Source organism: Pan paniscus, chromosome 4 (assembly GCF_029289425.2).
Source record: "Pan paniscus chromosome 4, NHGRI_mPanPan1-v2.0_pri, whole genome shotgun sequence".
NCBI lineage: Eukaryota > Metazoa > Chordata > Mammalia > Primates > Hominidae > Pan > Pan paniscus.
The window spans coordinates 120,448,297-120,592,475 of record NC_073253.2 but is presented as its reverse complement, the minus strand read 5'-3'; the positions used below and the strand labels follow the sequence as shown (position 1 = coordinate 120,592,475).

The 144,179-nt window shown below is 37.8% G+C and overlaps 1 pseudogene; it reads right to left on the bottom strand.

Annotated features, from left to right (window-relative positions):
• Positions 1 to 23,570: 23,570 nt before the first annotated feature.
• Positions 23,571 to 139,310, bottom strand: LOC129397893 (high mobility group protein B1-like; annotated as a pseudogene).
• Positions 139,311 to 144,179: the final 4,869 nt, after the last annotated feature.

Genomic DNA, 144,179 nt, shown 5'->3' with positions numbered 1-144,179 from the left:
CAGAGCCTCTGCAAGATGAGGGGATCAAGTAGATGTTCACCCACATAATTTTATTCATTTTATGCATGATATTTCACATGAGGACTGCATTCTACTGCTAAAAATTAGTTGATGCAAACTTATTTTTCTATTTTGGGATACAATATTCCTCACTACCTGGATCCTATAACAAAAAGTCAACTGCAGTGTAATCAAAAAATATTGAAAACTTTGTCTCAGAGCACCTGGGTTCATTTCCTAATTCTATCACTTATTAACTTTGGGACCTTACACAAGCTAAAACTTCTCCAAGTATCAGCTCATTTATCTGTTATATTGAAATAATAATAACTTGGAATTATTATTGTTTTAATTGTATACAATAATATATTTGTTTTTACTTTATACTTTAAAGTATAATCCTTTAAAAATAATAATATATAACCTATATAAATAAAAAGCATTACAATAGTTTATAAAACATTTTGAATAGGTTGTTTTGAAATTTATTTCTTTCAAAAATATAAAATAAATATGAAATTGAGATTAACTATAAGGGAGTGAGAAAAAATGTATATTTGATTCCTCACTTCTTGTTTTTTTGCTGATTATAGGCCTTATATGACAGGTATTATTAATAGCATTGTTTTGTCAAGCCAGTAAAAACAGTGAAGTTAAATGAGCAAGATATAAGTCAAATTTGATTTTCCAAAAAGTGTTTAATTAAATGGCATTTCTTACCATTGATGATAAACATCAATTCTGTTCCCTCATACTCCAGAGTATGTTAAAAAGAATTAGAATCCTGGAACCCTTCATCACTGAATACCACACCCAGATATTTCTGAAGAATAGCTACTGCAGAAGAGATCCTCTCAGTGAGTGAACTCTTAATTAATTCTAGAGTCTCTGGACCCTTTGTGGTCTCCTACCTTGCTGGCTAAAGGAACACAGATCCCATTGGCCTCTCTTCCTTGGTTTTTGTCCTTGAGCCATAACCACATAGTAAAGTGAAAATCCTATGCATGGAAAAGTCCTTCCCCCTAGAGCACAGCTTCCCTTGTTTCTTTCCCATGGATCCCATCTGAGTTGTGAATCTCCCATTTCAGAAACTCTTCCCAAACAAGAGACAATGTTAAGTCCCTTACTTGTAGCTTAGGAGAGAAGGAGGGACAAACTAACATGAAGAAATTTGAAGAAGAAAATGCACATATTCCAAAGAGAAAATAAATCCTGAAGGAAACCAGTCTAAAGAGTACTCTTCCAGCAGGAAGAGCCCTTGACCTCTTTCTTTGCGAGGTGTCCTGGAGTGGGGTGGCCCTGTTGCCCTTGCCCTTGATGCATATATCAGAGTTCTCACTGGTTGGGGGTGGAATTAATGCAAATAGAGGGATAAATCCTTCAGTTCTTCATAGAAGTTAGAGTTTATAGTCAGCACATGAAAATTTGATTTAATTTTCAAATGCCATTCTTCTGCCTTTCTCTTGTGTGATGGTTCCCAGGCATGCAACTGGTAGACTTGGGGTCTCATATGGCTTACTTACAAATTGCTATGGTGACTCAGTATTAAAAGATTGCCAGGGGTTGGATATTGGTAGGGAAACTAGAACATTTAAAATAAAAATAAAAGTCTAATATTTGTGAGCTTGTATTACACTTTTTAGACTAAGAGTTGTTACATTAATTATCTTAGTTAAACTTAATGTCAATCTATTATTTAGGTATTTTTATAATAGTAATTGCTATTTTCCAAATTTCCTAATGAAAACACAGGAGCTCAGAAATATTAAATAGCTTGTCCAAAGCTGTATAGTTCATACATGGCAAGGGTCAAGACTCACACCCCGGACTTCTGGAAGTCAGAGCCCATGCTCTTAGCACTTTCTACCCTACTGCTCTCAGAGTACAAAAGTAACATGACTACAGGAACCATAAAAAGATAAGCCCACTAGATTTGGCAACCCCGGTGTCAAATTTTTATCTAGGACTAAGGAAGGGCAAATGTATTTTGGCAATATTCTGGTGAATTTGATCTGTGACTAGAGCCAGAGAAAATTAATCAGTCCTACCCAGTGGTCTGATGGTTGCTAATTTCTTACTTTCTTTGATCAGAGTCTCAAAGCCATGTCAGTCAGAGACGGCATTACTCGCTGTGGGAAAGGGGATGATTTTCCTGATTTTCTTCCATCTTCAAAATGGAAAATGTTGCAGCTACAATTTGCATTTATATGCTGGCCCTGCGAATTCACCAGAGGCCCCTTTTCCTTGGCTATGATTTTCACAATAAAATCATACCACTGTTATTCAGACCATCAAGAGAGGGTATGTAGCTCAAGCATTAAGCATAAATCATACTCTTTTACCCTTTGTTCACTTCTCGTTAGCATTTAAGAGTTTGTCTTTGAAACAGTTAATATGAAAATCTACTATAATTATCTTTTGGTGTCTTTGATTCAAATATGAAATGATAGCTTTAAACTATTATGACCCTCAGAGTGTAATAAACATTTTAAGCTAAAAATACTGGTTCTCTACCAGAACCTCTAACATAGAAAGCCCATCAAATCTTCAAATGAAAATTCCCCATCATATTATAATGCTCTTGAACAAGGAAAATATTGACGTCTTTCACCACTGCATTTCCCAGGCCTAGCAGAGATGATCACCAAATAGTTTCAGAAGAATGAATACAGAGCTACAACTCCTACTCGCTGTCTTCAGAGCTCCTTCCCTGTATTCTAGGACTGGCATTGTAGGCTCGGGCGGAAGAAATTACCAGTAGTATCTGGTTTTAGTTTACAAACATCTTCTCTTCATTTTTTAATAAAAACGAAATTTTAGTACAATCAAATCACTCTGTCAGACAATATCATTGATCAGTGATTAGAGTAAAGAAATTGTTCCAAATTACATGTGGTTTTTATGTGAAAGTAGTTTAAAATCTCTATGGGATTTTGGTTTTTTGGCCTCCACTGGATTCTGACATGCTTCCGACTAACAGCCACTTGCCTTCATACATTGTCTGTTTAGACTCTAGGTACACTGGCTTAATAGAAGGTGGTTTTAGAAAATTTGGGATTGGTAGGATGATGCCAAATAAAATAATTAGATTTTAAATCTGTCAAATTACTTCGTATTTATGACTTTTCTTTGTAAGCCTTTTGTTTCATTTTTTATGAACAGCAAAGTTCATTTAATTTCTTATATTTCATCACTGGGTGCAAATACATAAACACTCCCAATAATTCCTTATCATATAGATACTGATAGGTAGTATATATGGCAGGAAGAAGAAAGAGGTCACAGAGTGTACTTTTTTTTCCTCTTCAGCTCCTCTCATAGGTGTGTCCTGATTTTTTTTAGGCCCATTTTCAACGCTGCTTTCAGCTTTATGTAATTCTAATGGTTCTTTCTTTACTCAAACTCCACATTACACATTGTTAATGCCGAATAAATGTTTTGCCATTCTTGTCACCGGGGCTTTCTTACTGGGTTTGTGTGCATTAGTAAGTCCGATGGTAAAATCTCATTTCTCTGAATAGCTTTACAATTTCGTGCACCTACCATAAAAACAAGCAAATTGACACCCTGCCAGGAGTAGCCAGAGGAGATCTTAGAAGAGAGTTCATAATGACATTGTTGCCATATTGCATGCCTGTAAATAATTCATTAAATCAACCACCCTTTTGTTTTAAGCAAACACAAGCAGATGCCTTTTTAAACTGGATGCAGACAACAGTCTTCAGAAAAACATTATTGTAATATGACACTTAAAAAGAACAACATATTTGCTTTATTGATTTTTGCAGTAGTAATACACAGTGATTACTTCTGTTATCCATTTTATCTTACTCATGGGCTTTGTCCTCTGCTCTTATTATTTTATACTTGTGTGAATATGTGTGAAATTTTATTAAGAGCAAGAGTGTGGAAAGGTAATGAGATCAATTCATTATCAATCAAGTAAATCCAGGTGATTTTCCTGATCAACGCTCTTTGCAGGTCTGTGATATTAGCACCCCATTCACAACCCTACTGACTTATTGACTAAAAATAATGTATATAAGTAAATTATTAGGAGAAATGGAAAAATTTCCCAAAGACTAGAATCTCTATCATATTTCAAAGATCGATGAGTTATTATCTTTTAGATAAACCAGTATGTATATAAGAGTCAAATAAAGTTTAGGGCCAAAAATCATTATGTTTATATTTTCTAAAAGGTAAGCTTTGTCCGCACTGATAGGACATTTTACTTCATGAATTCATGCATTTATTAATATTCCATATTGTTCCAGGAAATATGTTGTCTGATTTACTCCTTAAATGGTCATTTAAAAAATATCTGTGTCCAATAAGCTGACTCATGTTGACTGTTGCAGTAGTTCACAATCTTTGCTGTACATTAGAATCACATGTGGGAGATTTTACAAAATATATATATCTGCTTCCAGGGTCTAAATTTAATTGGTTTGAATGGAACCCAGGCAATACATTCTGTAAAAGTTCCCCATATATTTCTTATGTGCAGCCAGGTTGAGATTACTGCAAATGTCTATTGACTAGATATTCTCACTTATTTGGGGATAGTCATTGTAACTGGAGAACTTTGAATATATTTGAACCTACTTAGTAGCACACGGTGGGTTATAATTGTTATTCCCATAAAGATATATATACTATTACAGAATGCCATAACTGGAAACAAAATTGGCTATATGGCTTTTCCATTGTATAGACGAACAGAAATCCCAGATCAGAATTCTAATTATGGTAAGTCCAAAGTAGAATCCACATACCTCAGAATTCTGCTCTGAGAATTCTGCTATACTTAATTAGACTTATAATTTGGATTGGCCAAAGGAGAGATATCTATCTATCTGTCTGTCTGTCTATCTATCCATCTATCTATCTATCTATCATCTATTTTAAACTCTTGGGTGCAATCCAAGCAGGTTAAGAGGTGTAGAGAAAAAGAAGCAATCAAGGGTCGCTAGAGAAACAAGAACTAAATCTAGAATGTCTGAGAACACAGAGAAGAAATATTGAGGAGGGTGAAGAACCAAGGGTCAGCTCCCAAAGTAGATTCTGAGCAATATGGTAGCAGAAACCCAAGATACAGTCTAGAAAACAAGAAATCAGAGTTTAGACAAAAAGTTTAAGAACAGGCACAAAATTAGTAGAAACTGTGTTTTGCTCTTAGAATTAATGAATTGCATGCCTTCTATGTAAGCTCAGATGAGATTCAGAATGTGGGGTGGTTTGGGCTGTAGGCAGAGGTAAGGTAATATGCCTGGCTAGAGTTAGACAGAGACAGGGTGGAGGAAGCTGTTGTTGATAGTCAACACAGCTCAACAGGAACTTCTCTACCTAATACAATCTTTGCAGGAGACCTTAGTAAAGGAAAACCCTAACCAGATGTTCTGATTATCACCATTAGTGAAGAGATTGGAATATTAGTACAGGGTTTATTGGTTCCTCCATGGTGGTTAAAATTAGTGCCAGATGGCTCACCTGACCCATACCCTGTTTTCTGTTCTCATCTATTTAAAAAAATAATAATAATAAAAACAAAAATTTTAAAGGATCTGCTATTACTGTCACTTCAAATGCTGATATAATATTCATTTCAGTAAGATTAGTAATAATTTGTATCATTCTATAGATCTCATGCATTGTGCATGCACTTCCCTTTCTTGATATTAATCTAATGAAACAACTTTATCTCTTTTTGCTTATAATAGCTTATAGCATCCATTTTTCTTCCTGAAAAATAGAAGTCTTAGAAGTGAAATATTGTAGGTGAATTGATAGAGACAAAATAGAAAGATAACTACATTTATTTTTTAAATACATGGAATAAATATGTAATCTCTCTAGACATTTCATAATTTAAAAATTATTCCATATTTTAGAAGACTCATTCTATGACATTTATGCAGGATTTTCAATTGTGTGATCATATAGTCATAGGTTTCCAGAAAAAGAATTTAGATGACATTATAATAACCTTTGGCATAAAACTGCATAAATTAGGAGAAACTCTTCTGTTTACTCCTACCCAACTACCCCCTTGCAACTTATAATTACACATAAGTAGTTGTTTCTAATTTCTTTGAAGAATTTGATTCAATAATATGGTCATCATCCTTGTATAGTCTTACAGAAGTCAAAGTTTCAAATATTCAGGTGGCCCATTTGAAACGGTCTATCTAAACCAGCAAACTTTGTTACAAAACTTTCAGTTATTTAAATAAATATTTAAGAATTTCACAATTTATTTTAGCCCTGGGCATTAGAAACAGACTAATCTTGATAGAGTTCGAAATTGTGTCACTTATATGAGAGCTATACTTTTGTTTTGTTTTGTTTTTTGAGAGCAAGAAGAACAAGCACTGAAATCTCTTTCAGAAAGATTTACAGCATTAATAACTCCAGGCTATTTTAAGTCACAGTCAATCTTTATGGAAGAAGTACAGAGATTATACAAAAATTCTTTTATTTTTTTTCCTCCTAGAATTGCAAACTGATATTTCACATAGAAGTTATTTGACGAAAACAGTGCATTCACACTTCAAGAATATGCCTAAGGTCATTACTTCTTCTTTTTTTATTCTTTCCATCTGTGCTCAAATGCTTGATGAAAAAAAAAAAAAAGTGCTACACTGAATTTATCAAGCCCAAGCAGGGCCTGAAATGGAAACTTATTTGGTAGTCTGAAGTACACAGTTGTCTACATAAACCCAATGGACTGTCAGTTTTGTGGGGAGAGACTGGGAACCTGAAATAAGATGCAGGATCTAAAGATCTATATAGAAATGTCCACAGCAACATTATCCATAATAGTCAAAAATTGGAAACAGTGCTGGTGTTCATAAATAGAATGAATAAACAAATTTTGGTATAATCATAACAGAATCTCCCTCTGCAATAAAAAATATCAAACTACTGATACTCCAAACAACATGCCAACTGAAAGACGACTTATGCAAGAGCAGAATTAGAATTAATGAATTGCATGTTTTCTATGTAAACTCAGATAAGTTTCAGAATTCAGGTTGACTTGGGCAGTAGGCAGAGTTAAGGTAATACATATAATTCCATTCAAAGGATGTATAATTCCATTCAAAGGATACTCTAAAGAAAACTAATCTTTGGTGGGAACAAAAATAAGAACAATGATTGCTTCTGAGGGGCAGAAAGTAGGTACTGACTGGGAAGGGGTGTAGGGAACTTTCTGGAGTGATGGTAATATTTAATATTGTGATAGTTCTGGTAACACTGATGCATACATTTTTCAAAACACAGAATTCACATTTAAGATATGTGTCTTTTATTGATCATCAATTTTAATCATAAGAATAAAACTGTAAAGAAATGTTGAATTCTAGCTAATACACCTAATGGAGAATTGGGGGAAATGTACTGAAGTCTGCAACGTACTTTGAAATGCATCAAGAAATAAGATGGATTGATTGATACCTAGGGGGATGGACAGACAAATGAACAGAGAATAAAGCAATACAGTAAAATGTTAATGGTAGAATCTAGGTGATGAGTATACAGATGTTCACTACAATACTATTTTAACTTCGTGGCATGTTTGAAATTTTTCATAATCAAAATTTTTTAAAATAGGAGAGAAGGGTCAACCTTGAAAGAAAGATATCTATAATCTAATGGTGATTTTGTCAAGAAATCTTAGTCTGCTGATGTGCCATTTTATATATTTAAATATATGAAGACATCACAAAACAGCATTCAAGTCTCAATATTCATCTGAGGAATACTGAGTTTCTTATCGTGTATGTCTTCATTGTGAGCCTTACTGAGCTAAATAAAATTCCAGAAAGTCATTTTTCTATACAATACAAACATGTCCTTTGATTTTTATTTTTTATTTTAAAGTACACCCTACTAACTGATGATGTTATTTTTTTAAATTAGAAACCAAAAAGAAATGAAAATATTCTTAGTTCTAGAAATCACCTAATGGTTACTAATATGCTTATTGTTTGGCTTTTAGCTAAAAATGGTGTTTGACTTTCTGGAGGGGGAAAAACAAACAACAACTTTTTAGTTACTCTTGGAAACAGTCATCCAGAACTCTCACAGGTTCTTTCCATGTCAAAAACTGTGGTCATGGAGATCCTCAACAATAAGTGAAAAATACGTAGGCTGATTTATCTAGAGTCTGGTTTGTCTCAACATGATTCCTTCAAACATCTCATTACTAAGTTGCTATTTAGTTTTCTGCAGGTTGTTGCCGTCTGCAGTTTTCCTTGCTTTTAGAACATGAAGGATAGTATGTGGGTTTTGGGATAATGGACAGCAGAGTCACATATTTGCAAAGTTTGTGACAAGAATGACAACTCTCTCAAGACATTGTTCATTGTGAGTCGAATTCAACATAACCTGCTCATTCTAAATGTTTCTTTTGATCTAGATTTCTGTTGCTGAACACAGGATCTTTCCGTATTGTTTTATAGGATATAAAATGTTTGCACAATGTTGTCTCTGACCTTAAAGCCTCCTTGGCTGTTCCATAGCTGAAACTCTGCCCTGCAAGTCAAGGATGGAGCAATTTTAGCAGCAACTGGAATCTGTGCCCTCAGTTTGTGCTGGTTTGTTGTTGATGTAAATAATGTGCAGTAGCTTTGCCATGGCTTCGTGATACTAAGTTAGCTACACACTCATCGAGAGCTCAGAAATTGGATGCAAATCTACCGATAATCATATCAATTTATGCCATTTCATTTTTTTTCTGTCCATTACCATCCAGGCACTTTGGTGGTGGATAACTAATCTGTTATCTTTTTCTTTCTTTCACTTAATGTGAAAGAATTCACTTAATGAGAACAAGAATTGATTTCATGTTTGTTATCCCTTCATCCCCTTTCCCCAGGTTTTCTGTGCCAGACACATAGAGCTGACTGAATAAAGAAAAAGTCTCATCAAGCAGAAGAAATAGCAACTAATGTGTTATTTATGTGATACAGTGTTTTTTGCATTTTGTGTTTTTTATTTTTCATTTTTATGAAAAAACAGTTGGAATGCCGAAGATGGAGAGTCTCAACACATGCTCCATTTAATCTCTGATTGTTAAAAGTCAGACTGTTAAAAAAAAAAGTGCTGTTTTTAGTAGGAAAATCCAGAGCTTCTACACACATTAGCTGAAATAGTATTCAGTCTCTACAAATACCTTGTAATGGATCCAAGAAGGAGAAAAAATTTCTTTTTATCTGTCATTTTCACTAATGCATTGAACCTTGAATATATGAGTTACATGTGCTCCTTTATCTTATTCTGTCCTTCACTTTTCTTGTTTCCTTGTTTATAAATACAAGTTTCTACACTGTAAAAAAATGCATGGTTGTTCTGATTTATTTCACACCAAGTTTATGTCTACTCTTGCCATTTTCATGTGCATTCACAGAAATCTTCTATTCAATTAGCCATCTGGAGTAAAGAGTCTTTCTTTTCTGTAATATTTGGTATATTAGGGACTTCAGTTTTCTCTGTTTTATCATAATCTGAATTCTCTTTGTCCATAGCATATGTTACCTATTTTTGTAAATTTTATACTCCTATAAAAATATTTTTTCTCTAACATGACATTTTAAAACTAGAAGAGGCCTTTGAGGCACCTAGACCAAAACCCAAAATTCTTTTTTCTCATTACAACGAAAGAGTAATAGAGCCATGAAGTCATACCTGAAACCCACATATCCTGACTTCCCATCTAGCTCTTTTTGTAGGCCTGTGTATAATCTCAAACTATTCTTATTCCTCAACTTCTGGCTTTAGTCCATAGGTAAGGCAACTATTAATTTTCTGTAGGTAAAAGGGTTATGTACACTTGAATTTTGAACAATTTCCTTGGAATTAATTTTTCTCCTGGAGTCCAAGAATATAGCTTGGAAGCTAAACTTTTTAAAGTTATTTGAATGGCACTGTGTCATTCTGTCTCTCTTTCTCTGCTCTTTCTGTCCCTTCCCCCTTTCTTTGCTCCCTTGCCTCCTCTCATCTCTCTCTACTCCCCTTTTGTCTTTCCCTGTCCCCATTTCCCCCACCCCTCTTTCCAAAACCTTCTAAAATTTGATCGCAAAAGTTAGTGCAACAAGTTTTGCTCCTGTTTTAGTTCACAGCTGATTGTAATGAGCCATTATACTTACGACTTTTGAATTGTATTGCTTCTTCATTTGTGTAAAACCCCTACTAAGCAGCAGTTTGTACTCTGGTGACAGCAACAGAATCATGTGTTATTTTCTGAAAGATGTGGTGAGATGGAAGTACTGGAAGTATGCTACCACTCTGGCATGACACATTCAGTTTTCCCTTGCTAATTCATATATTTTTTCAATAAGGTGTTATTAGCCAATCTTGAGGAGCTGAGACAAAAGATGATGTGATTCAGGATCTAGTGAAATGCCAAACTATGCATCTTTCAGAGTTTTGCAGATAGAACATCGTCCATTCATTAACTATTCAAGGAACTACTCTGTGCCAGGTACTGTACTAGACATTAATGATACAAAGGTGGATGAGGCACAGATTCTGCTTTGAGGAACTCATGCTTCTTTAGGACGATGGAGAAGTAAGCCCAGATAATGTGTGAGCTCAGCAGTGGAGCATATCACTCAGCAGAGGAGAAAGGGGACTTTAAAAATTATCAGGAATGATTCCTGAAGGATGTCACAGTTAAACTGCCTCTAAGGATGAATAGGGGTTAGCATGTAAAAGACAGAAGAGAAATCTAGGTCGATGAATATCATTTACAACAAACTGATGTTATGACAATAAATGTCCTTCCTGTTCTTGAAACTGCAATGAACAAAAATTTATAAATTTTAGGCAATGTTTTTCAACTCCCAAAACAAGGTAAGGAAATTGCAATGATGTCCTCTGTACTAAGGAATCCAGCTACAGAGTTCTAAGCCTGCTCCCTTTTTATGTCCAATTGGATAATTCCAAAAGGTATTATTATTTGCCACACTTGCTCTATTTACCACTTTTTCCGCACCAAACACACATAATCAGCAGCTGATAGTGGAAGAGATGGGGGAAGGACACAAAGGGGAGTACAATGGAGAGATGACTGAGCATGAAGTCAGCAGTCTAAAGCCCACCCACAGCTCCAACCGTCTCCCAGTCTCTGATCTTGAAAATAGCATTGAACCCCTCTGCACTTCAGTCCGCTCAGCTTTTCATTGGGACAGAACAATATCTTTACTTCTTGACAACATAATGGAGAATAACAAATGAGAAATAAGGAAGTGATATAGAAAGTGTACAGCATTCTACAGATATAAGCTATTACTATCTATATATAGGGTACATATAACAGCCCTGTCTGTGCAGAAATAATGCACACATCCATCTATACGCCAAGGGAATGAAGGGAGCATGTGCTGTTTCCCAAACTGATAAACCCCATGTCTGTTCAGTACATAGTTTCTGTACATTTCCTTTATAGTTCTTCATACCTGTAATAGTTAATGTTCACTTTCTCTGTTAGGTCTGAGATTGTATTATTCACTACCATATTCCCTGCACCTAGTAAACTGCCTGGGAACATGCTGGAGGGGAGGAACCGACATAGTTCTCAGTAAATCTAGTCTGACTAAAGAATGAAGGTTTTAAACCTGAATTATACAGGTTTAAACGGGTCAGCATTTTACTAGCTCTGGAGACATAGTATTTTAATTGTACACAAAGCAATATTTGATTGAAGAGATTAATTTCCAGTGGCTTTTCTTACATGGTAGTTTTGGCCAGCTTTGATCCTTTTTGAACATGCATAGGAGTACTCTCAGCCACATTCCATTTCTTCAATGCACAGTTGTTAGGTATCTACAATATAGGTTTATGGCATTTAACTATGTTCTGTGCAGAGAAACAAGAAGTATTTAATTGAAGCCTCCTATCCGTATAAAGTTATCTGGCCATTCAAATTAACGAGTGTTCAAGAGTGCAATGAGGAGTTCAGGCCAAAACAGTACAGTAGTTTAAAGGAAGGAAAGACATGGGCTAGTTGGGGAATGATTTCATGGTGCATTAAAATAATAGCCAATGTTTATTGACTTCTTGCCAAGTGCCAGGCATTGGCCTAACTCTTTTACACATATTAACTCATTTAATGCTCACAACAACACTTGACTTAGGTACCATTATATTCTCATTTTAAATTCAAGGAAATCATGGCTGACTGTGGCTTAGTAACTTGCAAATTTCCATAGCAATAGAGCTAAATCTGAACCTACGCAGTCTCACTCCAGCACCTACACTCTAAATCACTATAATATGCCTCCTCCAATAAACCTTCAGGGCTGAGTCAGATGTGATTAGTCAGAGAAAAACAAATAAGAATGGGGGAAGAGTGAGTAAGAGCAAAGGCATGGAGGTAGGATAAGAATAGCCCAGTCAGAATGTAGGTGTATTAGGCCATTCTTGCACTGCTATAAAGAAATACCAAAGACTGGGTAATTTATAAAGAAAGGAGGTCTAATTGGCTCTTGGTTCTGCAGTCTGTATAGGAAGCATGGTGCTGGCATCTGCTCAGCTGCTGGGGAGGCCTCAGGAAACTAAAATAAGGGTAAAAGATGAAGGGGAAACAGGCACATCACATGGCTAGCACAGGAGCAAGGGGGTCGGAGCTATACACGTTTCAACAACCAGATCTCATGAGAACTCACTCACTATTGGGATGACAGTACCAAGAGGATGGCGCTAAACCATTCATGAGAAATCTGCCCCCGTGATCCAACCACCTCCCACCAGGCCCCCTCTCCAACATTGGGGATTACAGTGGAACATGAGATTTGGGTGTGGATACACACCTAATCCATATCAGTAGGATTACAGCTGAGCAATAGCAGAAGTCTGATCTGGAAAGTTCAGATGAACTGATGCTATGAAGCCTTGAAAGATAAACGGAATAACTAGTAGAGACTGATTAATGAGAGTTCAGCCAAGTTTAAATATGTTAATACAGTGATGTGCAGAGGTATGCAATAGAATCTGTGCCTTCTGGCCTTTGAGGCAACTTTTACTTTTCCAGAAAGAAGAGCATGCCCATCTCTGAACATTCTGCTTTGGCTGCCTCACCGCCATCCCTTGCCCTCTTCCTAACAGCCCTGATTTCCATGTGGGCATCCATCAGGCTCCATAGCTGGAGAGGGTGAATGAGGCTAAGCCAATCAGAGACTCTGGGCTCTCTGACAAAAGAGATAGTCAAATCTGCATTACCTTCAGACTTTTCCTTGAGGTGTTTAGACAAACAATGGGGTTAAGAGTAAGAATATAAGGCCAGAGGAGCTAGGCCAGGAATAAACCCGACTCACAGGGTAGAGCACAACAATGAGAAATGGAGCTCAGACTCTCATGATATCATTGATCTATGAATCCCACATGCCTGAAGCCCACCCAACTTCTGAACTTTTCAGAAAGGTGAACCACTATATTCTCTTTGTTATTTAAGCAGGTTTGAGTAGGTTATCTATTACTACAATAAAATAGTAAGTAATACACTGCTTCATGCTAAGGATTTCACCTTGATTTTAGGACAACTAGAAGCTCTCTCTGAGCTGGGTGACACAGCTCATAATATTGTCTCCTTCTTTTCATGACCTGCTCTTCAGGACATCACCTGGACAAATCCCAGTGATTTTTTACAGTTCAGCCCTGAAGCCTCAAATCCCAAGTCAGTATCATCTTTCGCAGGACTGCTGACATCTCTGCAATCTGGAGCTTATAAAGACACTGGGGTGACCGAGGAATAGCTGTATATCATCCCCAGGGTTTTCACATCAAAGGACCCAGTGGAGGCCTCATCCTGTTCAAAATGACAAATTAAAATGAATCCCAGAGCTTTATTCTCTAAGAACATAAGACATGTTTTCTTTTTGAACATTTCATTGCACTGTCTTCAGAATCAAGCTCTCTAAAGAATGTTATTATACCTTGAGCTTCTTGACACATTTCCTAATAATTTGAAGCTTCTGACATTTATACAATAAAAGATTGCACTCTGCAAAAGAAAAAAAATCAATGAATCTTTTTGGCAATCGTCCTAAATCTGTAGAGATTAAGTTCACTTCCCAGACATTGCTATTTCATATCAAACACAGAGTCACGCAGTATAATTAAGATAGTTGTAGAACCACATATTTCATGCCCTAGCTGTCTGCTTTAAACTATCTTGGGAAGTTCAGAAATAATAGGGAAGCTACATCTTAACCAGAGTAATTACATTTGCTAAGCAGAATGGGATGAGCAAGAGCTATGTAAAAGAATAAAATAAATCCACCACAAAACCAAGAACTTCTACATTCATTCTGATATATAAACCTTGCTGATAAAAAAGAAAAAAAAAAAATAAAGGGAATAAAAAGAAGAAAGGCTCACCTCCAGTTACAACTCCCAGGAGAATGACAGCTATTATTTCCTATTGAGTTGGTACTTACCACACAGAGCCTGAACAATTCATACAGAAAAATAAACCATAACATTCCTGTTTATTATTACTTTAGCTGAGAGGTGGTGACATTAAACAGTTCTGCACTGCTGCTATAAATCAGCAGGCTAGAGATGTTCTCAGCATGGGACTAGGACTCCTTGGAAACCACTCTCATCAAAGCAACCAGCTGTCAGAATTCTTCAAATTAAACTGTTATTACAGTAGTATTCATTAGTCAGTTACTGGCTATTAAGATATTTTTATATCAGCACCATTGACATTGGCTGTTGCTTTTTAATATGCAAGTTATATATAAACATGATTCAGTGGCTCATGTGAGGATGACAGCCTCTATTAGAGCTTGGTGTCCTCTGTCTAAAGGCTGCTGCAAAGGGTTGCTGTCTTATCTGTGCACACTTAAATTTCTCTGGGAAGCTGGATGTTTGTTCTGGAGGTCGGAGTGGGGAGAGGGCTAGTAATAATATATTTCAACACTAGTGTTTGCTCAGAAAAGTGATAGCTCAACGTCAGAAATTATAACTCTTAAAACTGTTACTGAGCCCCTGATGACAGTGGTTTATGCTCCTCCAACTTGACACTTCGGGTTTCTGTTTGTCTGAGATACTGGGCATGTGTTTAACTTTTGCCTGAAGTCCAGAATTAAACAAAGGATGTAAAATGGAATATGTGGAGAAGTGAAGAGGAGAATCAGTCTACAGGCTCTGGTAGAAATAAAAAGTATGACAGGTATTAATTGAAACAGTGTTCTTAGCATTTGGAAAAGTTCTTAAGTCTCAATTTAGTTTCAGGGCAAATTTAACCTAAATCATTTTATTCCAACTAGGAAAAAAAAACATATACTAACTATTAACTAGCTTAGAAAGATTAATATAATACTTATATGCATACCACAAACTCATTCACACATGGAAACCACAGAGTTTTTACTTTTCCCCAATCCTCACTTTAATCTTCATACAGCATAGGGAATACTAGCCTATTTAATTGAAATAGAGAGAATTCAGTCCAAATTGTTTATTTTGTAGATGACAAAAATGAGATTCAATGAATTAGTTTACTGGTATCAGCCTTAATTTTGTTTTCCTCCTATTTTCTAAAACATGTTGGAGCTCCCTCCTCCACTTGGAAGATAAGCCATTTCCTGATCCTCAGACCCATAAGATGCCAACAGACAGTATATAAACAATCTTTGCCTCTGCTGCAAGGAATTTTAGCATTTGTCATTCCCTCTGACTGAGAATCTGAGGTGCCCAGGGTTCAACACTGCGGTAGAGTTTGATTGGTTGTAACTGGCTTGTACCAGCTCTTAAGAGACAATTGTTAAAGTTTCAGGAATTTTGTGATCAATTAACATCATGTTAGTAGTATTCAATTGATTATTTATACCACAAACACTACAAATGGACAAAAACCACAAATCAGGGTTGTTGTTGTTGTTGCTGTTGTTGTTTCTTCTGAAGATCCAGTTGTTACCCATTTACCAGCATACGACTGGTTCACTGCTGAGTCTCTTTGCTGCATCCAGACCAGGGAGAGTGTGCTCCACTGATGAACATGGACACAACCAACCCCCTGAAGTTCATTTATTAAACAAATATTTAATGAGTGCCTACCTGATTTCAGATACTTCGGCCACCTCCTACCACTGTGTAGAACAAGTAAGGGCTGAAATTCAGCCCACTATCTGCCTGCACACCTCAAAGGAGTCTTAAGATTGTGAAAAATGTGAAAACACATTGTTTTAAATCTCTCAAAGAGATTCACGGAACTATGGGCTTGTAGGTTGCAGTCTGTCTTGGTGTCTGTCAAGAGGGGTGCTTTTTCTTATTTACTTAAAGGGACATTCTGGACCAACAGTGGGCCCTGAATGCTGTGCATATGCTGAAGGCACAGGAGTGTGCAAGCCAGACAAAGTCCTGTCTGCAGAGCTCACCTTCCAGAGCGGGAAGAAAATGAACATGATAATTTCAGAATGTGACCGCACCTTGAAGCAAAGCCACCAAGAAGATGTGAGAGAGAGATGGAAGTGGTGGGAGGGGTACTGCTTTGGGGCAGGAGTTCAGGACTGGTCTCTGTGGTCTGCGTAAAGTGCACTCCAAACAGAGAGAACAAGAGCAAGTGCCCAGAGTGAAAAGGGAGCGTGTGTTACTAAGGACAGACGACAGCCCATGTTACTTGGAGCAGAGTGAGAAACACAGAGAAAGGTACAAGTTGGGGACAAAGAGGTAAGCAGGGGCCCTAGTTGTCCATGAAATGGAAGTTAGATATTATCTTTGGGTAATGAGAAGCTATTGGAATGTTTTAAGCAGAGGAGTGATTTGCATTTTTAAAAGATCATGCAGGCTTTCATATGAAAATAAGATTGTAAGGAAACAAAAGTACATGCAAGAGACCAGTTACAAGGCTGAATGCCTCTCTTCCCAAATCTGAGTGCACACTTCCCAAGATGGGGTTTCTCCTTTGTGTTTTCATTTTTATTTATTTTAAAATCTTATCCTTGCACCCCAGCCCAGACTTCCTGACTTAACCACCACTTACCAGTCCAAGACCCAACTTCCATCTCTGAAAGCTTGTGTTTGGTTTTCTTTGAATTAGTTCTCGATCACTATTTATTAACAACATATCATATCATGGTGTCTATACCAGAATAATTCAAAAGGTAATTTAAGGAACACAAGGCATCCAAAACAGAGCAGCAAGACAAAGGAAAAATAATCCTGGTACATACCAGATTCAATTTTGAGTTTGAGATTAGATTTCACACTGGGCTTATTAGCCTTTCTTAAATCAAGTTTAGTTTAAAGCTGCCTCCTTACATATTGTAAGTTTGGCTTAAATGTTTCTCTGTACAGCATGAACTATAACCTAAATGGGAGTGTAAACAGACTATAGTCTACACTTGTGCCAATCACCAAGTTTTGACCAATCAAATGTGGCCAAATGGTCAAACTGTGTTCAAATAAGACAAATGTCGAACTTTAACCAATCCAGCTGTTTCTGTACCTCACTTTAGTTTTCTGTATGTCACCTCCTCTTTCTGTCCATAAATCTTCCACTATGTGGCTGCCCTGGAGTCTCTGAGCCTACTCTGGCTTGAGAGGCTGCCCGATTTGCGAATTGTTCATTGCTCAATTAAACTCTTAAATTTAATGCGACTGAAATTTTTCTTTTAACACCTTACAGGGCTACATATCCCTTTTCTAAATCAGTTCTAAGTCTTGGAGGCATGTTGGTGTCACCTAAAGGACTTTTAAAAATACCTATGACTAGGTTCAATTCCAAGAGTTTCTGATTTCACTGGTCTATGGCAGATCTGTGATATTGTAGTCTTTTTAAATCTACCCAAATAATTTTAATGTATAACCATGGTTGAAATTATGCTTCTTATGCTTCTAAATGCATGGGCATTTAGCCAGAAAGAAAGGAAAAATGATATATGGAGCAATAGCAGCAAGACCTTCTCACCCTTGAGCCTGAAATGAGGAAGAGCAACACTATTTTTTTTTCCATGAAGGATGCAGGTGGAAAGTTAATTCGGCAATACAGAGACCAAATAGCAAAAAAAGGGAGTAGTTCCAGAACTCAGAGACCTAGCTAAGTCTAGATCTAAGCTATCTCAAAAAAGAAATGTAAGCTGTCTCAAATACTAGATTTCTGGAAGTGACTATTTAAAAGCAACTGGCTCTACTTTACACTTACACAATTTAAAATACAAATCTAAAGTGGAATGATGTGAGATCTCTTTCCAAAAGACTGCCACTTACATACTCAAATCTTGAAAGAAAACACGCACCCAAATAAATATCAAAAGGGAAGTACTCTCTTGCCTTCCAACCATCTGGCTCAAACACCTTCATCTTCCAAAAAATAAACATTAATCAGGAAATGATGCAGAAGAGCAGAGTTCTGGAGAATTCAGGAGAGGGAGACGCAATGGCATGCACTGCATTCCTACTATGTATCAAGCATTGTGAGGGACAGTCCCCAAATTTTCCCATTTATCATAAAAATAACCCATTGTTAGCATCACTTGTATTTCACAGTTGTTTAAACTGAGGCTTCAAGTATTAAGTGATTTTATTAAGATCCCACATCTAGAAAGCAGGAGAGAAGGGTTCAGAGCTCCAAAACCCATATTCTTCATTATGCTATGCTTCTTCAGCCAAGATAAGGTGGGGCAAAGGGACTGAAGAAACTAGGCAAATTGGAAGTCAGGAAGATACTGAAAAATGTACAAAATTAAGAAGCCGAAGACAGACAAGTGCCAAAATTAAGAAGTTGAAGGGGGACAAATTTCTGCCTGGAATCCCTGATGTAGTGTCTCTGCTCCCTCCTTTCTGGCACAGAGACAGGAATAATTCCAGGTAGGAATTTAACATGGAATGTTAAGGGACCCCAGGCTAAGAATATGGCATGGACAAGAAAGTCAGCAAAATGAGGGATGGAAGAAGAGAGAGCCACCTGGGACTTATAGCACCAATTGCCAGTGGTTTGCCTTGTGAGGTGGGAGACTCTTTTCTTCCTCCTCACCTATCCCAGAAAAGCATTTCACAGAGACCTACTTTCAAATGTCACTTTTCCCGCTTTTCCTTTGTAAAACTATCATATTCAAGAACATTTCCTGCCTTCTTGTATGTTTATTTTATGTCGGAGCTTGTTCATTTATGGTAATATAGAAAAAAAGAGCTTTGGGATGTTTTTCTTTTCTTTTCTTTTCAATTTGCAAAGGGATTTTGAGAGTGCTGAGAAATAGTGTTGTTCTTTCTCCATGAAATAAGCATTTGCTGAAATGGACCAAGGAAACAGAAGTGAATATTTTCTGCCCACTGCAACACTTCTCAGCTTATTTCGTTTGAGCCACTTAGACACCTTGCTTCTAGTTAAGCAATTTCATACAGAACTCTATTTTCCATTATGAAATCATTGTCGTTGCTTGAGGGACAAAATATCTTCTCAGCAAATGAAAAACTTGATTCTAATCATTTACTCTAATCAGTAATTAACATTTTGCCAAACTACTAAAAATGCAATGACACACAGAAGAACATTTTCATGAGGGTTTATGAGTGTTTCCCAGCCTGTTTCTCTTTAATTTTTAAAACTCTCACAATAATTCTCTTAAAGATTCTATCAAACTACCTTTCTCAGTCTCTGTGAAATCCAAGTCATTAAGAAGACAGAGACTATTTATAAATGGCTAGTGGACATCAATATTCTGTCCATTCATTGAGTATATATGGGCCTTTTTCTTTGTTTTGTTTTGAGTCCCAAAGAACAAGACAAAGATAAAGTTGAACACAAAGCAGTCACTCTTTGCTGAAGAGTGGGATGATATCAGAGGCAGCCAAACCGGTTATCTGTTAGGGAGGCTATTTGAATCCTGCTGCCTCATTGGTTTCCTTGTTATAAAGGTTGCTCTGGCCTTTTCGCACACTTGGAGAAAATCTTATTCATTGCAATGTCACACCTGTGAAATAGAGCTCTTTGATGACAACACTGCCTCCAGATAGAAGGTAACCTTTGCTTCACTATCAGGCAGCTGGGGAAGTGCAGTCATATATCAGTGCTGTGAGTGATGTCATTGAAAGGCAAGGCTGCTAGAAGGGAAACCAAACACAAAACAGTGGACTCCCACTGCATTCTCTCCAATAGGAAGACATTCCATCCAAGAACAACTGTCATGGCTGGGTTGGATTACTCCGAAAGTACCAATGGCACGCCAGAACAAAAGGCATTGATAGCTGCCAGAAACCCAAACCGTGATACAAAAGCAATTATGTCATGGCGTCATAGGTGTGTTTCCCCTTTTTGTTCTGTTGCCACAAGGAAAAGAACTTTATCCCTGTAGATAAAACTCGAAGGTAGAAGGCCAAACTGAGAAAAGATGGTGTCGAAGACTTTTTAAATTTCTAGTGAAATTCTAACCCACAACTCCTAGCTCAGACTTTGAGTTGGTAGTTACTTGGCTTACTCTTACTTTAACATAAAATAAAAGCAGTTCCTCTGTTTAGGGATGTATATGCCTCCATTAAAAAAATCGGAGATTTCTTTATGATCTGCTTTTTTCTGAAATAATAACTTTTCTTAAGTGTATGCTATTCTTAAGCTCAGTATAAAAGAAACTTTGAACTATTGACCTTACGGATGATATGGGCAGGTACCATTCACCACCTTTTCAAGCAGCCATTTCAATTTTCTGAGGGTGAATTTTTTCCCTTATATTAGACAACTCTGGTATCTTTAAAGATAATTATTCACTTTGTCAATTTTCTGGACCTTTTTTTTCCTTTTCTTTCTCTCTCCTGCTGCATTATCATGACATGACTATTCACTCTGTGCCAAAGGGAACTCAAGGATATAGGAGTCACACCAGCCAGCATGGCTCCTTGGAAACAAGTTTGGCAAAGAATATCATGGGTGAGGAAGTACTGGGAATTCCTAGCTCAAATACATTTTTAGAGTTTTCCATGGATTTTTTGGTTTTCTTTGGTCTCAACATCTCCAATCGAAACATAATTGAAATATCACTGTTTTATGTATCAGCATTTGAACACAGCAAAGTCCATTGATGTAATATGATGTTTGGAGTAGTAGAACATCTGGTAGGCAACAGGGGTTTTGACACTTGTCTAAACTATAGATGTTGTAATTCTTATTTTTCTATCCAATGTTTATAGAAGAGTACAATTTTCCCCATTGTTGACATAATTTATATGTTAAAATCATATGGAGATGTTGTTTCAAAACATACATATGCAGTATCCACGCCTAGGATTCTGATTTAGTTGTCTGTGATGGGGATGAAGCATGTGTGCTTTTTAAAACTTTCTAGGTGCTTCTCAACTAGACCACTAAGTGAAAACCAATGGTGTAAAGATTTATTTTGCATACATTTTTAAAATGACATTTAAAAAATTTTAAGCTACATCTCCACTATATATTTTATTTTATTTTTTGTTTGTGTTTTTTTTTTGTTGTTATTTTTAAGACAAGGTCTCATTCTGTTGCCCAGGCTGGAGTGCAGGGCCAGGATCTCGGCTCACTTCAACCTCTGCTTCTTGGGCTCAAGAGATTCTCCCACCTCAGCCTACTAGGTAGCTGGGACTACAGGTGTGCACCACCACACCCTACTAATTTCTTATATTTTTTGTAGAGACAGGATTTTGCCATGTTGCACAGGCCAGTCTCTTACTCCTGGACTTAAGCAACCCGCCTGCCTCAGCCTTCCAAAGTGCTGGGATTACAGGCTTGAGCCAGCTCATGGAACTCTACTATCTGCTTTAAAAAGAATCTCCTGGATACTGTTTAAATGTCTTATACATGGTATCCATATTTCCATGGTACAATTTTTTCAAGATCCACTCCATTAAGTTGCGTGCTAAGATCCTGATTGCTGTATTCATTTTAGTCAGCAAAATTAGATTTCTCAATTTCATCGATTAGGGAACAGACATATAAATTCCTGTTGTCAAATGCTTAACTTTAAAATTACACACTGTAGAGTAAACAAAAGATTGGAGTATGAGTCAGAAATGTGGGTTCTAAACACAACCATGCCACTACCTTAGAGCTCAGTATCTGCATTGGTTAAATGTGGGGTTGGTTTAGGTGTGGCCTGAGATCCTGTTCAGATTCAGCATATGTGATCCCATTTACACTCTGATCCTGTGTGAAATGGACTGGCAGTTGCTAACAGAAATAACAAGTGCATGAGAGGTTGCCTTTGCTGCTTTCCAGAGGGCCGCTGTAGCTATCAAGTCAGGAATACCCAGGAGCTAAGCTTCCTCTGTGCCATCTGCTCTAGCAAGTAATGGCTTAGTTCACACAACCTGCTATCTAGGTAGCAGGCCCTGGACTGTCAGCTCGCCCTGTCAACTTCAGTCCTGTTAGATTCATGACCCCTAAAGGTATTAGTTGCCTAATTAACTGACTGATGATGACTGACATGTATACACAATTAACTCTTTAGTCTCACTAGCCCTCAAATGAGATCCATATGTTCCTAATCTACAAATATGCTTTAGTCTCTCCTCCCACGGTGAAATCACAATTGGGCACTTCTTGGGAGATATAGACCAGTGATTTTTAAGCACCTTTGCAGTCACGCAAAATTTCCACTCCATTGACTGATCCATACCACACTTGATAATGCCTGTCCTTTACATGTGATTTTATAGCCATCCATAGAGATCACACATAGAGAAGTACATTTTTTTTTCTTTGCCAAATCATTCTTAAGCTACCGTTGACTTAGTTTGTCTTCATTGTTTGCGTCTGGACATTTGGGCTACAAATAATTTTTCTACTAAAACAATTTCTGTTAAAAATATTCTATACACATATCAACAACACTAGTTAAATACTAACACATCATACTATATGTATAATATGCAAATATGTGATTCACAGTAAGATCTGCTTATTTGTGCATCTGTGGTACGAAGTATGTAAGTTGAATTATCACTTTCATTTAGAAATGCCTACAATTTCTTGAATATGGAAATGAGTAAGGCTTGGATGGGTAGATTTTAGTGGGCCTAACAGCCCCTTCTGAGTTTAAATATATGCCACCTACTTTGGTTTTTAGAATCCTTCCGAGCTGCTTTCTTGTAAAGAAGGAAGAAAATCTGTTTTCTATATCATGCTCATTTCCTGAGGATAGTAAGCCATTGAGGAAAGGAACAATATCTAGTCTTTATTTGTACCCCAAAGTGGCAGTGCTCTGTGCTTCACACGAGTCAATAACCCAGATTATCATACATTCTCCCCCACGTTTCCAAACATTGACCCACTCTTCATCCATGCATTCAACAAAAACATCCTGTGAGTTTCTGCTATGGATAAGTACTCTACACGGCTGTAACTATAGTACTCTACAGTGAGTAGTTTGCAAGGAGAAACCATCCCTATGGCTCAAAGAATACCAATAAAAATAAGTAAATAAATGAGTAAAAAAGATATATTTTGGAGAGTATTAAATGCTAAGAAAGAAAAGAAGGGGCAATGTGATAGATGTAAGCTAGGGAATTAATTTTTTGTTTACTAATAAAAAACTGCATTTACTTAGTAGCATTCAGAATATAAGCAAAACAGCTGCAACTTTTTTTTTCAATTACAGAGTGAGATTCAGTTAACAGAACAACCATTATTTCATATAAGCTGCATCAGAGATGACTAAAGATGAGAAAAACCACCATCCTTATATATAACTAATTTGTGCTGTGTACCACAAAGAACGTGCTTTATATTTCCAAGCCAATTTACAACCTCTGTACTGTACCAGGCAAGGTTAGTGGCTTTGGAAAATGCCAGCAGCATGGGCTATTTAAAGACACATGTGGTAGTATGTTAACTATATAAAAAAGACACTACAGTTTTAAAACAAGTCATCCAGTCTTACGTTTCCATTTTTGTTTTAATTCAAAGGAGTGAGTTGTGTATGGGGCAGGGTAAGTGCTTTTTAGAACAGAAAAAAACACTTTGGGCCAGGCGCGGTGGCTCACGCTTGTAATCCCAGCACTTTGGGAGGCCGAGGTGGGCGGATCACGAGGTCAGGAGATCGAGACCATCTTGGCTAACATGGTGAAACCCCGTCTCTACTAAAAATACAAAAAAAAAAAAAAAAAAAATTAGCCGGGCATGGTGGTGGGCACCTGTAGTCCCAGCTACTCGGGAGGCTGAGGCAGGAGAATGGCGTGAACCCAGGAGGCGGAGCTTGCAGTGAGCCGAGATAGCGCCATTGCAGTCCGGCCTGGGCAAAAGAGCGAGACTCCGTCTCAAAAAAAAAAAGAAAAGAAAAAAACTCTTTGCTAGAACCAACTTTTTCATCATCATCATCTTCATGCTTCTCATCTTTTTCTTGCTTTTTTCAGCCTTGACAATTCCCTTTTTTACTGCATCAGGTAGGCAGTAGCACGCTTTTCATATTTTCGCATCAGCTTTGCAGCCTTCTTTTCATAAGGCTGCTTGTCATCTGCTGCAGTGCTATTGCACATCTCTCCCAGTTTTGTTGCTACATCACCAATGGATAGACCAGGATGTTCTCCTTTGATTTTTGAGCGATCCTTGAACTTTTTTGTTTCCCTTTTAGGAGGGACATAGGTTTTCATTCCTCTCTTGTAATGGGCCTCATATGCCATGGCCATGTCTTCACATTTTTCCTTTCTCTTTAGCAGACACGGTCTTCCACCCCTCTCAGCACTTCTTAGAAAATTCTGAGAAGCTGATTGAACCGTCTGAGTTCTCTTCTTGTGCTGTTCCTGACAAGTTTATACAAAGAATATGTATGATGATATTTTGCCTCTTGGCTTCTTAGGATCTCTTTCTCCTGTGTTTGGTTATTTTGCCTCAGCAAGGCACAGTGCCTCTTACTTGCCTGAGTGCTGTCTCTATGGAGCTCAATGGACAGCAGTGGCTCTGAGAGTGGGAGATAGATGCCTGGAGAATTACTTTAGACTGAGAAGTGAAGAAAAGCTGTGCTGAGGAGGCAGCAATTTAAGTTGAACCTTAATGGGAAAAGGAAAACCAGCAGGTGAGATGAACAAAGAGAATCCAAGGGCTGAGGCCCCAAGGCAGCCACAAACATCGTGTTCTTGAAGAACAAAAGGCCAGTTGTATCAGCAAGATGGAGAAAAGAGAAAGAGATCAGAGAGGGAAGTGTAAACCACAGCAAAAAGGTTGGATATTATTCTAAGTGCCCCAGTGAGCTGTGAAGGACTAGTCTACATGTAGTAGAGAGCCCTGAGAAGTATCGCCTGACTTATATTTTCAAAACTGGCTACTTCATGGAAGTTGGATTGCAGGGAGCAATAGCAGAAGAAAGACATGGGAGACTGTGGTCTTCCTCGTGGGATAGTTATGAGGCACATAGAGGAGTCTTACATATTTTCAGTATTTAATGAATGCTAGGCATCAGTGTAATTTGTCTTCTTCCTTCTTTTCATTTTCCTTCTGGTTCTCCTGATGATGATAAAGATAATCCTAATTATCATTACTATTACTTTCATAGTTAACCTGGAAAGTGATAATGGGCTTGAACTAGGAGGTTATTGCTGGAGATGAAGGAAAGTGGATGAATTTGGAAAATGGTTTGCAGTTCCTACTTATCTTTTGAGGCCCAGATTGTCCCAAATCTGTGGTGACATTTCCCCTACAACCATCACTTCTTCCTCAGTATACCTACAATAACAGTCATTTGGCTATTATGGACCATATCTTCTTGAGTCTTCTTCTAGCCAATTCTGTGTCTAAAACTCATTCAGAAAAAGAAAGCATTTGTAAACATTGTTGAGACAGTTTCACTCTTGTCGCCCAGGGTGGAGTGCAATGATGCGATCTCCACTTACTGCAACCTCTGCCTCCTGGGTTCAAGTGATTCTCTAGCCTCAGCCTCCTGAGTAGCTGGGACTACAGGCACCCACCACCATGCCCGGCTACTTTTTGTATTTTCAGTAGAGATGGGGTTTCACCATTTTGGCCAGGCTGTTCTCAAACTCCTGACCTCAGGTGATCCGCCTGCCTCGGCCTCCCAAAGTGCTGGGATTACAGGCATGAGCCAGCATGCCTGGCCATAGTTCTTACTCAGTATCCTTACTCAGTAGGGTGAGGAAGAAATCTGCATTTCAATACAAATACTCCAGGTGATTCAGATCATGGTGGCTTGTCAATCTCACCTGAAGGAATACTTGTCCAGATCAGGACTGGAGATATTTAGAAGTCATTCGTGATACATAGCATTAAAACCAGGGACATGGATGCAACTATGTGGAGATAGTACATAGAGGAAGGAGAGGCTTAGAACATTACCTTGGGGAAACTTGACATCTAAGAGACAGGTGACAGAAGACCCTCAGGAGAATAAAAAGAAAGAAAGCCAAGAGCTTTGTCAGTAAAGCCTAAGAGCAGGATTTCAAAAATATGTAGTCACAATTCATTCATATAGCAATATTTTTAGAGGGCCTTCTTTGTGTTAGGCAATGGGATGTAGCAGAGAATAAGACAAACAAAAATCCCTGCTTTCAGAAAACGTGTTATCCTTCCTCAGAATTCCTCAGAATTAGTGGGAGATAAGAAAATAGAAACAGGAAATGTGATTTACCCTTTCTACATGGCCATAAAGCAGAGAAAGGAACAAAACCCTGTATGGCCTCTCTCTGCCACTTAGCTTTGAGTTGTATAACCTTAGTGATGCTACACTTCTATCAATAAGTGAAAATTTAATTTTGAACTCTAACAAACAAAGTTATAGATTTTGAAAGAACTAACATACTTTCAAGTCCCTGGAACCAGGAAGAACAAAAATAGAATTATTTGTAAAATGGTCCCAAAAACTAGCATATGACAATAACAATTCTTTGGCTTCCAGAAGAAAAAAAATTTCAGGATATTTGAAGGTTAGCAAAATAAAGAACAAAAGTGAATTAATAAATGCACAATAATCAAGCATGCAAATTATAAGATTAATATTCTGCAAAGTTGTGAGACTTTTTTAACTATATAAAAAATAGTGGTAGAAAGGAATTCAAGACCAATTCAAATATACAAATATATGATTCACACCCATTTCCTCCCTTCCTGACTCGTTTCCTCCTGCTCTTTTGTCTGCAAACTAAAAAGAGCACTTAGGTCAGGGAAATTAGTTGAAAATCCATACTGCCATTCTTTGTTAAACTCTTAAAAACTAGCTGGGGTATAGAAATGCCTTATTCTAAACTCAGAAAACCTAAACACCATTTCCCACTAGCACAATAAGATGTTCATTTTTGGCGGTATAGTCTTTAGTTATCAAGACAATTGAGTCTCTCCAATAATAAATTAAAATGTTTTAATCTTTTTGAATTTTTCCGTGATTTTAACATGAAGCCAATCAAAACCCCAAATATTTTTGGAGCATGTGTTAGTATATTCAGCAAAATGATAATAAATTGATAACCAACCTGGAAAAAATATATGAAAACTATCACAAAATTTTATAAAGAAAATCAAAGTACATTTCTTCCTCATACTAAATGAATTTCAGATAGACCAAGAATACAAAGATGAACAACAGAACCACACAAAAGCAAGAAGAAAAAAGACAGAAATTTATTTATAATCATAGAATAGGTAATACTTTGTTTCAAACAGCATATAAAACCCAGAATTGATAATGTCTGACCAGATAAAAATTTAACACACTGTATAATAAAACAATTACTGTAAGCTGAGTGACAAATACAAAAGAAGTACTTGCAATAGTTATGATAAGGAGTTAATTTTCTTAATTTCCAAAGAGTTCACATAATACATTAAGAAAAAGTGAAATAAACCATTAAAAAATGGCAAGAAATATGAGCAGAGGCTTCATAGCATAAGAAATATTATTGGTTAGTAAAATAAATATAAAGATTCTTCCCTACATTCATAATTAAGTCACAAACTAAAATAATCCTTATAACAACTGCATGACTTGAGGGTACTATTATTAGCCCTCTTTCAGATGGATAGTCAATTGTTTGAATACCATTTGCTTAAAAGTCCCTCTATTTCCCACTGATTAGCAATGCTACAGCTGCTATGCGGTAAATTCTCCTATGAACTTAGCTATTACTGGGCTCTCTGTTCCACTGGTTTAGTTGTCTATCCCTGAACAAATGTCACAATATCTTAATTACCATTGCTTTATAATAAGTTTTGATATATGATAAGCTAAGTTCCTCCATGATAGTCTTCTTCAGAGTTTTGTAACTATTTAGGGGTCTTTGCATTTTCATAAAGTCTCAGAAAAATCTATTTTTTCTGTTCCACAAAAGAAAACTTGTAGTAAGAAAAGGAAGTTATAAATATATTTGTGGAGAATTAGTATCTTTTCAAAACTGAATATTCTCCTCCATGAACATGGTATAGCAATTCACTTATTTTGGTTTTCTATAATTTTCTTCAATAATATTTTATAATTTTTATGTAACTTGCAAAATATCCTTTTTAAGAATTATTTTTAGTTACAAAAGACTTTTATTTTCTAACTACCTTTTTCTTATGTAGGAAACATTAACCAACTTTTTGGATAGAATTGTAGCAACAAATACCACACACTCAAAACTTATAAGAACTGGATTCTGGGAAGGAAGAAAGAAAGAGTTTACCAGCCAGAGTCTTCACACATAAAAATAACAGCCTTTCTCTTTATATCTGCATATACCTGATCAACCTTACTTCCAAGAATGTCTTAGTGATCCACAGAAGGGAAGTTTCCTTCTTATTACAAGTAAACAAACTTTGAAAGAGTAAACTGGCAGTATCCAGTTGAAAAGAGGTCAAAAATATACATTTGAAAGGAAAGAGAATTAAATTATTCAAATAGTAGTATGCCATTAAAAGTCTGTATAAGAGTAATGATAATCGTTCAAGGGAGTAACACTTTAAGAATATTTTTGCTAGTTGAGTTTTAACTTTCAGAATCACGACATAATCTGTTGATTAAAGAAAATTATCTCCTCTTCGGTTGCACTCAAAAATCAGGAACACTTGTCCCAACTCATTTCTTTGTAAAGATGTTCACATTGCAAATTTACTAATGATATTATAGTGAACAGTGAAAGGAGAGGGTCTTAGAAGTGTGGGTTTAGAAAACAAATACAGGCCGGGTACGGTGGCTCATGCCTGTAATCCCAGCACTTTGGGAGGCCGAGGCGGGTGGATCACGAGGTCAGGAGATCAAGACCATCCTGGCTAACATGGGGAAACCCTGTCTCTACTAAAAATATTTAAAAAAAATTAGCCGGGCATGGTGGCAGGCACCTGTAGACCCAGCTACTCGCGAGGCTGAGGCAGGAGAATGCCGTGAACCCGGGAGGCAGAGCTTGCAGTGAGCGGAGATGGCACCACTGCACTCCAGCCTGGGTGACAGAGCGAGACTCCATCTCAAAAAAAAAAAAAAAAAAAAGAAATACAATAACTAACATGAATTCTTTTTTACCCCTGAAATTCTACTGACCATGCTTGCTTTATTATATGCAGTCTCTCTTTTCTAGCCATTCTCATTTTTTCTTAATGCCCATAACCATGACAACTTTATTAAATGACTACTCAATAGCACTGTGCTAACTTTAAAGAATATATAGGACTAAGATAATTATCGAACCCCAAGAAGGAACTTAAAATATTTTTGTGAAGGTAAGAAATATCAATATGTACTAATTAGTGACCAAATATGCATAACATAGACAACAGATTTCAAAACACAAGCATTTGTCCGCTAGAAAACAAAACAAAAAAGAAAGAAAAACTTAGATTTTCCCACGGAGGTCTATGAAATATAAACTAAAAGGAAATAGAAAGAATATTTCTATTTTCCTAAAGTCTGGTGTCTAACTTCTCTGAATGTCTATGCCAGTTTTTTTTAGGCCTAGAGCACCTGCATAGAAAGCTAAAGAGTTAATATGAAGGATTCAGTAGTACATTACTGCTTCCTTTTATTCTCCCTTCAGTAATAGGGAATGACCTACTCAAATATTTTGCCCGACACTTAGCTTGCATTTGCAAGAAGAAAAATGACCATTCTCCATTGCTTGTGTGATTACTGCATCATATCTAAGCTTCTGGAGTACACATTGTTTATTGCTTAAATGTGCCCATGTTGGGCAAAATGTTGCTCCCACTGGGTTAAACCAATCTCTACAAAGTAAAGTTCTGCATGGTAAGGGTTTCTGTTTGTTCATTAAATAATATTTTGCATGTAGTGGGTACTCAATAAATACTTGTTGAATAAACAGTAGTTTATTTAGACCTGTCACAGAAAATAATATTTGGCACATATTAGTAGGAAGGGCACATACAAGAGTAGGCTGTAATAGTGAACACATGGTTAGGCTATGTGAATCATGCTCCTTTGAAGCAAGGCTTATAAGTGATATTATTGTTTCGTTATACACATCCTTAGATTTTTGATACATCTTTCCCTGGTTTGTCAGTTTTTTGACGAGGGTATAACATTTTATAAGAAGAGATTTCAAATCTATAAATATAGTAATTTCTCCTCACCATTATTCAATATTGAGGGAAAATAGTTTAAAACATAACACACTTGGACATTTACAAGTAGATGGTACCATTTTATTGGATGAAGATGAGCAAGGAATTTGATAATGTTTGTATCAGTTAACTTGCTTCTTTCTTTAAACAGGATAAAAGGTAACAACCCCTGCCCCTGCCTTCTTTGCTGAGGACATGCAACAAAGAAGGTGGTTTTGAGGCAGAGAGATGAGTAAATTTCAACTTTATGGATAACCTTTGTTATTGAACAAAAAAACAAACATAAAATCTCAATCTTGGCCTTCAAAGCTCTCTGATGTATAAGTTAATGTCAACTTCAGCCTTTGTCCAGCATTAACAATGACCATAATAATATTAAAAATTATTTCAACATTGCAATAGCTAGAATTTAGGGATGCTTATGAATAATAACTTTTTAAAAAGAAGTCTCTATGAAGAGGAATTTACCCTAAACATATCCCTGGCTCTCCCTGCTCTTTAACCACTCTGTCCCACAAAAAGCAGAGTGATCTGCCTGAAAGGTGAGTCTGAAAGCCAGATCTGGGCATGCGCAGCTCTCTCAGCCCTTCTGCCTCTTGAGAGCCTGCACCCTTAGCACCTCCTGAGGCTATCTACCAGGGCTGATGGCTGGGGAGCATGTTAGTTTCCTGAGACTGTTTTAACAAATTGCATCACATTTAGTGGCTTAAAACAATAGGAATTTATTCTCTCACTGTTCCAGAGGTCCAAAGTCTGCATTCAGTTTCACTGGGTGGAGATCAAGGTGTCCAGTGGCTGTGCTATCTCAGGAGAAGGGAGAAGAAGTTCGTTCCTTGCTTCTTCCAGCTTCTGGTGGCTGCCTGTGTTCCTTGGTTTGTGGGGCTGCATCATTTCAATCTCTGCCTCTGCATTTGCATTGCCTTCACTTCTTGTCTGTCTAATCTCCACCTGCCTCTCTCATAAGGACACTTCTGCAAGTATTTAAGGTCCACCTTGATAAACCAGGAAAATCTCCTTATATCAAGAAGATGTATTTAATCACATCCACAAGTTACAAGAATCAGGACCTAATATCTTTGGATGCCATTAGAGGGGGAAGTCTGCCCTGTCTGTATAATTATGACAGACCAGGAATCTCCCAAATGCTGCTCTATTTGGCCCACAGACCAAGTTACATCCCCCAGCTTAAACTCTGTCCATGATAAAGCTGATATTTTGATTTATCAATCTGTTAATCCTTATTTGTCAGCATATTCAGAACATGAACAGAGAAAAGGGATGCTATGTATTGGAGGCCCCCTTGAAACTGAATAGGGGAAATGAAATGAAAATAATGGCATAGATAATTGCAGCTGACTACTTGTGAAACCTCCTTTTACCATGTACCACTGTAAAGAAGTTAAGAAGCAAAAATAAAATAAGATGAGTGGACAGAGGGGAGGCAGAGCACTGAGATCTAGACCTAATTCAACTACTACATGCATATTCATTATGCACAGTGGAGTATCTACATATGGCACCTGAAAAATATCACTGAATTAATAATTTAAGTCATGATTATGCCTCTAATTTCCTACCATATTCTACTAAATAGACATTGTAATGAAAAGCATATTTTATTTACAATTACAGTTTATAAACCCAAATGTAAACTGACAGTAATGAGAAGATGGTGTCACTAAATCCATTTTAATGTAAATTGCCACATTTAAGATATTCTGAAAGCAGTGAGGGCAGTTAATGAACCTAGTCCTGATATCCTTGTCAGAAATGCCTGGCTTAAACCCTGATCTGTTTCAGACTGGATGATGATCACTTCCTCATCATTTAAGTGTTTATTGTTTCTCCTGGTGATACTCTAATTATAACTGTTTTTCTTTCTTGCCCCCTCCCAGCTATCAGCAAACCTGGTTTAAATTAGAAAGGAAAAACTCTTTGGCTATAAACACAAATCTGTCTTCCAAGCAAGAGCTCACTTGCTGTGTGTATAGCAGGGAAAGGGATGATGTAACAAGGGTAATTACAACCTGAGCTAGCTGGTGTCATTGAAGAGAAGGGCCTGTCAGCATTTCACTGTGAATAATCATACCCATGCCTCTGCTGACATGAAATGCCAAGCGTTAGTGCTTTGGTTCTCAGACAGCTTTAAGTCTAAGAATGAAAGTTTTAATTGAAGAATGTGCTACAAAATGCTCTACTTGCTGCGGCGATGCTATTATAAGGTACAGGGGTTTTTTTTTTGTTGTTTGTTTGTTTTTTTGTCTCTCTCTAGAACTGGAAGCTACTCCTGTACTTAAGGCCAGGATTTTAGAAAGGAGCCATGAGAAGAATGATTCAGACTAAAGGTGAGAAGGTAAAGAAAGCAAGAGTTTATTTAACAGCTCTTCTTTTTTTTCCTCTTTTTTATTTCTTCCCTCAAAAATATGTTCTCTTGGTGATATTTTAGTTTGTGTTATCCAGAGACCTACAACAATCTGATGAAAATTTGTAGAAACTAGAGAAAATAATGACGAATAGGTCAACACCCACCCTTAAATTCACATAGAAAGTAAATGATTTAGGAAAAATAGTTGCAACTGCTATCATATGTAAAGTCTTCATCATATGAATAAACTCTTAGAACTTGATTTAAAAAATATCAACAATCCAATAGAAATATGGGCAACAAACATGAACAAACATTCCTTTAATACAAATAAATATAAATGTTAAGATGTTCAATCTCATTCATAAAAAGAATAGTGCAAATTATAGTTGCACTGAGATACTCTTTCTCACCAATCATCAGATTGGCAAAAAACTCAAAGACTAGCAACACATTCTGTTTGTGAAGATGTGGGGGAACAATCTCGTCAATTGCTGATGTGATGAGAGTGCAAAATGGTCCCTAGAAAGGGTGTATTTGTTTTCTGTTGCCGCTGTAATAAATGACCACACCTTCAGAGGCTTGAAACAAGACCAACTTATAATCTTGTAGTTCTGTGTATCAAAAGTCCAACACAGGTCTTGCTGGGCAGGGCTGCTTTCCTCACTGGAGACTCCAGAGGAGAATTCATTTCTTTGAAGTTACAGGACAATGCCCTTGTTTTCTCACTCATCCAGGTTGTTGGCAGAATTCTGTGTGCTGTGGCTATCAGCTGAGAGCCATTCCTAGCCTCCCAAGGTGGCCTGAATTCTTTGGCTCATAACCTACTTCTTCCGTCTTCAAAGATAGCAAAGGCAGACTGAATCTTTCTCAAAACATATCTCTCAACAACTCTTCTGGCTTCTTACCCTTTAAAGCACACATGTAATTAGACTGGGCCCAGATAATCCAAGATGACTTCCTCATTTCAAAATCCTGAATTGTAATCACATGTTTAAAGCATCCTTTGCCATGGAAGGTAATACATTCACAGGTTCCAAGGATTAGGTTCTGGACATCTTTGAGGGGATGTTATTCTGCCTACCATAGATGGCAATCTGTCAGTATCTACCTTATTACAAATATTAAATTGGTAGAATTACTTTTGCACCAACCTAATATGTTTATCCTTACCTCAGTAATCTCACTTTTGGAAATTTATTCTACATATATAGGTTTGCACAAACAAAATGGCCTATGTACTAATTTATTCTTTGTAGTATAGCTTGTCATACAAAAGAATAGAAAAATCCCAAGTATCTACCAGTTAGGCACTCATTAAACTATGGTATATCCTCTTAATGCAGACCTAAAATAGTATGAATAAACTTTGTATTGTTATAGAAAGATCTCTACAAAAAGCAAATTTATATAAAATATATTTCGTATGCTACTTTTAGTTAGTGAACTTAATATTCATAGCCTTGTAAAAAATTGCCTAACCTAAATCTTCATATATTCACTATATACTGTATTTATAGTTGTTTATCCATAATAAATATAAGACAGTCCATATACAAATTTATATACACATATAGTCTATATACATATATTATAGACAGAGAGACTGTATTTATATCTATTAACAAACAAAAGAGCATAATAAGCTAATTAAAGTGTGATTCCCTATAAGGAATAAATAGGCATAAAAAGCTGGAGCATGTCAAGGGTGGGAATGTGATTTCTCAATAAACCACTCAATATTTTGACATTTGTAACCTGTGATTGAATTACTTATACTGAAATATGACATTAAATTAAAAACTCAATGAGTAAAGAACCAATTTTCAAGAAAGCCAATGGAATTGAGGGAATGGATGTTGTTCTGCACCAGAGTAGCTTTATATTTTCCTTATGCATTAAACAGCATCTTGGGTAAGTTAATGGAGGGCAGGCATACTAGTTGACATGGGAGTTTGTTTTATATTATAGTTAGGAAAAAATGATCAAATGTAAAATAATCAGCAATAAGACTTTTTTGTAGCATTGGGAATAATGTGAGTTAAAAATCAAATATATTTGCACAGTAAATGTGTTTGAATGTCTACTGAGAGTTTTTCTTCTTTTCTAACATTCCCTGTACTTTTCAGTTACTGTGAATTCCATTTGAATAAGAGGTTAAATGTCATTAATTACAAATTTAACATTTCAGCCTAGCATGAGCTTTCTAGTCTCCACAGAGTATAAGAAAAGAAGATGAACTGAAGAACCATGGCTTGGTACTCAGAGCCAGTATTGAGGTCAGTCCAATAAATATCTTCTGTTTTGCCAGTGTCTAACCTCAGAAATGAACCAGGGTAAATTACAAACTGCCTGATATGGTTTGTCTCTGTGTCTGCACCCAAATCTCATCTTGTAGTTCCCATAATTTCCATGTGTTTTGGGAGGGACCTGGTGGGATATGATTGAATCATGGGGGTGGGTCTTTCCTATGCTGTTCTCATGATGGTGAATGGGTCTCATGAGATCTGATGGTTTTAAAACTGGGAGAGAGCACAAGCTCTCTCTTTGCCAGCTCCCATCCATGTAAGATGTGACTTGCTCCTCCTGGCCTTCCATCATGATTGTGAGGCCTGCCCAGCCATGTGGAACTGTAAATCCAATTAACCTCTTTCTTTTGTAAATTGCGCAGTCTCAAGTATGTATTTAACAGCAGTGAGGAAAAAAACTAATACAGTAAATTGGTACCAAGAGTGGGGTGTTGCTGAAAAGATACCCAAAAATGTGGCAGTGACTTTGGAATTGGGTAATAGGCAGAAGTTGGAACAGTTTGGAGAGCTCAGAAAAAGACAGGAAAATGTAAAAGTTTGGAACTTCCTAGAGACTTGATGAATGGCTCTGACCAAAAGCCTGATAGCGATATGGACAATATGGTCCAGGCTGAGGTAGTCTCAGATGGAGATGAGGAGCTTGTTGGGAACTGGAGCAAAAGTGACTGTTGTTATGTTTTAGCAAAGAGACTGGCAGCATTTTGCTCCTGCCCTAGAGATTTATGGAACTTTGAACTTAAGAGGAATTATTTAGGCTATCTGGCAGAAGAAATTTCTAAGCAGGAAAGCATTCAAGATGTGACTTTGGTGCTGATAAAGGCATTCAGTTTTATAACAGAAGCAGAATATAAAAGTTTGGAAGATTTGCAGGCTGACAATGTGATAGGAAAGAAAGTCCTATTTTCTGAGGAGAAACTCAAGCCGTCTACAGAAATTTGCATAAGTAACGAGGAGCCTAATGTTAATCCCTAAGACAATGGGGAAAATGTCACCGGGTATGTCAGAGGTCTTCACGGCAGCCCCTCCCATCACAGGCCCAGAGGCCTAGGAGGAAAAAGTGGTTTCATGGGCCAGGCCCAGGGTCCCTGTTCTGTGTGCAGCCTAGGGACTTGGTGTCCTGTGTCCCAGCCACTCCAGCCATTGCTGAAAGGGGCCAACGTAGGGCTCAGGCTGTGGCTTCAGAGGGGGCAAGCCTCAAGCCTTGGCAGCTTCCTCATTGTGTTGAGCCTGTGAGAACACAGAAGTCAAGAATTGAGGTTTGGGAACCTCTGCCTAGAATTCAGAAGATGTATGAAAATTCCTGGATGTCCAGGCAGAAGTTTGCTGCAGGACCAGGGCTCTCATGGAGAACATCTGCTAGGGCAGTGCAGAAGGGAAAGGTGGAGTTGTAGCTCTCACACAGAGTTCCTACTGGGGCACTGCCTAGTGGAGCTGTGAGAGGGGGGCCACTGTCCTCAAGACCCCACAATGGTAGACACTGACAGCTTATACCATGTGCCTGGAAAAGGCACAGACACTCAATGCCAGCCCATGAAAGCAGCCAGGAGGAGCCCGTACCCTGCAAAGCCACAGGGACAGAGCTACCCAAGACCATGAGAACCCACCTCTTGCATCAGCATGACCTGGATATGAGACATGGAGTCAAAGGAGATCATTTTGGAGCTTTAAAATGTGACTGCCCTGATATATTTCAGACTTGCATGGGGATTATAGCCCCTTTGTTTTGGTGAATTTCTCCCATTTGGAATGGCTGTATCGATCCAATGTCTATACCCCCATTGTGTCTAGGAAGTAACCAATTTGCTTTTAATTTTACAGGCTCATAGGCAGAAGGGACGTGCCTTGTCTCAAATAAGACTTTGGACTCTGGACTTTTGAGTTAATGCTGAAATGAGTTAAGACTTTGGGGGACTGTTGGAAAGGTGTGATTCATTTTGAAATATGAGGACATGAGATTTGGGAGGAACCAGAGGAGAAATGACTTGGTTTGGCTCTGTGTCCCCACGCAAATCTCATCTTGTAGATCCCATAATTCTCATGTGTTGTGAGTGGAACCTGGTGGGAGCTGATTGAGTCATGGGGGTGGGTCTTCCCCATGCTGTTCTCGTGATAGTAAATGGGTCTCATGAGATCAGATAGTTTTAAAAACGGGAGTTTCTCTACACAAGCTTTTTCTTTGCCTGACGCCATCCACGTAAGATGCGACTTGCTCCTCCTTTCCTTCTGCCATGATTGTGAGGCCAACTCAGCCATGCAGAACTATAAGTCCAATAAACCTCTTTATATCTTTAGTATGTCTTTATCAGCAGTGTGAAAATGAACTAATACACTGCCAAAACTTCCAACTTCAGTAGTGTTATCTGTTACAAATTATAGGGTGCAGGATTTATTATCACCTTGGTTTTCTACACGCACAGGTCATGTGAGGCACTGGGATTGTACTCAATGGGTTTGGACTCAAATGAGGACAGCATCTTACCTGCTTTCATGCCTCCCTATAAAGAGTGTTTTTACTCACACTGAGACCAGGTAAAGGTAAACAAAGGAAAGAACAAGCATTCAAAGGACAGAGCCTACAGGAGGAATATGTGAGTTCTTAGTCTTTTTTTTTTTTTTTTTTTTTTACCTCTCAGTGATGGTGTGAAATTCCAAAATGTACAACAGTCTTAACAGTATCATCTCAGAGTAGCAGGATTATGTGATTTTTGTTTTCTTCTTGCAGATATTTTTCCAAATAAATATATATTACTTTCTGATCAGAAGAACTATAGGTTATTTAAAGATCCATTAGAAAAATTTCATTCTAGTTTTGTATGAATTTTCCATACCCTACTATAATAATTATAAAAGTGTGTCAGGTGTTTAACAATTATACCTATCATGTTTCTGATCCTGAGCTTACTGACCTGATTCTGTCCTTTCTCATCATCCTTAATCAGCCTGATGCTTCTGCTGCTTTGCTCTCCTAGAACATCCCAGTGTGTCTTTTAAAAGTGAAGTCCAAAAATGAAAGACAGAGAAAGAGAGAGAGATTACACAAGAATAAGGAAGAGGAGAATAACTACTTTGCAGTGAAGAGCACACCCTACAAAACCAAAATGACTCCCATAGGAAGAAGAAGCAAAGAGAAAATCACATGGTCATTTGCAGTTTGATTTGTGGTTTACAACACATCATCTATGACTACTTACTGACTTCTTTATAGATTGATTGCAAAACCAACCCTGTGAGTAGAAGGAACAAAATTTCCTATCAAAGATTCTGCTTAGCATCAGCATGGATTCATTTTTAAGTCAGAAAAGTATCCTTTCTCACCACCTTACAAATTTTGGCCAACCATCATCCTCAAATAATCTCTTTTTCACATACTACCTCTTCATACTGAGATCACATCCCCCAAATCCCAGCAGAGACCTTCAGACAGTGCAGTGGAAAACAAACAGCTCAAAAATTAGATTTGGGTTCATATTCCACACCTTCATTTAACACCTGGGTGTCTTCAGATAGGTGCCTTATCTCTAGATCTTCAGCAACTTTATCAGTGAGAAGTCTTCTTGCCCTCCAGAACTGTCTGGGGGACTTGAAGAGATAGCAAGTGCAAAACGCCTATGGTTGACATTCAAGAAAGATCCCTTGCCTTGGCTTCTGGCCTTGGGACTCAAAAAAATTCACATGGACATAGCAAAAAAAAAAAAAAAAAAAAAAAAGAACCCATTTTTAAGAAGTACTTGCTACTACAAAAAGAAATTTACCAGAGATTACTTCAAAGCAAGAAATTACATTAATGCATTCTTAGCCAGGAAAGACATTATTTCGCCCCACAACCTCAAGTTTTCTAAAATCCAAATTTGCATTGGTAGCTTGGCAAAGCCTGTGTTGATATCCTAGGCAGCACCTGAGAGGATCTCATGAGTGGATCAATTCTTCTTCTAGAGAAGACAAGCATTCATAGGGAAGCCCTACTTATGTAAACATAAGCAGACATTTCTCTAAGATCTTAAATAAGGTCCTTGTGTAATCTACCCATGATTACCTATATACACACTTACACACATAAAAACTTTTTTTGTATAAGCCTGTGATGATGTGGCTCAAAAAATAAATACTTGTTTGAAATCCTATCCTTTTACTTAGACTCAAATTTATGAATCTTATTGGGATTCCAAATTAGACATTAGAGTATAAAGATACTGTTCACACAGTAATGAAAAAATGGTCAAGTTGGGTTCAGTATATACATCTTCTTGGACCTCATTATAGGAGATGAAACTAGAAATTGGACTTGGAATTGGAACTGGGGGGTGGTGGAGTTGGTAAGAGACGAGCTACGCTTGAGGTAAACAATGCTTTTTCACTCGATTTTATTCTTTGGGGAAACACACAGATAAACCTCATTAAGTCAATATGGGTCTAGTAAAAATGGCCCCCAATTCTAAATAGCTCTGATTCCTCAGCCAAATAGATACTCCCTTATTATTTAATTAAAACATCAGATAACTCAAACTGGTTCAGACAATGGTGATCCATGCTTTCATATTGGTGAGGTTTTCCCTATTGTCTTGGAGTTTCAAAACACAATAGTGAAGCAGAATACCAAACAGTATAGACCCTACCTGCTCAGAATGACCATCAGTTTACACACATGTACACGCACACACAGGTACATGCACAAAGAAACATAAACACACACTGATATTGCTTGAGATTGCTTCTCAAGTGAATGAAATAACCAATAGGTAAAGCTCAAAATGTCAAACATAAGTAGAGAAAGCCAAGCAAATGAAGATCTATTCCAATTGTACCATTCAGGAAGCCACAGAGAAATAAAACACTTTCATGCAGTTTGTGAAAATGGGAAAGAGAAACTAATTCTTTTACTAGAAGCCCAAAAGCTAAAATATGCAACTGCAACTTAATTCTGAATCAATCATGGGACAAATTCACTTTTATGATGTTTGAGGTAGATTTCACACTGTAAATCACACTAAAACCTACCCTCCCAAACTGCAGCACACTCACGAACTTATCCATCTTGAAATTAGATTAAAGACTTTTTGTTACATCATTGAGTCTCTTTGGAACAAAACTTTTGTGAACTCAGGAAGGTCAGAAAGAAACAGGAATTACAGCAAACAAAGGAAAGCTTGGGTGAACTTTTCTGAACTTTAGAGGTATTTCAATTTGGTTCATAATTACCCTCGAGAAAGAAGATCAAATACATTTTTATTTGCTTCTTCATCAAGACCACAAATAGGTCTTCACAGCGCAAAGCAAGGCCCAAGTGCATGTGATTCAGAAATGATGTACTTGTGTGGGTGGCCAGCTCTGTGCCTGGACTGCAGCAGGCATGCAACAAAGGTGTTTGAATGGAGTGTAACTTTTATCCAGATGACCCACAGTTCTAGGTCTGTTTTCTGCCTTTAAGTAACTGCAGATAACTGGTTTCAATATATATTTTTAAAAAAATCTGTAACACTGCTTTACTCTTGTTTTTTTATTTGTTCTCTTCTGATTTTTAGGCAGCAAATGTTTGAGGACTAGTGCCAGGCATTATGCTGTATGTTGGAGATACATGATGCATAAGATGAGTTTCCAACCTCAAGAAATGCACCAACTATCAGAAGAGCTCACAAAGTTTGTTTTCAAGTGCTAAATTATAGAAGTGAGACTGATCCTTGCAAAGCTTTGGTAGGACACTTCACACAAATGTTGCTTCTCTGCAGCATACTGACCGATGAAACACCTGAAAAATCTGGCTCGATCTCTTTTTTTTTTCTGTAGACAACTTAATGCAACAATTTAATGGTAACATAGTAGAAAAATTCCAAACACATTATCTAGTGAATAAAAGAAACAAATATGCTACTGCAATAAAAGGCACTGTGCAGAACTATGCATTGGATATTTTTAAAGCTTTTTTTTTTAATCTTGACTTTCATGTAAATAGAAGAGTCACTTCTCCGGAAGAAGAACAACTTAGTTGCAACTACAACTAAATGTTTCTGTATTGAGTGGTTACACTTTTCCCAGAGGCAAATTTCAGATAACTCACAGCTGCTCATTACAAAATTATGCATTTAAAACACAGAGAAAATATCTATGTTTGATAGTAGAAGTGGCAAATGTTTAAAAATGTTAATCGATTAAATTTGTATTTGAATATTTACAATGACAGAATATAATGTCCAAATAGTATTTTGTGTCTTTCTATTTTATGTGATGCCCACAGTCAGAATGAATTTCTTACTATCCGAAGCAATCTACAGATTCAGTGCAATCCCTTCACAGAAATAGATAAAACAATCCTAAAATTTGTACTTAATCACACACAAAAAGCTCACATAGCCAAAGCAATCTTGAGTAAAAAGAACAAAGCTGGAGGCATCACACTACCTGACTTCAAAATATACTTCAAAGCTATAGTAACCAAAACAGCATGGCACTGGCATAAAAACAGACACATAGACCAATGCAACAGAACAGAGAACAGAGAAATAAATCCACAAAGGTGCCAACATTTGTGGATTTATTTCCACATATAAATGGGGTACATGTAAACATACACTGAAGGAAGGACAGCCTCCTTAACAAATGGTGCTTGGAAAACCAGATATCCATATGCAGAAGATGCAAATTAGACCCTTATCTCTCACCACATATGAAAATCAGCTCAAAATGGATTAAAGAGTTAAATGAAAGACCCAAAACAATAAAATTACTCGAAGAAAACACAGGGAAAACACTTCAAGAAATTGATCTAGACAAAGATTTTTTGGATAAGACCTCTGAAGCACACAGGCAACAAGAACAAAAATAAACAAATGAGATTACACAAAACTAAACAGTTTCTGTGCAGCAAAGTAAACAATCAATGGAGTGAGGAGACAATCTGCAGAATGGAAGAAAGTATTTTCAAACGATCCATCTGACGAGAAATTAATATCCAAAATATATAAAGAACTCAAACAAGTAACAGCACCAGCAATAATAATAATAATAATCTGATTAAAACTGGGAAAATGATTTTAATAGGCTTTTCTCAAAAGATGACATACAAAATGACTAACTGGTTTATGACAAAATGCTCAAGATCATTAATCATCAGAGAAATGCAAATCAAAACTACAATGACACATTATCTGACCCCAATTAAAATGATTATGACCCAAAAGACAAAATATAGCAAGTGCTGGTGAGGATGCAGAGAAAAGAGAACTCTTATATACCATAGATAAGGATGTAAATTAGTACAGACATGAAAAACAGCATGGCATTTCCTCAAAAATCTAAAAAAAGAAATATCATATGATCTAGTAATCCCACTACTAAGTATATATGTGAAGAAATCAGTAGGTTGAAGAGATATTTGTATGCCCATGTTTATTGCAGCACTATCCACAATAATCAAGAGATAGAATAAACGTTAAGTGCCCATCAATGGAAGAATGGATAAAGAAAATGTGGTATATATGCACAATAGAATATTATTCGGCCACAATAATAATGAAATCCTGTTATTTGTGGCAACATGGATAAGCCTGGGGAACATTATGTTAAGTGAAATAGGCTAGTCACAGAAAGACAAAAAACATGTTATCACTCACATATAGGAGCTGAAAATGTTGATCCTACAGAAGTAGACAGAATGGTGGTTACTGGAAATTGGGAAGGGTAGTAGTAAGTGGGGGACAGAAGGAGGTTAGTTAATGGGTACAAAGTTACCATCAGATAGGAGATATAAATTCTAGTATTCTATAGCACAATAAGGTGACTATAATTAATACTAGTTTATTATATATTTCAAAATAGCTGGAAGAGAGGATTTTGAATATTCCTAACACAAAGAAATGATAAATGATTTATGGATATGCCAGTTAACCTGATTTAGTCATTCCACATTGTATGCTTATATCAAAATATCACATGTACTCCATTTAGATGTGCAATTATTATGTATCAATTAAAAATAAAAATCATTAAGAATGAATTTTGTCAAGTACAGGATATTGTTAAATTGTCAAAATTTATCTTTTTTGTGTGTGACCAAGACCATTATTACATTGGTATTTTTGTTGTTTTCTGACTATTGACTTATTTTAATTCACTCTATAAGCTGTTTGCTGAAGCAGATAATGGAATGTGTGCAATGTTAAAAGAAAAACATGATTGTATATACATGTATGCTAGGCTTATGAAGTTGAGTTGAGGGATTTCCTCATTAATATTTTCATATAGTAGATTTTAAGGACTAGTATAGAATTTCAAAGTACAATACAGTTCTGTTATCAGTTTTTTGTTTAAGCTGTCATATGTCCTGAATTATGAATAATAAGTGTAGACAGATTTATCATACTCCCTTCTCTTCCTTCATAGAACACACATTAACTTCAAGTATTGCAAGCTAAGAGAGAAAACTCTGCAATAGGGGTGTTTGGCTCTCTTTTTGCACTTTCTACCACTCAAATGTAAGTGTACATCCAAGGTCTTAATCTAGAGAGAGCAAGTGATTTTTTTTTCTCTCTGATATTTAAGAATACTTTTTTACCACCTTTTCCTAGTATGCTTGCTGACATAATAATTATAATAATTAACATCTATTGAATGTTTACTAGCTGCCAGGCCTGTGACCAAGTTTATTATAGACATTTGTTTTTATTATAGTCATTTGTTTCATTTAATCTTCAAACTCAGCAAGGTAGGTACTATTATTAACCTCATTTTACAGATGAAGAAAGTGAAGTTTAAAGAGGTTAAGTAACTTGCCACAAAATCATACAACCGATAAACAGCACAGCATTTATTGGAACCTTGGCATGCTGATTTGAAGACTTTGTTCCTAACCCCCATAATATCCTGCTTAAGAAAATTATTCCTGGAGAAACCATGTCAGGATCCATCAAGGCAGCAGGGGAGCGGAGCTGGGCACCAGTCTGTCTGGACTCAGCATGGAGCCTGGAGAACTTCTCCAATGCAGAAGATGGTGAGTGACTGAGAACCCCCAGGGGGATTCACACTTTCCACAGGGACATGTGCAAGACTGGGAATGAAAGAATCCCCCGGCCCTCCTGAATGCCCCACTGACCAGCAAAGAGACACCCGAACATTTCTAGACAGCTGAAGAGCTACCTAAATATTTTATGGGGGCAACTCTCCAGTCCAGGGACCCGCCATAAGCCTTGGGCCCCGGAGCGGACCAGTACTGGTGCAACAGACCCAATAGACATTGTAGTTGCAGTGCCTGGGAACTGTTAGATTGCTCCATGCCCCCTTGCTGGTCAGGAGTTGGCACTAGCTTCCAGCCCAGCAGTCTCACTTAGGCCTGAACTCAGCCAGGCTGCTCCACCCACTCCCATCACTGGTAGCAGGTGGACAGTGCTTGCTAGAGCTTCCAGCCCAGCAGTCCTGCCTTTATGTGAACTCAGCCAGCTAGCACAGCTTCCTGTTGTCCTGGGAAGCACCCTGAAGGTAAGGCATGTGACCCCACCCACCCCTGCCACTGATAGGCAGAAGGGCAACACCTGCTAGAGCTTCCCGCCCAGCAGTCTTGCTTCTGTGTGAACTCAGCTGAAGGGTTCAGCCTTCTTTCGTCCTGAGATACACCAGACAGCAGGGCGGGTATCCCCAGGTGAGCCATACCTGCTCATGTTTCCAGTCCAGTGGTCCTACTTTTGCCTGAATTTGCCAAGGGGTGCAGCCTATTGTTGCCCTGGAAACAGACTTAAACTAACAAAAATCAAAGAAGGCAAAGAATGGCATGAAATAATGGTAAAGGGCTCAATTCAACAAGAAGACCTTAGTATCCTAACTATACAAACATCCAACACAGGATGACCCAGATTCATAAAACAAGTCCTTAGAGATCTACCAAGAGACTTAGATAACCATACAATAATAGTGGGAGAATTTAACATCCCACTGACATTAATACATAGATAATTAGGGCAGAAAAAAAAAAAGATATTCGGGACCTCAACTCAACACTTGACCAAATGGACCTAATAGACATCTATGGAACTCTTCAGGTAAAAACAACAGAATATACGTATTTCTCATCTGCACATGGCACATACTCTAAAAATAGACCACACAATCTTAAAACAATCCTCAGCAATTTAAAACATACACACACGAAATGATAACAACTGTACTCTCAGACCACAGAGAAAAAAACATCAGTGTTAAGAAAATTGCTCAAAACCATATGATTACATAGAAATTAAACAACCTCCTCCTGAATGACTTCTGGGTAAATAATAAAGTTAAGGCATAAATCAAGACATTTTTTGAAAATAATGAGAAAAATGATGCAACATAACAGAATCTCTCGGACACAGCCAAAATAGTGTTAAGAAGGAATTTTGTGGCACCAAATGCTCACATCAAAAAGTTAGAAATACCTCCAATTAACAAACCAATATCACACCTAGAGGAACTATGGAAACACAGGCAAACCAACCCCAAAGAAATAACCAAAATCAGAGCTGAACTGAAGGAAATTGAGAAGTGAAAAACCACACAAAAGATCAATTAGTCAATAAGCCTGGTCTTTGAAAGAATTAATAAGATCAATAGAGCACTAGCTAGACTAATAAAGAAAAAGAGAGAAGTTTCAAAAAACATGATCAGAAATGACTCAGAGGACATTCCCACTGACACTCGCCCCCCACTGCCAATAAAAAAGACTCTCAGAGACTATCATGTACATCTCTATGCATACAAGCTAGAAAACCTAGAAGAAATATGTGGAGCCCTGGAAACATACAACCTCGTAAAACTGAACCAGAAAGACTGAACCAGAAAGACATTAAACCCCTGAAGAGACCAATAATGAGTTCCAAAATTGAGTTGGTAATAAAAAGTGTACCAACCAGTAAAAGCCCAGAATCAGACGGATTCATAGCCAATTTCTACCAGATGGATAAGGAAAAGCTGGTTCCATTTCTACTGAAGTTACACCAAAAAACTGAAGAAGAGGGACTCCTCCCTAACTCATTCTATGAGTCCAGCATCATCCTGATGCCAAAACCTGGCAGAGGCATGACAAAAAAAGAAAACTTCAGGTTGATATCCTCGATGAACATAGATGCAAAAATACTCAACAAAATACTAGCAAACCAAAGTCAGCATCACATCAAAACCCTAAGCCACCATTTTCAAGCAGGCTTTATCCCTGGGATGCAAGATTGGTTCAATATACACAAATCAATAAATGTGACTCACCACATAAGCAGACCTAAACACAAAAATCACATGACCATCTCAATAGATGCAGAAAAGGCTTTCGATAAAATTCAATATCCCTTCATGTTAAAAACCCTCAGCTAGGCATTGAAGGAACACATCTCAAAATAATAAGAGTGGTCTATGAAAAAATCCACAGCCAACATCATACTGAATGGGCAAAAGCTGGAAGCATTCCCCTTGAAAACTGGCACAAGACAAGGATGCCCTCTTTCATCACTTCTATTCAACATAGTCCTGGAAGTCCCAGCCAGAGTAATCAGACAAGAGAAAGAAATAAAAGGCATCCAAACAGGAAGAGAGGAAGTCAAACTACCCTTGTATGCAGATAACATGATTCTATACCTAGAAAACCCCATAGTATCTGCCCAAAGGCTCCTTGACCCAATAAACAACTTTAGCAAAGTTTCAGGATACAAATCAAGGTACAAAAATCAGTAGTATTCCTATATACCAACAACATCCAAGCTAAGAGCCAAATCAAGAAGACAATCCTATTCACAATAGCTACCAAAGGAATAAAATACCTAGAAACACAGCTAACCAGGTAGGTGAAAGATCTCTACAATGAGAATTACAAGACACTGCTCAAAGAATTCAGATACAACACAAACAAAGGAATAAACATTTCATGCTCATAAATAAGAAGAATCAATATTGTTAAAATGGCCATACTGCCCAAAGCAACTTACAGATTCAGTGCTATTCCTATCAAACTACCAATAACATTCTTTATGGAATTAAAAAAAGAACTATTGGAAAATTCATATGGAATCAAAAAAGATCCCGAATAGCCAAAGCAATTTTAAGCTAAAAGAATAAAGCTGGAGGCATCACATTACCCGACTTCAAGCTACACTAAAAGACTACAGTAAACAAAACAGCATGGTACTAGTGCAAAAACAGACACATAGACCAATGGAAGAGAACAGAGAGCCCAGAAATAATGCCACACACCTACAACCATCTGATCTTGAACAAAAACAAGCAATGGGGAAAGGATTTCCTATTCAATAAATGCTGCTGGGCCACCTGGCTAGCCATATGCCAAAGATTTAAACTGGACCCTTTCCTTACACCATATAAAAAAATTAAACTCAAGATAGACTAAAGACTTAAATGTAAATGCTAATACTATAAATCACAATGCTATAAAAACCTAGGAAGTATAACCTAGGAAATACCCTTCTGAACATAGGAACTGTGAACTGGCAAAGATTTCATGATGCAGATGCCAAAAGCAATTGCAACAAAAACAAAAATTGACAAATTGGACCTAATTAACCTAAAGAGCTTCTGCACAGCAAAAGAAACTATCAACAGAGCAAACAGACAACCTAGAGAACGGGAGAAAATTTTCACAAACTATGCATCCAACAAAGGTCTAATATCCAACATCTGTAAGGAAGTTAAACAAATTTACAAGCAAAATACAACCCCATTAAAAAGTATTCAAAGAACATCAACAGACACTATTCAAAAGAAGACATGCATGCAGCCGTAAGCATATGAGAAAATGCTCAACATCACTAATCATTAGAAAAATGCAAGTCAGAACTACAGTGAGACACCATCTCACACCAGTCAGAATGGCTATTACTGAAAAGAAAAAAATAACACATGATAGTGAGGTTATCTAGAAAAGGAAACAGTTATATACACTGCTGGTGGGAACATAAATCAGTTCAGCCATTGTAGAAAGCAGTTGGTGATTTCTGAAAGAAAGTAAAACAGAGTTACCATTCGACCCAGCAATCCCATAGTTGGGTTTATACCAGAAAATACATAAACCATTCTACAATAAAGACACATGCATGCATATGTTTATTGCAGCACTATTCACAATAACAAAGACATGGAATCAACCTAAAAGCCCATCAACAGTGGACTTGTTAAAGAAAATGTGGTACATATACACCATGAAATACTGTGCGGCCATAAAAAGGAATGAAATCATGTTCTTTACAGGAACATGGATGCAGCTGGAGGCCATTATCCTGTGCAAACTAACGCAGGAACAGAAAACCAAATACTGCATGTTCTCACTTATAAGTGGTAGCTAAACACTGAGTTCATACAGACACAGAGAAGGGAACAACAGACACCAGGGCCTACTTGAGGGTGGGTGGTGGAAGAAGGGTGAGTATCAAAAAACTACCGCTGGGTGTGGTGGCCCACACCTATAACCCCAGCACTTTGGGAAGCCAAGGTGGGTGGATGGCTTGAGCCCAGGAGTTTGAGACCAGCCTGGGCAACATGGCAAAACCCATCTCTACAAAAAATTCAAACATTAGCTGGGTATGATGGCATGTGCCTATAGTCCCAGCTACTTCGGAGGCTGAGGTGGGAGGATCACCTGAGCCTTGGAGGTTGAGGCTGCAGTGAGCCATGATTGTGCCACTGCACTCCAGCCTAGGTGACAGAGGGAGACCCTGTCTCAAAAAAAAAAAAGAAAGAAAGAGAAGAAAAGAAAGAAAAAGAAAATAAAAGTTACCTATCTGGTACTGTACTAGTTACCTGGTTGACAAAATAATTAGTATACCAAACACCCACAACACACAATTTACCTATATAACAATCCACATGTATATCACTGAAGCTAAAATCAAAGTTAAAAATAAAAAGAATGTTGATTGTGACATTTTGTAATTATAAAATAAAATGGAAATGGATTAAATGTTCATCAAAAAGAAATCAGATGTGATATAATGATGTATAGTCATTAAATAAGTGAAATAAATCTATATGTACTAACAAAAAGAAGAAAATAATTCTTTACAAACTAAAAAAGGAGGTTGTTAACTTTGGCAATTTCATGTTCATCAGGTTCAGTTTAAAAAAACTTTAGAAAGAAAAACATGGCTAGTAAGTTTTCTCACATACTTTTTCAACATTCTGTCTTTCACCACTAGTTAGATATATGTTGAAAAATGGGAAGAGAAGCACTAGAGATGTTGAGGACTCTCCAGATTTTGAGAACTATCCATTTTTATCCAAATTAAATCTTTCATTTTAATATGTTTTGAATGGTAGGAAGAAATTTTGCCTATAAATTTTCAAAGTACATAATTGCATGTATGTCAGCAAACAATACCTTAACTATTAGGCATACATAGTTAAAGCTGTTTGCAGATATACATTGTTAATTGAGCATCTTTAAATTTTTATTATGTAATATTTGATACATACAAAAGAATATACATGACAAATATAAGAGGTCTTTAAAAAGTTCATGGAAAATGTGTACTATGAAAAAATTATGCATTAATTCAAAATGTTTTTGTACCCAAAGAAACTTATACTAACTTATTATAACATGCCCAACCAGGACCTAGTTTGAGGCAATAGGAAAGATCAGACCTCAGTTTGAAAAAAGTCCTTTTCAGAGCAACATGAATTCTGCTAAAATTGAAGTAAGAACAAACATGAAATTTATGGTGAAGCTTGGGTGGAAGAATAGTGAAATTGTTGATGCTTTACAAAAAGTTCAGAGGGACAATGCCCCCAAAGAAATCAGCAGTTTACAAATGGATACATTTTAAGAAGGGATGAGACGACGTTGTAGAAGCCCACATTGGCAGACCATCTGTATCAATTGGAGAGAAAAGAATAATAACTCTGTTTGTGCCGTAATTGAAGAGTATCAGTGATTAACAGCACAAATACAGTCAACACTATAGACATCTCAATTGGTTCAGCTTACACAATTCTGACTGCAAAATTAAAGTTAAGCAAACTTTCAACTCAGTGGAAAACTTTGGCACTGAGTCCCAAAACCATTGCACCCAGATCAGCTGCAGGTAGGATCAGAGCTTTCAATGGCAAAATTAGACAAGTGGGATCAAGATCCTGAAGCATTTCTTTGAAGAATTGTAACAGAAGATGGAACGTGGCTTTACCAGTATGATCCTGAAGCTTTACAAAACACAATCAAAGCAATGGCTACCAAGAGGGGGAAGTGGTCTAGTCAAAGGAAAAGCAGACTGGTCAAGAAGAAAGATCATGGCAACAGATTTTTAGGGTGCTTAAAGCATATTGCTTGTTGACTCTGAAGCACCAAAGAATGATAAAATCTGATTATTATGAGAGAGTTCTGAGGTCAGCCAAAGCTTTATCAGAAAAACACCCAGGAAAGCTTAACCAGGGAATGCTTCTCCACCATGACAATGCTCCTGCTCATTCCTGTCATCAAACAAGGGCAATTTTGTGAGAGTTTTCATGAGAAATCACTAGACATCCACCTTAGAGTCCTGATTTGGCTCCTTCTGACTTCTTTTAGTTTCCTAATCTTAAAAAACCCTTAAAGGGCACCCATTTTTCTTCAGTTAATAATGTAAAAGAGAGTGCATTGACAAGGTTAAATTCCCAAGACCCTTGGTTCTTTAGGGATGGACTAAATGGCTGCTATCCTCACTTGCAAATGTGTCTTGAACTTGATGAAGCTTATCTTGAGAAATAAAGTTTATATTTTTTGTTTTTATCTTTAATTCCATAAACTTTTTGAAGTTCTCTTGTATATAAACTATGATGCATAAAATTTAAATAAACATCAGTGATGTCGCCAGCAAACTAATACCATAGGTAGCTAGCTACATGGCCCTTAACTAATGCCTTTTCCAACTTCTTGCCCAAAAGGAGGTAACTGCCATCCTGAATTTGGTTTTATCATTCTCTTGCTTTTTATAGCTTTTTTAAATTAAAAAAAAAATTTGTAGAGTTGAAGTCTCACTATGTTGCCCAGGCTGGTCTTATACTCCTGGCCTCAAGCTGTCCTCAAGCCTCTGCCTCACACAGTGCTGAGATTATAAGCATGAACTCCCTTGATTTTTCAAAACAATTATATCACATGGGTATACATTTCTAAGCAATATACTGATTAGTTTTGCAAATTTTTTAGCTTTCTAGAATGGTATCACAATGTATACATAGATAGTCTATATGGACTTGTTCATTCACTGTTTCATAAAATTGTTATTATTGTATAGCTGCGTTTCATTTGTTTTGTACAAATATAACATTCCCTTTTATTAATATACCACTTTTTATCAATTCTCTTGGCAATGGGCATTAAAGTTATTTTCTGTTGTTGCCCTTATAAAAAATGACCATATGAAAGAGAATTATACATATCTCCTTTCCAAGATTATCTCTAGATTGAGGATAGCCATAATTCTAGAGCAACATTTGGAAGCTCTTTCTAAAAATCAAGTTCTCAAGCTAAGACTTATTGACATGGTTTGGCTGCAGCCCCACCCAAATCTCATCTTGAATTGTACTTCCCACCATCCCCACATATCATGGGAGGGACCCGGTGGAAGTTTGTTGAATCATGGGGATGGTTACCCGCATCTGTTCTTGTGATAGTGAGTGAGTGATCATGAGATCCAATGGTTTTACCAAGGGCTTTTCACCCTTTATTTGGCACTTCTCTTTCCTCCTACAATGTGGAGAAGGATGTGACTGCTTCCCTTTCTGCCATGGTTGTAAGTTTCCTGAGGCCTCCCCAGCCCTGCAGAACTGTGAGTCAATTAACCCTCTTTCCTTATAAATTACCCAGTCTTGAGTATTTCTTCATAGCAGCATGAGAACGGACTAATACACTTATGAGTGTTGTTTTCTTATTACAGCAAATGCTTGCAAAGTTGCCTTGTATAATAAAAAAGACATTTTGTCATTAAATGTGTATTCTGTTTACCGTGAGTATAAATAAAGGCCAGAAGCAGGTACTTTTTAGTCATGAATATTTGCCAAGAAATTATTTAAATAAAATACATTTATAATGAAATAACAGAGTTGAAAAATGCCCATAAGATCATTTGCGCTTTTGTAGTCTTTCTGACCAAATAAGAGGGCTAAAACAGTTTGTTTGTTTAAAGGGCTATTAAAAGTGTTAAACACATGCTTGCTTAGTGAGTCTATTGCCATACTCATTCTAGCAAAAGAAGTAAAAGTAATATTTAAAATATACATATGAACAGGTAATGAAAATATCATTCAAAGCTGGAAAAGGTGATAAGAAACCAGGGGTGATGTCAGGTATATTGTTTACAGCCACAGTCTAATCTCTTCCTTTATAGTTCATTGATATTATGGGTTCTAAATTCAGTATCTTTAGGAGAGGAAAGAACTTTAGTGATTGCCTTGTTCAATGTTTTTAAGACATGTACATTCTCAGATAAAACAATCTAATGATCATATATCAGAACTCTTTCCATTGCAAGTGACAGAAAGCCCAACCTAAATCTCTAAGCAAAAGGGCAATTTATTAGGTCACGTTATTAAGAAGTCTTGGATAGCTCTAGCTCTAGCTGTGGCTTGACTCAGCATCTCAATGGCTGAGGGCTTGGTCCTTCTTCTGATCTTGGCTTCATTCATTGTTGTTGGCTGTCAGAGCTACACAATTGCAAATTTAGGGCTGGAGAGAATACCAAGCATGCATTTCTCTCAGCAATTCCTGCCAAGTATCCCGCATTTCACTGGCTGTCTTACCAGGTCACATGCCCATCCAGGAGTCAGTCATTGTAGCCAAGAGAATGCAAGGTTCTGATTAGTCAGGCCCTCCTCACTTGCCTACCTCTGGTGAGAGAACAAGTCATCTTTATCCAAAACACTCAGCTGAGCCACAGAAGAGTGTTGAAAAGATGCTAAGTGGCTGATTTTCACTTCAAGGTTTTTTTCCCTCTGTTTCTGCAGAATTTCATTTCAGATTCCATAACTCATTCCTAATTACCCTTCTCTTTCTGCTTTGCTTTCAGTAGAGTTATTTCATGTTCTCAAAGTTGAGTGGGATATGCAAATCACATTGATTTGGGTACCAAGCATCACCCTCCACAGTATCATTACAGAGAATTATAATATATTCTGCACACTTTCATTCAGTGTAACTCACTACAGCAATCTGTAGCTGTAGAGACGAATCTGACATTCCTGCAGTCTCCCTCTAGCAAGTCTGAAGGGAATAATTACTTCATTCAATAGATTCAAAATGTCCCAAAGCAAGTTCAAAACATTTCATACTTAATTTTTTTTAAGTTAGCTTATAATTATCTCAGCTTTGGTTTCAGTTTTCTTGTCTTCTCCACAAAATTCTTTTTATTATGTCATGCCAGGGGAGATCTCCCCCTTGGCACCTAAATAGTTTAAAATCTGACATTCTACTGTGGCTAAAAAACTACAAAAAGAGTCCTCACACACTCATACTTCCACCGGCTCATTCCTATGAAACACACATGAAACATATGCTCATTAGTTACAGGAACCAATTTAAATGATAATTTTTTCAAATGGCCAACATCAAATAAACTTAGGGAGTAAACATCATTGCAACATGGTAAACAAGCTATGAAGTGCAGCTGAGTGTGAAGGTGATTGTCAAGGGACAGGGCTGGTGAAAACAAGGCAAGCAAAGCAATCTACTACTGGATAATAATGCAAATTTCTCATGCAGTGCACTTGATTACTTCTCCCTCAGCTCTGCTGCTATGCTCCTCTCCCCTGCAGGATTAAAAAAAAAATTCCTAACCTCTCACTGGCACGTTCAATGTCTGCTAAAAGTAGGGAGAGATATTTCACACAGGGGAGGTCGGGCATGAAGGGATGGTGTGTAGCCACATTGCTCTGCAAGGTGTTTCTGAATAGGGACATGAGTATTGTTATGCTATTGCTATTATGTGTCTTCAAAATTCTGAATATCACAGACGTACTATATAAGCTAAAATTCCTATTCTAAACTTCACATATAGAAGCATGTAAAAAACAACTCTCTTCATCTCCTCTAGTATTAAGCATATTTTTCAAAGATGCCATAATACTTAGAACATTTTAGGAAAAATCTTAATACCAAGTAACATTTTCTAAGCACAAGGTTAAACACTAAAAATACAAAGAGTACAATGGACTTACAGTATTTGAGTTGGTGTAAAATAGTAAAAGGGGAGTTTACCAGATTGACAAAGGAGGAGGAAGATATTCCCAGCAGAAAATCCAGAGAAATGAAAATATATGACCCCTTCTGAAAGTAGCCAGTTAAGGAATGGGAAAAGGAAAAACATAGGAAGAAATGGAGCTAAAAAGGCAGGTTAGGCCTTATTGGTTGTTAATTTTAAATAGCAAGTATTTGAAATTCTTTAGTAAATTATGAATAAGAAAAAAATCATAATCTCAATACCCAATTAACCTTGTTGGTAACTTTCTAAACAAAACCATAAATATATATGGGTTATTAAAATTATCCATAAAAATACAGGAAGAAGGTAAAAGCCCTTCTCTCTGATGTCTCTCCCCAAGGAAATTTCTACTAATTCTTTCTCGAGTTTTCTTAAAGAAAGAAGTATTTTGAACAATACAAATTTTCATATAAGAGAAGTCATGTTATTTGAGCTGTTCTGCATCTTGCTAGTTTTTTGGAGGAATTGTGATATATTTCTAGGATCCTCTCCTGGTAATATACAAAGTCCTAACGCAATATTATTAGCACCATAATATCTTATTGTAGCACTAAAACAACTTAACTAATTTGATTGATGACTAGGTAGTTTTCTGAGTTTTTTGTAATTACCATTTTACATAAATACCTCGGTAAATAAATGTCTTGGCCAAATGGATCTCTAGACTCTCCATTCTATCCTTTCATCAACAGTTTATCCAACATGCTCTTCTATCCACAGACCTGCCAGCCATCAGTATCATCAAACCTCCTAAATTTAATTATGTAATAGGTGGAAATTTCATATCTTGATCATTTTACCTATATTTCTTTATTAAAAACCATCACTGAGAATATTTCCATAATTTAGTTAGCTATTTTTGGACACAGATTTTGAAGAAATTTTTATTCCACTCTAATAGATTTGGACGTTATTCTAGCTTTGAAAATTTTTGTGTCTTTAAAAGTTAACTTGATAAAATCTAGCTGATAAAATGGCAAGGGAAGTAACTAAATTCTACTTTATGATTCTTGTCATTTTATTTTACTTTAAGTATTCTTAATTACTACATTATAAATATAAAAATGTCAAGTTTACTCTTGAGGTATGTGGAATAAAAAGTAACTAGAAGAGGAGCCCTTCCTTCAAGCTTTAGTATTAACCTACTGAAGAGAAGCAAGAGGAATAGGAATGGAAGCTCTCATGCATGGGGTAACCGTGGTGGGAAAGGCATTGCCATGTGTATTTAATGATATAAACTCACTGAAATCAATGTATTTATCATTGACTTCTCAACAAATATTGATTCTTTTTTATTCTGATTAAATCAATCTCATTGCATGAACAGGGTTTAAAAAGATCAGAACAAGAACAGTGGTTAACTTTTAAGTCATTTATTCAAATACTTATCACATTCTGATTCAACAGCAATGATACGGGCTTTTACTTTGTTATCACTGCACTGAGTGGTAATAGAAACCCAGAAAGACTAAGCAATATTTTCAAAGGGACACTAGAATCCTCATTGCATGTATCCGGAGAGGTCAGCCTTGCTACACCACATATAATAGAATCCATAGCAGTCTCTGGCCTTTGTATGCCACTTTATTATTATGCACATGACTTCATCTGTATTTCTAACACCAGGTCTCAGAGGCAGACTGAACTTCAGCATATTTTATGAAGTACTTGGGGTATATGCTTTTAACACTCTGCCTTGTTGACCCCCATACCACCATGAAAACATGTATTTATGTTCAAAAACCAGGTGCCCAGTTTGCCTATGTGATATGTGACTCTACTAGAAACTAAACTCCATTCTCAGTAATGTTGTCAGCAAATTGTCAACATAGGATATGGGCAATTTTTCAGAGGACAAATCAATCAGGAGCAGAAAGGAATTATTTCTGTCAAAGTCACCATGTCCTTCTATAAATTGCTGCTTTTATAGGGAGGCAGGGACCCCATGCTTGCCTTCAGTTTACCTTCCGTTTAATCCAAATATTAAACAGAATTAAACTTCTTTTGGGATAAATAACCATAACTTAAACTGAGCTTTAAGGAAATACTTCTGTGCCGTATTATCTAGTCAATCTCATGAAGTTTGGTTTCAGCTTTAGTTTTTTTTTTCCATAATGAGCCACACATTCAACATGTTTTGTATTTACAAAAAACAATAAACTGAACAACTTCTATTTTAATATTTTTTAAATAAAACTGTTAGGATAGAAAATCCTACTGCATTAAATTATAATAATGTTGATATCCCTCTCCATGATCCCTCAACCTGATATTCTATTAAAGGGTTATTTTATGGTCCTTTTAAACCTCCTCATAAATTCATTATGGAGGCCGAAAGAGATCACTTTCATATTGCTCAGCAATATCCCTCCCTTTCCTGTTTTCTTTTTCTTTCCCTAGTTTGTAATCCAAAAATCAGGGATGCAAGAGCATCATCACTATGGAGATTCTCATGTGCCTTATTCTTCCTTCTCTCTGACTGTGAAAAATAAGTCTGTGTAGCACATACAACATTGTAATTGACTCTCTCGTGCAGCCACCATTGGGTATTTCTTACAAGAAATTATATTAGCCTTCCTTTTAAATGTGTTCAGGGTAATAAGTCATCCTTGACATTCACCACTCATACAACAAAATGTCTGTGTTACAAAATCAGCCCCAAGCTTATCAAATAATTAATACCAGATTTGTAAGTGACACAGATGATGTCAGGTTTTTGTATTAAGTAGGACCTTGATCCCTAGCATTTACTGGTTGCAAACCTTTTACTAACAGATAACATCTGCCAATGAGTAATACTTGGTTTCAGGAAAGAACAGCTTTTAGTGATTTTATTCCTATGACGTTCACAAGGTTGCCAAAACTTGAAGCCAAATGCTTTTGTTTAAGCACCATGGAACAAGAAATGGCCATGCAATCTCTCTCACAGTTTTTTTAAGCCTGAGGGAATCATGTTTAAGGATAAGAAGAATCCTATTCAGTTCCTGGCAAAGACTTAGTTCAGAAATTATCATTGAATTAATTAATTGCCTGTATAGTTTAAGGTAATATCAATCTGTTGAGTAGGAAGTGGAAATATATTCTATTCTACAACCATGGTCAGATAGAAATGACTGAGTTACTAACTATGCTAGCAAGATGTCAAAAGAAATGTAGAAAGGGTTCCCAAATTGACCAAGTTTCTCACTGTTGGAGTTGAAAGTTACAGATAAGCAAAGAAGAGTCTAGTATGATCTATGAAGATTTGACCTGGAGACCCCGGTATAAACTCATGTTTCACTGACTATAAATACATAGTGTTACATAGGTTAATATTTATAGATACGTGAGTATATTAATACATGGGTTATACATACATATATTTCCTTACTCTGTCAGCTGAGAGGACATAGAACAATGATACTTCAGTAGCAACCAACATACCTCGCACCAGATCTTGTTCTCTAAATCCATTCTCCAATAAAAGAAACCAGGGCTCCTTGGAGAAATGGCTGATCCTAAAACTGGGTTGGTAAACATACAAAATGAGGCTCACCAAACAGCCAAAGTAATACTAAGCAAAAAGCACAAAGCTGGAGCCATCACATTACCTGACTTTACACCACACTACAAGGCTACAGTAACCAGAACAGCGTGATACTGCTAGAAAAACAGACACATAGACCAATGCAACAGAAGAGAGAACCCAGAAAAAAAGCCACATACCTACAATAAACTGACTTTTGACAAAGTTGACAACAAAAATGGGGAAAGAGCACTCTATTCAATATATGGTGCTAGGAAAATTGGCTAGCCACATGCAGAAGAATGAAAGTGGACCCCTACCTATCACCACATACAAAAATTAACTCAAGATGAGCGAAAGACTGGAATGTAAGACCTAAAACTATAAAATTACTAGAAGGAACCCTAGGAAACACCCTTCTGGACATCTGCCTTGGCAAAGAATCTATGACCAAGTTCTCAAAAGCAATTGCAACAAAAACAAAAATTGACAAATGGGACCTAATTAAACTAAATAGTTTCTGCATGGCAAAAGAAACTATCAACAGAGTAAACAGACAACCTACAGAATGGGAGAAAATATTCACAAACTATACATCCAACAAAAGTCTTAATAGCCAGAATCTATAAGGAACTTAAACAAATCAACAAGCAAAAACCAAATAACCCCATTAAAAAATCGGCAAAGGACATGAACACTTCTCAAAAGAAAACATAGAAGAGGCCAAAAAAAAAAAAAGCAAAAATGCTCAACATCACTAGTCATCAGAGAAATGCAAATCAAAACACAGTAAGATACCGTCTCACACCATTCAGAATGGCTATTCTTTTTGTTTGTTTGTTTTCGTTTTTTTTGAGACTGAGTCTTGCTCTGTTGCCCAGGCTGGAGTGCAGTGGCGTGATCTTGGCTCACTGCAAACTCTGCCTCCCAGGTTCAAGTGATTCTCCTGCCTCAGCCTCCCGAGTAGCTGGGACTACGGGCGCCCGCCACCACAACTGGCTTTTTTGTATTTTTAGTAGAGACGCGTTTTCACCATGTTGGCCAGGATGGTCTCGATCTCTTGATCTCATGATCCACCTGCCTCAGCCTCCCAAAGTGCTGGGATTACAGGCGTGAGCCACCGCGCCCAGCCCAGAATGGCTATTCTTAAACAGTTAAAAACAAAAAACAAAACAAAAAACCAGATGTTGGTGAGGCTGTGTTGAGAAAAGGGAACATTTATACATGTTGATGGGAAGGTAAATTAGTTTAGCCACTGTGGAAAGCAGTTTGGAGATTTCTCAAAGAACTTAAAACTACCATTTGACTGAGCAATCCCATTACTAGATATATATCCAAAGGAAAATAAGTCATTTTACCAAAAAGACACATGCACTTGTATGTTCATCGCAGCACTATTCACAATAGCAAAGCCATGAACTCAATCTAGGTGCTATCAACAGTAGTGTGGTACATATACACCATGGAATACTATGTAGCCATAGAAAGGGACAAAATCATTTCCTTTGCAGCAACATGCATGTAGCCAGAGGCCATCATCCTAAGCAAATTAATGCAGAAATGGAAAACCAAATACTACACATTCTCACTTATAAGTGGAAGCTAAACATTGGGTACACGTGGGCGTAAAGATGGAAACAATAGACACTAAGAACTACAAGAAGGGGGAGGGAGGGACTGGGAAAGGACTGAAAAACTACCTATTGGGCACTATGCTCACTACTTAGGTGACAAGTTCAATTGTACCCTAAACCTAAACCTCAGCATCACACAATATACCCTTGTAACAAGCCTGCGCATGTACTCTCTGAATCTAAAAGTTAAAAAAAAAAAAAATGAGGCTTAATTATCTTGTAGTCCCAGAAAGTAAAAAAAGTCTTTTTTTTTTTTTTTAAGAAAGCCCCACAACAATGGAGACACTTTCAGATCAATCAAAAAATTTCAAATGGCCAAAGTTGAAACAATTTGAGCAATAAAATAACATGGTATATTATACCCAAAGTAGAAAATAAACATCCATGAGTTTATATTGATATAAATATATGGTTGAAAACTAAATGGGGAAGACTAGACAAATCTCCCATGTAGAAGATTCTGTATAATTCGGGTAGATATGCCATCCTCAAGGAGGTAGTGCAAGACTCTGCACTCTTTAAGCGTGGGCTGCACAGTGACCTCTTTCCAATGGATGTGATATGGAAAGGGGGAAAAATGTAACCCGACAAACACTATGTCAGCCAGGTGGTCAAGGTTAACATCAACAGTGAGACGTCATGGTGATAGCATGAACCCTTGATATAATGTGATACAAACGGCATTCTCCTCTGCGGTCTTCCAAAAACCACAACCTGAGTCTAATTACGAGGAAACCATTAGACAAATCCCAAATTGAGGGACAGTCAAGAAGACACTTGATTAGTTCTCCTCAAAACTGTCAAGGTCATCAAAACAAGGAAAGTTTGAGAAACTGTCACAGGGAAGAAGTGCCACAGGAGACATGACAACTAACTACATATCATGAGATATCTTCGATAAAATCCTGGGACAGAAAAAAGGACAGTAGGTAAAAACTAAGGAAATCTGAGTAAAGTGTGGACTTTATTTAATAATCATGTATCAGCATTGGTTCTTCCATTATGGCAAATCAACCACAGTAATATAAAATGTTAATAATTAGGAAAATTGCATGTAGGACCTATGGGAATTCTTTGAACTATCTTCACAATTTTTTATAAAAATATAATTTTATTATAAAATTTAAAAAGCTTATTTAAATTTGTTTAAAATACTCCCCAGTTTACTCTTTTTATTATTCATCTGGACTTTAATTGGATGTCAATATTTTTATGACAACCAACCTAAATTGTTAGTCTCTGATGCCCCACAGATTGAGTTGGTTCTTCTAAGTGCTTCAATCAAAGCCTTAATTTTACCCTGAGAATAGTCTTTTCAATTGTTAGGAAAATATTTTCTAAGTTGTTCACATGCTGTCATTTTGGTTATTACACCATTTCTGATAAAAGACTGCTATAGCTTGACTCTCAGTTTTATTAACACTCTATTATGATTATCCTTTTAAAAACACTCTAAACTCTGGTCAGCCTCACTTAGGGTAGTAATGAGGGTGAATGTATCATTGCAAGCCTAATTCTGCCCATTATATTTCTGCCTCTCCATTTATGCTAGTCTAAAAGTGTTATTTGAGCCGGAAGATCATTCTGTGACCTTCAGATTACTGCTGGGTGGCTTCGGCAAAAAAGGAATTACCAATGCATTAAATTTGAATTAGCTCTGAGAAATCATGCAGATGTATGCACAGAACATTATAGCAACACTGTCTCCCAGGCACAGCAGAATTGCTTTTATGCAGTTTTAAAGAATCACTTGAGCAATCCTTAAATTGCACACACGATGAAGCTGAGCCAGCATCTTCTGTTAAAAAAAAAAAATATATATATATATATATATGTCCTGCAGCCCAAATATAGCCTTTCAGGGAGTTGTCTTTCAGAGAAACCTGATCATATAGGGACTGCTGCTGAGTGGACTGTTTGGGTTCCAGCCCCACCATATTAGAGTGCCCTGGCAGAGTGATTGCAGAAGTGTCACTTAGACTAATGATTATGAATTATGCAGAGGGTCATATCCTCTTAGTTACAAGTCATTTACACGGTTTCCCTCTAGACTGCCTAGTCTGGTTCAATTTTTTTTCCTCCTACTAGGAAATAACTCATTGAATAGATGTTCGATGTTGAATTTATTGACATTCTATTTTTCTTCCACAATGCTAAGCTTGCAAAACAACCAAATGAAAAACAACAACAACAACAACAAGATACCTACCCTCCGTGAAATTATAGCATTAACAAGTCTTGGTTTAATTTTTTTTCTTCTAGTCTGTCAGGGTGCTTCCCATTTTAAAGTTCTGACAGTTCTAATCTCTCTCTGTCTTGCTCTTCTATCTTCAGTTACATTGAAAAGGTGGTGTAAAGATGTGTGCATGGGGAAAGAGAACACAGTTAACACTAAAATCCACACTTCTCAATCTGTAAAATGTATAATGTTTCAGTGAGCTACTTAAAAGGAAGAACAACAGAAATATCAGAGATTCTCATTTTTGGAATTAAAGCCTGTCAGATCCCCAGATTTTTCTGAATCTAAGCCCTTGAGCCTACACTTAAAATGAAAGAGACAGGCCATAGAAAATTCTGTACATTTTAACAAGTGATATGATTCATTAAGCATGACCGTGTAGATGGGTGATGAAGTCAGCTGAAAAACAGGGATCTGCTTTTTCTATCGCTTGCTGACCTCAGTTTCAATGGAAAAAATAAAAGAAACATTGACCTCTCCCAAAAAGTGGACCATTCATGACCATCTTCAAAGTCAGAGGCTATTTCTTACAGTAAAGCCAGCCTGGAGAAAGAGGAAATGTCTTTTCCAAATTGACCTGGCAGATTTCATCTTGATGAGAGCTGAGCAGGGCAGAGCCTCTCATGCCTCCATAACCAATTTCAAAGCCAACAGGCCTTGTTATTGTTTATATGGTGGTGGTCTTTCAGCCATGCAAAGTGCCAGGCAACACCAACCTCCAGGCAGAGGAGCTGCCCTGACAGCCAGACCACTTCAAAAGGAGGCCCCTTGTGGCCAGAAATGGAAAGAGAGTGCTCTGGAATTGCTGTTCACACTTTCAACAACTTGATTTTTTAAGGTGTTGGAATAATTCGGGGATGGCTTCAAGCAGCCACATTTTGCTACCCCTGGGAAACCTGAGGCATCTAGGAAGATCCCTCAGGAGCACAAATATCTCCCCAAGGAGTAACCATCACATTGCAGCAGCTGGACCTCATTCCCATTATCCCTCTGTGCCCCAAAAATAAACCCAGAGAAGCTTCCAAAGGGCAACTTGTGCTAGCACAGTGGGGTTTAATGGCATTTAAGGGCCTTCCATGGCAGGATGCTTCATTGATATAACAGCCAGAGGGATCCTTGTGTTTAACACAGAACTCTTGCCATGCCCCTCCTCTTCTCAAACCCATCTTCTCAACTCTCTCAGAGAAAAGCAAGGTTGTAGAATGACCTACAGGTGAACAGCTCTGCTCTTCCCAACTGTTCGACCTCTGCTCTCACCTCCACACAATCCCACTGGCCCCTCGCCCTCCCTCACATGTGCGGAGCTTGCTCCAGTCCACAGCCTCTACTTGCAATGCTCTGCCCTCAAATGTTCACCCACACGGGTGAAGGGGTTTCTTCCCAAAACCCCTTCAGGTCTCAGCTCACACATCATCACTGACATTAGGGACCTCTCTCTAGCAGATAACAACCCCCACTAGACATAGCGTATCCCCTGTACTGCTTTGTTTTTCTAAATAACATTCCCCCTGAATGCACAGCATATTTTATGTACTTATTTGCCCACTCTTATCTCTTCTAATAAAAATGTCAACTGCATGAGGATGGGGAGTTTGTTTTGTTGACTGCTTTATTCCTAGAAACTTGAAAGTACCTGACACAGACTGGGTGCTCAGTGACACTCATTCAACTAAGAGAATGAGTCTCAACGTGTGTTATCACTCTGCATTTTCCCCTTGTTACCCTATTTCCCCCTTCATCCTCTCTCCCATCACACACACACACACACACACACACACACACACACACACACACACACACACTCCAAAACGACAGCCCAGAAGATCCCTTGCCTGGGAGACAACTGTGTTACCAGATAGAAGCACCCCACTTTCTGGATTTTGCTTTCTGGAAGCCTGAGCTTCTTGAGAACTTTAGGTGAAGAAGAGAGAAGAGTCTATACTCCCATAGCTGGGAAAGGAGACTGTTCTGTGGATTTCCAGATCTTCGGACTCAGGACCCACAGTCCCAGGAGTCACCGGCAGAGGAGCAGAACCTCACAGTGCATTGGCTATGGGGGCATCTGGGAAGACAACTGATCCTTATGCAGCCGAAGACCCTCTAGGACAGGGAAGCTGCAGAGTACCCACCCCCAAGATGGTGAACAGAAACGCAGCAGCCCCCCTTGATGTTTGTTCTGTGTAACATCCACGGGACCATTATTCATGGGAGCAGGCCTCCAAAAGGGTAAGGGTAATTTTTGATGTTAGGTTTAAAGGGACCCTGACTGAATGTGGGTTGGTTTAAAGTCAATAAGGAAATATGACATTACTGAACACCAAGACTGCAGTTGCACATCCACCCCTGTGCAGGCAGCCCTTCCAGACTAGCTGAGAATCCTTGGCTGGGTTGGCTGGCTACATGGTCCTGCAGACTATAAGGTCACACAGGGCCCTTCTCAGCTACACTTGGTTTAATGCTCTGGTATCACCCTCTTGAAATGTTTTATTGTGCCTGTGAAGTTGTGTTTTGCGAGTAAGTCTCACTAGACAATGGAGCCCCAGGTGAGCAGGGGGAAACACTCTTGGTGCCCATGCTGGTGCTCAGTCCTGCAGGTGCAACAGGCAGCCTGAGCCCCAAGTGGATGGCCAGAGCCAGGTCCTGGGCCCAGATTGCTGGTGACAGTAGTGGCAGCAATGGCAGAAGCTGCAAGAATGGTGGCAGCATCCACTGACCCATGAAAGAGGAGGGGCTCTGCCTGTGCCAGTGAGGGGACCTGGGGTGTCTGTCAATTCCCAGAGCCCATCTCTATAGCATCTGCATGAATATTAAATCGATGGTCTGAAAACCAGGACAGGAAGTGTGGTGCTCAGACAGAAAACCTTGTCAGTAAATTCTTACAAAATAAAAGTGTACTCATGGACATGGCAATAAAGCATATCAGGGAGTTATTAGGATTCTTCGAAGAGCTAGGATCTCTGGTTTCAAAAACTGCTGCAACATTAAAGAGCAAACATTTACAGAATTAGAAATAGAGATTGAATTTAACCATTGTCACATTTGACAGAAGAGTACACTCTTTTCATATGAAGTGTTGGATGAATCAATTATTAATGAGGGAGACAATTTTAAAATTAAGTTTTTCTTGTAACTGAAGAGACGATGACAGAAGATATAAACAGGCTCTTTGAATTAGAGACAATTCACAAAACCACTTTAGGTTTGTTATATGACTTCCTCAAGTCACAAGAAATGTCAGAGAAAATATCAAAATGCCATTATGTAAACTTACATTTAAAATTAAATTCAGACAACTGAAAACTGACTTATATGAAGAGTTAAATTTTTTATTTAAAAAAATGGGTACATAAGAATCGTCAATGCTCTAAACATACTAAAATGTATATTTTGAAATAATTTACCAGAAACTTATCCCAATGTCATCATAGCCTTTAAAATACTCTTAACAGCTTTAGTAGTGGTTGCATCAGCAGAAAGATACTTCTCAAAATTAAAAATTACTTGCAATATCACACTTTCCAGGAGCAACTGACATTGCTTTCAATTATATCAATTGAAAATACAGTAGCTAAAGTATAAATTTAGAGATCTAATGAATAAATTTGTAGAAAGGTAAGTCAGAAAAATCTTATGATTGAGACATCATGTTAATCACACATCTTTATTCTGTTATATAAAATTGTAATCCCATAGTTTTTTTTGTAACTTATAACTTTATGTTGTTTACTCATATATTACTAGTCCCCCATTATGTTTTATAAGCAAAAGTTATTTTTAAAAAGCTCCATGTTTTCATTTTTTCCTGTGACCCACAAATTACATAGCCAGCCATTCAGCAAAGAAGGTACTTTGATTATCATGGCTAATGAGGGACTCTCTTAAATGTGGCATTTAGCAGGTAGAGGCCAAAGATGCTACTAAGCATTCTGCAATGCATGGGATGCTCTCACAGTAAAGAATTATTCAGCCTAATGTGTCAAGTTTGAAAAAATTCTGCTGCAGACTAATTTAACTCATAAAATTGGAGCAGATTAATTTAACTCACGGAAGTGATTTAGAGTCCCAATTGTGATTGACATCAAATTGCCTGACCTTCATGGTCTGCCAGGAATAGGTGGGGAATGGGGGTTGGGGTTCTTCGCTGAATCTGACTTAAGTTGACTTGAAGAAAATAAAGAACAGCAACATTTCTTGAATATTTAAGATGTGGCTACAAATGTATATCCACAGGTGTAGCTTTCATCCAGGATTGCTGATATACTGCGTCACCTAAGACTTATGAAATGCCTAAAACTCTGACCCATGTTTCAAAACAATGGAAAAATAGCTATGATCCTCCTGGAGAGCAGTGTGTTGATTGAGGGAATGGAGTGACTTGGTGAAGGACTGAGTTTGAAAGAGTAATATCAGCACTTTCAAACTAAGGGGTTGAATACAGGATGGTGATAAAAAGTATGAATAAAAGAATCTTTTATTATTGCTAATCTTATTAGTAAATACAATATTATAGGTATTTGCTAATAAGATTAATTTTTAGTAGATAATACCCACCCCAATCAACCTAGCTTAGGGATATCTACCAAAAAAAGACACTGAAGAGAAAATATTAAAAACATATCCCAAACTCTGGGTTTCCACAAACACTGATCCTTTTCATGGAAAGGATAGGGTAGTATCCAGCAATTGATTTTGCGGAGTCTAAAGCATAAGAACATTTCTTGTTGCCCAGATTCTGGTTCTGTCACCAAAGGCAGGCTACTGTACCAGGATAGGCTATAAAATGTTTGTTTTTCCTTTGATAAAAATAACTTCCCACCAAACACTGAAGTTGTTTCCAAGGCATGAAACTCCAGTCCCTAGAAAATATGCATGTGAATCCTGGTTATGACACACTTCTGAAATGCTACACATCGGTGTCAGATACCTGAGGCCAAGAAAAGGTCGTGAATTTCAGAACACCTGAGGAGTCTAGCTTTTGAGAGTGTGGACATTGTCAAACATCAGGGCTTTAGTCACTAGGGCTGAATATCCAGGCTTTTGAGCTTACTAAAATCAAGTTCATATGGCAAGCTAAGTTCTTAAATAGTCCCCAGAAAATAGGTCTGCATTTATTCTGAGGTTAGAAATTGGCACAGAGGGCACTGACCCAGGATATTCAGACTCAAAAAGCACACACAAATATAACCCATTTAAAGCGCTGCTGGCATGACAAGGTCAAGGCTGAATGGCCTGCTCTGTTCCAAGCTTAGTCTGACTTGCCTCCAAACTACTCACAACTTCTCCCATTAAGAGGAGCTGATGACAGAAGGCACTGAGGATGAATCAATTGCACCTTCCTCATCAAACGGACACAGACACAGATGGGTCCACTTCAGTAGCACCAGCTCAACCCCGGCTGGATAGGGAAGATGGAAGGTTTTTTTGCAGTATTTAACACTTTGTTGGGTTTATGAGAAGCCATTCAGCAGGCTGTCTGAGAGGTGGCTGCCAAGGTGAGAGTTCCAATCATGCTAAAAGGGCCTCCCCTTAGTCTACTTTCAGAATAACCTTGCCAGGGATGGGAGGTGGGGGTGGGATCGGCTTAGCAAACCGTAGAGGGATAAGTGAATAGTCCCTTAGGAGAGGTACATATTTCCTCCTCGGACCTTAGATCCTGAAAGTGGGAGTCAATTTTTTTTCTTTCTAGGGAAGTAAAAACATAATAGGTGCAGAATTTGGAAGGACAACTTAATAAACTATCAAATTGAGTTGATTTTCTGTATTTTTTACTCTTTGACCCCTAGGGTCATGTGAAACAGTCAGAGTCTCTTTCAATCTTTCATTCAATACTGCTGAATGAACAGTGTTCAAGCCCAAATTGTTCCACAAAGCCTGGCAGCTTTGTGACATCATGCAATACTTGGGCCATGGGAATGTTTGGCATGCCTGGAGCCCTGGAGCCCAGTATCTCACCCTCTAAGATAACACAACTCATCATTCCCTCCTGAGGTTCTCCACCTTAGAGATGACAGCCAATGACCTGTACATGTATGTGAAGGGGAAAGTCTGCACTTAATACCTGAAAACTACTTATCCACCTTCGTAATAAGGCACTCTCTATGTATCCAACTTGGCATTGGGCATGACCATTATTAAAAGGAAACCAACAGAACTCCTGCTTCTGGTAGAATGTTTGAAGATAATATGCAGAAAGTGACCTGAAACTGCACAAATGGAAGAACTGGCTTTCAACTAAAACTCCAAGAAAGGGAAACACATACACAATGTAGCAGAGGTGACATTTTACCTCTACCCTCCTAGGGTTTTTGGCTGGGCCTGAGAATTAAATTGATACAAGACTGATCAATCAACAGGAGAAAAATATATAGATTTGTTTAGTATAAGTTTTATGTAGCATAGGAGCCTTCACTAGGAAATGAAGACCCAAAGATGAGGTTAGAATTGAATACCTACATACTGAGTTGGACAAAGAGCAGCAAATTATAAAAATGTGACAAGGCAGAGGGGGTTGGGCTAGGGTAGTTAATTGGGTAGAGAGGTGACGAGGGGGATGAGGGTAGTTTAACAAGGTTTGTTGGTATAGATTTCCCTTGGTCCCAGCTTCCCATCCTTGATGATGAGAATGATACTTTCCTTACGGTACACGGAGGACATCTTTCACATGGGAATTTCATCCCCTGCTTTTAAGAAACAGAAGGAAGGTCAGAGTAGTCTTGTAGCTGCTGTTTTCCAAGTGCCTTTAACTCTTAAGTAGCTAATATGCCAGGGCAGCATATTTTGAGGTGGCATATTCTTAACTCTGTCAACACACACAAAGACACACACTCATGCACACACACGTATCCACCTGAATGAGTTTGTATTGCCAGACAGACCACAGATATAAGAAACTCTGATGCAAAAGATAGAAGCACTTCTTCATAGCAAAAATAAACAAAAACAATAAACTCTTGAGCTCCCAAATAAGATGCCTAGTATACTTGTCTTGTGATATACCACCATTGTGGAGAACATGAACACGGAATGTGCCCCACAAGCATTTCAGTAGATTCAGTAACTATAGTCCCACACTGGAAGAAAACAGAGGTAGACAGCATAATCTATTGCATATATATATAAATATATACATATCATTTAGCATATATATACACCATATGTTATATATGGCAAATTACATATATTATTCATTCATGTTATAACAGCATTTTATAACATATGACAGGATGTCCTTTATTAATGTTGAATAATATTCCATATATTATATATGGTATATTACATATATTATTATATATATTACCATATATATACCATATATACCATAGTACCATACATACATATATTATATATGGTAAATGATAGAGTTTACATATATATTATATTTATGGTAAATGATAGAGTTTACATTGTAAAGTATATATTCAGCTAGTCTCTAAATATAATTTCATCATCTTTTAAAGATGTTTTGAAGGGACAGATATTCATGTTATTGTATGTAGATGCTCAAACTAGGTAGACTTTTGAGTACTCAGAATGGGCATAGCTAGATGAGCAGCTCCTGCATTCAGAGTTCTTTCCAGTTGTTCTATGTGCAACATCAGCATGTACATTATTTTGATCCACAGACCCTTATACATAAATTCAAGCACCTGAAAATTACACCCTAAGCCAAGGATGGAAAGTTGACCTCATCTTGCATACTAACACCAATCCATTGGTGTGGCTGCCATGTGGGTTGTGTTAAGAGGAGGTCAGATGCTATGCCTGGGTGCAGTGGAAAAGAAAGTAATATGATTCATTTCTGCCATGTATAAAAAAAGGGGACAGTGACAAGCATATGTGCCTTTATTTGCCATCTCTGTTTTAGATTCCAGCAGCAATTTCAAGCTTGGAAACATACTAACTAGGGGTGTGCTGCAGAAATCAGTGAGGGATGGGCATATGATCAGTGTGACAAGATACATTCAAAAATTGCTATTGTATAAATTTTTAATCATGCTGTATAATTTATTTTGAAATTACAAATAACATGAAAAAAGATAAGAGCTTTTGTGCTTGATGAAAGAAGGCAATGCATTTTAAAATTCTGAGAAACACTGCCCTAGTCTATAAATTCATAAATAACTTCTTCCACCTTGGCCAATAAATATAATTTGGTCTAATAAACATTACTTAAACCAATTTGTGCAAGCCACTGTGCTAGACACTCTGGGCAGTTCCCACAATCAAAGGTTTATAATTGCCAAATTAAATGCACATTCATGTATTTTTTTTCAATCTTGCAAAACTGAAACTGTATACCCATTGAACAACTCCCCTCTTCTCCCTCCCTCAACCACTGGCAACCACCATTCAACTTTCTGTTTCTAAGAGTTTGACTACTATAGATACCTCATGTAAGTAGAATCATATAGTATTTGTCATTTTGTGACTGGTTTCTTTTGTGTAGCATAATATCCTTAAGGTTCATTCATGTTATACCATATGATAGGATGTCCTTTATTAAGGTTGAGTAATATTCCATTGTATGTGTCTACCACATTTTCTTTATCCATTAATCTTTCAGTATACATCTAGTTTGCTTACACCACTTGGCTATTATGAATAATGCTGCATGAATGTGCAAATATCTCTTTAAGATACTGTTTTCAATTCTTTTGGATAAATACCCAGAAGGATTTCTAGATTATATGTTAATCCTAGTTTTAATATTTTGAGGAACTTCAATAATATTTTTCATAGTAGCCGCACCATTTCACATGCCCACTAACAGTGCATAAGGTTTTCAATTTCTCCATATCCTCACCAACAATTTTCAGGTTTAGTGGCTGGGGTTATAGGTACCCGCCACCATGCCCAGCTAATTTTTTTGTATTTTTAGTAGAGACAGGGTTTCACCATCTTGGCCAGGCTGGTCTTGAACTCCTGACCTCGTGATCCACCCGCCTTGGCCTCCCAAAGTGCTGAGATTACAGGCGTGAGCCACCATGCCCAGCCTTCTCTTGTTTTTATAGTGGCCATCCTAACGAATATGAGGTGATATCTCATTGTGGTTTTAATTTGTGTTTCCCTGATGATAAGTGATGAGTATCTTTTCACATGCTGTTGTCCATTTGTAGACCTTCTTTGGAGAAATGTCTATTGAAGTCCTTTGCCCATTTTTAATTGGATTGTTTCTTGTTGTTGTTGAGTTGTAGGAGTTTTTTACATATTCTGAATATTAACTTAATATATCAGATGTGCAGTTTGCAAATATTTTCTCTCATTCAGTTGCTTTTTTTCACTCTGTTTACTGTTTCCTTTGCTGCACAGAAGTTTTTGAGTTTGATGTAGTCCCATTTGTCTATTTTTACTTTTGTTGCCTGTGCTTTTGGTGTGATATGCAAAAAAAAATTGCCAAATCCAACATTAGAAGCATTTCCTCTGTATTTTTTTCCAGGAGTTTTGTAGTTTCAGGTCTCATGTTTAGGTCTCTAATTCATTTTAGGTAATGTTTGTATATAGTATATAGTTAAGAGCCTGACTTTATATTTTGTAGGTAGATATCCAGTTTTCCCAACACCATTTGTTGAAGAGATTATACTTTCCCCACTGTGTACCCTTTTGAAGATAATTTGATGATAAATGTGAGGGTTTATTTCTAGGCTATCTATTATGTTACCTTGGTCTATACCTCTGTCTTTATACCAGTACCATACTGTTTTAATTACTGTGGCCTTATAATATGTTTTGAAATCAGAAAGTTTGAGGCTTCCCCCTTCGTTTTTCTTTCACAATATTGTTTCATTTATTTGTGGTCCTTTGCAATTCCGTTAAAATTTTAGGATAGTTTTCACTATTCCTACCAAAAAAAAAGTGGTTGGGATTTTGATAGGGATTGCATTAAGTCTGTAAATCACTTTGGGTAGTATGGACATTTAAGCAATATTAACTCTTCCAATTCATGGAAACAAGATATAATTTTCATTTATTTGTGTATTATTTAATTTATTCTTCAATGTTTTATACTTTTCAGAGTACCTGCTTTCTTCCCCCTTGGCTAAGTATATTCCTAAGTATTTCATTCTTTTTGATGTTTGTAAATGGGGTTATTTACTTAGTTTGCTTTTCATTTTGTTCATTGTGGGTATGTAGAAACGCAACTGATTTTTGCGTACTGATTTTGTATCCTGCAACTTTACTGAACTGGTTTATTCTAACAGGTTTCTTAGGGAAATCTTTAGGGTTCTCTACATGTAAAATCATGTCTTCTATGAACAGAGATCATTTTACTTCTTCCTTTCTAGTTTGGATTTCTTCCATTTCTTTTTCCTGCCCAATTGCTCTGGTGAAGGCTTCCAATACTATATTGAATAGAAGTGGTGAGAGTAGGCATTTTTGCCTTGTTCCTGAACTTAGAGGTAAGTGCACCTCTAAGTTTTGTTACCATTGGTGTATGATGTTAGCTGTAGGCTTTTCATATATGGCCTTTATTATCTTTAGGCAATTTCCTTTCATTCCTAGTTTGTTAACTTTTTTCATCATGAGTGGATGTTAATTTTGTCAAATGCTTTTTCTGCATCAATTGAGATAATCACATAATTGTGTCTTTCATTCTGTTAACGTGGTGCATTATGCTGATTTATTTTCATGTGTGAAACCACCCTTGTATTCCAGTAATAAATTCCATTAGGCCATGGTGTATAATCCTTTTAATGCGTTGTCGAATTCAGTTTGCTAGTATTTTGTTGAGGATTTTTGCATTAATATCTATCACAGCGATATTGGTCTGTAGTTTTCCTTTCTTGTAGTATCTCTGTCTGATTTTGGTATCAGAGGAATACTGGCCTCATAAAATGAATTTAGATGTGTTCCATTTCTTGGAAGAGTTTGGGAAGGACTGGTGTGAATTCTTTTTTTAAATGTTTGGTGGAATTCTGTAGCAAAGCCCTCTGGTGCTGAGTCTTTCTTTGTTGGGAGGTTTCCGATTACTGATCTGATCTTATTAGTTATAGGTCTGTTTAGATTTTTATTTCTTCATGATTCAGACTTGGTAAATTGTATGTTTCTATAATCTTTTTTTAGCTTATCCAATTTGTTAGAATATATCTGTTTATATTAGTTTCTTGTGATCCATTTTATTTTTATGGCTTCAGTTATAATGTCTCCTCTTTCCTTTCTAATTTTTGTTATATGAATCTTTTCTCTATTTTTCTTAATCTAGCCAAGGATTTCTCAATTTGGTCAACTTAAAAAAAAAGTCTTAGGTTTTTTTTTTTTTAATTTTATCTAATGTTTTTTCATTCTCTACTTCGTTTTTTCTGTTTTAATCTTTTTTATTTCCTTTCTTCTGTTAATTTTGGGTTTAGTTTGTTGATATTTTTCTGTCCTTTAAGGCATAAAGTTAGGTGGCTGATCTGAGATCTTTTCTTTTTTCAACGTACTCATTTATCACTATAAACCTCACTTTTAGTACTATTTTTGTTGCATCCCATAAATATTGGTGTGTTGTGTTTTCATTTTCATTTGTCCTCAAGATATTTCTAATTTCCCTTATGAATTCTTCCTTGACAAATTGGATGTTTAATTTCCATTTCATGTAATTTTTTGTTAAAGAAATAGTTCTGTTAGAGATAGTTACTAGAGCATGCCCAAAATAAAAAAGAGATACAAAGAGTTTTGATACTATCCAAGTAATGTGAAAATTCAGGCACCTTATAGACAAGTAAATTTAGTATACCTAGCCCTGGGATTTTATGACAAAAACTGTAAATCTTTACAAAGGAACCTTCTCCTCTAATATTATTTCTCCTAGATATTTGTAATATACCTAAAAGAAACAATCCCTGCTTCATCTTTGTCTGTCTTGTTCTAAGTGGCTCCATGGTTCAGATCCTAGTCTCATTATCACCTCTGAATCAACAGTTTCTTATCCTGTCCAGATTATTTGCTACCCACTAACTAAAGACCCATGGTCTCTGGCTACAGCATGATTTTTGAGAGCTAGAGTTTAATCAGAGCTTATGAGCTTATGGTTTTCTGTTTCTAAATTAAAGAATATGAGACATATAATTTTCAGTGTCCATTTTCTAGAAGGAGGAATAAGATAATTTGTAGTATTTGCTTCTGTGTAATAGCCACTTACATACTGAATATATATAGTTAACAATACCCAATTAGCAGTCAAATAGAATTCCAAGCAATCCATAGAGAGATGTAAAGTTTTTCTTTATAATGACCATAATACCATTTGCACTTATTATTTCCACTTATTTATTTATGCAATTTTCATAAAATCTTAGTGAAAAATGCAGGGTTATATCTTAAACACTCAGCATATGTAGATGTAATATTTGTAGTGTTAACTTTTGAAACAAGCCCTAAATTCTGTGACTTGAAGTAACTGGCAATTGTGCTGACAAATAAATTTCAATAGTATGCCCTATAAGCCTGGCTTGTTGGAACAAGCAGCGTATGCTACAGTGAGCCAGGGAGCATGAGGGATACTAGATAAGAGTAAATATCTAAATACAAAGGCCAGGTGAGGTGGCTCATGCCTGTAACTCCAGCACTTTGGGAGGCTGTGGTGGGCAAATTGCTTGCTCTCAGGAGTTTGAGACCAGTCTAGACAACATGGCGAAAGCCCCTCTCTACTAAAAATACAAAAATTAGCCAGGCATGGTGGCATGCACCTGTAGTCTCAATTACTCAGGAAGACGAGGCATGAGAATCGCTTCAATCCAGGAGGTGGAAGTTGCAGTGAGCCGAGATTGCGCCACTACACTCCAGCCTAGGTGACAGAGGAAGACTCTGTCTCAAAAAAAAAAAGAAAAAAGAAAACCACAAAATACTGGCAATCAAAATTCAGCAATAAATGAAAATACAACACAACATAGCTGTACTGGATTTATCCAGAAGTACATATTAATTTAATATTAGAAAAATAATTAATTACATTAATTATAGGTCATATAATTATCCTGATAGAAAAAAGAAAAATATTTGATACAATTTAACTTGCAATCATGATTGAAAAAAAACCTCTAAGCAAACCAAGAATAATGGAAAACTTTCCTAATTTATCAAAGAGCATCTATAGAAAAATCTATAAACATCCTACTTAATGATAAAACACTGCAAGCACTCACCTTACTTTCAAACAAACAAAAAAAAAAGAAATGGATTTCTATTCAATATGGATCCTATCCAGCATTGCAAAGCAAGAATAATAAACAAAAGGCATAAAAACAAGAATGGAAGAAAATAAAAACTGTCATTAGTCGTAGACAATATGAGTGTCCACATTAAAAAATAGGAAAGAATATACAAGGAAATTATTAAAATTAACTGGAAAGTAAATTAAATTGCTAGGTCAAAAAATCAGTACACTGAAATTAATTACATTTGTATATACCAGAAATAAATGTTTAAAATAGATAATTTTAATGAGTAACATCAAAAATAGCATCTAAAAAGTTAATAAAGTGGCTAAGACAAACAACAAAAAACGTATAAGGTCTTTGTAGTAATTTCTATAATTTTAGTGAAGGAAATTAAGAAAAACATATATAAATGGAGAGATATACCATGTTCATTGATTAGAAGACTAAATATTGTAAGTCAATTCTGGCACAATTTACTGATAACTCACTAAAATCGCAATCAAATTCTGACAAGCTTTGTGTATGTGCGTGTGTATGTGTAAGTAACTTGGGAAGCTGATTTAAAATTGATATGGAAAGAGCCAAGAATAGCCAAGAAACTCATCAAAGGAAACGAGATGGGAGGCCCTTATCTTACAAGATATTCTGAGTTACTAGAATGCTATTAATTAGGAAAGGATTATATCAGAGCAGGAATTTTAAAAAAAAAAATGACCAATTGAACAGAACAGACAATCCAGAAATATGTTGAGAACCAAAACCTTTTACTTTCGTACTTCAAGCATGAAGTGTGGACAGTGAGAACTGAAACCACACCTTATTGCCCATATGAATATGACTGTGCTATTTCACTATTTTCGTAGCATTTCTTTACTATTCCATGACTGTCTTGTCAAAGCAAATGGTTTTATTGTTTATCACAAGAATGTTACAAAAGACTCAACAACTCTTCCATGGAAAACATCAGCAGTTTACACCCTGAGATGCGTTGAATTCCTGATCTCAAAATCCCCTCTTTACTTTTCCCACCAGTCCTCAAGTGTCATGATTCTTACCTAATACTAAGCAAGTCCTCCCTCACAGTAAAAGGCAAGTCTTAAATCACACTTCCAATTCTCAATAAATTTTGACCTTACTTTCCCCACTCTAGGATGTTGCCAGTATTTTGTGAAGTTATGTTCTCTTTTAACACACTATGCAATAAACTCAACTTTGTCTCTTGGTAATACCGGAGGAGGCCAATTTAAACAATATGTACATTTATACAGAAACTTAATTTATGTCAGAGCTGGAGCAGCAGATCAGTGAGGAAGAAAATTATTGACTTTCAATACAAAGTGCTGAAATAATTAATTTCATCATTATAGAAAACTGAAAAATTGGGCCCGTGTCTACCATGTACGATAATCAATTTCAAAGGATATTAAAGACTTATGTGCAAAAAGTAAAACTATAAAAATGTTAGAAGACAATATAGAATATTTTTATGATCTCCAGATAAGTTATTTAAACAAGATACAATAAGCCCAACACATAAAGAACAAGATTGATGAATTTAATTTTATTAAGATTAAAAATTCTAGTTTATCAAAATATAAAGAAAATGAAAAGGCAAACCATAAATTTAGAGAAGAAAGTTAACAGCACAAATAACACAAAAAATTAAAATCGAGAATACAGAAATAACTCCTACTCTTCAGTAAAAAAGAAAACAAACCAATTAAAAAAGAAACCCACTTAGCAGGAGAAGAAATAATAAATAGGCACTTAATAGGAGAGAAAAATACACATTAAAGATGCTCAATTTTACTTGTAATAAGAAAAACACAAATTTATACCAAGAAATCATTTTACTCATACCAGATTAGCAAAAATTTGAAAGTCAGATATTATCAAATATTGGCAAGGATATAGACTAGGAATCATAGCATACAATTTGGCTTGCAAATAGGTAGAATTTCTTTGGAAAATCATTTGATGTTATTTGACATATAGCATAATTGCCCTATTTCTCAACAATTTTTCAACTATTTTTATTATTGTTTTTTCAATCATTTGAAAAAGCAGAAAGAACAAATGAAAATCATCCAAAAAAGCCTTCTAAGACTTCAAATGGTTCAATTCTTCAATTCACTATCCATTCTCCTACCAGCCTTTAGTTCCTCATCAAGAGACTGACATATGAAGGAAGAGAAAAGGGAAGGAAAAGGAAATCGCTATTTTCCATGCAAAGCTCTACAATCTAATCTGAAAGTGCCTGGAAATAATATTTCCCCTCTTGCAATCCTGAACTGGGCACAAATTGGAGAAACTATTGAAAGGAGAGAGTGGGGATGTGTCAGTGCCTCAGTCTGCAGTTAACTGCAGTAATTATAGTTTGTCTCTAGGACATTATTTGAGAAGTCAGCTACAGGCACATCATTCTGTCAATGGCTAAGGTCTCCTTCTTTCAACCAGTGGAAGAAAAAGCCAAGGGGCTTTTTCCCCCTTCATACTCTTATGAGAATGCTTTATTTTGGCTGAGTGAAGGCCCACTAAAGGCTGGTATTTCTCCATTATTTCTGCCTCTGTTCTGAATTCCCACAGCTCTTTGTACCACTATCAAGACACTTATCAGAGTTAGAAGGATGCTGCAGATTTCTATCCTGCTAAATTGTAGACCTTTTCAGAGAATCTTTACATCCCCTAACACAAGGCCTTGCAGGTAGTTTGCAATAAATTGTTGCTCTTCAACTTGAAACCATTCAGCAAATATCACAACTCCAAGTGACATAACTAAATTACAGGGCCCAATTTCTGACTCTTTGCTAGTAAAGAAGAGGTTGCTAACAAAGGTTTTTGAGTCATGTGTATCTCCTAATGCAAAAACCCTAAGGTTGAAAGTAGCACCCTAGATCCTCAAATGAGTGTGAATCAATCCTTATGAGATTTAACTTTTGTAAAAATCCACAGCTTTTTCAGCGTGTGATATAGCTCTCATCTGGTAGATGGTAAGGGAAAAAAAAACCCATAAATGCTTATTTAAGTAACAGCATGATAACATTTTAAAGAAAATACTACCTGGAAAAAAAATAATCAGCAGATATTAAGGAGACTCTATGATCATTGATCCTCTTTCTTCTAAATAGCTTTTCTGTTTTACAAGCTGAAACCAAGAGCTTACCAAAGAAAATGGGGTGCATGGCTGTCACTTGGAATCAAATTAAGCAAATGATGCCCTAATGGCCTGAAGGAATTAATATACCTTCAATATGTGAGCTATTTCCTTCAGAGAAGTAAGGTCTTTATTAATCTGGACAAGAGATTCATGAAAAAAAGGCAGGTATCAGAAATGTTATCCCCCTTTTGGGGGATATAGCAAGCAAGACAGGAAATTAAAATGGCTGACCTTTGTCATAGAGGGGGCATGTGTCAGAGATAATTATGGAGACCATTTTGGCTTCTTATTTTAAATTGTCACACTTTAGCAATTAGAAATCACTTATGCTCTCAGTGCTATATTAATTTGTTCTTAGATCAAAGACTCAGATTATCATACCTAGAAGCAGCCTTGGAGGCCAACCTCTTCATTTTTCAGATGAGGAAACTCATACCCAGAGATGCGATAAAATTTGTCCAGTGTCAAAGTCACACACACACACAAGAATAAAAGTTTGGCTTAAATCTAGTAGTAGTCTTTCCTTTGGTGATGCCATATTATGAAGAAAATGTACTCATTTTAATTTCTTTTAAAAATATTTTCTATAATAAATGTACTATACACATGTTAATTTTTAAAGCATGTTATAAAATTTAAAATATGTTCACCTCATGCATTATTGCTTCCAGGGCACCTTTTCTGATATTAACATGTGTACCCCAACATATACGTGAATACATATGCCACTACTGGGTGACATTGCCTCCGAGTACCTTGATCATTGCATTAAAGATACTTGTAAAGATCTGTTTATATACTTGTTACTCTTACTATAATGCTAGTCCATTGAGGAAAAAGGTTAGGTCTTACTCTACTTTGTACTCCAAAATCTTAATACAAAGTAAACCTGTTGAAAGAGTAAATAATTTATAATCTACCTATTACACGACAAACATTCTACAAGTAATCTATGACTTTATCTGAGGCTAATTAGTGTTTTCCATGATTTAATAAGAAACATACTTTGGGTCTTCTGGAGAAGGAATTCCTAAATGAGGTAAACAGATAACAGCATCTCCTCTCTCCATCTCAAAGAAAGAAGCATGCTATGGTTTGTCAAATCCAACTCCTCCATGCAAGGATGTAATCTTAACACACTTTCTGGGCATTATTCTATTAGTCACTCCTGACTGCTCAGTCTCTCCACTTACTTATTGTCCTCAGCCTAACCATACCAAACAAATGGAAAACCCTTCCTGTTACCCCATGTGCCCCATAAGCTACTGCTTTGTTTTTCTTTTTCACCCTAAACCTATTCTGATCTCTACTCCCTATCTCTTCTCATTGAGTGTTCATTTTTTCCTCCTCTACTATACATTTGACACATAAATGAATGAATGAACGAATATGATAATTTCAAAGTCTAAGCTTGTGGAGTTGAGTCACCAGGTCCAGCTGCCTTAACTTGTCTCAGTTTGTTTCCTGGGCACCTCCAGGTCTCCATGGCTCCTAACCTGTTAATTCACTGCAGCCTCTTTTGTTTACCAGAGTGAAGACTAGTCCTTACTCTGTAGCTTTGATCCTGCTTTTGAGTCATATTGGAATTTTGGGAGGTAACAGGGCAAGATGAGCAGAAGGCTGCCTAGCAACTCTGAAAAAAATCTTCCTCTTCTATAACCCAAGTTCTAGGTACCTAAACCAAAGCATGGGTTTTCCCTATAGGCTTCTTTGAACAGTTGGCCCCAGAGCCACCACAAATGAGATCAGAAATAAAATCTAATCAAGGTAAAAGAAGAAAAAAAAAGGTGAGAGAAAATTTAAGAAATTGATTCATTAATTTAGAAAGCCAGCATGTCATCTGACATGTCAGTAGAAAGCTCTCTCATTATCATCTCTACCCCAGGTCATGCCAAAGGCTTTCAAAGCTGTTGTGTATTACCCAGCCATTCCCAGAGAACAGATGTTCTTGGTGAGAAAAACTGCCCCCACAAACCTTGTCCCAGCTTCTCTTAGGTCTTTTTCTTCTCCCCTGCAACTGTAGCCCAAAGCAGCCTCTGCTTTGGCCACATCAGCCCTTCTGAGATTTCGGCACAAGGCCATCTGTTTTATTGCGTCAGCTTGCTCTTCAGGGTTTTATAGATCCCAGCACAGACATTGGAGTGGCCAAATCAATTACCTTGGCCTGTCAGAAATATCAACACTAGCTCTTGCCTGTAAACAAGGAATAGTACAATTTGCTTAAATCCCATCTTAGGCACCCAATCAGCCATGTGAACTTGATCAAGGTTCTTAACCTTAATGATCCCTGGAGTTCTCAGCAGAAAAATCAGATATGATACCTAGATAGAATAATATCTGGCCTCTGATAAGTTGGAAATTTTTGATTAAAGTACTAGCAAATGATACAGGTTAAAGAAATAGTTATTGTTTTAGTATTTATCATTTCTAATGTTATTATTTGTTATAACAGTGGTTCATTCCAAATATTTGCATATCTTCTCTGACTTGTGCCAAGATATCTGACTTCAGTGGTTAGCTGTTTTACAGGTACATAAACCCTGTGAAGCCCTGTGTCAAATTTTCTCTCTAGTACCAATTTTATTCATTGGATACATTTAGCTTTACATTTAATTCATTCATTAATTTAGGGAATAATTATGATATCCCTACAATGTACAAGGTGTTATTCTGGCCACTGGAGATAAAAGTTGTAAATAAGATAAACAGGATTGCTGCCTTTATAGAGTTCAGAAGACTCTGCAAGTGTTAATAGGAGAAGGTGAGTGTTCCAGTCAAAGTGAACTGCACATGAGAAGAAGGCCTGTGTGCCTGGAGGAGCCTCCTCTGCTATTGACCCTGGTTCCCCTGCTAGCACAAGAGACACAGATGCAGCCTGGGCTACTGAGTAAGTTGATACAGCAAAAGTGCTGAGCTGCCTTTGAAATCCAAGAAATGTGAAACAGGACCCTTGTAGATACTAGTAATTCTAATGCTGGCTTTATTCTTACACGACGGTGGCTATTTATGGTAATACAGCAACAGGTATAATCAAGACTGTCCAGTTCTCAAAAAACTCAATTAGGAAAGCCATGCTACACACTCTTCATGCTTATTCCAATTTCCTGGCTTACGTAAACAGGGTATATACTGACAGAGAATCTGGCCTAAATACCAAAAGAATGTCATCAAATTCATGGTTTTTGCTTCTTCTTTCTCCAGCAAATGAACTCCAAATGAGTTTCACGGAGTTAATTGTGCATCAGCCCCTTGTCATATCATAGAGGTAGAGGAACATTGGTACTGTGGGGGGGCAGCTCAAGGATTTAGACTTTAGGCACAAATGCAAAAATAAATGTCCAGCAGCACCTTCAAGCCTTCTGACCTACTCTGAAAAGATGGAAGGCACACAGTGCATTTGAAGAAGAAAGAAGCCAAAGGGATGGTGAAAATAAGAGCATGCAGGGGAATGTGGCAGGAGATAGTGATGTTATATCTGCTTGCTGAGCGTTCAGCTCAGTGTTCAGAGATCAGCTATAACACCACTGATCCCTGTTGGGATGGACAGGGATCAGATTGCATAAGACACTCAAGCCACGTAAAGAAAAACTGGGTCCTACAAAAGACAACAGAAAATGTACTATAACTTTTTGAAAGGTTCAAAAAGAAAATGCATTCAAAGCATAAAAGGAATCTCAAATGACACATATTCTGCCAAAAAAAAAAAAGACCTCAATATGGTAATTTGATTGCTATGGATTCTCTTTGATCAGTAACTGAAGAAGATACGAGGAAAACATTGGATTCCTATGTAGATGCCATTCACTTAGGGAGCCAGAGCCTCGCTGAGTCCCACGTGACAGTTCTGGAGTGGGCCTCGAAAGATCACATGGCTTTGCTCCCTAACAACAGGCAGGTGAGACAAGGAGACAGGAGAGACTGAAGAGATGGCTTTAATATTGTCCCAGGAAATGTGTGTCTGAACATATACAAACAGGCACATATACACGTCTGTTTATATATGCATAGATGAATACACACATATATGTGTGTATCTTTTAACATGAGGGGGTCAATAGATGGAGATCTAATGACTGCTGAAAAGAAACTTAGTGAAAAAATGAAGGCATTCTTTTAACAAAAATTTATTATATGGCTTCTGTTTACCATTTTAAATGACAAAGGATGTGACAGGAAATACTACAACACTTCTCACTTCTACCCTTACTGGGGGTGGAGAGGTAGACAGCAAATCTATAATCAAGTACATAAATCAGGGATCAGAGGCAATAAGTACAATGGAGGAAAATTAAGTACTGAAGAGAGAGGCAGAGTACTGCAAAGAAGGCCTCACAGATAAGATAACATTGGAACAGGGACCTGAAGGAAGGAGGGAACTCACCACGTGGATATCCCGGGAAAAGCCACTAAACAGGAGCAAGGAGGGTGGGGCCCTAAAGTAGAAGTGTGCCAGCAAAAGGCACGGGGAGATCAGAAAGGAACAGAGGCCCAACTATCCTCAATAAGGAGTCTTATTTAATTGTTTACTATACAGTAAGCAATATGTGATCTCCATTTTCTCACACAACCCTTCAATAAAATCCTCACAGCTGGCTTTTGCCAGCAGACTGGATGAAGTAAATTGCTGAGTCCTGTTTCACAATTGGTCTTAGGCTGTAACCCAAGGCTATTGAAGGAAGGCCCAAAACACCTGGATTAAAGTAAAATATGATTAAAGGAAGATTTATATTAGAGGACAGGTTATACCTGAAAATACGTCCCAGTTTTAAGAGCAGAATCTCCATTCAGGGGAGTTAACCAACAGACTGCACAGAGAATTCCAGGGACCACAGGAGAATTCTCCATAACAGGCACATCAGCATGAGCTTTTACGGAACACCATATGGGGAGCTGCATTCTCGGTGTTTGTATATGCTGTAGATACTTGTAGGGTGCGTCTATTTCCATAGCTTGCTTTAAGAGAACCCCTTCCCCGCATTTCAGCCCCATTGTTTAGGTAGGGACAAAATCCCCCTCCTCCCCAGATTCAGGGGCAAGCCCAGAGTGACTCAAGCCAGTTATTCGGCTATTCCGAGCTGTTGGTCACAGTACTCAGGGTAGTGCATGACCTAAGTAGATCCTGTCAAAGTGACCCTTGAAGCTTTTGCTAGGAATGCTGGGTGTACTCATTTGCTAGGCTGCCATAACAAAGTACCACAAACTGGGTAGCATAAACAGAAATTTATTTTCTGACAGTTCTAGAGGCTAGAAGTCTGAGAACAAGGTGTTGGCAAGTCGAGATCGCCAGTTAGGAATAGGTTTTTATCCTTTTTTATTGAGGCCTCTTTCCTTGGCTTGTAGATGATTGTCTTCCTGTCTTCACATGGTCTTCCCTCTGTGTGGTTCTCTGTCCCAAAATCCTCTTGTTAAAAGAATACCAATCCTACCGGATTAGGGTCCTCCCCAATGACTTCATTTGAACTTGGTTACCTTTTTAAAGACTCTGTCTCCAAATATAGTCACATTCTAAGTCACTGGGGGATAGGACTTCAACATATGAACTTAGGGGCACATATCTCAGCCCATAACACTGGGACAAAGACCAATTTTCCTGGGGAACCATCCTAAAAGATTCCTTAGGATGTATCTCTATCCTAAGATGGAAATTTTGGTGTGAGAATGTCAGTAGCAATTCCCTGACCTGGAAGGACCATGGAAGGTCTTCAGTGACAACTTCTGAGCTGCTGTATCAAAACCCACCTGCTGAGACAAACAGAGCTTTTCAGTTACTCAGATCAATAAATTCCTTTTGTACTTACACCCATTTGGGTCTAGTTTTTTTTTTTTATCACTTTAATTTTTTTTTACAGTTAAAGCCTAGAGTGAGTTCATTGATTTAAAATATTAATATAGAGGATTTATATTTAAAGTCTAAATACCATTTTTCCCTGTACCACCAACTGAGGTCTGTCTCCCTTGTAATCTCAAATGAGTCAAGATCCCCAGATAGCAAAAGGACACAGAGATAAAATATAAATGTAGCACAAGTGGAATTACATTTTTTATTTCTTCTAAAGAAAGCACCAAAATAGTCATCTAGACAAGGGATTAATCACGCAATTGAGAACAAAAATTTCTAATTTCCACCACCAGTTACAGCAACAGCTTTTAATTTGTTTCCATAAAAGTAGCTGTTTGGTTTTGGCACATAACCCTAGTCTTAGTCTCCCCTCCTTTGAAATAAGCCCAAACACTTCCTTGGCTGTACACACAATTTGTATGCCTGAGAAACTCAATCACTGAAGAGAGAGATGCATATAGAAAGCATGGGTCCGTGGTGACTATATATAATATATCTTCTAAGCAAAACAATCAGAATTAGGAAGTAACAGCTATTTATCTTTCATGATAATGGCCAACTCTAGAGATTCATGTCATGGTATTTAAGTAATCATTACTTCAGGTTTTATTTGTATTTCAATTTTCTCCTAGCTTTCTATGCTACATACTTAAGTTGCCAAGAAAACTCAAAAGAACAAGATTTTCTGAATGATTTCCAGGGTTTCTTCCTCCTTGAAAGAAATTGGGAAAATCATGTTCTCATAAAATACTAAAGCATTCTTTTATTGATTCCGTATGCCAGGAAAACAGTGCTAAGGAAGTTTCCTCAAGGAAAGAGTTATTATGCTGCCAAAATAGCAAAGCTGAAGAGTCAAAGTTCAGAGTTACAATATCATCTTGTCTCAAAACATTTCCTTTTTTTTTTTAATTATACTTTAAGTTCTGGGATACATGTGCAGAATGTGCAGGTTTGTTACATAGGTATTCACGTGCCATGGTGGTTTGCTGCAGCCATCAACCCATCATCTACATTAGGTATTTCTCCTAATGCTATCCTTCCCTTAGCCCCCCACCCCCTAACAGGCCCCAGTGTGTGATGTTCCCCTCCCTGTATCCATGTGTTCTCATCGTTCACCTCCCACTTATGAGTGAAAACATGCGGTGCTTTGTTCTCTGTTCCCGTGTTAGTTTGCTGAGAATGATGGTTTACAGCTTCATCTATGTCCCTGCAAAGGACATGAACTCATCCTTTTTAGGGCTGCATAGTATTCCATGGTGTATACCTGCCACATTTTCTTTATCCAGTCTATCATTGATGGGCATTTGGGTTGGTTCCAAGTATTTGCTATTGTGAAGAGTGCTGCAGTAAACATACATATGCATGTGTCTTTAGAACAGAATGATTTATAATCCTTTCAGTATATACCCAGTAATGGGATTGCTGGATCAAATGGTATTTCTGGTTCTAGATCCTTGAGGACTCACCACACTGTCTTCCACAATGGTTGAACTAATTTACACTCCCACCAACAGTGTAAAAGCGTTCATATTTCTCCACATCCTCACCAGCATCTGTTGTTTCCTGACTTTTTAATGATCGCCATTCTAATTGGCATGAGATGGTATCTCATTGTGGTTTTGATTTGCATTTCTCTAATGACCAGTGATGATGAGCTTTTTTTCATATGTTTGTTGGCCACACAAATGTCTTCCTTTGAGAAGTGTATGTTCATATCCTTGGCCCACTTTTTGATAGGGTTGTTTGTTTTTTGCTTGTAAATTTAAGTTCCTTGTAGATTCTGGATATTAGCCCTTTGTCAGATGAATAGATTGCAAAAATTTTCTCCCATTCTTTAGGTTTCCTGTTCACTCTGATGATAGTTTCTTTTGCTGTGCAGAAGCTCTTTAGTTTTATTAGATCCCATTTGTCAATTTTGGCTTTTGTTGCCATTGCTTTTGGTGTTTTAGTCATGAAGTCCTTGCCCATGTCTATGTCCTGAATGGTATTGCCTAGGTTTTCTTCTAGGGTTTTTATGGTTTTAGGTCTTACATTTCAGCCTTTAATGCATCATGAGTTAATTTTTGTACAAGGTGTAAGGAAGGAGTCCACTTTCAGTTGTCTGCATATGACTAGCCAGTTTTCCCAACACTATTTATTAAATAGGGAATCCTTTCCCCATTGCTTGTTTTTGTCAGGTTTGTCAAAGATCAGACAGTTGTCAAAACATTTTCTATTTCTCTGCTTAAAACATCAGGAAAATTGTATGTGAGAGAAGCTCAGAAATAAAGACGTATTTTTGAAATTGCAGTTTGTTAACATTCCATTATCAATGTATGAGAACTTAAACATTAGAAACTTCTGTCAAACTTGTCAAACATGTAAACAACTTCAAAGGAGAAGGGACTCAAAGGAGGACACAACTCACATTGCAGTGAAAACAAACATCTCAATCGCCTGATCAGGAAGGAGGCCCTCTGGATTTATGCTTGGGTCTTGTGTTTCAGAAGAGTGAATGACAATGAAGTGGAGTTTTCTTGTCCTCAATGGTGAAGAATAAAGTTACCTCCTCCCAGGGCACTGGGACATTTATTCACCCCTTGTCCTAACAAGCTTCTCTCTCTTCTTTCACCTCAGGTCAGGAACCTTTGTCCCAGCCCCTGCCTTGTTCCTGTTTTTAGCTTGAGTCAGCGGCCCGAGATTATCTCACCTCTGTCTTGTTCTCGTCAAAAGTGTCTTTCAAGGAGAAATGGTATACCACCCCTCATATTCTAACACTACAAGTTTAGAGTATCTCTAATCAAACAATACGACAGAAGGGAGGTGAAAATACGGATATCCCTCTTCTGTCGTATTAAGCATTATAGCTGTCATCATTCTTCAGGAAAAAAAGAAAGAACCAGTTGTAGAAAAAAAATTACAGATTATATCTTCCTCTTACTACAATTGAATTACACTTTGCAGTCTCAGATCTACCTCGCCATTTACCACAAACACAGATTAACACTTGGGCCTCTTTGCTTTTCCTATTCGTTGAAATGTCTCTTGCTAAGCCAAATGTGGAAAAATTTTTTCTAAAAGTTTAGTCATAAGCAAAATGACTTCTAGATGCTTCTCAACTTTTAAGGGTAATTATCTTTAATGCTTTCAAGTACATTAAGAGTGCCCACTTACCAATGATATTTTACATCTTAAAAATATTGTGTATGGTTATGTCAGTGAAGATCTTTAAAAAAATGTTAGAGAAGTAAGACATCACAAGGGAGAAATGTATATATCATGTCCTCCCTATTGACAGTGCAATTTGCCAAGGTTTGGGGGTTTTATTTTTGTTTTTTGTATTATTTAAGTAGAGAGAATGATGTTCCTCAATAGAAATATAATGCGAGCCATGTATGTCATTAATTCAAACCTTTGTTTTTTTTTAAATGCAAAGAGATGCATAAAGTTAACTTTAATAATATGTTATATATAATATAGTATGTCTAATCCATATATATTATATCCAAAACCCATATCTAAAATATTATGATCTAAGCAAAATAATATGTTTAAACATATAATCATTATAAAGATTTTAGATATTTTACATTATTTTCTTATACTAAGTCATTGAATCTGGGATATATCTTACACTTACAGCACATCTCAATTTGGACTAGTTACATAACAAGTGCTTAATAATCACATATGTCTAGTGTCTGCCATACTGAACAGTGCCAGCATAGAAATATGCTTGTATACTCTCTGATTTACGTGGGTATCATTATGTACCATCATTTATGTAAAATTTTGACCTGGACATGCCTGTAAGGAAAAATGCTTCTCTTGAGAGATAGGGTTCATTATTTTTTTCTCTTAATATATTGCAACTGATTATCCTGAATAATCAAGTTTATAAGCTCAGACATTTTATTTTTTTAAAGTATTAAAATTATTGAACACCAGCTCCCCAAATATCAGCAACACAACCTGTTGAGAAGACGAAACTCATTGTATCACTCACTGTAGCAATGGAGAACACCACCTTACCTTTCATAACCCCTTGGGGATGGGAAGGCAAAGTCAAAATTTATTGAGCATTGAAAGTGTCACTGTTGGAGGTTGTCCAGGTTCTTTGCATCTTGAACAAAGAATTGGACAAAAGACACAAACAAATCAACGAAGGAATGAAGGATTTATTGAAAATGAAAGTACACTCCACAGTGTGGGAGCGGGCTGAGCATAAGGGCCCAAGGGCTCCAGTACAGAATTTGGGGGAGTTTAACCTCTAGAGGATTCCATGGTTACTTCCGTATGCCCTATGTAAATGGAGAGGAAGAAGTAAAGTTACAAAATTATTTACTTGGCCTATGCCCTAAGGAGAGGATATTTCCTGTCATAGCTAAAGTGTGAATTGGCCTTATGTTCCCTGCCTCCAGACCCTATTTTCCTGCTTCAAAAGTTTGGTGTGAAGTGGTTCTTCCAACACAAGGACTTGATTAGGATTGGGTAAGGATTGTAATATATCAGTTTAGGATTGGTGGAACGGAAGTGAGGCAAATGATTCAAAGAATCTATGGAAACAACTCCCTGTTGATGTTTTCTGTTGAAGGGTTGATGGATATTTCAGGGAGTTCCAGTAATGAACAATCAAGTTATTTGCCTGGGCAAGACTCTCCTGGAATAGTAAAGTTATGCTAATGAAAATAAGGAATACTAAATGTAGACATGTTGATGTAGACAGTAAGCTGTAGGAGAAGGAAGTAAGTAGTTTTGATTCTAAGGGTGGCATGTGTCTATGAATGACAATATAAACAGATGTCCAGCAGAGAGAAAATTCCTCCTTTTTCACACATCTAACAACTCTGGGAAATATTTAAACAAGTGAGTTTTACCTTTTCATGGCTACTTCCACATAACCAAATGTAGAGAATCAAGTGTTTATAGAATAAATTGGTAAAATCAGGCAAAGTGTTTTTGAGAAAGCTCAAGAAATCTGGCCAGGCACAGTGGCTCATACCTGTAATCTCAGCACTTTGGGAGGCGGGTGGATCATGAGGTTAGGAGTTCGAGACCAGCCTGGCCAATATGGTGAAACCTCGTCTCTACTGAAAATACAAAAATTAGCCGGGCATGGTGGTGTGCGCCTGTACTCCCAGCTACTTGGGAGGCTGAGGCAGGAGAATCGCTTGAACCCGGGAGGTGGAGGTTGCAGTGAGCCATGATCATGCCACTGCACCCCAGCCTGGGTGACAGAGTAAGACTCCATCTCAAAAAAAAAAAAGAAAAAGAAAAAAAAGAAATCTACCCTTGAACCCAAATGATTCAGGTTAAATGCCCAAATTCTTGAAGTTGTGCTCATTTACCGCATGTCAAATATTCAGTGGGCTCCTACTATGTTCTCAGTAAGCAGTGTACTGTATGAATAATATATCAATGAACAAAACACAAAAAGAATCTGCCCTTCAGAAGTTTACATTCTAGTAATTTCTAAAAGGAAGCAATATAATAAGAAATCAGTAGAGGTGTGCCTCAGAAGAAACAAGAAGGCACTATAATACTGCAAGTGAAGAGGTGCTAAAAAAGACTCTTCTATAGAGGTTATGCTGGCTTGTTTCATAAAGATGGAGAAGAAGCCAGCACGAGAATCATGAGCACAGCAATTACCTGTCAGAGAGTGTTCTCAGCTTGGAAAAGCCAAATCCAAATGTCTTATGGCAGGAAAGAGTTTAGTTTGTCCAGGAAACAAGGCCTCTGTGGCTAAAATGCAGTAAGTGATGATGGCATTGATACAAAGTGAGTTTCAAGAAGTTTTGGCAGGAATCAAGTAATATCAGGCCTTGTAAGCAAGGTCAGCTTCATCACACAGGGTTCTATGCATCTGCTTTAATCTCTGCTGTTGCTGTCTTGGGATTGTTAATCATGTTTGAACAAAGGATATCTCATTTTTATTTTGCACCAAACCCTACAAATTATGTAGCTGGTCCTACTGGTAAATCATAGCAAGGATTTCAATTCACACAGTGTATGAGGGTGAGTTTTTTTTTTTTTTTTTTGCTTTTGTTTTTCTCCTCTCACATTCAAGAAACCTGTAAGTAATCAGGCCAGGGTTAGTGTGCTCTCTGTGGTACCAGAACCCCCAATTCCTTCAATCTTGTTCTGCAGTACAGGGCTTTCAATCCCAAGAACACCCTGGAGTATAAACTGACTGCTAGAGCTGCAGCCATTACAGTCTCTGTCCAGCTGTGCTCAAGAACGCTGCCTAAATTACCATACCACTTCCACCTACATCCCATTGACCCATTCTAGAAAATAATCATGCCTAGCTGCAGGTGAGGCTGAGAAACAAAGTCTTAATTCCAGGAAGCCATGTGCCCAGCTAAAACTGAGATTTCTTTTCCCATATGAAAGGGAGAAAGAGATGTTAAGGGACTATTACCAGGCCTGCTATATACTCTCACATATTCCTTTGACTGAAATAATCCTTCATTTATATATTCATTCAACATTAATTCACCTAAAAATGTTATTGAGAGCCTATTTTATGTCAGGCTGTATACTAGGGACTGAGGAGAGGAAGGTGATTAAGAGTTAGGTCTTACAGAATAACATAGGGGGAGGAAGAAAGATCACAGATAATTACAGTACGGTGTCACAAGTATTGGAATAGACTGTCCAAAGAGAAAAGGCCATGAATGACTAACAGGAGGTGCTGATAAAGCTACACAGAAGAGGTAAGGTGAAACGTGAATTTGGTTTTATAAGGATGCAAAGGATGCAGTAGGAGACAAAGAAGGGGAATATACTTCCAAGTTACACCTTCTACGGGAAATGTGATTCTGAAATAATATTTATGATTTCTGCAGCTTTGTTATAGTTATTAGTCAGACTTGGTAAATAAAGCATGGCCCAGCTGATTGTTTGGTTAAATCATTTCATGATCAGTGTGGGTCCTCACACAACTGCTTTGGCGACAGTCATCAGAGCTGTTGCTAAAGAGATGCTGAAATGAATGGATTGGCCATGTTGCAGCTCAGTTCACCAGCAGATATAGCTTCAGAGGCAAAGAAATATACTAGCTGACAGCAGAATCAGGCTTTGCCTTTATAGACCATCCCTCTAGTCTCATACCCATCCAAATGACAAATCCCCCATCTGCTCTCAACCTGCCTCCTGAGCCAGTCATATTGCATCGAGGCCCTATAAGCCAGCAGCTTCCCAAATTGCCCTGGCATTACAAGGGGATGTCTTGCTCTGTGACACCCCATCAACTTTGGGAGAAAATTCCCATATTTAGTAATGCCTTGCCCATCTTTTCCCAGCAGTTTTGTTTCTTTTTTTTAAAGAATGAGATCTTTAGGAATCATGTTGAGCTTTGAAAAACAAAAGAATTCCTCAACTTGAAAAATAGAGATAAATTCAGATTTTTCAGACTCTTAAGATTCAATCTTCGGAAGCCACAGCCATACCCCCACTGTGGGGATGGCGGTCACTGTCACAATGGTGAGCCTCCTGTTCAGCTATTTTGTCCTGAAACAAAAAAAGGAGCTCTGTGATAAATCACATCTGCAAGATGTGTTTCATATGTCAAGCACACATAGCTTCTAAATCAAATGCTGATACATGACTTATTCCGTCAAAAGTAAGCAGAATGCTGTAATTTATAATCATCTTGAAGCACACTGCGGAGAAAATGAAAGCAGACCATTAAATTTTAATGCCTGTTCAGCTCTCTGAAAAAGAGTGTTTCTGGCCACTCTGGAAGCAGGGTAGTGTTTCTCACACCATTGTGCACAACCCCAAAAACAGTCTGTGTTTGCCAACATTTGTGGAAACTAATTGAAAAAACGATTTAGCTGTTAAAAGCAGCCATTAGTCAGGAAGTTCTCACGAGCACAGAGGTGCCTGAAGAGGAGCCAGTCCCGTCCAACGCCCCAGTCCCCCTTAGCTTTTTAACAATTGTCTGTTGTTGTGCAAGCCAGCTCCCCGCAGCAGGGCTGCGAGCGAATATTCATTGGGGTGTCATCTCTGCTTAGACTCTCGTCCTGCACACCTATTCATCTGGGTTAAGTGAACAGCAGCATCAGCTCAAATTAAGCTGGCTTGAAAACAGCCACTGTTAATAATTTCTGCTGTGATTCAACTTAGCTTTGGCTAACAGGTGAAGATGTTTCAAAACGGAGGCAATTACAGCTCTGAGAGTGCTTTCCCGCTGCCTGTGTAATCAGAGGAATGGAACACTAGCTCCTCGCGTGCGTGGGGAAGGGCCAGCACAGCCACCATTGGGCTGCATTCGTTATCTGCTAGATTGAACAAGCTGCCTGCCGGGGACAGATGCTTAGCGCAGTGATTAGAATATAAAGCAGTTGCAAAGGCTGAGGGGATTGGAGTCAGCATCCTTTATCTCAACTTACTACAGGCTTTTCTGGTCAGATAACAAGTCTTCCAAACCGTTCTTTATAGACGAGAAATCATATGTATATCAATGCATGAAGACTCATGCATATTCATTAGCCTGTACCCTGTGTGAATTTTCCATTTAGATGGAGAACTGTAAAAAAAAAAAAAAAAAAAAAAGAAGGGAAGGTCTTCAATTCTATGTAAGTTTAGTTCCTTTTATAGCCAAATTTTTATGACAAGGAATAAATGGAGGGAGTAAGTGTTAAATCTGTACAATAAAAATGCTTGCCAAATTTACTTCATTATTTTCTGAGATTGAAAAGCCCAATAGTTTTACAAATTTCCAAACAGCTTTCATATTTAAGTTTAAAAAAGAGGAAGATAAGTGAAAACTTTGTATAACCCTAGATTTTCACTTACTCTGTAAGGAAAGAAAACTGAAATTATGTGTGGGTTTTGTTACTTTTTAAATTACAGAGATAGCATATTTCCATCTAGAGGGAAATCTATCATTCTAGCACAAAAGTAATTTTTCACGTCAACTGTGCATAACATCAAATTATAGCAAAAACATAGCTGTATACTTCCTAATTGTGGGAATTTTCATACGGTTTATTTCCAGCCAAACATTTTTCCTCTTCTACTAAAAGAAAATCAAGCAGTCTAAATTGAATTTTTATACATTACAATTTCCTGAAATGTAGTTGTTAATGCCTTCTGATGTGCCTGAAGGCATGAATCTTAAACTACCTTTCTCCCCCCCAACCAAAGAACTAGGGAAATGAAAAAGACCCTTTCTGCTACTGGTATTAAATTTCCATCGTATACATTAATCTGCTTTCAGAGTATTTTCCTTCAGTATATGTTCCATAAAGGGCCTATAATAAAGTCCTTGGTATCTTATGTTTAAAGAGCAATTGATTATAGAGCTGTGTATCCCCAAACTAAGCATATTTTCTACAAACCACAGAAAAGCAGGGAGGGGTAGCTGGGATGAAGTAGAGGGGGAGGAGAAGATGGAGGAGGGGTTAGCCACATGCTCACTTTTATTTAACAAATCTGTTAAGAGCTTGGAAATAGTTCTGATTTTATAACACCAAGGTTATACTAAGCAATTTATTTCCAGCTAGGTTTTTTAAATAGAGATTAAATAGAGATTGTAGTTCTCATCAATTATTTAATAGGCTTTGAGGTAGTGTGTGTGTAAATGTGTGTGCTTAAGAAGTTTTGGGGATACAGGAGTAAATGAGAAAAAAAAGGACAATAGAGTTTATAATTGCTAAACATATGATCCAAAGCTGTGTTTGAAATACCTGCTTAACAAGATAGCAAATGACTTGTCTCTTTTAAAAGGTATTTCTTTCTTTCTTTCTTCATTCTTTAAAACCATTCATCTAGACTATCTTGGAATATTCTCAGCAAGAATCCACTGCCTACTGTATCTTCCCCTGACAATTACTGTTGCTCCTTACCCTTGAAGCTTTGAAAGCCTGTGTAACATTAGCCTATCTAGCCCAGTGAAAATGTCTTTACAGATTAGTGTAATGTTAATACTGCTGGCTCCCCGCTTTTGACCTGAAGTGGAATATATTGCACTGCTGGAGCAGATGGAATCAGAGTTTCACTGGGCTACAGAGATTGGCTGGCTGCCTGCCAAAAGTTCAGTGCTAGTGGCAGTGGAAGCTCCAGCTCAGAATAGCAGGCTTGAATCTATTCTCTGCTCTTGGAGAGAAAACAAAAGTGTCACATAAGTTTGTGTAGAATCAAAATGCGTTGGTTAAGATTGTTCATCTGCAGATGTTTACCCAGCATTTGAAAAGTAATTGAATCTTTTGGTGTAAAATGGAGACATCTTTATTCACTTTTGCTGAAAGACATGAGACAAAAGCCAGAGCAAAGAATAAAAAAAGAAATTATCTGAACTCCATTTAACCTTCCAGTTGAATGCCGATCTCACCATAAGAATACAAATGTGTACTTGTAGAGTGTTTAAAGCCTGTCTCCTATTTTATGACTGCAAATAGATCTTAGTCTAAAATAATAGATCAAATTCGTAAATGGGTGAAAAAAGATAAGCTTGTATAGCCGAAGGGAAATAATTATCCAAATAGTTCCAAACCAGAATCTAAAACTGGGGATGTGGGGCGCGGAGATCTATTTCCTAAGTTATCCATACTAGCTTTATTATTGACTTCATCATTCAGATAAATGTTCAAAATCCTTGCTGGATTTGTATGAACAGAAAAAGCATACAAATATTTGAAATCATATCTTCCAAAATAGATTTGCCTGTTGATAGCTATCCTTTCACCTGGAACACTGGGAACACTGGTTAAAACCATGAATAACAGCAGCTGAAAACTATGGTTGTCAGATTTAGCAAAATAAATAAATAAATTATGATGTGTGGGGGGCTAGGGGGCTCCAATTTGAATTTCAGATAAACAACTCATGATATTTTAGTATAAGAATGTCTCAAATATTGCATGGAATATGGGGCATGCACAATTTGGAATATACTTGTACTAAAATATTATTCATTTTTCATTTGAAAGTTGACTTAATTGGGAATCCTGCATTCTACCCGGCAACCCTGAAAGATGTACTCTTTATTTTCTTACTTCCTGAATGTACTAAGACATCCTTTCCTTCACACACACACACACAGGCACACACACACCCTAACTTTCAATTAACACAGAGGGTTTTTTTGTATTTATTCATCAGGTTATCTCTAAGTTTATTTTAATCGTATTTTCCTCTCAAGTACTGCCTTTCCACAGTAGTAAAACATATGCTGTTTGCTGCCTAAGTAGATGGGTAATGTAAGCTGTGATGTGGAGAGAATTCTTCTCTTATCCGTTCTCTCTGAGGGTGTAGTTACAGAAACATATATATGTGCTTTTATCTGTGATAAGAGCTACCATCTGCTAGCTGCAATGTGCACAGCTTACCGTCTGAAGTGCTTATACATATTATGAAAACACACAGCTTTTGTGTATGTTGAGAATACATATAGACTCTGTTCTAATAAACCAGAATATTAGCTTTTGAATATGTCAGATCGATGCAAAATATAACCATAATTATGGACAAGAACGATTAGAGCTGGCACGTTGCCATGTGTGTATTTATGCCAGTAGCATCTTTGGGATCTTTTAATATTGCATTATTTGCAACCTCTTTCTATGAGATAATTATTTTAGAAAAATGGAACCTTTTCAATGAGGAAAGGCTTTTGCTTCATTCAAGGAGCAGAAGTTTCAGGATGGGGATACCAAATCCCTGGGATATGGGCTGCATATACGTGAGCAACGGGAGAGACTGAGACCGCGCGACAGAACATATAAATCTGAGTTACTTTGACCTTTAATCCAGGAGAGCACGAAGAGAAATGCACTAGGAAGGTTGGTTTGTAGCTGTCTGGAGACTGATAAGCTGTAATAAAGGTGCACTCAGTTGCAATTCATCTAAAGCTTCCATTGCTATCATCCTCCTTTTTCGATTTTTGTTACCTCGAGTACTTATCTAAATCCCTTTCAATGCCAGCTTGAATGCACTTTGTGTTCTCTCCAACTGTGACTAGGGCTGTCTGTGTGCGTCCGTGTGCTACAGCACACTCTCTTTCCCCTTGTTTGACAAGAACCAATGCCAACACCTAATTAAGGATAAGCCACAGAGCTCTCGGCTTTATCTTTGTCAACTGCTCCATTCCTAGCTTTCTGCCTAGTTGAGTTTTTAATGACATAAGCAACAGTTCGGTTCAGCATTCCTCAGGCCCGTTCCAGATCTCAGTGACTAAATATGGCAAGCAGCAACAGTGGAAAGATGGTGGCCCTTTGTGCCCCATGTCGTGTGAACACTGGGGAAATAGGGCCACACTGGCTTCCATGTGTTATCTGCCCACTCTGCACCTGCAGTGCGGACATGCAGGGAGGAAAAATTCACACGATGTCTCTCTCAGAAGTTTTCCAAATCTTCCAGGCACTTAATTTATGAAGAAGTCTCATCTGTTTCAATTTCATGTTACATTGTATTAAACATTCTAACTCAATTTTGCAAATGTAAGAGTTAATCATTCCCTAAAACTCTGGTGAAATCAGATTAAGATGCCTGTTACTTCCAAACAGCCAATTCACTGTATATTTTTAAAATAAAGTATGGTGTGTGTGTGTGTGTGTGTGTGTGTGTGAGAGAGAGAGAGAGAGACAGACAGAGAGTGAGAGAGAGAGAGAGAGAACAGAGGAGCTTCTACCATATTTTCCTGTCTACACTTTTCTATTATACTAGTAGAAGTGCAATCCTTTTCCTGGAAGGTGAGATTCATTGTTAGTTTTAAATATGCGCATTTGCATTTCTCTTTGTTCTCTGACCTTGGTTGAAGCTTAATGTTTTAAATGATCATAGAACTGTCACAAGGCATGGAGTTATCTCAAGACAATATTTGCTGAAAGATCAATGAAACAAAATATATCCAAATTGTGTGTATCACTGGTGTTGGTGTGATTTTTGACAATGTTAAAGGCACCTAGATTCAGTGGGGGAAAAATTGATTATTTGTTGCATTTTCTATTGCTGCTTTGCTTCGGCTTTATGTTTTCTTTAAAATTACAAAACATTTTTTGTTCTGACTTCAGTATCATCTCTTTTTTCAATTCACTTGGATGTGTTGACCCCATTCAAACTTTTGTTTTGTTTTGTTTAACTTGTAATTTTGGATGTCAAGAGAAAAAAGAACATCAGCATTTTATCTGCAGACATGGAGGAGTTGAAATATTCTTCCAAAAGAAGACGACGTTCGTAAATGCAATTATTCAATAATTCTATTTCACAGACAATTCCGGGTTGGTCCCTATGTGATCCATAATATACTAGGTATAGAATGAATTTTAAAAAATGATAATCCCCACATGGTAGGAATTTAGAGTCCAATTAAAGATATAAAATATTTTATATCCCACATGTCTTTATGTGACTCTTTGGAAATAGCAGTAAATCTCGGCAAATATTTTAGAGTCTTAAATAGGATATACTTGTTCCCTTTCTTCCTGAGTTGATCAACCCAGTCCTATCTACAAAAGCAAAATGAAAAATTGAGTCTCTTATCTACTCTATTTAAACCAAACATTTGCTTTTGCCCAAGTTATCTGAATATTTCGGATAAAACTTTTGCTCACTCAAGTGATTCAGGCCTCAGTGCTTTCTGCCTGCCAGTAGAGACAGCATCGCTTCTGAATGCGGCCCCAGCATGTCAGAGGCAGTGACACTGCCTGCACCTGCCACCTCTCCTTTGGGATTCCAAGCTGATGCTTTTGATGTTTCTTCTGATTAACATGGTTTTTCTGAGTGGTGGTGATGGATTTGTACTAAAACATCTGTACTCTGTTATAAAGCACCCTGGGAGACTGAGGCAGCTTGGTAAGATGACCATGGAGAGATCTGTGTGCGTTCTATGACCACAAAATTGAGTATTTCTCTTCCCTGCATTAATAGGACCACACTGAAATCATAGTAATCAGCTTTACCTCTGACTAATTCATCCATCTCCTCAAAGCTAATATTCTGAAATACTGTACTGTCAGAAGTAGCAAATGCAGACTTCTCAATAGTTTAGTTCACCTGAGAGTGTGAGGGATTGGACACAGGCAACATCTTCTATAACAGGCCTATTCCTAAACTTGTGCCTCTCTAGCTATCTAGAGAAAATCAGAAATGTCATGTGATCAAGATCTGCAAATTGCATACGGAATTTCTCAGTTGTTGGGTGGGTCTCTCACCGTAGAAATATCCTATCTAAACTCTGCAATAATAACAGTCTGTCCAGAAAAATATGAATAAAACCCCTTTAAGGGTATTATATTGATCCTAGAATTATTGTACTTCATAAAACAATAAAAAAGCTACAGTCTTTCATAATATAAACTGAATCTTTGTTGAAATAAATAATTTTCTGATGCAAGTACACTGGGTCTAAACATGTTAGCCAAAAGTGAGCTGAACCAAAAAAAAATTGGATATTATAAATTAAAAGTTTGGATTTTGGTCTAAATATGTTAGCCAAAAGTGAGCTGAAGCAAATAAACATGGATTTTGGAAATTAAAAGTTTGGATTTTGCAAATTAAATGACATATTTTTTCTATAGGTAGAAGTAGCAAATGATGTTTTCTTATTGAACTTTCACATTATAATCATAATGATTTGCTTTTTTACACAAATAAAGCTGGAGTGCCTATTGCATCAGTGGTTAATAGAGAATTGCCTATGTTCTACATATGAAGAGTCCCATTTGAAAAATTCTTATATTGATAAGAATTTTTGATTATATTAACATCAATTAGAAAATTAAAGTATTTTATGAAAAATGCAAAAGCAATACACATATTTGAAAATTACTTTGAACAAATTACATGTAGACTTTTTAAATTGTATACCAAGTATAATCAATATATTTTTCATTTCCTAACATTTATGAGCATACATTGCAGTCTATAGGTTAAGCTAAGCTTCTCTGTACATGGCCCGATGGGTTGTTACACCAGTACACTTTTTCTGTATATTCAGGCTTGGGATTAAGTATTAGACAATGCTAGTTCTATATAACCTTTATTTACATACGTGTTCCATTGAATTTACCCAATGGAGTAAACTGAGTTTGGCATTCATAAAAGAGTTCTATTTTCTAAGGATAATTATACTGTTGTTGCTTTGAGACTATACATAAATATTTATTTCATATAATCTAAGAAATTCAAATTTATATTAAAAGTAGATTCACTATTTATAAGGCTACCTTTGATCTGATTAAACACATGCGAGAGTAATCCATCTACTTATAAGATCTGTCCAAAAGCCATTGTTTTAATACCAAAGATGACCTATTTGTTTTGCTAGACAAAAGTATACGTGGTGTAGGTCAATAATTAACTTCCTCAATGTATACCTTTCCTAAGTCAGTACCTTAAGCTGCTTATACTCAAAAATAAATGAACTGCATAGTGAAATAAATTGCTGTGACTAAAATGTAACATCATGTGTTGTTCATCACTAGATTGGAAGTATCAGTGCAAATCTTTTATAAGGAGAACACCAACATGGAGATGTAGGTTGGTTTCACCTCCAGCTGAATCTGATGTCAGTGTGGTAATTACCAGGACCAGTCAATAATACCTCTCCTCAGTATAATTGCAAATCCAGTACAACCATGACCAGAATGAAATTGCTTCAGAACAATCAATAGGAATCTTCTGATTGTATTCCCAGGTGTATGCATCAAATATAAAGAGGAAAACTGTCCATTCAAGAAAAGGTCAATTTTATAAATAAAAATTCTGTATAAAAGTCATGTTATGTTTTATGTTCTTTCCAGGAAAAAGAGACTAAGTATATTGGTTAGTTGCCCATGGAAGGAAAGTGTGTAGCAGGGAATTCATCAGTGGACAAATAACAATGCGAGAAAAGCAAGAATATTTTTTGAATTAAAGATTTACAAATGGCTGAAGATAAGCTAGCCAATTCAGCAAACATCTTCCTGCTATTTTGAAACACAACTTTGAACTTAAAACTAAAATTCCTGTACTCTTTGGTAAGCTTTCAGTCATTAAAGGGGCTAACTAATGAGTCCCATAAGCTGTCAGTTTCATTAGAAAATAAGATTAGAGCTATTAATTTCCTATCATAAGCATGTAATAATATAGGTTACTTGAAAGGGCCAGTGTCCCATCTGTTCAGATCAGTGCTCCTTAAACTGGGGGCATCAGAATTACCAGGGAAAATGAGAAGATTAGAACCACAGAGTTACTGAGCTATGCAAAAAACAAAAATAGTTGTTTGGTGATAATGAACTTGGGCTAAGTTACATTGTCTCACTTCTAGCCAAACAAGAGCATCTTCAGGTCTAAGAATATTGGAACTGGATTCCACACAAGTTTGGCCATGCTAATGGCACCATGATGCTCAAGGGAGAGCAGAGTGGTCTTCCATACCCACTGGTCTCCTGCTGGTTCCCCTACTCCCAGGGCTATGACAGAAACGTTCCCTGATCTTTCTGTTGTAAACAATCTCTCCTTCCTCAGTGCTCCACTTCACTCAGACTCTATTTACAAGAGTCTATTTACTCTTTTAAATATTTAATCGTTTGCTTTTTTTTTTTTTCTTTTACACTTTCTCTGTAAAGGCAAGAGTTGTTTCTCAACCATCTGTGCTCCATATACGGCGTGGAGCACAGTGTCATTCGCATATGGACCCTCAGTAAATTTTGACTGAACAAATGGATGAGTGAATATTTTACACATTCGACATTATGTCTAATGACTCTTCCAAGGCCAAGACTGGGTCTTCCTCATCCACCAACTACTATAATATCTAGCACAGCACCCTCTATATCATGGTAGACAGTTTTTAACCATGCATTGAATTAAGAATTGAAATGAAGCTAATTATCACCAAGAGTAATAACAGCAATAACATGCTGCTACTAAAAAATTAATATGAAAGTTACCTAAAATATGAAATGCATAATCAAGTCTAATGACGCAAAATTTAGAATTCACCATATCTAGAGCTGGCCCTACCCTCCAGTGGGACCCTGAGGAAACTATGAAAGAAACTGTTACTCCTAGTTTCAATGTTCTCAAAATGAGGAAAACTATTTTTGGTATAAAATCACTAGTTTTACATCACTTTTTGAAATCTTGCTGATATGTCATACATAATAACACAAAATAGACCAAAAGGCTGTAAAAATGCTCATTAGCCTGCACTGACAACTATTTCTTTTGATGTAAGATACATTGGATTTGAGATATTTTTTTAAGTGACCAAATATTTTTAGCAGATGTGAAAGGAAGAAAGAGAGAGGAAGCGGATTGAGAGGAGGGAGGGAGGGTGGGAGGGAGGAAGGAATTAATTTAAATGCAGTATTAATTTCTAAAGCCTCAGAAGTAGCATGTGTCTTACGAGAACAGGCCTTGTATAAATCATGTTGTCTGAGCTTCTTTTTACCACCCCACCCCCACTAGCAAAAAGGAATTCTATAGTTGGCATTTTTGCATTAAAGTATAAATGAAAATGTTGCAGTCAAAACAACCCAAAGGCTGTTAAATAGCTGATAATTTCATCAAATCCAAAATGAATGTAACTATATTAGAAGCATAATGCTGTAAACATTTTCAATTACCTCACTTAACCCCTTTAAAAAGCTAACTGGAGAATGTTCTCCGTGAGGTCGTGCTCGAAAGAGCACACGGCAGCCTTCAGCCCTTCCATCACTCCGCTGGAAGGGGACAGCACGGACTGTTGTCCACATCAGTTTTCAATTGCTCAAACAATTGTTTCCTGTAGATTAATTTGTAATTCTAAATTTCCAGGCGAATGAAATGTGAGCCTGTGCCTCCCTCAGGCCATTTCCAGAGCTGCGGCTTTCCTGTAATCTGAGGTGGAGGCAGAGTGGTAACACGTGAAAACAGAAAAACAGGGCTCAGTCAGGGAAGGAGGCAGAAGCAGGAGGAACAGACAGTGGACACAGGGAAAGAAAGAGAGTGGAAGAGAGAGTGGCTGAGACAACAACAGGAGACCCAGGAGGGCATAAACCAGTAAGGGGAGCCGTATCCCCCACCTTCCTCAAATGCATGCCTTGCATCCTTTCACAAGTGGTAATTTTACACAACAGTATCATCCTTGCATGCTATGCCTCATCTCATAAAAGGTAAGTAAATAAACAAGCAACACATAAATAAATACTCTTGAAGCAGGACTTTGCAATACTAGGAGACACATGTCTACAATGTTCACAGATGGAGTGAGTTTTATTTACTGGTTTTGTAATAAACTAGTTAGTCCTCTCTCTTCATTCTAGCCTTATACAGGTCTGCCACTTTGTTTCGACGCCAAATTACCTGTCACATTGTAGAACAGTTTGGGTCCATGAAAGGAAATGCATTCTCTAAGTGCAAAGCCTTAGGTAATTACTCTGAGACAGTGGTTTTCGCTCAGTCAACATTTGTTGAACAGCCAGTTCTCATAGAAAACTATAGGAGAACACATGTTTCTTTAAACAAAATAGCCTTCCAAAATCTCCAATTTCATACAGTGGAGCTTAACCTTTCATTGAGTCATGGATTCCTCTGGGAATCTGATTTTTAAAAAATATGTATCCTCTTCCATGATAAATGCACATAAGACTAATTGTACATTAGTACTGACTTTTCCTTCACCAAGTCAAAATAGAAAAACAATATTTCTAAAAATGTGTATGTTGCTAGACTTTCTGCATGTAAATATTTATGGCAACTTTCTAAAGTTAATTTAAATCAGTCCAAAATATGCAAAATTGTATCCATCTAAGTTTTGATCAAAAGTAAATTTCAATAAGAAGTCAGCCAAAGTTTGTCTTTAAGCAGACATTGAAAACATGAAATGGTCTTTGACATGGTAATATGCATGCCATCTTTGAGCCGTCAGCATGTTGTTTTGAAGCAAGAGGTCTTTAAAACCCTCACTCACAATGACATGTAGATGCCAGGAACAGAAGCAGAGTTTCCATAGCTCCCTTTGCCAAACAAAGAGAGACATATCAAAGAACTCTTCTACATTCTGTGTTGCATTATTTTCCTCATCTGCTCAGTCAATAAGGCCATTTTTTGGCAAGCTCTGAATCATCAATATCATCAGTGTTATGTCATTATTGTTATAGGGAAAATAGAATAAAAGATCCATGAGGTCAGAGATTGTGTCTGACTCATTTTCCACTGGACCTCCTACCATGCTGTTACAGAAAGTAGTGTGTCACAATGAGTTGGAAAGATTCTTTCTTCATCAAACAATTAACAACTAATATGCAGATAAATAAAACTTTGCTGTATCTGTGCAGGTACCTGATTTTCTCCTACAGTTTTGCTTCACAAGGCATGGAGCACAGCACCTGGTACATAGTAGGCATTTAATGGATACTTTCTGGACAATTTTGTAAAAGTAAGGCAGGAGTACAATTTTCAGGCCATGTCTACATATTGTTTGGTTTCTAATCTTAGGTAATTTATTGGGCATTAATCTATCAATGAGGTGAAAATGAATGTCACACTTTGGGAGATAAATTATTAAAAATTTGGATTCTGTACACTTAATTGGAGTTGACTGAGTAATTGAGATATTTAAAAGTTTGCAAAACATGGGGAACTATTAAAAATATCTTCACAGTTTTCAAAGCTCACTGGCTTTGCAAAATTTCTACTTGGCCTGGAAAATGTGACCTTATATACACACGTATTTACCAGGCCTCATCCCACCTCCTTTATTTCCCCCACCTCCAATGCACACGTAACTGTCTTTTTAGTTGACCTCTTTAAATCATAAATCATCAAAGCTTTCTCAACTCAGAATACTGCTTTCATTTCTTTTTGGAATACAGAGGAATTGATGAGAATGGCAGTAACATTTTCCCCCAGAACAAATGAGCCATGTTTCCTCCAAGACATGGGTGGTACCTGAATGTGACCAGCAGAGCAAGACCCTGTAATGACAACCCTGAATGGACTATTTGTACTTGCACATGTCAGGCTGAAGGCATGGCCTTCCTAACTAAAGTTTAGTAATGCGTCTTAGGACTATTTCAATTATTCCATGACACATCTGTCTAGAAACATGTAAATATGATCATGAATTCCAAACTGGCACTGGAAGTCCAGAGAAATATAGGTCCTATTTTAACTATTTAATTGCATATAGCTCTCTGCCTGATCTTCTTCAGTCTCAGATGTAGAAACCAATCCATTTTTAGCTGACTGCCTTGCTTCTGTGATTACCTAAATTACCCAAAAAATAATTGTTAGTTAAGGTAGAGCTAAGATTCAAATTAGTGGTTTGAAAGACCTGGGTCTGTGTTCATCAGGCATTCTTGAATCACTAAGAAGAGACATTCTCAGGCACCCAGAGTTCATGGGAGTTTAGTCTGTGAACACTGAGAGAAAGAAAGGAACATGGCAAAACATCTCAGGAAGCCTCATGAAAGAGGTAGGGACTAAAAGTCACAAAAGTAAACCCCTGAGCAAAGTACACTGACAGTGACTGGGTCTCCTGATAATCTTTCAGTCCAGTCAGTGCACAGCTTACTAGTCTAGAGCTTCACCATCATGGGAGGACAGCTGTCTACAATTAGGTACCCACTGCTGCTAATACCATCAGTCAAGTTCCCTCTACTTTCTTCTCTCACACATGACTTTATTTCTTGCACTTAAAGCTTTTGCTGCTTTACTTTTTTTCCTGTGTGTCACTCATCTTCTAGGTTACTCTGCTATCTGCTGATTCTTTCAAAATGTATCACCTTCAAAAGTCCAAAGAGATCATATGCCTGATTTGGCCAGTCATCTTTTGCCAAAAACTACCCCTATTGATTACTGTCCTTGTGCTCTGCCAAAGCCCATATGTCAGGTGCCCTTAGGACAGGTGCCAGTCTCTTGTCCAATATACTGAAGCCAAGGAATGCAAAACAAACCAGACTAAGGGCAAGGGATCACCCACTGCTTAGTTAAGGAAAAGGTCCCATTTTGAGACTTCCCAAAATGACATCTTGCATACATTCCCCAGAAAGTTAAACATTATGACTTTAATTTCATCTAAACGGTCAAAAATTTTTTTTAGTGAGAGATTATGAAAGCTAATTTTTAACATGTCTTCAAAAATTAATAGTGTGAAATGATACCATTGAGATACTTCCAGTAGAATATGGGGACATCTCCCCATTCTGTCCTGATATTTTCTTTGTAACCAACTCTGTACCATGTTAGTGATTTGCATATAATAGCCTCCTGGCACAGATTAAATAAAACAAGTTCCCATTGCAGCTAATAAACTCACTGTAACAAGTCCCTCAACTTTGCCTGGTCACAATGCTCAGCAGGACTGCCATATGTGGAACTGGATGCAAGATAAAAATAACATTATTTTGTGCTTTCAAACCCATACAACTTTATATTGTTTCTTTGGAAATAAATTTTGTTTAATGACCAGTGATTATCTCCTATCTGCCTTGCTATAATACCAGTTTTGTTTTTTTTTCTTTTTAATCACTAGTGTTATCTGTACTTTGGAAGAAGAGCTACAATTAAACATATTTTGAACAGAAGAGAAAAAGGCAGCAGGGCTCTTTTGGCATCCGTTCGTACAGCCTATCATTCCAAAACATTTCTGGTTTTACACTGGTATCATCAACCAATGTCAGCACAGCTGAGGTGGCTGTGCTAATTAACTGTCCTGCCGAACCAGCTGAGAAAGCTTGTAGAAACTCCATGGGAATATGAGCTATTAGAAAGAAATTCTATCCAGTGGAACTAGGGAGCAAACCCAAATATAGAATCAAAACACAGAACAGTTGCCCTTAACCATCAGGTGATAACATCATCAGTTACAAGATGTTAGAGAGTTAGCAGAGTTGAATACCAGGCTGGTATGACAGAATAAAAATTAATTACACGTAAATAGTTCAAGGCCATTTCTTCTTCTGTTTACAACAAAGCTTTTGGGAATAGCTAACTTAGCATCTCAGAAGAGAGAAAGTTCTCACAATCCAAGAGAGAAAGTACTCAAAATCCAAAGGCACATTCTCAAGGGAAAAACCAGTGCAACATAAGAAAGGCTACAATCTCTAAGGGGCTGCTTGAGATGTGTATGGGATGGGGCAAGAGTGGGGAGGGTTGTTCTGGGAATATGATGAAATCGTAGGTGTCATGCAGGATAGACAATTAGGGTCAAAGGCCTGTAAGGGTGTATGTAATGTGACACATTATTCTTTTTCATTACTTCAATCTCTTTGTTAAATTCATCTGATAAAATTTTGAATTCCTTTTCTGTGTTATCTTGAACTTTTTTGAGTTCCTCAACCCAGCTATTTTGAATTCTCTATCTGAAAGGTCACATATCTCTGTTTCTCCAGGGTTGGTTCCTGGTACCTTATTTAGTTTGTTTGATGAAGTCATGTTTTCCTGGATGGTGTTGATGCTAGTAGATGTTCTTCATTGTCTGGGGATTGAAGGGTTAGGTATGTATTGTCGTCTTCACTGGGCTTATTTGTAGCTGTCCTTCTTGGGAAGGCTTTTCAGATATTTGAAAGGACTTGGGTGCTGTGATCTAGGCTGTATGTGCCTTAGGGGGCACCCCAAGTCCAGTTACGCTGTGGTTCTTGCAGAGCTGTAGAGGTACCACCTTGATGGTCTTGGATAACATCCAGGAGAATTCTCTGGATTATTGGATAAAAACTCTTGCTCCCTTCCCTTACATTCTCCCAAACATACAGAGGTGCTCTCGCTCGCTCTCTCTCTCTCTCTCTCTCTCTCTCTCTGTTCTGAGCCACCTAACATGGGAGGTGGAGTGATACAAGCACTCCTGTGGCTACCACCACTGTGACTGCACTGGGTCAGGCCTGAAGCCAGCACAGTGCTATGTCTCGCCCAAGTCCTGCTGTAACCATTCCCTGGCTACTGCCTATATTCACTCAAGGCCCTGGGGCTCTGCAATCAGCAGGTAGCAAAGCCAGCCAGGCCTGTGTCCTTCCCTTCGGGGTAGCAAGGTCCCACAGACCCCTAATGGGTTCAGAAGTGCCATCCAGGAGTCAGGGACTAGAGTCAAAAACCTTAGAAGTTTACCTAGTGTTTTATTGTATTGCAGCTGAGCTGGCACCCAAGCTACACGATTCAGTCCTTCCCATTCTTCCCTCCCCTTTCCAAAGGCAAAAGGGCCTCACCCCATAGTCACCATCACCCCAGGCCACGAGGAGTACTGCCAGATTGCCAATGTTCCCTCAAAGTCCAAGGGCTCTTAAGTCATCTTGTCATGAATGCTGCCTGGCCTAGGACTCACCCTAAGGTGAGTCCACCAGGGCAGTGAGCTCCCCTCTGTCCAGGGCAGGTCTAGAAATGCCATCCAAGAGGCAAGTCCTGGAATCAAGGACCCCAAGAGCCCACTTGCTTGGTGCCCTACTGCGCTGTGGCTGTGCAGGCACGTAAGGTGCAAGACAAAATCTCCTTTACCTTTCACTCTGCTTTTCTGAAGCAGAAGAGGTTTTGCCCCATAGCCACCACAGCTGGTAATATGCTGAGTCTCAACTGAAACCAGCAAGTCTCAGAGGCTCACCCAAGGCCCTTGACATAGTACCCTGACATATCGCTGCTGGTTATTCAAGACCCAGGGCTCTTCAGTTAGCAGTTGATGAATGCTGCCAGGACTGAGTCCTTTCCTTCAAGGCAGCAGATTTCCTTCTGGCTCAGGGTGTGTCTAGAAATCTCGTCTGGGAGTTAGGGCCTCGAATGTGGGCCTCCCAGCTCTGACCAGTGTCCTATCCTGCTGTGGCTGAGCTGGTATCCAATATGCAAGACAAAGTCCTCCCCACTTTTCCTGCTCTTTCCCTCAAGTAGAAGGAAGGAGTCTCTTTTGGAGCCCTGAGCTGTATAGCCTGGGGTTAGGAGGGGGTGATGCAAGCACTCCCTTGGCTGCTCCAGTTGGTGTCCCAGTATGCCACGTGCCCCCCTAGTCCACTGTCATTGGGCCTAATTCAGCCCTAGGACTCACCTAAGAGTTGCAGTCCTTATGGCCTAGACTGCCTTTCAAGCTTACTTAGAGACACAGGGTGATCTCTGTACCACGCAGGGACTGCCAGGGTGGGAGAGGGATCGCATCAGTGATTCAGGACTGTTTTTTATCTCTTCATTGCCCCTTTAAATGATATGAAGTTAAAACCAGGTACTAGGAGTACTGATTTTTCATTCTTAAAAAATCACCACCACCCCAGGCCACGAGGAGTACTGCCAGATTGCAGTACTTATAAAAGGTGTTTCTTCTGTGTAGCTAGTTGTTAACTTGGTGTCCTTGCAGGTGGGGGGTAGAAGGCAGACATCCAGGGGACTTCCTATTCTGCCATCTTGCTCTACCTTCTCACATGGCACATGAATAAGAAAGATTTTGTTTGAGGCCAGGAAAATGAGAAGCTTCAGGAATTTCAAGAGGTAGGAGAGTTTTAATAAAAGTTGCTATGAGCTATGCACCCTTACTACCACCATTTTTTTTTAAGTTTGTTCAAGATATATAATAAAGAATAAGGCTCTTTACTGGGCTGTGTTTATCTAAATATAACACTAAGACAGTCTTGGACTCTATAGAGTTTTAGATTGGTCGGCTTTTGTTGAGAACTGTGAAGGACCTGAGATTTTACCCTGCTTGAAAGCTAACAAGTTAACCTGGCAAAAGACATGAGACTCCTGGGGCAGAAACAAAGGACTTCATTACTCACAGCACAGCAAACCACATGAGCTTCTTGTTCATAGCCATTCCCCTTGCACTCCAAGGCCCATGAGGTGACACATTGCTTCAGGGGGATAAGAATACAGTTGGTTTGCATCCCAGCTGAGGGACATTAAGTGTAGGGAACTCGTATATTTTTTATAATGTGCTACAAGCAAACCTGCCTGGGCCTTGCCCCCAAAGGGAAACATTATATTATACTGGACAATAAGCAAACCAGTCGTCAGCTCAAGAGAGATGCCATCTCTATCTTCCATGGCTGTTTGTTATGCAAGTGTCCCTGAAAAGATAGTGCCTCTGCTGGCAAGGTATGCCGAAGCATGAGACACCTATGGAGAATTGTCTCCTGAAAGCCTTATACTAACAGAGGCTACTGACAGTATAAGTCGTGCTCTCTTCCACCCACTGGGGCAATTCCAGGGTGGCAGCCAGTAAGCATAATGTGTCCCTACAAGTTCCACTGTGCTCTTGAGGCATGCATATCTAGGCATCTGGGGGCATCTCCTCGGCTGTAGGGACACGGGCAATTGTTAGGGATACCATTCATTTGACCTCAAGTCATACAAAAGCAGTATCAGTTATATAACTGAGTCATTATGTGAATTGCCTTCATACTGAGGAAAATGAATATATATCTCAGCAGTTCTCCTTTTTCTGCCTTTTTCTCTATTTGTTCCCATTCCTGGAATTTCTCAACAAGGCAATAATCTCCCATATCCTCAGGCTCTTGAAGAGAGAAGGGTTTATACTATTATAAATAGCTCAAAATATTCACTAGTTCTATTAATCGAACGCTTTGGGGTACAGGGTGGAAGAATAACAACTTGGAGTTTCTGATTCCCTTCCTAAATGATGTATAAGTTGAAACTGAATCCAGATTCTCTTAAGAAAACAGAAAGAGTCATAGACAACTTTTCTATTTGAATTCCCATGTCATGATGGCTTCAGTGAAACGACATGGGCCTGGAGTCAGAGAGACTCAAATGCAACTCTATCACTATTAGTATGACCGTTAGTAAATTAAGAGACTTAACCTAGGTCTCAATTTACTCATCTGTAACATAGGGATAAAAATACCTACATCCTAGTGTTGTTATCAGGATTAAATGAGAAAATATTTGTAATGCATTTTGCATAGTACCTGGCTTTATGAATAATAGTTGTTATTATCAGCTTATCCTGTCATGCCAAGGAAGCCATAAAATACAATGTTGTGAGTGCAGGATTGCCCTTAACTTACTGCCTGTCCTGAGATCCATTGCTATAGCTATCAATAAATCAGAAGTCAATGACTACTCTCCACTCTCGCCAACATGGAAATGTGTGGTGCTGTGAGATACTCAATTTGACTTCACTTCTTTGGTGGTGGATGCCACCTTTGTTCATTTGAATAATGGAGTTCAAAGGAGGGTGCCAATAGGCATTGATGAGCTGCCAGGAAACCAGGTCTCTACAGAGCTTTATCACCTATGAATGTCTTGGATACATCCTAAGCCAGGTGTCTTTTTAAAAAAAATCTTTAAAAATCACTGTAGATTTTAAAAATTTCATATAATGTAGATTATAATTGCATTCTAAATTAAGGCTCTCCTAAGCACTTGAGTTCTGAAAAATTGCAACTTAGGCTAGAACTTGAATTGTTAGTGCTCAAGTCTGTAATGTCACCATGTCCTTCACCCCTAATCTTTTACATCAACAAAGCAGTTAAAACAATAAACCCTTAGAAGACAAAGAAACTGAGCTCAGAAAAGATATTGAGTTGTCCAACTCCCTTTCCATTCAGTAAATTATCTCATCTCTGTAGCTGAGTCATTAACTCACAAGGAAGATAGTTACTGAGATTCCACCATGAGCAAATTATTATCCTGGCCCCTGGTGATACGAAAGTATTAAGGCCTGATGACCACAGTCAGGAAGCTTCATTCTCTAAAGAAGCCACAAGGCAGCTTTTACATTGCACCTGCCAGAGTCAATGCACAGTGCTGGGAGATCCTGAATACTGTGTAAGGTAGGATTCCTTTGCTTTCAAGTAACAGAAAAAAAAAAAAACCAACTTACTTTCTTTAAAATTTAGAATACGAAAGTAAAACACATCATAACTGGTGCTTCAATCATGGCATCAAGAAAACAGATTCCTTAGGAGTAGTTAATGCAGATCAAGTGCTTTTAACAGTACCCGGCAGCTAAGCATGATGGTTCACACCTGTAATCTCCACACTTCAGGAGGCTGAGGTAGGAGGATTGCATGAGCCCAGGAGTTAAAGACCAGCCTGGGCAACACAGTGAGCTCCCATCTCTACAAAAAGATTTAAAACGTAGCCAGATGTGATACCACATGACTGTAGTCCCAGCTACTTAAGAGGCTGAAGCAGGAGGATCTCTTTAGCCCAGAAGTTCGAGGCTGCAGTGAGCTTTGATGGCACTACTGCTCTCCAGCCTGGGTGACAGAGTGAGACCCCCAACTGAAAAAAAAAAAAAAAAAAAAGCACCTGGCACTTAGTAAACACTATTTAAATTTTATGTATTACTATTAGCTAGCACATGGCCCTCCACCCCAGACTCTTAAAGGGCCATAGTGGAATTATATATAAAGTAAATGAGAGCAGAGTACATTTTACCCAGAGAGTGAAGGGCAGGTTTCACAGAGAAACTTACATTTAACCCCATTCTTGAGTCCAGGAAGATTGCCAAATAGGCAAATTAAGTTTCTTAAGGCAGAAGATGCAACATGTGCAGGGTGAGCAAGCTTGAAGGGCAGAGTGACTGGTTAAATAAATTCTGATTCATCTGTACAGGGGTTAATAAGCAACCGTTTAAAAGAATGATATAGAAATGATGTATTAGATGAAATCTTTATGAATGAAAAATTAGAGTGACACAATAGTATGCATAGGAGGCTCTCATTCAATTTTAAGTACCTCTGCATTATTTATGTATAATAAGCACATTATTAACTATTAAAAGATAGATAAGAAAGTATGTTATGAAATCAGAAAATATCAAGCTATTTACTTTAATCGCAGGGATAGAGGATCATTAGATGGAATTATAATTGGGAATGAGATTTTATGCTATACAGTCCTAAAGACTTGGAATCTCATGCTCTGGGCTAGATCAGAATGACCAACTACAGCAGTGGGCTGATCCTGGCCCACCACCTGTTTTTGTAATTAAGCTTTATTAGAACACATTCATTTACATATGACTATAGCTGCTTTTGCACTACAGTGGCAGAATTAAAGACTTGTGACTGAGACTGCATGGCCCACAAAACCTAACATATTTACTATTTAAACCTTTACAGAAAAAGTTTGTTGACTCCTGCTCTAGACAATAAAAAGACTTCAAAGAAGGGAGTGGCATCATCAAATCTGTTTATAAGATAATATCAACAGAGCCTGGGAAACAGATATAAAAATGTTAATTATGGTAATTCAGACAGACTCTCTGCTATGCCTTATAGAAATTTCTCAATAATTCTCACAGTCCCCTATAAGTAAATATAAATATGATTATGTCCCTTTTATAAAAGAGAAAAATGAAGAAATGAACACATAGCTATTAAATGGTGTCTTCCCTAGAATATATATGCTCCAGGAGGAAGGAAATTCGTCTTGTTCAGTGTGCTATCTCCAGCACCAAGGACAGTGTCTGACACACAATAAGGCACTCATCTAAGTAGACATTTATGAAACAAATGCAAGAAGTATCACTCCAATAAATAAATGAATCAATGGGCACACCAATAAATAAATGAATGAATACAGGGCAGGACTGAGGCAGCCTCTCAAAATTACACTGCAGAACCAGCTATCCCAGCTCCATCATCCTGCTGCTTCAGGCAGCAACTAAAGATCCTCCATGTCACCTTGGGAGCTAGAAACCAGACAAACCAAACCAGAACCTACAGGTTCTCTCTTAGCTCAAGCCTATCTCACTCCTCTGTATTCTACCTGAAGAGAGTTATCACTTCATTTGTCTGCCAATTTGTTTTTACTGTACAGCATGCCCTATTTTCTTTCAATTTCTCACATCTGGTTAATTTCTGCTCTTTAACCCCAAGCAGTTTTGGGGGTGCTTCCCATTGCTAAAGGGATTCCACTCCCCTCAGCAGGTTACCTCTCCATCCTCCATCTGATAGACAGGCTTCACTGTTGTCAAACACCACTGTTGTACAGTTTCCATCTAGTTCTTGGGCTGATCTTTCAGCTGTACCAGCCCTTGAAAGCTGACAGGATGAATTGCTTGCTTTCCAGGCCTTAATGTTTATCTCCCTTCAGATCTCACCATCTGCTGTGATTTGGCAGCTCAGGTAAATGCATTTTTTCTACTTCTTTCAGTTGCTCAGCCTCCTGCAGGCATTGCCATGTCTGTCCTCCCTCTTTTCAGACATCATCTTCTTGGAAGTGATAGGGTTTATGTTGAAATTGATGCATGTGCCTGGTGCTTTTTTCCTTCCATGCTGTCTGTCATTCTTTACATTGCCTAGTTTCAATCTGGCCACTGAGGCCTGTGCATAAAGAAGAAAAAATCTGTAAAATCAGAATCAGCTGTATCATTTTTTTCATTCCATCTATTATCTATTGTTTCACAATAGTATTTCCCCAAGTTTCTTTTTTTTTTTCTTTTTTGAGATGGAGTTTTATTCTTGTAGCCCAGGTTGGAGTGCAATGGTGTGATCTTGGCTTATTGCAACGTCCGCCTCCTGGGTTCAAGTGATTCTCCTGCCTCAGCCTCCCGAGTAGCTGGGATTACAGGTGCCTGCCACCACACCTGGCTATTTTTTGTATTTTTAGTAGAGACGGGGTTTTACCATGTTGGCCAGGCTGGTCTCGAACTCCTGACCTCAGGTGACCCACTGCCAAAGGTGGCAAAATGGTGGCGGCCAGACCTCTTTGGTTTATTCTGAAAATGACACGAACCTGAAAATTTTATTAAAGAAACGGAAACCTGGCTTCCTTTCTCAATTCGGAAGAAGTGGTACCCTGGGGCTTGTATTTCCCTTTGTGTCTCTCTTTGGCAAAAACAAGCAAGAATGGACTATCAGCTACAGTCCTTTGATGCCATTCATACATTCTAGTTTTCCCCAGTGTATTAAGCCATTCTTTCTTTGCTATAAAGTAATACCTGGGGCTGGGTAATTTATAAAGAAAAGATGTTTAATTGACTCACAGTTCTGCAAGCTCTACAGGAAGTAGGGTGCTGGCATCTGCTTCTGGTGAGGCCTCAGGAAGCTTACAGTCATGGTGGAAGGCAAAGGGGAAGGCAGCACATCATATGATGAGAGAGGAAGCAAAGAGAACAAAGCAGGAGGTCCCAGACTCTTTTAAACAACCGGATCTTACACGAACTGAACTCATTTATCACCAAGAGGATGGTGCAAAACCATTCCTGAGAGATTCACCTCCATGATCTAATTATCTCCCACCAGGCCCCACCTCCAACATTGGAAATCACATTTCAACATGAGATTTCAAAGGGACAAACTTCAAAACTATATTGCCTGGTCTCACCATTCCTCCAATTCTCCTTTCCATCTTACCAGCATAAAACATGTACAGTTGTGCCTTATGCTTGGCCTTTATAGCATCTGTACTTTTTTGAACTCTAGTGTAAAGCCAACTTTCCAAAATCCTTTCAGAGCAGGGGTCAGCAAACATTTTCTGTAAAGCCTTTGCAGTCCATATGGTCTCTTATTACTCAATTCTACCATTGTAGAGCAAATACAACCATAGATAACAAGACTAAACAAATGAGTGTGGCAGTTTTCCAATAAAACTTTATTGATAAAAACAGGTGATAAAACATATTTGGCCCATGGGCCACAGTTTTCTGACCCTTATTTTAGAACATTACCTCTATTTTGAAACATCCATCATCTATCCAGTTTATAGTGTCTATTCATATAAGGAGTAGTCAAAGTATACTAAATTATTACACCAACTGGTAAAATCTACTTCTTTTTTTTTTTTTTTTTTTTTTTTTTTTTTTTTTTTTTTGAGACGGAGTCTCGCTCTGTCGCCCAGGCTGGAGTGCAGTGGCGCGATCTCGGCTCACTGCAAGCTCCGCCTCCCGGGTTCACGCCATTCTCCTGCCTCAGCCTCCCGAGTAGCTGGGACTACAGGCGCCCGCTACCACGCCCGGCTAATTTTTTGTATTTTTAGTAGAGACGGGGTTTCACCGTGTTAGCCAGGATGGTCTCGATCTCCTGACCTCGTGATCCGCCCGCCTCGGCCTCCCAAAGTGCTGGGATTACAGGCGTGAGCCACCGCGCCCGGCCTAAAATCTACTTCTATACTGATTAACTGAGTTCATATATATATAAATGTGGATATCGGTATGTAATTTTAGCAGCTATAATTAAATAATTCTAAAGAAGACTGAATTTGTTTTCTAGATTTTAAACTCATTTATGACCCTTATGAACTTTAATAAAATATTATATATCCACTGCTAGGTATTTTAAATGTTGTTTACACAAGTGAATAATATGCCCTAGTGAGACCAGTGCCTGAGTTATTCTCTGGTTCTAACAGAGTTCCTTTGGGAGTTATCTGCTTCAAGCCACTATGGATCTAAAGCATACTATAACACAAGACAGAGTCACTTAGTACCCTCCCAGGAACCATGTCCTCTGACACTGTCATGGCACCGGGGAAAAATCTGTCTCATATTTGTGTAGCATTCTACATAAATTTCAATAATCAATACAGTAAAAACATAGCTAAGCATTCTGGAGATATTTCTTGATAAACTACTATGTGCCAGGTACTATATATGTAAATGACACTAGGACAAGTTAAGCAGCTTGTCCAAGTTACAGAGCTTAAGTGTCTCTGCCTCTAAAGCACAGCTGAATCATAACGCAATGGCTTCTCTTCATACGGTATTTTCTATGTACTTATTCCCTCTCCTACACCAAAAGAAGAAATATTTAACTTAGTGCTTGGTGCAAGGTTGATGATCAATAAATGCTTCTTGAATAAGAAAAAGTCTTCTCTAACCAAAATTTCGCCCTCTTCTCAGGAATCCTGTCTTAGTTAAAAGCATCACCATTCACTCAATTTATCCAAGCTGAAAACCGCAGAACCATCTATTATTTATTTTCTTCACTCTTAAGCCCTTCATCCAATCGGTCACTGTGATGCTTAATTTTACGTGTCAGTTGGGATGGGCCACAGGCCCTAGATATTTGGTCAAGTACTATTCTGGATGTTTCTATGAGGGTGTTTTCTGGATGAGATTGACATTTAAATTGGTGGGCTTTTAGTAAAGCAGATTACTTTCTCTAATATGGGTGGGCCTCATTTAATCAGTTAAAAGCCTTAATAGAACAATAGACTGACCTCCCCAGGGGAAAGTAGAAATTCTGCCAGCAGACAGAGTTCAGGTTTGAACTGCAACATCAACTCTTCCCTGGGTCTCCAGTTTGTTAGCCTACCCTGCTAATTTTGGACTTTCCAGCCTCCATAATCAAGTAAACCAATTCAGATGCACGTGTGCGCACGCACACACACACACACACTCACCCACACACACACATTCTATTTGTTCTGTGTCTCTGGAGAACCTTGACTAACATGGTCATTAAGTTTTATAAATTCTTTCTCTGACCATCCTCAATTCCCTGCATTGGCTCAAGTTCCAGTTTCTTGCAGTAGCCTTATAATTAGTCCTTCTGCTCCTAGCTTCTCTAATTCTCAAAGTGGAATTAGGTCAGTGGCTCCCAAATGCCTGCAGAATCAAATTCAGACTCTTTGGCATGACACGCAAGGCCGCTCACAATTTGGAACCAGCTTTCCTACCCAGTTCCATCTCCCACCCTCAGTCCATTCCAGTCTGTCCCACTCTTTCACACCTGTGGGTCTTGCTGTCTGTGTTGCGAAATGTTCTTCTGAAAATCTGAGCAAGAGTTCCAGTTATTACATACACAATCAAATGGAAGATTTTTGGGCCCGACTCCTTACTTGGCACTTTGTTGCCTAATCAGTGACTTTGGATCAGTGACTTTTGTGAGTTAAAAGCAAGAAAAGAGCTCAGCCTTCCCTAAGAATTCTTTCCTTATCTCTGTGGATCATATAAATCCATATGTGCCCTGTAAACTGTGTTGACACAATGAAAGAAAAACCAGTGGAAGGTGAAACAATAAATCAGCTACAGTCAACACATTGCCAAGCCACTGTTCTGACTGCTTTTTCGTTCACCTGATGCTTTTCACTTAACTGACACAATATCCCAGTTATGTTTTCATCGGGTAGCCACACCTTTAGCAAATAAATGATGTTAGACAGGGGCCCATAAAACTTCCAACATAATTTTAAAGTCTTTTGTTTCATGTTGTATTGAATTTCATCAGACTGATTTCTGACTACCTGTCATGTATGTTTCCTTTGTTCATTAGAATGTAAGATTCGAATTGCTTTGAAATTGCCTTTGGTGAATTGTTATGCGATGTGAAATGTTATCAAAAGGTCACTGAAATACATGTACCAGCAGCTTTCAAAATTAACAGACAGCATGGCCAATTCTACATCTGGAAAACGGCCCAGTCAGGAATGCAGATATAATACAGCCAATATTCATTCATTCAGCAAAGGAAATTTACTTCCTCTCTACTGTGCTAAGTCTGGGAATATTAACGTGAATATAATACACTCCCTATCCTTAAGGAGTTCAAAGGAAGAAGACAGCCAGATTAACAAACCATAACTTTGTGTACTTTAAATAATGCTTAAGAAAAATAAGGTCTATGTACACTTAGGGAGTGGTCAAGACAGGATCCACCAAAAAAAAAAAAAAAAAAACATTTTTTTTTGTGTGTGTGGGTGTGTGTGTGAGTGTGACAGTGTCTCACTGTCATCCAAGGTGGAGTACAGTGGAGAGATCTCAGCTCACTGCAACCTCTGCCTCCCAGGATCAAGTGATCCTCCCACCTCAGGCTCCTGAGTAGCTGGGACAACCAGTACATGCCACCACACCTGGCTAATTTTTTTTTGTACTTCTGGCACAAAAGTACAAAAGAAGGAGTTTCCCCACATTGCCCAGGCTGGTCTCAAACTCTTGAGCTCAAAAGATTCACCAACCTTGGCCTCCCAAAGTGCTGGGATTATAGGCATGTGCCACCACACCCAGCTCTGATTTTTGAGCTGAATTAAATGGTGTCACCTGATAGAAAATCTGGCTTGCTTTAGAGAACTGATTCATAAAATGTGGTCCCCCGACCAATATCTTCAGCACTGCATGGAAACTTGTTAGAAATGCAGAGTCAGGCCCCAATTCAGGCCTCTTGAATCAGATATTCTGGGGATGTGTTTTAGTAGCTCTCTTCATCATTCTGATGCACTTTTAACTTTGAGAGTCACCAATTTAGAGAAAGATGCACAGCCCAACACAGCTGGTATCTAAGGAGTGGGCTTTTGGGGACAAGTAGTTGAAGAGGGCCACAGAAGATGAGGACTATAGACTTACAAAGTGTAAAGAAGCCTAAATACCTTGCTTAAAAGTTAAGACTATCCTCTAGGTCATGGGAATACATTAAAGTGTTGTAACTAGGAAACTATAATAATTAGATATGTGATTTTGGAAAAATAATTGGGGCAGCAATTTAAGACATAAATTCAAGATATGTAAGCAGTGAGGGACATAGGAGACTGTTATAAAAGTCCAAGCCAATGGTGTTTGGGGCCTGAGTTAAGTAGCCAGTGGCAATGAGAATGAGGAAGGAATGATGGATTTGAGAGGCTTTTAGAATGGGGAATTGCCAGTACTATTTTTGACTGAATAGATATAGATCTCAGAGGGCAGGAGAAGAATGATCTCCTTAATTGTCTGATGCATTCTTTCTCAAACTGAAATGGAGTGAAGAAGAGACGAAACTTTGCAAGTTGGTAAGTGAAGTGAGAGATGGAAGGAAACTTGAGTGAGAGGTAAGCTTAGGTTTAAATAGCCTGAGGTATCTGTTAAAATATCCACAGCAGAAATAAAATAAAATACATTGCTGTGTCTGTTGGGTGTTGTTTTTTTTAAATCTTGCTTTCTTGCAATTTCCTATTAGACTTCAAGAGTACCCCAATAAAAAAGTGAGTACATATTCTGTATAAATGTCAATTCACAATAAAATTCCAGATGAGCATTTGGCTGTTTGTATTACCAATTTACCTGATGGATCTCTTTGGTAACTACTACAGTAAATCACAACTCTGCTCTCCAAACTTTATATCATAATTTTGCTCAGCTGGGAATTGTGTGGACAGGAAGATTACTGATATAATTACTTGGAACTCCTTTAAATATTTTTGCGGGGCCTTTGATTCTGAAGACTTTTAAGAATACTTCTGGATAGATTACTAAAATGTTCAATTACAGAAAAAATGGGGAGAACATTCCTTAGCATCTGTCTTGTTCATCTTCCTTTGAATCAGGAAGTCCATTTCTTTTGTCCACATATGTATTCTCTGGATGCACACAATTCAGCAAGTTGGACATAGAACGGGGAGCCAATCATTTCGGCCACTTTGAAGGTCTTTCTGGAAGCCCATGTTGCCAGACTGACTGAGGTACCTACATATCGGTCTTGTGCAAGGATCTGAACTTTTCCTCTTCCCTATCCACCTCCAACATTGACCTACTGGAAGAGGGTGGTAAAACCAAAGTCCCCTGAAATCTGAGTCCCTGCTCTCACAGTCAACAGAAAACAAGGGGACTCCAAAGACTCACTGTCCCCTCAAAGCAGCACTGAACCAGGGGTAGTTGACATGTCGAATTTAGTGACTACCCCATGGCCACATAGAAAAGAGGAGCCTATGTGTTCTCTAATTTGAGCTACAATGCTAGAGTGCTGATTAAGATTACTGAGTGGAATTAGCGTTAACTCTGTTAGCTATTATCTGCATGGCCTTGGGCAAGTTACTTAGCCTTGCTTTTAATGAAAAAAAAATGTACCCACAAAACTGTGGGAATGACAGGAGCTAAAGCAGATAAACCATTTTGTATTGCCTTCATATAGTCATTATTATTCTTAGGGTAGTCATTGTTCTGGTCTTCTTATTTTTGATACTGAAGGCTCCAAAATCATGGCCTTACATGCTAGACAGGAAACTGCAATCTGAATTTAGAATGTATTATAAAGAGTTATTTCTTAAAAGAGACATATAGAATTATATCGACCTGTGTATTTTATCATTATCCTAGTTTATTAGCTCTACCGTAATATTCCTGATTCACTTGAATATTGGCATTCAACATCATGACCTGCAGTGTTTGTGTTTGCTATTATTTACCTCATTTTAATGGTGGATTTTTAGACTATCTATACAATAGGATGGAAAAATTACAAGCAGACAATTTTAAATGCTTAAAATCCATTAAAAACACATACATTGGGCATTCACTAGTGCTTGGCATTAATTTTTTCTAACATTTGTGTAGAGTGGAGTTTTTCAGTGTTCTCTTACCAAATACCTCACATTTGACTCTCATAACACTCTGGCAGGAAAAACATACTCCAAAACTTTCTTTTCCTTTTACTACAGATTGAAAAATCCGCTATGTATTACTCTTATATTTCAATGACTTGGGTTCTGCTAATGACTACAAATGGTCTCAATTATTTAGAGTTTCGATCCATATTACAAAAGTTGTCCAAATCATTGTTATTATCAATGGATAAGTCAGCCTAATAGTCTTTCAGAATAGGAATGTTTGAAGGAGGTCTGTGTCTCAAATTTGAATATGAAGCTTTTGTTAATTATTGTTCTCCCACTGTGTTCTAAAACGTCCTCCCTAACACTTCCTAGAAGTTAATGATACGGTTTCCTTGAGCCGGACCTACTAAACATTTGCTCAGAATTTTTGTGGGGTCAGGATGTAATAATTCATATTTTAAAAAATATTTTCAAATTATTCTGCTATAGAGATAATTGCATTGATACAGAACATAACCAACAGTTCTCTCCATTCTGCTTCAAGTTAAAGTTGGTTCCTTGGTCTTCAGCTATAGGCAACCTATTTTTGACTCTTCTTTCTTGAAATTAACCTACTTCTCCTTAAGGAGAAACCCTTTTAATATGGCTGTTAGAAAAGAGCCCTCAAGCATATAACCTTATAGAATACGATGCTCCAAATTGCCACTTTCCATTTCCTAAATATAAATATCATTAAATCAAAAGCTTTAAAGCTGTATCCTAAACCATCTTCCTTTACGATAATAACTATTCTCTTTTCTTGTCTTATGTTTTTTCTTGAATTTTAGACCTCAGATATTATTTTTACAGGGGAAATTCTTAAATGGAAGTTTGTTACCACTTAAAGATAGATGTATTTTTCTGCTCTCATACGATCCATTTAAACTTACCATCAAAGTGAACTATGGACTCATTTTGAGAAGAAAATATATCCCATAGACCATAATTCCCCAAGACCTTTATTTATTTGATTTCTGCTCCCTGGGATCATGGCCTCATGACATGAAATTCTCAGTTCTGTGAGCCTCCCAGGGAATAGCATTCATAAAAATCATTTCACAGCAGAACTTCAATGCCAACCCAACAATAAAATATTCCAGCACATTCTCACACTGAAGGCAGCCACGGGCAGCCACTGCTCCATTCTTTTTACAGTGAAAAGACACCTTTTGGTAAAGACATCAAAGCCATCTTTACAACAGACCACACAGAAACCTCCTTTTAATAGAGGTGTCCTTGGATGTAAAACTCCAATATAAGATAATTAGAACTTTACTAATTCTAGCTACTAGAGATTTAAAGGTACTATCAACACACAAATCCTCACAATTCCTTTTTTTAAAAAAAATAAAGAAGTACTTTTGAATATAAAACTGGAGGGAATTCACATCCATCAAATGCAAGTGAATCTTCAGAGCACCTGGATTCTTCACTCTGTCTCTCAAAGCAAACCATAAAATTATCCCTCTTGTCTCTGGAAGGGAGGAAAACTCCTCCACTTCACATCTTCTCTGCTGAGTTTCTTTCTACTATGGATTTCTGTACCTCACATCCCTCTAATTCCTCCCTCTCCCAGGATCCTACCTCTCATTCCCCTTAGCTTTGAATGTGATATCTTTAAATCGTTCATTAGATGCCATCAAGTTCCACTTTCATTGTGACAGCAAGGAAAAGCTCTTCTGACCTAGGAAGGAGCCTCTACAAGATAATCAGACTTTTGCAAATAGATCTCCTGTCTAAGTACTTCTGTGCTTTACAACGTAAATCACAAACAACACCAGAGTTCTTTTCTCTAACCTCACAATGTTGAGTGCCCTCTGAGTTTGTTTATTTGAGAGGCAGAAGTCTGTATATTTAATAACATTTTTGCCCTAACGTTTGCACACATAGCCTGAATTTACTGGATAATTTCCAGCAAATTAGTAAATTATTCAACTTGTTATTTATTCTGTCTTTATCTAGTGATAGTCACATATAGAAAAAAAAAACCTATTGAACATTTTGCTGTATTTGAAGGGATTGCTAGGAAAGCCAATCTTATAAATTAAGGTCAATGAGGGCTTTATCACATCTATACCTTTGAGCTATATTAAGTAGCTATAGTACAGTGAAAAGACAGACATACGGTACATTACAGTCCCTGTTCTTACACTAACTGTTTGATAAATTTTGACACACAACAAAGGCTGTCTAGGCAGTGGTTTCCTTATCTGCAAAATGAACACGTTTGAGTAATAGTCTCTGTGGAATTTATAGATCCAGCATTCTGATTAGAAACTCAAAAAATAATTTGTCATTATGATTTCTCTTAATACCTTCTTTTTACTCTAAAGCTAATCAATTTTTTCTTCCTCTCTGACCATTCAAGGATGACCCAAATCTTCGCATACTAATAAATCAAATCTGAACTCAATTCCAAAGGTTTGATTTCATCCATTTCTGCATAGAATCTGGAAATTGATTTTTTATGATCTTTTAGCTCTCCAAGTATATTTGCAAAAGAATGGGTAAATTGGATGTACATCCATTCAATCATTTAAGAACACTTATTGACTCCTAGTATCTTTTATTTCTATTTTCTTCCCTGAAACATTTCAAAGTAAATTGTGGCCATTATGATGCTTCCCTTCAAAATATTTTGGCAGGCATTGCTTAAGAAGGACATCTTCCAATATAATCATAACACTATGATCATATAGAAAAGAAGCAATAATTCAAAAATATCTTCTAATATACGGAACACATTTGAATTTCTCCTGTTAGTTCAAAAATGACTTTTATAGGTGTTTTGCTTTTTAATCAAGGTTCACAAATTATATTTGGTTGTTATGTCTTGTCATTTTCTTTTACTCTAGGACAACAGTTAGTAAGTAAACTGTGGCTCACAGACCAATCCTGCATGGTCTGTTCTTGTATCTCAAGCTAAGAAGGATCTTTACATTTCTTAAGAGTTGTAAAGCCAAACTACACGGACAAAAAACAAAGAAGAAGAAAAAAGAAAGAAGAATACACAACAGAGACTTCTATGTGACCCACAAAGCATGACACATTTGCTATCTGCCCTTTACAGAAAAAGTTTACTGACTTCTGATCTATAACATTGCCTTTACCTTCTCTGATTTTAGAACAGTTTTTGAAGATTCCAGGTAGTTATCATAAAGAATATGTCACACACTTTGGATTAGTTTCATGTATTCCTCATGATGAGACTCAGGTTAAAGATTTTTGCCTGGAACATTACAGAATTAGACTGTGTTCTTTTTACTACCTTATCTCAAGGTGCACATATGTCAGGCTGTCCCATGATGGTAGTGCAAAGTTTGACCATTTTGTTCAGCTGGTGACTGCCAGATGTCTCTGTAACAAGGTACAATTTTCTCTTTGTAGTTAATAAGTAATTGACAAATGATACTTCGAGATTGCATGACTATCTTATTCCTTAGTAATATTCATCCAATAGTATTATTATCTATTGATAATCTTTGCCTGAATCACTTATTACATTGGGGACATGTAAAATGGTGATTTTCTAATTCTATCATTTATTTTAGATTTATTTTCTGGCATTCATCTGTAGAGAAAAATCTTTTCCCTTCTCTCTCTCTCACTTTCACTATGATTTATTGGGATTTTAATCCATTGTTGTTAATATTATTATTTAAATTCCAAATTGTACATCATTTTCCTATTGGAGGCCTTCAAGCTAGCCCTTTTATTCTTTTGACTTAGCCCCATTTGGATTTGATCACTTCCTTGATTTCTGGCACGTGGTGTCTGAGGCTTACCAGGTACATTCCCTGCCCCTGGAAGAATCCACCTTTCCCCAAAAATCCTGGTTCCCTTTAGTAGACAATGCTATTTAGCAATGAAGATCTGGGGGTTTTGTTGTTGTTGTTGTTGTTTGTTTCGTTTTAAGTTTTGAGACGGAGTCTTGCTGTGTTGCCCAGGCTGGAATGCAGTGGCATGATTTCAGCTCACTGCAACCTCTGCCTCCCAGGATCAAGCAATTCTCCTGCCTCAGCCTCCCGAGTAGCTGGGACTACAGGCACACGCCGCCACACCCGGCTAATTTTTTGTATTTTAGTAGAGACGGGGTTTCAGTGTAACTGACTCCAGGCATTTTAGTAGACAGAACTGCATCAGGGTGGGAGGCCAGGAGGTAGGGGAATATATTCCTAAGTTTCAAGCAATCAAAGAAACAAATGGCATAAAACTTTAAAATTACTATAAAATGTTTAAATCACAAGTTTGTAAGTACTCATATCGATGCCTCTAATTCAAGTCTATCACCACAGATTCTTCTTCACATTCCCTGTTTTATATTTGTTTCTCTCTGCTTCCACAGCAGACAGTCTGGTTTCCAGCAACATTAATGTATTTACACATTGCATCAATGCAACATAAACACCATTAATAATAGCTAAACTACAAAGTAAGGTGCAAGATTTGATTGCGTGGTTCTTTCCTATGACCATATTTCACTAAGGATTTATGTAATATTATAGGAAAAGTAACTTAAATGCATCATTTTCCCTATGTGTTTACAGAATAACTTGATATACATTAGGTCCATTTCTTAATATTTGCAATCAAAGAGTTTATGTTTTTCACCATTTTTCATAAATATTTGAATACTTCAAACTTTTATGTGATTCAAAAATCAAACCCATTTAGAAATGTTTTTTCAAGAAAAAATTCCAGTGACATCTCAGTTTCCCTATTTCCACTGGTATCTTAATTCCCCCAGTATCTATTCTTTTGGCAACACAACACTAACTTGATTATTGTAGCTTTCTAGTAAGACTGGAAGACAATTAGTGTTAGTCCTCTAACTTTGTTCCTCTCCTTCATTATTGATTTGGTTATTTTGGGTCTTTTGTCTCTCCATATAAAGTTTAGAATCAGTTTGATTATTTCTAAAAAATAGTTTGTTGTGATTTTGATTGTGATTGCATTGAATCTGTAGATCAAGTTGGGAAGACTGGCATCCTGACAATATTAAATCTTTCCCTCCATGAACATGGAATAGCTCTCCATTTAGTTAGTTCCTTGATATCTTTCAGAGAGATTTATTGTTTCCTTCAAATAGAATTTGTACATATTGGGTTATACCAAAGTATGTTATTTTGGGAGGGTGTTGTAAATGGTAATGTATTTTTAATTTTGAGTTTCATTTGTTTATTGCTGGTATATAGAAAAGCAGTTGTCTCTTGTATATTAACCCCATATCCTGCAGCCTTGTTAGAATTACTTATTCATTCCAGAAGAGATTTTTGTTTTTGTTTTGGATATGGGGGTTGTTGTTGTTGTTGTATCTTTTGGATTATCTTCACAGACAAATGTTATCTGTAAACAAAGATATATTTACTTATTCCATTCCAATCCACATGTCTTTATTTCAATTTCTTGTCTTATTGCATTAGCTAGGAATTTCCAGTACGATGTTGAAAAGCAGTGGTGAGAGGGGGCCTTCTCAACTTGTTCCTGACATTAGAGGGAAAGCATTGAGTTTCTCACCATTAAGTATGTTAGCTTTAGGTGGTTTTTTGTAGGTGTTATTTAGTTGAGGAAATTCTCTCTATTCCTAATTTGGTAAGAGATTTTATCATGAAGATTATTGAACTTTGTCAAATAATTTTCTCCATCTATTGATACGTTCATATAATCTTTCTTCTTTGACCTCTTGATGTGATTAATCTACATTAATTGATTTTTGAATGTTGAATCAGCCATGCATACTTGGAATAAATCACACTTGATTGGGGTGTATAATTCTTTTTTTTTTTTTAACCTTGGTGGGTTCAATTTGCTAATATTTTGTTGAGAATTTTGGATCTATGTACATGAAAGATATTGGTCTGTAGGGTTATTTTCTCTTTTTTGGAAATTAAAAGTTTGTTTTTATTTATTTTTTATTTTTATTTTGCTTTATGTTCTGGGATACATGTGCAGAACATGCAGGTTTGTTACATAGGTATACATGTGCCATGGTGGTTTGCTGCACCTAACAACCCCTCATCTAGGTTTTAAGCCCTGCATGCATTGGGTATTTGTCCTAATGCTCTTCCCCACTTCCCCCCCGACTCCCCAACAGGTCCCAGTGTGTGTTGTTCCCCTCCCTGAGTCCATGTGTTCTCATTGTTCAACTCCCAATTATGAGTGAGAACATGCAGTGTTTGGTTTTCTGTTCCTGTGTTAGTTTGCTGAGGATGATGGCTTCCAGCTTCATCCATGTCCCTGCAAAGGACATGAACTCTTCCTTTTTTATGGCTGTATAGTATCACAAGGTATAAATATATCACATTTTCTTTATCTATCTATCATTGATGGGCATTTTGTTTGGGTCCATGTCTTTGCTATTGTAAATAGTGCTGCAATAAACATACGTGTGCATGTGTCTTTAGAATGATTTATATTCCTTTGGGTATATACCCAGTAATGGGATTGCTGGGTCAAATGGTATTTCTGGTTCTAGATCCTTGAGGAATCACCACTCTGTCTTCCACAATGGTTGAACTAATTTACATTCCCACCAACAGTGTAAAAGCATTCCTATTTCTCCACAGCCTCACCAGCATCTATTGTTTCTTAACTTTTTAATGATCGTCATTCTGACTGGCATGAGATGGTGTCTCATAGTGGTTTTGATTTGCATTTCTCTAATGACCAGTGATGATGAGCTTTTTTTCATATGTTTTTTGGCCACATAAATGCCTTCTTTTGAGAAGTGTCTGTTCATATCCTTCACCCACTTTTTGATGTTTTTTTTTCTTGTAAATTTGTTTAAGCCCCCTGTAAATTCTGGATATTAGACCTTTGTCAGATGAGTAGATTGCAAAATTTTTCTCCCATTCTGTAGGTTGCCAGTTCACTCTAATGATCTTTACTTTTGCCGTGCAGAAGCTCTTTAGTTTAATTAGAACCCATTTGTCAATTTTGGCTTTTGTTGCAATTGCTTTTGGTGTTTTTGTCATAAGTCTTTGCCCACACCTATGTCCTGAATGGTATTGCCTAGGTTATCTTCCAGGGTTTTTATGGTTTTTAGTTTTACATTTAAGTCTTTAATCCATCTTGAGGTATTTTGGTATAAAGTGTAAGGAAGGGGTCAAGTTTCAGATTTCTGCATATGGCTAGCCAGTTTTCCCAGCACCATTTATTAAATAGGGAATCCTTTCCCCATTGCTTGTTTTTGTCAGGTTTGTTGAAGATCAGATGGTTGTAGTTGTGTGGTGGTATTTCTGAGGTGCCTGTTCTGTTACCTTGGTCTATTATGTCTGTTTTGGTACCAGTACCATGCTGTTTTGGTTACTGTAGCCTTGTAACAGTTTGAAGTCAGGTAGCGTGATACCTCCAGCTTTGTTTGTTTTGCTTAGCATTGTCTTGGCTATATGGGCTCTTTTTTGGTTCCATATGAAATTTAAAGTAATTTTTTCTAATTCTGTGAAGAATGTCAGTGGTAGCTTGATGGAAATAGCATTGTATCTATAAATTACTTTGGGCAGTATGGCCATTTTCATGATATTGATTCTTCCTATCCAAGAGGATGGAATGTTTTCCCATTTGTTTGTGTCCTCTCTTATTTCCTTGAGCAGTGGTTTGTAGATCTCCTTGAAGCGGTCCTTCACATCTTTTGTCAGCTGTATTCCTAGTTATTTTATTCTCTTTGTAACAATTGTGAATGGGAGTTCATTCATGATTTGGCTGTCTGCTTGTCTTGTTGGTGTACAGGAATGCTTGTGATTTTTGCACATTGATTTTGTATCCTGAGACTATGCTTATCAGCTTAAGGAGTTTTGGCAGTGACACAATGGGGATATCTATATATACAGTCATGTCATCTGCAAACAGAGACAATTTGACTTCTTCTATTCCTATTTGAATACCCTTTCTTTCTTTCTTTCTCTTGCCTGACTGCCCTGGCCAGAACTTTCAACACTATGTTCAATAGGAGTGGTGAGAGAGGGCATCCTTGTCTTGAGCTGGTTTTCAAAGGGAATGCTTCCAGCTTTTGCCCATTCAGTATGATATTGTCTATGGGTTTGTCATAAATAGCTCTTATTATTTTGAGATACATTCCATCAATACCTAATTTATTGAGAGTTTTTAACATAAAGGGATGTTGAATTTTATCAAAGCCTTTTTCTGCATCTATTGAGATAATCATGTGGTTTTTGTCATCAGTTCTGTTATGACTGATGTTATGTGTTGGGTTATGTTTATTGATCTGTGTATGTTGAACCAGCCTTGCATCCCACAGATGAAGCCAACTTGATCATGTTGGATAACTTTTTGATGTGCTGCTGGATTTGGTTTGCCAGTACTTTATTTTTGCATCAATGTTCATGGAGGATATTGGCATGAAGTTTTCTTTTTTTGTTGTGTCTCTAACAGGATTTGGTATCAGAATGACGCAGGCCTCATCAAATGAGTTAGGGAGGAGTCCCTCCTTTTCAACTGTTTGGAATAGTTTCAGAAGGAATGGTACTAGCTCCTCTTTGTACCTCTGGTAGAATTCGTCTGTGAATCCATCTGGTCCTGAGCTTTTTTTGGTTGGTAGGCTATTAATTACTGCCTCAATTTCAGAACTTGTTATTTGTCATTTCAGGGATTCAACTTTTTCCTGGTTTAGTCTTGGGAGGATGTATGTGTCCAGGAATTTATCCATTTCTTCTAGATTTTCTAGTTTATTTCTGTAGGGGTGTTCATAGCATGCTGTTGCGGTAGTTTGTATTTCTGTGGGGTCAGTGATGATATCCCCTTTATCATTGTTTATTATCTGTTTGATTCTTCTCTCTTTTCTTCTTTATTAGTCTAGCTAGCAGTCTATCTATTTTGTTAATTTCTTCAAAAAGCCAGCTAGCTCCTGGATTGATCGATTTTTTCAAGGGTTTTTCATGTCTCTATCTTCTTCATTTCTGCTCTGAGTTTAGTTATTTCTTATCTTCTGGTAGTTTTTAGGTTAGTATGCTCTTGCTTCTCTGGTTCGTTTAATAGTGATGTTACGGTGTCAATTTGAAATCTTTCCAGCTTTCTGATGCTGGCATTTAGTGCTATAAATTTCCCTCTTAACACTGCTTTAGCTGTGTCCTAGAGATTCTGGTACATTGTCTCTTTGTTCTCATTGGTTTCAAAGAGCAACTTGATTTCTGCCTTAATTTCTTTATTTGCCCAGGATTCGCTCAGGAGCAGGTTGTTCAACTTCCATGTAGTTGTGTGGTTTTCAGTGAGTTCCTTAATCCTGAGTTCTAATTTGATTGCACTGTGGTCTGAGAGACTGTTTGTTATGATTTCCATTCTTTTGCATTTGCTGAGGAGTGTTTTACTTCCAACTATGTGGTTGATTTTAGAATAAGTGCCATGTGGCACTGAGAAGAATGTATATTCTGTTGATATAGGATGCAGAGTTCTGTAGATGTCTATTAGGTACACTTGATCAAGAGCTGAATTTAAGTCCTGAACATCCTTGTTAATTTTCTGTCTCATTGATCTATCTAATATTTACAGTGGTATTAAACTTTCCCACTATTATTGTGTGGGAGTCTAAGTCTCTTAACAGATCTCTAAGAACTTATTTTATGAATCTGGGGGCTTCTGTATTGGGTGCATGTATATTTAGCATAGTTAGCTGTTCTTGTTGCATTGATTCCTTTATCATTATGTAATGCCCTTCTTTGTCCTTTTTTTTTAATCTGTGTTGGCTTAAAGTCTGTTTTATCAGAGACTAGGATTACAACCCCTACTTTTTTGCTTTCCATTTGCTTGGTAAATTTTCCTCCATCCTTTCATTTTGAGACAATGTGTGTCTTTGCATGTGAGATAGGACTCCTGAATACAGCATACCAATGGCTCTTGGCTCTTTATCCAATTTCCCAGTCTCTCAATTTGGGCATTTAGCCCATTTACATTTAAGGTTAATATTGTTATGTGTGAATTTGATGCTGTCATAATTATGCTATCTGGTTATTTTGCACACTAGTTGATACAGTTCCCTCATAGTGTCACTGGTCTTTATATTTTGGTGTGTTTTTACAGTGTCTGGTACCTGTTTTTCTTTCCGTATTTAGTACTTCCCTCAGGAGCTCTTGCAAGGCAGGCCTGGCAGTGATGAAATCCCTCAGCATTTGCTTATATAGAAAGGACTATATTTCTGCTTTGCTCATGAAGCCTAATTTGGCTGGATATGAAATTTTGGGTTGAAAATTGTCTCTTTAACAATGTCGAATATTGGCCCCCTCTCTCTTCTGATTTGTAGGGTTTCTGCTGAGAGATCCACTGTTAGTCTGATGGGCTTCCCTTTGTAGGTGACCTGGCCTTTCTCTCTGGCTGCCCTTAACATTTTTTTTCTTCATTTTGACCTTGGAGAATCTGATGATTATGTGTCTTGGGGTTGATCTTCTCATGGAGTATCTTAGTGGTGTTCTCTGTATTTCCTGAATTTGAATGTTGGCCCGTCTTGCTAGGTTGGGATAATATCCTGAAGTGTGTTTTCCAATTTGGTTCCATTCTCATCTCTTTCAGGTACTCCAATCAATCATAGGTTCAGTCTTTTCACATAGTACCATATTTCTTGGAGGCTTTGTTTGTTCCTTTTCATTCTTTTTTTCTCTAATCTTGTCTGCATGCCTTATTTCAGCAGGATGGTCTTCAAACTCTTATATCCTTTCTACTGCTTGATCGATTTGGCTATCAATATTTGTGTATGCTTCACAAAGTTTTTGTGCTGTGTTTTTCAGCTCCATAAGGTCATTTATGTTCCTTTCTAAACTGGTTATTCTAGTTAACAACTCCTGTAACCTTTTATCAATGTTTTTAGCTTCTTTGCATTGGGTTAGAACATGCTCCTTTAGCTCAGAGGTGTTTTTTATTACCCATCTTCTGAAGCCTACTTCTGTCAATTCATCAATCTCACTCTCCCTCCAGTTTCATGCCCTTGCTGGAGAGGAGTTGTGATCATTTGGAGGAGAAAAGGCATTCTGGCTTTTGGAATTTTCAGCGTTTTTGTGCTGTTTTTTCCTCATCTTCATGGATTTATCTACTTTTTATCTTTGAGGCTGATGACTGTTGGATGGGGTTTTTGTGGGGCACTCTTTTTTGTTGATGTTGTTGTTGTTGCTTTCTGTTTGTTAGTTTTTCTTCTAACAGGCCCCTCTTCTGCAGGACTGCTGCAGTTTGCTAGAGATCCACTCTAGACCCTGTTTGCCTGGGTATCACCAGTGGAGGCTGCAGAATAGCAAAGATTGCTGCCTGCTCCTTCCTTTGGAAGCTTCATCCCAGAGGGGCACTGGCCTGATGCCAGCCAGAGGTCTCCTGTATGAGGTGTCTATCAATACCTGTTGGGAGGTCTCTCCCAGTCAGGAGGCATGGCGATGTCAGGGACCCACTTGAGAAAGCAGTCTGTCCCTTAGTAGAGCTGGTGTGCTGTGCTGGAAGAATCCCCCTTGTCAGGATCAGCCACTCTCTTCAGAGCCAGCAGGCAGGAAAGATTAAGTCTGGCTGAAGCCGTGACCGCAGCTACCCCTCCCCCTAGGTGCTCTGTCCCAGGGAGATGAGAGTTTTGTCTGTAAGCCTCTGACTGGAGCTGCTGGGTTTCCTTCAGAAATGCCCTGCCCAGTGAGGAGGAATCTAGAGAGGCAGTCTGGCACAGCTACTTTGCTGCACTGTGCTGAGTTCCACCCAGTCCCAACCTCCCAGTCTCCTTAGCACTGTCAGGGGAAAACCACCTACTAAAGGCACAGTAATGATGGTCGCCCCTCCCCTCACCAAACTCAGGCGGACTCCAGACTGCTGTGCTGGCAGTGGGAATTTCAAGCCAGTGCTTCTTAGCTTGCTGGGCTCCATGGGAGTGAGACAAGCTAAGCAAGACCTCTTGGCTCCCTGGCTTCAGCCCCCTTTCCAAGGGAGTGGACGATTCTCCTGCCTCACTGGAGTTCCGGGTGCTAATTGAGTATGGAAAAAAAAAAAACCCTACAGCTCAGTGCCTGCCCAACAGCCACTCAGTTTTGTACTTGAAACCCAGGGACCTGGTGGTGTAGGCTCATGAGGGAATTTCCTGAGCCATGGATTGCAAAAATCCATGGAAAAAGCATAGTACCCCAGGGCGGGTAGCACAGTCCCTCACTGCTCCCCTTGGCTTGGGGAGGTGGAGGTCCCCCAGCTCTGTGCACTTCCCAGGTGAAGCAATGTCCCACCCTGCTTCTGTTCACTCTCTGTGGGTTGCACCCACTGCCTAACCAGTCGCAATGAGATGAACTGGGTACCTCAGTTGGAAATGCAGAAATCCCCCACCTTCTGCATCGGTCTTGCTGGGAGCTGCAGACCGGAGCTGTTTCTATTCAACCATCTTGGCCCTTCCACCGGGTTATTTTCTCACAGTGTCTTTGTCTGTTTTTGGTATTAATCTGGCTTCTTAGAAAGAGTTAGGATATAGTCCCTCTCCTTGTATTTTCTGGAAGACATTATAGATAATTAGGATAATTTCTTCCTTAAAGGTTTCATAGAATACACCACTAAATCCATCTGGACCTTGTGCTTTCTTTGAAAGGTTATTAATTATTGATTCAATTTCTTTAATAGGTACATGCCTACTCAGACTGCCTAGTCTTTCTTGTGTGAGTTTTGGCAGATTGTGTCTTTCAAGGAATTTGTCCATTTCACTTAGGTTATGAAGTTTGTAGACATGGTTATTATTTATACTATTCCTTTATAATTCCTTTAATGTCCACAGGATCTGGAGTGATGGCCCCTCTTTTATTTCTGATATTAGTAATTTGGGTCTTTCCTCTTTTTTCTTAGCCAGACTAGAGATTTATTGATTTCATTGGTCTTTTCAAAAAACCAGCTTTTGGTTTTGTTGATTTTCTCTATTGATTTTCTGTTTTTAAATTCATTGATTTTAGCCCATGGTATGCTTTTTTCCAATGATAATTAATTAATTTTAATGTTCTATCCTTTCATTAGGTTAAAAGGCTACAAATAAATTTTCCATTCTTCTCACTTAATGGATTATTTCTTATTACACATTGCCTATTGTGCACCACAAAGTTTGCAAGAGTATATAGGAACAGTCTAATAATAGTCATCTTGCTATTAGCCATTCACAAACATAGATGTAGACTAGAAAACACTGTAGTATGTTTACTGGCTTTGTCCAGCCTGGCAGTCTTTAATCCAAACACAGCCATCCTGTGAGAAGCAATGATGATGGTTTTCTTTGCTGTCTTATTCTCTTTCCTCTTCTTGCTCCATGTCTTTGTTTAGACTATTTTTCCTACAACTCTGCACTTACCCTAACCCTACGCTATTTCCAGGGTCCTGGGATGATGAACTCAGATTTCTCCAGTCTTCTCTTTTGAAAGTGTACTTGGTCTTGAGAGTGCAGCTTCTAAAAGACAGAAACATTTTTCTTGTTTTGTGTGTGTGTGTGTGTGTGTGTGTGTGTGTGTGTGTGTGTGTGTGCTTTTGTTTGTTTTTGAGATGGAGCTTCACTTTTATTGCTCAGGCTAGAGTGCAATGACACAATCTTGTCTCACTGCAACCTCCATCTCCCAGGTTCAAGCAATTCTCCTGCCTTAGCCTCCCGAGTAGCTGGTATTACAGGTGCCCGCCACCACACTTGGCTGTATTTTTAGTAGAGATGGGATTTCACCATGTTGGCCAAGCTGGTCTTGAACTCCTGACCTCAGGTGATCTGACTGCCTCTCCCTCCCAAAGTTCTGGGATTACAGGTGTTAGCCACCGTGCCCAGCCAGAAATATTTTTCTTAACATTACTAGCCAAATCTCATTTTAACAGAGGGAAGACGTACAGAACAGAAGACGAAAGGAATAGGCATACTGTCCTACTATAGTAACAGTTTTCAAATTTTTCCCTTTCATAATTTCTAGACTTAAGTAGCAAGGGTCAACAAAAAAAATATATAACCCTTTCTTTCCCCCAAAGGATACCTATTCTGAAGATCCAAAATATTTCTTAGCAGTTAGAAGTCTAAAAAATGTGGTGACTGATGGGATCTTTGGCATCTAGATGAGTGTCAGTCTTCAGTCCAGAGAATCTGAAGCAAAGCTCTGTGTACTCCACATCTTTATTTTCTTAGATTCACATTGCAACTATTTTTCTGATAAGAATTAAAGAAAAAAAGGAAGGAAGGATGGAAGGAAGGAAGGAAGGGGAAGGGTAAGGAAAGGGAGGAAGGGAGGGAGGACTGGTCTAGGGCAGATGAGTGAAGAAGGCAATTACCCACAAATATTAGTTTGTTGTGTCACAAGGTAAGATGCTCAAACATCATTCACACCATCTATCAATACACCTTTATCAATGAATCCCTTGTGACCTCAAGGGCTTTTTCACCCTTAAAAAGAAAAACTTATCTTACAGTAAAAGTGCTTCTGGAAGGACTCCTGTGGCATAGTCAATATAGTCTTTGGGATATAATGAAAGAGGTATGCTTGTGAGCCTGCTGTGGGAGCACAGAGGAGGGCTATTTAGGATGAAGGTAAAATTAACAATAAGGTTCTGATCATGTGACCAGCCGGTGGCAAAGTGAGGAATAAACAGGTCTTTCATTCTAGTGCTCATTCTTGGGTTCGCAGCTGCCTCTTGGGTCTTATTAAATAGCCAACTTTAAATAAAAACCTGCAGAAAGAGATGTTAGCATTGACCCATTGTGATATGGGATAGGGGAAGAAAGGCAAGGTTATCAAAGCTTGACTTTGCCAACTCTGTGGTCTGCCCTGGAGCTAACCCTGCTGCTACCATTTTTTGTGTCACTTCTTCCTCTGATCTAGTTTTCCATGCTTCCTACCAACCATCCTCAGACCTATACTGCTATAAGCACATGATGGTAGAGCCTCAATTCCCATTGCTACTCAACATCCATTTCTCCCAACTCTGATTATTCAAAGGTGCAGAACTAGGGAGAACTTGCCCTATTTCAATGTTCTGAGTGTATACCTGACTGTTTTAGGATAAACACTGAAATCAGCCCTTCTGCAGCCTATGTTTCTTGCTGTGGATTGCATCCCTATAAACTGGCTACCTTAGGAATGTGTTATTAGTAAGGAGGGAATGTGCCTCTATAGTTGTACTAAAGCCAGGTTTGCATTTGGTGTATGCTCTATGTATTGATTCATCTGTGGTGCTTGTTTTTCAAAAGCAAGGGGTGAACAACCAAAGTCTACACTTTAAAATGGAGAATATCTGACTACTTTTCTCAATTTAATTTAGATTCAGTTTTATGAATTAAAATGGCTGAACAGGTAACATCCTGTCTAGAGAAAAATCCAGTATACTCTGAGCCCCAACTAAGCTGAATGACTTACAGTTCCAAAGATTAGTCATCTCCTTGCCTTTGCACACTTTCCTGCACTTAAAATATCCTGTCCCTTTCTTCTTCAAGTAGAAGTAAGGAAGTCAAGTCTCTTAATGTCCCACTGTTTCCCAGAGTGACAGAAATATCACCCTCTGAACTCCCACATCATTTTTTTCTCTGAGCAATTCTTATTTTCACCACTAGATTACTAAACCCTTGAAAGCAGATCTCAAAGTATTTAGCTCTAAAACCTTTTAAATACAATGAATTCGTTTCTATATAAATGCTAAATAGGTACATAAATATACACACGTGCATAAACATTACCTACATTTCAATCCTTTCCATTGGTTCATCAACAATCTGCAAGAATGCTGATACTTAGGACTTTTAGGAAATAAATATAAAATGCAAATAAAATACCCAAGAGAAGCAAAAATAAAGAATGCAGAATACTGACTGTATGTATCCTTGAGAAAGTAAAACAGTAAAATAGATATTTACCAGAAAGCTCTACACAAAATAAAAAACTTTCCCATATATTACTTTGCAATATCAAACTCATTCACTATTTTTTATTTTAAATATCTACCACAACCCCCATATTTTTGGAGATTTTGATGAACATGCAAAAGAAATAATAAAGTCTGCTATGAGCATTGAGGCAACATTAACACAGACTTTTGTGTGTTTAAACGTCAAGGCAAATTTGGTAAAGAAGTGTCCAGAGAATCTGAGAGCAACAATAACCTCAAGTTCATTGGAAATTTTGAAATTCTATGCATTGTCACACACATTTAGGTGAAATCTCCCTTATTGTCAAGAACCTACAAAAGGTGAAATGGGTCTTAAAGAAACATAGGATTCACAAAAAGCAGGTTATTGGTTCATGTTTAGTAAGCGTGACGTAACACTATCTGCCTTTTTTGATGCTAACAATAGGAAATATTAATATAATAAAACACACTCCTATCTCTGAGGAGTTCAAATAGGGTGAGACGTAAAGTCACGCCCTCATCACATGATAATATGGTTCCCCAAGGCCACAGAGGAGATCTGATCAATGTGTTTTCCAGAATACAATGGAAAGAGTGCTTAGTCCTAAAAGAAGAAAGAGACTGTTGTGAGATTAGGTGACTTTTGGAGTATAAGCAGGAGATGTTTTCCCGTGAGATAACGCAGAGAGGATAACAAAATTCAAGGCCAAGATTGCAGCATAGGCAAAAGCAAGAATGCATGTAAACACCTGGCACATTCTATAAACTGCTAAAAATCCAGGTGCTAAGGACCCAAGCTTCCTGGGATCAGAATGAAGTGTTTGATCTGACTGTAAGGTTAACTCTACTTATTCACTTACCAGGGGAAGAAAAACAAAATTAAGAGACAGAAGTTTAAAAATCTGTTAAAATCCCCCGGGTTAGCAGAGAGGTTCTATAATTCAGAGAGGTTTGCAGTTCATCAACTATAGTTTATCACCTTGGGAAAGTAAGAAACACGTTGAGTGTGTGTTTTCACAAGCTGCCACTTTCTGTATTCAACGTGATTTTCCAAATGGGGAGATATGATATTTTTCACAAAGAACAGGCTTCAGGAACAAAATGTTTTTAGCAAAGAAAACATTTTCAAAGTTACCATTTCACCAAACTCCCTAGGCAAATGAATATATACACCCACCTCTTAACCTCATAGTTTCCTTAGAAATGTCCAGTTGAAAGGACTTAATGAACAGTTGTGGGAGTGCACAGTTAACAACACTGGTTCTCACTCACCCATTGATAGGCTTTGGCTGTGTCCCCACCCAAATCTCTTGAATTGCAGCTCCCATAATTCCCACGTTTATGGGACAGGCCTGGTGAGAGATAATAGAATCATGGGGCCAGTTTCACCCATACTGTTCTCATGGCAGTGAATAAATCTCACGAGGTCTGATGGTTGTATAAGGGGTTTCCCTTTTTGCTTCACTCTCATTCTTCTCCTGCCTGCTGCCATATAAGATGTGACTTGCTCCTCCTTGCCTTCCACCATAATTGTGAGGCCTCCCTAGCCATGTGGAACTGTGAGTCAATTAAACTTCTTTCCTTTATAATTATCCAGTCTCAGGTATGTCTTCATTAGCAGTGTAAGAACAGACTAATACATACACAGAGCTAGGAAGCCAGTCTAGCACTCAGGAGTCCAAGTGCTATGCAGGCTATTGTTAAAGTGACTGTTTGAAGCAAAGCTCCACAGGTGAATCGCCATATAACTCTCTGTGAGGCAATAATGACAGCATTCTCTCCTGTTCCCAGTAATCTTGCTCCAGTCCTTCCTTTTGTCCTCTACTCTCAATTTTTCTCTTCCAGAATATCTCCCCTAATGAACCTGATCCCACTGGATATCCCTCAATTATCCATCTGGAGCTACTTACTGGCACTGTTTGCTTCATCTCTGCTTGTCATTTTCATGCATTTATATTGTGTCTCCCAACTGGACCATAAGTATTTCTGCATCTTACCTTGGCCTTTCCTGTTCACACAGTGAACATTCAATAAATTCTCTCCATTGTCTGTTTCATAAGCTGACTGTCTTATAAGACAGATCTAAGAAATAGAGGAGTCTAGGGATTTCAGAAAAATGTATCATAATAAAAAAGCTCCAGTAGCTAACAGCTGGAAAAATTGAGGCTGCTAGCAAAAAAATATTGTGGCAACAGAGGGAAGACTAGAAACGAAAACAAAATATGATTAGAGAGTAGCCTGAGTAAGAAAGGGGAGGGAGGGACCAATAAAGGCTCACTCTCTGAGAGACTGATCACACCATTGCTATAAGGCTAGGAATCTAATTATTTGTTTTTAGGAATGTTGGACCACAACTTTCAAAACAATTTCCTTGGAAGACATGTGATAATACCAAGTAACTTTCCTTGATTTTTAAAATATTGTAAAAGTGCTTAATGTGCTTTATAAACATTACCAGAATATTTTAAATAAAATGTCACTTTGCCAAGCCACAACTCCTTTTGGCCCCATAACTTACATCAGCACAGCCTGGATTCTGGGAAGCCCCACCAAGATTTTGGTGACAGATTTCCATCACTACAAAACAATGGGGCCAGCTTGAAAATGAGATGAAGACCAACTCATCCCAAGAGAAAACATGACAGCTGAGACATGACGAGCTTGGTCTTTATCCTGGACTTTGGTTGCCTGGTGAGCATATGTAGCCTGGCATTCAGCCGCATGGAAAGTTGAGGAAAGTTAGAAAGGATACTAATAATGTCCAGTGATGGAGAAAAGTGTCTCAAGTCCAAACAGCACTGAGATTTCTTTAACACCATTACTCACCTGCTGTTATATATTGATGAAATGTAATGACAATATTCATTTATAAATATATCAATAGGTTCAGAACCAAGAATAACTAATACAGATGGAAAATGTAAAAGTGGATACAAATGGAAAAATAAAGACTGCCTTACTCTGATATGTTGCATGTCTACTCAGAAAAGTTGGACTAAGGTGTTGCTTTGGCAACATGAAAAGTGTAGGAAAGACCTCTCCCCAAACGATCCTCCTTCTCCCTAACCAGTTGTCTTCCAACAAGAATCTTTGCTTTTTCTTAGGCATTTCTCTTAGGAGAGGAGGTTTAAAGAAGATCAGTAATTTACTTTCCATGCATAGTAAGAGAAATAACAGGGAGCAGAAGATAAATGAGGAAAGGCCCTCAGAGTAAGAAAGAGGGACTAAGAGAATGGAAGTCACTTCATTCGTTATTTGGTCTCAGGGTTTGCCTATGTCACAAAGAAAGAGAGAGGAGAAAGCCAGTCCAGAGAAAGATAGATCAAAGAACTTGAAGGCAGACCAGGAGAGAGACTGCTACCAAAGCCATGCATGAGGAGAGGTTTGTTTTTTGTTGTTATCGTTTTTTGTTTTTCTTTCTTTCTTTTCTTTAAGAAGAGTTATGGACAAATAAATCCTACGTAGGCAGATCTTTCATAAACACTTACTCTCTGTCACGGTATCCTGTTTATTTCCTTCATAGTACTTATTGTAAGTGGCAATTAAATGATCCATCTCTGCTTTACTTCATTTCCTGTTTCTCTCAGAAAGTATTGCTGAGAAGAGGGAACTTGTCTTTTGAACAAATCGCTAGGATGCATCAAATAATATTGTTGAATGACAGAATAAATGAAAATGAGAGTGCTGCAGCGAGTTTAATCAGAATGAGCAGGGGAAGTGTGGCTACAAAGGAGCAGTGGCATTTAGGAGGACCTAGTAACTTCTAGGGGAACAGTTTCAGTACAGTTGTGTAGGGCCTAAGAGAGATCTTAAACTGGTTCTCAAAGCTGGCCTTGCATCACGCACACCATGGAGTTTTTTTTTTTCTTATTGTGTGGAGTCCTCATCAGCTAATTACAAAACAGGGGAGCACTGTTCACTCATTTTCCGTGTCAGAACCACACACACTATTACCTCAGGAATGCTAAGAGGGACGCCTGTGTCATTGTGGACATTTACCACTCACAACTCCCTTCTCCCGGAAATATTTCTTCACAGCCACGGCCCTAGCGGGGGTTGGTGGGGGAGTGTGTGTGCCATCCTGGTACTCCTAACCATGATGGCAGAACATAATCCGAGATGGACCAGCCCCAGGACTCCTCACCCTACTGTTTGTCTCCCCTCCAAATCCTACCTGAGGTTGATAGTAGCTGCTCCACACATGCTCATATAACCCAAGCCAGAGAAATGAGAGTGCTTTCTCCGAATGTTTCAAGCGTTTCCTGGAGAAAATAGTGCTTTCCTCTCTGATCACGTTGCAATAAGGATGTGATTCAGAAACTGCCCATGGCCCTGGCTCCCATCACATACAGAACGCTGTTAAGAGGCTGGGCACAGTGGCTCACGCCTGTAATCCCAGCACATTGGGAGGCTGAGGCAGGCAGATCCCTTGCGGTCAGGAGTTTGAGACCAGACTGGCCAATATGGTAAAACCCCATCTCTACTAAAAATACAAAAATTAGCCAGGCGTGGTGGCGCATGCCTGTAGTCTTAGCTACTCAGGAAGCTGATGCAGGAGAATGGCTTGAACCCAGGAGGCAGAGGTTGCAGTGAGCTGAGATTGTACCACTGCACGCCAGCCTGGGCAACACAGGAAGACTTTGTCTCAAAAAAAAAAAAAAAAAAAAAAAGATGTGAAAACTCATAAAGAGGCAGAAACATGAGTAGATTTGCAGGGCCACTCACGGTCCCTGGCTCAGGTCAAGTCTGGGTTACTGAGTTCTCCCTGTGAGTCTCTGTGTTGCTCCAATATTCTTCCCCTCCCACAAATCCTGTTTTGTTTAAATCAGTTTGAAATGAATTTCTGTCACTTGTACCCAAGAGAACCCTAAAACAGGTAGTTATGCTTCCTTTAAATTTCAAAGTAAACTAGGAACTGTCTTGGATAATTATTTTCCCCAGGCTTGAACTGGCAGCTAAGAGTTAATTGTCAACTGAGAGGCTGCCCTTGGAATAAAAGAGTTACTTCTCTATATTACCTTTTTCTGCTTACTTTTGTTCTACCTCAGAACAAATAGAGGACCAAACTCACACAAAGAGTAAGAGGAGTGAGAAGATTAATGGCTAAAGACACGGGCTTTCTACATTCCTATATTTACTCATTTAGATAACTGGCTAGATTCTGCAGAATTATACTCTACTGACTCTCACCCTTCACCCACTGAGCTCTGGAGTTTTATTCTGAGGAAATAATTCACCATCAGTAGGTCAAAACACAAAGCAGTGCATTTGTTATACAAGAAAAGAGATTTTGCAAGTGAAATGCATTACAATTTTGTCTTTGTCCCTTTCCTTCCCTCTTTTTAATTTCTTCTCCTTGCTTCTAAGCTTTTGCTGTTTTCCCTTTTGCATGTGTAGAATAGTATATTTCATAGTGCTCACTGTACTCAGGAAGAAAATATTGCAATAAAATGTGCTATTTTAAAATATAAAGAATAATGTATCAACACTTGAGAACATTTCAGCTGACTTCATAGGTCTAAACACAGCAGTAGTGACCTCTGTAAACATGACTTAAGCTTTGAACAGTTATTAAGTGTGGCAAACAGCTATCCCTTTCTCCGACCCTCCCATCCCCCATCCAGCCTCATTATTCCTTACTAACAAATCTCTTTGTACAAGCAGTATTAAGCAGAAAGCCAGGATAATTGTGGTTCACATAAGCCAGTCATGATGAGTTCTTGCCTTTTTGCCAATAATTGGTCTAAGGGCGACCCTGTGGTCCAAGTCCAGCCTAGATAAGATAGAAGAAGACTGTGAGGTTTTCCAAGATTCTCCCAAAAAAAGGTGAGATTCATGCCTGCTGGGAAGCCTGTAGGTATGACTGTAAGAAAGATGTCATAGACTACTACCCAAGGATGGAAAAGTAAATGAATGGAAGGAACCTGGCTCTTCTGGAATTTGTGTTAAGTTAGCAACTGTCTTTATGGCCAATACCACTATTAATGCAATTGTTAGTTATTTACGGCTGAATATATCTTAGCTGATACATTATGAAATGGAATTAAAAGTATATTTATGTTCATCAAATTTTATTATGATAGCAAGGGGATAAGTAATAATCGATAAATATTTTAAACATGAAAAAGTCGGGATTTTTTCACTAGAGTACCATAAACTCCGCAGATAAATTCTGGTGTAAGTCAAGACTACACAACTATAGGAAAATAAAACTTGTAAGTGGAACAAAGAATTTAGTTTTACATATGCGAAAGTACACTTGGTCTGGTTTTACTTTATGCATCATTTCTCTCATGTACAACTTTAGCATTTACAGATATGATTAAAAACAGATTAGCTGAACAGAATGTGTAATGGTCCTCAGCTGAGTATCAGAAAATTAAAACAGATTTGAAAACTCTTCTGCAACACTCAGAATTTAAATACATTGAATATGTCAGCAATTTTGTACTCTCACAGCAAGAGATAAAAGAAGCAAAGATAAAGGGATGCACAGAATAGGAAAGTCTTTGGGGATATTAAGGCAATTAAGAGCAATATGGAAGTAATCAAAACTTGGTCGACAGACCAAATAAGACCTTATGAAATAAAAATATGGGCCAACATTTGCAAAATGTTGCATGCCTTCAGATTACATATGTCTACAAAAGAAATCAAGGGTTAGATTCAATGTGCAGATATGAAACATTAGCAATGGTTGAAATGCAAAAGGATTTCCAAGGCTTGAGCATAGACAGGCATGCTAAAGTTTAAATCCTTGTATAGCCACTAGCCAAGTTTGGAGGGTTAAAGCAGTGTTTTTCAATCATTTTCTCATGAAATGACAGAATAATGCATGAGTAGAAAATATGCAAAAGTCAAAGAAACAGTGAGCTTGGGTTGTTCATCGTGAGAAGTTCTATTTTAAATCAGTTTGATATATTCAGGAAGTAGGTTTATGTTTTTATCAAATTTTTTCTGATATAATAAATGTTGAAAGATATATGTAACAAACACACCCAATATCCTAGCATGAAACATACAGAACTGCCTGAATGTGGGCACTGGCTGTTGATTAATAAAACCAAGCAAGACTCTCACATCAGGGGATACTGGGCTTCTCTGGAGACTTCCCTGTGAGAGAAATAAGAGCCGCAGACATAGATAAACATGGGGTTTAAACTATCAGTCAATGCAGATCTCATGAAGATGAGAATGCAGCCAACAGATGTGACCCAAACCGCACCAGACAGGGAAATCATAACGAGGCAGACAAAAAGCTATGTCTCTGTCTGGATTATATGTGATGGGTTGGAAACTGACATATTACAATCCAGATTTCACTGCAGCAGCTGTCATGTTGCTGATCCACTTGTGTATTTCTTTCAGCTCACTCAGCCTCCTTTTGTGGTTCTTCAAATGTGGCGGGATCCTTAAAAAAGATTAATTTAATCGTATCAAAGACATTTGAACTTTAAATAATAATGCCACAAAGGAGAGGCAGAGCTGGTGCTTCTGTTGCTAATTTGTTTCATTGCTTCTTACATTTGCTGCTTCCCTACACTCAGGCAAACCTCCCGTGTTTGTACCGTGGCTCTGATTGTTAATGGACTGTCTAAATGCTTCTCCCCTTCCACCCCAGCATATCCAACTCCTATCTTTTTTCTTTGGCTGAAAACTCTGAGGCCAGATGAAGACTATTGTTTCCAGCAAAGACAAGTTTCTGCTAGTTTTCTCAGAGAGATGTTTCCTTACAGTCGCCCTAATAATTGTGGAAATCCCATTTGAAGCCTAGTAACTATGCCTTATGTTTTTACACACCAAGAAGAGCCACAGGATGGAGGATCCACTAATTAGCCACTTTGAGAACTTGCCCATAAATCGGAAGACAAAACACCTGGAAATTGTAGGGTTATGTGACAAATCACCTTTTCCACCAGTGTTTACAAATGGAAGAAAAAAAGTCTCTGGGTAAGGCAATATTTTCAAGTCCAAGGAACATTCCATAACCACGAAGGGCTCTTCCAGAAATAAGTTAGCAACAAAGGCCTCTTTGGCTTTGAAGTATTTCAAAATACACTGGACATAAAATTGGAAAGCATCCTATGAGTCAACAATACTTCTAGGAAATAGGAGAGATGGAGACGCCAACCTTTTTCCTAACTCTTTCCTGAGTCTATGGATGGAATAGACAAGAAAGCTGATGTGCAAAGAATGGAGAAGATATCCAAGGTACAATGATCAATGGACTCTTCTTGTCCACTCACTGCACAGTACAAAAGGAAAGGTTTAGTGTGTGCTGAAAGGAACTCAGGTTCAAGGGACTTTTTCAGACTTGATATTCAGTAGCTACCACAGAGGACAGATAACTTCAGAGCTGCATCTCCAAAATGAGAGGTTGGGCTAAATGACCTTTACGACCTCATCCTCTGTCAAACAGGCAGG